General features: G+C 32.8%; 3 protein-coding genes across 4 annotated transcripts; all 3 read left to right on the top strand.

The window, feature by feature from the left end:
- Positions 1-16,945: 16,945 nt before the first annotated feature.
- LOC137922843 (fatty acyl-CoA reductase wat-like) lies at positions 16,946-25,479 on the top strand. Of its 2 annotated transcripts, none has more exons than XM_068765933.1 (8): positions 16,946-17,195; positions 18,757-18,847; positions 18,935-19,057; positions 19,761-20,044; positions 20,709-20,818; positions 21,573-21,640; positions 22,833-23,028; positions 25,336-25,479. In XM_068765933.1, exons 1-8 carry the CDS (start codon positions 17,026-17,028, stop codon positions 25,380-25,382), a joined length of 1,089 nt encoding a protein of 362 aa, XP_068622034.1. In that variant the 5' UTR covers positions 16,946-17,025; the 3' UTR covers positions 25,383-25,479. The 2 variants fall into 2 exon arrangements, with proteins under 2 accessions (XP_068622034.1, XP_068622035.1); XM_068765934.1 differs by lacking the exon at positions 25,336-25,479 and adding an exon at positions 24,285-24,397 and having other exon boundaries at positions 22,833-22,997.
- A 3,233-nt stretch (positions 25,480-28,712) lies between these two features.
- On the top strand, positions 28,713-36,373 carry LOC137922841 (tRNA pseudouridine(38/39) synthase). The gene is made up of 9 exons (XM_068765931.1): positions 28,713-28,826; positions 28,905-29,032; positions 29,849-30,050; positions 31,267-31,436; positions 31,515-31,723; positions 32,892-33,039; positions 34,372-34,521; positions 35,861-36,039; positions 36,291-36,373. The coding sequence occupies exons 1-9, from the start codon at positions 28,746-28,748 to the stop codon at positions 36,359-36,361; spliced, it is 1,338 nt and encodes a 445-aa protein (XP_068622032.1). The 5' UTR covers positions 28,713-28,745; the 3' UTR covers positions 36,362-36,373.
- A 1,364-nt stretch (positions 36,374-37,737) lies between these two features.
- On the top strand, positions 37,738-121,083 carry LOC137922899 (Krueppel-like factor 3). Its single transcript, XM_068766007.1, has 9 exons — positions 37,738-37,827; positions 38,671-38,954; positions 51,474-51,532; positions 78,230-78,286; positions 89,738-89,822; positions 118,085-118,154; positions 118,702-118,779; positions 119,359-119,774; positions 120,877-121,083. The coding sequence occupies exons 3-9, from the start codon at positions 51,521-51,523 to the stop codon at positions 121,047-121,049; spliced, it is 891 nt and encodes a 296-aa protein (XP_068622108.1). The 5' UTR covers positions 37,738-37,827; positions 38,671-38,954; positions 51,474-51,520; the 3' UTR covers positions 121,050-121,083.
- The last annotated feature ends 813 nt before the right edge of the window (positions 121,084-121,896 follow it).

Raw genomic sequence — 121,896 nt, forward strand, 5'->3', positions numbered from 1 at the left:
ATTTTGTTGTAGATTATGACAACGCATGCTTAAAAAGTCGTTAGGTGCAAAATATGAGAATTATTGTGAAAGTGAAATTTCTATTTTGATACATGAGGCATTGGTACGACGATCGAGAACAATGCTATAAACCTAGAATGCAAATGTAGTTTTACAATTTAGAAAAAGTGACGCTTAAACCTACGAACTTCACTTATCGCAATAATCTTTGAGTGTTTATTAATTACACTGTTTTTTTATAATTATTCCTGTAATTAATTTGTAGCTGCTGGTATGAGCAAGAGGTATTTCAAACAAATTCCTTCTGCAGCGTATACCATCATGATGCCACCGCCTTAGTAAATGTGGATTATAAAATTAAAATATTTGTAAATTTTTATACAGCGGCAATAAGAGCGAGAGTACGACAGCGAAATCGCTCTATATACTACTGAAGGATATAAGTCTAGAGTGAAAGTCGGATCATTTTTGGAACGGGTGTCTAAAACTGCATTAGTAGAGTCATTGATAATTTGATTAGGTAAGGAAAGGAGTCTGATCGATGAAGGTGAATGCCAACGCAATACAATGAAGCCTTTGAAGACATAACTAAGGTCGCAGGATATCGCCGGATGAGAGCTGCGTAAGACAGGTCGTCGTTTCGATCTTTGTAGCAGGCTAATACCTTGCAGTGGGCTTCTGTCGAGTTATATAATAATGAGATGTTTACGAAACTACTACACGAATCGCAGTTATTTAAAGAAAGCTTACACTCTTCGTAAATCTATGGAAAGCTAAATAACATCTCTTCAATTACGAAAATTTTGAAACAGATTTGTAACAGTACAATCCCTTTTCGTAATAACTTATTTAGTATGAATTGTTTATTTATACAACAATTGTCAGAATATATGTGATATGCCGGAAATTAGACAAGAAGTAACACCGATACATACATAAAAAAGTAAGAGATAAAAGACAACATTTATTTATTTAAAATTAGAATTTTAACAGAACTCTTATTGATCGTCAACTTTTAAATCTATTTTATTTTTAACTCTGCTCTATTTCGGCGTTATAGTTGTGGCGAAGAAGCAGGAAGAAACTCAAACACATCACACATCATAAATTGTATTTACCTAATATTATGTATTATCATTTATAATACGAGTATGTAGGTGACATCTATTTTTTTCAAGTTCTTATTTTAAAATTTTTATTGGGAACTAACATTGCCCGCTGCGCTAAAAATGCAAGTAATTAATTTACAAGTTTTGACATATTACATAGCATGACTCAAAGACATAAAAAATAGGGCCAGATTAATAAATTAAAAAATATACTTTTAATTCCAGAAATAGTAATATTTGTAATGCAAATTACATGAACACAAAATATATTTTAAAAATATATAGTGTTAACATCTTTATTCACTAGAGAAATTATAATATCAAAAAATCTTGTAAATATCACGGATTAAATAGTAAAATATTAAAAAATATATATATATATCTCATCATCATGTTTTCGAATTAAAAACGTCTCGATTGTTCGATGGCGTTGTATGAAAGTGCAATTCGATATCCTTGGACAATTACTGTCCATTTTGTTTGCTCGCCTCTAGCTATATGACGTCATGGAGACTTCTCAATCAGGTTTAACAGTGGCTTAGTTATAAGTGTTACGTGGAGACGGTGCACTGGAGTCGCGCAACTCATGTCGTAACCGCAATAATAACTGTTTTAATCTACTTGTGCTGCCTGATGTAGGAAATGCGTTTCTGTTTTCTCGCAAAAGAGTATTTGGAACGCATTCATACTACTATATATAAATATATATATATACATATATATGTGTGTGAATACATATATAGTATTCACATTCATCGACCAAACTCCTCTCCTCGCCAAATTATCAATGACCTCACTAATGCAGTTTTAGACACCCATTCCAAAAATGATCTGATCATCGCTCCTGACAGAACTATTATAAATTTCTCTATATACTGCTGAAGTATACTTCAGCAGTATATAGAGAAATTTCGTTGTTGTATCCTCTCGCTCCTACCGCCGCTGCATTAGAATTCATAAAGATTTTTGTTTTATAATCCACGTCTTTAGTAGACAATGGCATCATGATGGTATACGTTGAAGTAATTATATTTGTTTGAAATACCTCTCGCTTATACCAGCGCCTACAAGTTAATTAAAGGAATAATAATAATAAAAAAACTGTGTGCAATTAATAAATACGCAGCGATTAATACCATGAGTAAAGTTCGTAATTTTTAGCAACAATTTTTAAAAAAATTTTAAACTACGTTTGCATTCTAGGTTTAAAGTATTGTTCTCATACATCGTACCAATGCCTCATGTATCAAAATAGAAATTGTGCATATTTATTAATATATATTTACATTGTGAACAAGCGCGCCGTATTGATAGTCAGCATGGTAACTTAATCAATGAATGTTTCAAAGACATAAAAACTTTATCATCACTTTAATCGCAGGACGTCCACAGCTAAACAAAGGCCTCTCCGACAGATTTCTAAAAAAAACGATCATTTAGATTTAAATTCTGCCCCGTAGCCGGCCAATTTTATTTTGGTATTTCACATGATGTTCGTGTCTTTCCACACTTTGAGCAGCTGATGCCTTTTTAGCTATACCTATCCGCTATCCTATTATTATTCCACAGAATCTGCTTTTGCTGATGATAAATGGATGGTAAAGAATAGTATTATCATCATAATCATCTTTTCAGCTATAAAACGCCCACATGCATCGGCTTCTCCCATACATTTCCAAGAGACCGGTTGGAAGCGGCCAGAGACATAATACTGTATTACGAAGAGACAATATGCGAAAATTAGATATGAGAAAATAGTTCATTTACTTATCGAGATAGATATCTAGCATAGATTAAACAAAGTGACCTAATATTATTATAACTTGTTTCTGACTGTACATAAAGATATATGTGGTAAAAATCGAATGCAACTAGCATTAAAAATATGAATTTTTAAACGGAGCGGAGAAGCAAAATACAAATATATAATTAACAAACACCCATAACTTATTGCGATATGTTAACCTGTCAATTACTAAGAATAACTGTTTCCGCGTACGTTTCTACTAAGAAATTAAACTGTATATCAATGCTCTAAGTTGTACGTTAGACTAAAGTTAAATAATAAAACAAGAGTTGCAAAAAATAAAACACAAATAATATAAATAGTAACTGTTTAAATATGTAAAGCTTTAAAGGTGTCAATATATATTTTTTATCAAAAAGCTTAATATCTTATATATCTATTTTTAATCGGTATATATAATGACTCTAAAAGAAGTTACATTCATTTTTTTTTCTACTAGAATGCGACCAACGTCAAAATCTTCTGGCTGTATATATTCTGTTATATATATAATTCTCTAATTTAAGTATGTAATAATTCGAATTTCGAAAACGCCATTTTTATTGTATCATTATTACATTAATTATTTTTGAAATAAAAAACATGCATTAATTGGTAGCAAATCAGCACATTCACCCCTTCAAAGTTTTTACGAATCATTCTGTATAACATGTATGTCATACATAGGCTACTCAGCAGAGCGATGAGTATAAATGTTGATTGTAACTAATGGCGGGCTAGCGGTCACATTCGTAGGACACAGGTTCAATTCCTAAGCGTTATCCTTCTTGTGTAAATAATAAAGCACCTCCATCGGTCACAAAGGATAAGATAAGCATTGTAAGAAATTTAAAGATTTCAAAATTCGAATAATATTTGGATTATAACTCTTCGTATAGACCACTGGTGGACCGAAACAGTGAAAATTTGGTCCACGAACAATTTAAAATTTCGCTGGTCATACATTACCGTCATGTCTCGTGCAGTAATCATACATAGGATACTATTCCATTTCAATATTGCCAAAGTATTATAGTACTGAATTTTTTATTAAAGCATATTTTTTTGTACGTGGCCCCTGCTAACAAGATAGAAAACCACTAATTGAATACGACGTTTAGAGTGTAGAAAAAATGAAAACCTGAATTAATTCCTTATAACATTTTTAAAATTCCTGATGCTAGATATGTCCTTATTTTCTTCTAAATATAATAAACCTGTCACCTATTTCAAAAAAGGACCTGTCACTAAAAATTCAAAATTTTCAATTCAGATCATGTTAAAATATTAACTATTCCAATATTCGCTACAAATATCCCATAGAAATAAAATAAAAGCCAAATTAACGAAGCCACGTGCATTATAAAGTCGATCTCATTTTTCATAATGACGCAAATATAGAACAATACTTTTAATATTTGTTTTATTTCCTTATAACTTAAAATTGGTTCTCGGAAACATCCGAAATTTGATAATCTTATGCATATTTAAGTCAAGTTATTTATTATGAACACGGCTTCAATACGTTAGTAATAAATAAATCTACGAGATCGAGTCAGGAATGGGGAAACCCGTAGACAAACGAAAGTATCCGACAGCTAAGTGGCTTGGCGAGTTAAGATGGTAGCTTCGATGTTCTGAAGTAGAGAACATGAGCCAGCAAGTACAGCGCAGGACGTCAACTGATGACTGAGATGCACTTAAAATGGACAAACGATCTTGTGAAGATCGGGAAACGCTGGATGCAAAAAAACTACGGTGGACATCTTATGGATTAAAGTAAAAGTTGTCGTAGTCTCTACTTACGACCAAGCAGAGGTAGTGTAATAGCTCTTAGTTGAAAAAATTTCTTTTGGTTCATTTTTCAAATTCAAGTTAAAAAATACACATTAGAATATCCATGCATTTGTACATATCTTTTAAATTTGCCTTTTTAAAGGTTTGTACTAAACTTTGATTTTTTTAACGGTATTATTGATAAGTAGCTATATTTTATAAATTTCTTTACTAAATCTCTTCTATATATATATATATATATATATATATATATATATATATATATATATATATATATATATACATATATATATATATATATATATATGAAATATTCACCTTTCTACTGAAGCTTAACAACATCTCTGGAACCATAAAGCTTAGAGACTTGAAATTGTAATTTGATTTGATTGAAATTTGGTAGGCGTATTCCTGATGCCGAATAGAGATCAGCTATCAGCAAATTTTTAGGAAATGCGGACGCAAACCAAAATGAAGGGAGCGTTTATTAAAAAACGTATATATAAGAACTATTGCCCTTATAGACATAAAATTTAACCAAAATATTTATTTCGGCATGTTAAAATTTACCAAAAATGTATTTTACGAAATTATACCCACCAAAGGCAGCGTGGGCCATGCGAAACTGACGGGGCCTGTTAGTAATATTATATACCTGTACAGTATGATAGCTGTAAAAATTTTCTTTATTTTATTTTATCTTGTTTGATTTTTATTTTATTAATATTCGCATAAAGATTGTAACAAGGACAACATTCGAATTTTTATTGTTTTTCTAATGTTTTGTCGCCTAATATTTATTGCTTTTTAAGTACTTCTTTATTTAATTGGTACATTTAAATTGTTATGTGTAAAATGTTATTGTTTTATACGTTATGTCTTAAGATGAATCGTATAAATCGATACGATTTTAAATTGTCGAATAGAATATTTACAGATTTATGTAGGCATCAGCATAACGTGATTAATTTTAAAAGTCATTATAAACAAATTTAAAAGATATTAAGATTATTTAAATTATACATGATAGAACTTCAAACTGGCAAAACGAGTTGTTAAAAGAGGAAAATTGTTAAAGAAAATAACAACTCACCTCTAACGCAGAACAGCCAGATGAATGTTCGAGTAATATTACACTATTGGTCTCTATTATCTTTCAAACGATAAACCACACTTGTAAATTTTGCACGACATTTACGGCCGGTTTTGACAGTTGTCAAATGTTGGCGCCACTATTTATTATTTTTCGTTTTCGGCCAATTCGTTTCGTTGATGGGTCCAAAAGTATCGCGTGCGATCGTAGCGGTCTACGTTTCTTGGCTGACTGCAGAGTTACTACTTTCCAATTTCGCGCCGTTAGACTTCAAGCTACTTACAAATTGATATGCCACCGCTTATCCGTAATAAAAACTCCATAGTAGTAAAAGATGGATAAAATCTTGTTGTCTTATTATTCTTGGGAAAAATGTTACACACATTCAAGGACATATGCCTTGTAGACCATAATGATAAAAATAACATTTTATAATATATTAAAATTAAGCGTGCGGTGGTAGCCCAACTGTATATGACTGAGACTTGCGGGCACAGATCGCGGGATCGATTTTTGGGATGCAATCTTATCTAATTCACACTTTGGGCTTTAATCATATGAGATTGCCACTGCTCACAAACAAATTTACAGAGGACGGTTTGGCTTAGCACGCTTGGTTTCGGTTGAAGTTGATATTGTTATCCCGGCGGATAACAGCATCATATATATGTCACAGCTTCATCGGAACTGAGTTCACGGAGCGGAAGAATCGGTGAACTTAAAAAAAAACAGAAGCTGGACAGATGTATTCCAGTTGTACGAAGACGTACGCACGTAGTAAACCGCTCTACCCGAGTAGAGCTGTGTAGTGTTGATGTTGTGTATGTGGCTTGGGACGGTAGCGTGGACCACAGGCAAGCCAAGGATGGATCCGGATCCAGTCTTGGTTCGCCCTAAGCACCCGTTGTATTGTAGTGCAGAAGATGGGCAGCAGCGGCCTCTGCGTATCTTAATACCATACACCAACCCGCCTGTAAAATTATACTCTGAAGAATTCTGATAGGATATCCAATAAAACGCACTGGGTCTGACGGATATACAGTTCGTACCTCCTCAGAGGATATTCGTCTTAACAGCGTAAGCCGGGATATCAAAACTATTAAAATTTACTTGACGGTTCAATCAAACTTTTGCTTATTTATTTTGCAGTTTTATTCATTTTGTACTTTCCTTCATTACTGCTTAATAACAAATTACTTTTTATTAATAAATTAAATTTTATCATAATTTCGATCAAACAGCGGCGAATTTCCAGTGTCATGGCTATCACGAAATGGAGTAATTATCATTGTATTCATATTTTATGGAAAGAAATAAAAGTAAATTTTTTGTTCGTGATTTAAACTATAAATTAATCACGTCACTTTTATTGACGAAAACTACAAGAATATGTAGGAAATTAGTTTTGCAAGAATAGAATAGAATAGAATAATAAATATAATAGAATTGGAATCAGCGCCACCTGTGCACACCAGTTCTATACAACAGGAATATTTCCGTAACGTACAGTACGTTCATATTTTTAATAGATGTCACTATAATAAAATTACCTTCTCTCCCATCTCTCGATATCCTACAATGTGCTGCATTGTGTCTAAAGTTATTTTCGAGAATGTCAGCAATCTGAGTACGATGATTGTTCATTGATGTGGTGCAATATCAGTGCTGGTATTCTCCAAGGCGATGTTCTTCCTCCTACAGTTTTCGATATTTGTTAACCTCATAACTATGCACTTTCAATGTGCAAACCATTTCTTTGCTGATGACTTGCAGCTTCACATGCAGACATTGATTCTGTTCCCTCTGTAATAAATCCAATGAATTTGGAACTATAAGTGTGTTAGGGACCTCGGACTACTAATTTACTCTTACTTAGGCTTTAATCCGCAGGTCAATTATGTTCCTTAAAACTTAACCGGTGGTTCTATTATTTTGATATATTTTTCGATTTCAAATTAGAACACAGTTGGAATTCGGGAGTTGGCAAATTAATTATAAATATTCTCTTCTTAATATACACAACATATATACATATACACATGTATATTTGAAAAGTCGCCCATCTCTTGCGAAGTTGCTGAAAACTTGTTAAAAGAAAATATTTGTCGATAAATCTGCTCAATTTAACCAAGTTTACTGCAGTGTGTGACGCAGAACACAAGGCTCCGTTTTAAACAGTGTGTGACACTCGACAGCAGACATTTATAGTAGATGTATTTTTATATAGTTTTGCCTAGTTGGAAGCAATCAGTTCTTGTTCCGTCTTCTCTATAGTAGTCAGTTATCAAAAACATTTGATAACTTCTTCAGTAATATTATTCCTCATCGCCTTTTTGTATGTTATATACACACACACATATATTTACATATATATATATATATATATATATATATATATATATTTATATATATATACACATATTTTACACAATTCAAATGTTAGCACCATTAATTAAATTTAAATAATTTGCTTTTTGATAAGAGTCAAATCGTCGAGCAATTGTCATATTTATAAGGAACTGCGTTCATATCAATAAAATGATTTGGTCTACAATTTAACATGACTTCGTTTTACTGGTAAGTCTACTGGAATCAAAATCCCCATGGGAAGGAAACTCCCAGTAGTACTGGTAGAAAATTCGGTAGAACTACAGGGAGTAAGCGCAAATTTTATATTAGGCGTCAGGGATACTAAAAAGAAATTTATATTATTATATACTTATATTATTTTTTATTAATCAGCTATGATATTCATTATAGTGGATTAATTAAAAAATGAACATGGAAACAATAGTACATAAAAATTAAACAGCAATCTCATCATCGAAAAATAACAATGAGCCAACGTTAAAATTTTTTTCTCAGTACCGTATTTGTTCAATAGATAAGCACGTTTCGTTAGCTTAATAATTTTACTGCCTACTGGGCCATAAAAGACACGTTATTACGGATTCCGCCGCGAAGGTTGAATAACGTATGTTTGTCTCCAAAAAAAATTCATTTACATGTTACTTTGTCTTGTCATAAATATTGTTACAAAAAAAAAACAAAAATTTTTTACTCTACGTTACATTGACTATTTTTAAAGATTGTATATTAATGTATTAAACCAACGAATTGATTACAATTCGTTGGTTTAATACATTAATATACAATCTTTAAAAATATAAAAAGCTTAATTGACGTGGTCTCCGCTGGCTGCAATACAGCAGTTTAAATTTTGCGGCCAGTCATCAATACGAGTAGAAGTATGCACTTTTTCTATGGGAAAATTATTCACTACCAATTGTAAGGATTATATATTTCAAATTATCACGGCGTTTTTAGCAAGCCTTACCCTCTAAAACTATATTCAGAACAGGTCTAGATGGCCAATCATCAGCTCTTATGAAGTCTAGAAAATTCGTTAGTTTCATCTGTTTGAACAGGCGCCAAAAGTAACTCTTAAACATTCTAGATTATTGAACATGGTGTTATTTTGGGTATTATTCACGTTCTCAAGAATTGTATCTTGTATAACTCGTATATGTATTATGTCCGACACAAACATTTACGTTTAAAAAAATTAAACTTTTATAAAGAAGCATTTTGACCATAATTATAAAACCAGATATGACTGACTTATCCAAAGGCAATCAAACATAATGCAATTTTGGTCACTATTTACTCGATGATATCACAGTAAATTAATTTTGTATTTCGAAGCGTACTTACTTAAGGCAAATCGACATATACTCCAAGGAGTTAACCAACCAACTTCTTCGTTCCATATTTTCATTTGACTATGCAGATAAAGGTTCAGAATCAAGGCTTACGTATTGATAAGGAATTTCTTCGCGCAGATCAAGTTGGTTGTGCAATAGTTAAAACGTGAGAGGTACAAAAACCCGTTTCATGGAAAGTGACCGCATTTGCCAAAACTTCAAAAATGAAAACGGAAAGTACTTCGCGAAATAAACAATTGTTATTCTTTTTTTATGCAGTCCTTATAAAGTTTACGAATCAAAAATCTGTATATATAAATGAGTTCTCTTAATCACGCCATAACTTTTAAACGATCTTACCAATTTGATTATTTTTTTGACAGGTTTCCTTATACTTTCGACAGGTTTCTTATAGAAAAAAAATACTTACATTTGCAATTTCGATGAATTCAGTTAATCCGTTCCGAAAAATCGTTGTCGATAAAACCTCAAGAGCCGTGGTTAAATGTTTTTGTAGCATCAATTAATCAAAAAAGTCTTCTGTTCCCGTGTTGAAAAAGCAGCAACATTATTTATTTAAACACCAAAAAATACAACTATCTTGTGTATTAAAAAAAAACATTACTATAAGCACATGTACGGAAGTAGTGGCCGCTTATACGTACATCTCGGCATTATTTTTTTTTACGGCCCCGCTATTGTGGTCCTGTCGTACTACTCGTGTCCTGGGGACACAGGGATACTAGCAACTATGATATTTATTCACTAAATTTTCCTATTTCCATTCTCTTCTTACATACATTTTTGTTGGCATTCATTCATTCCTGTTTTGTTCGTCATTATTTGTATTTCTGTCATATCTATCTTGGCATTATTATATATATACGTGAATTTGGCTCTTTAATATTTTGACTATTAGTTCATTGGCTTATACAGCTTCACTGAGTTCGAAAGTGGCTAAGGGCTTCGAGTGCTTAAACTAAACTTCTTTAAAATAACTTGGGAGATTCCACGTGAACCTTGGCGCACGGTGTTACATTACTTATTTTATCGGAATGAGAGGTCGCTAAGCTCTAAGCACCAACGAAAGGAGATCCTGGGATGCATTTAAGATTTTGAATCGAAAATGTTAGAAAAGCCCGATACAGGTCAGAGCAGGTACCTGATTGTAAAATTACAGGCCCTTAGAGCGTATACTAGCCAGTATACGCTCTAAGGGCCTAATCGTGTCAAAATTCCTTCGGACCTTTGATTTAAAAATCTGTAATATTCACACTACACAGAGAAGAACGGCAAAAAGTATGAAATTGAAAGATCCCTCCCGAAAAAAGACAAAAATATGCTATGCCTTAACATTCTCAATGGAGGCTAAATTGAAGTGGTCGAGTCAGTTAGCTTATTACAAAGACAATAAAAGAAACCTAAGACCACGGGGTACCATAACGAGAGGAAATTGTAACGCGCGGCTAAAAGTTGACTGAACATAGCTAAGAACAGAGAAACGTGGCTTTTACCCGAACGAGATCTGTATATTAAATAAATAATTAAAATATAAATTGTATAATCATTAAAATTAAATAAAAAAAGATTTAAAATTAGAATGATACTCAATAAATTATATTGTAATTAATTAATATCGTTTATTAAACATAACGTTGTAATATGTATAGAATTAAATTAAATAATTGTCATTATTATTATTATTATTTACTATAGAGTATACCACCAACAGAATATACCTCATCACTTTAATATGGTAAAGCCATATCAGTCATATGGTTCTCTAGAAAATAATAGTAAATGCGTAAACAAGTTTCTAAGTTTGCGTTTACATCATATCTTGATAAATTAAAATGCATGTTTAGTTCTTACATCTCATTAGACTTCTATTTTTAATTGAAACGGTAAAAGTTTAACGAGTTCCAGTAAATACAATCTACTATCTGATATCAGTTGTACGGTGTCAACAATTTTTAGCCAAACGAAGACCACATAATATTTATTTTTTTATTTTGATACAACTTACCTTTACGCTTGTGTGTAATGACCGCGAATTATTAATACACGAGGATTTAAAGGGAAATTACGTACGTATATTAAATGATATGTATGCCACAACCTTTTATATGAGATTCAAAAATATCTACAACTCTGGCAAATTTAAATAACTAAAAGTTCTGTGCATCTGTTTAAATTTGCATTAAAATATTAGCATGAATTAAATAAGTTATGGAAGTCAAAGTTTGTATCTACATTTGTGCGGTCGTAGAATCTGTCAAACTTAACTATCCAAGAATAATATTTCTATATCATCATTTTTCTTCGATAATTTTTTCGCCGTTTCAGCCCATAGACGCCCGCCCACTGCACGGCTTAAGTCTCCTTCAAAGATATTTAAGGGGACATTTCACAATCGCCACCCTCAGCATGGGGGTTAGCGATTTGATTTGGGTTGCTGCTCATTCTCAGGATACTTGTTTGTGAGCAGTGGCAATCGTGTATAATTATTAAACAAAGTGTGAATTATATAAGATAATATTCCGGGAATCTAAACCACGTCCTACGATCGCTAGTCACAGTTCTCTTTCGTTTTACGTAAGATTATTTAATAATCATGTTAATTTATTTTGAAGAATACGGCTTGAATAGTCTGTGCTATCCAATCATAAACAACATAACGAGACCATCTTTGTAGACTGACTACTTAATGAGGATGCTTCTATCACAGCATGCTATGTGACAACAAAGAAACTTGTGGCTAGATATTTTATAATGACTAATAATTCGTTTTTATGTTAATACAATATTGTAGGATACCTGCACTCGTGTACAACATAATGAAATTATATATTAATACATCTAAGTCTAACACTGACTTATGTTCACGCTTTTAATATTAATAAGGGTAGACAGCAATCGGTCATCAAGATCTTAACGTCACAGTTAATTACAATAGTTATACTATTTATAACAATACATGGAAAATCAGTTAGAATGCATTACGACACTCAAATATTTAAAGCAAAGTTTATCGAAATTATCTGATTGTCTGCTGGCGATGTGACGAAAATGACTTATCAGTACCTTTTTTTATTTAGATTTTTTTACAAGTTTTTTTGATTCTCTGCATGGTTATACAAACCCAAGTCTATCAAATATCGTCCTTAATTCATAACGGCAATTTATTATAGAGGTATACTTCATTGTTTCTTTGACCCCAAGTGACCGCCGTTGCCTGTTCAAGTTCCATTCCTGTTACGTGTCCGACATCACTTACTTTGATCTTAAATGCTACTTTTATTTTTGAATACGTTATTATTTATTTTGAATGTTATCTAATTATTATCTCTATTTCGCTGCCATTTCTAAAAATACTATTGCGATTCTGTGTTCTATGATCAATTTATGACACTTTTATGTCTTGTCCGGAGTCCGAATTTTGAAACGGCTCATTCGTCATCATCAAAGCCTAAATTAGTTCAGCGAAAAGGTAACACGACATTCATTGACTGTTAGGCGGTACGAAGTTCACCGGGTCAGCTAGTATGTTATATATTCATTATATTATCAAAAAATTTTGTCAAACATTTTGAAAAATTTGTGTGTAATTAAACAAACGACTTTGAAACCGAAAAATGACCTGCTTAATCTCTAATAAGTACAAAATATAATACAAGTGACTGCTTCACTTGATAAAACCAGAGTAGTATTACTCGGAAGATTTTGAAGAATCTTATAGTAATGAATATTGAGATGATGAAGATGAATTATCTTCAAGATCAGAAGGATCTCTTTATGATAGTGATATAAGTATTTTTAATTTCAGGTCAAATCTGAAGAAGATTAGCCGCAGACCACGTGCTTGTGATACACCAGCTCAACCTTCAGTCATCAGCATTATAGCGTTTTAGAATTTAAGAGAGTTTAAAGTTTAAGTGAGTCAGTTAGTCACTCTATTATTCAACATAAACTATTGAAATCTACGTTTATTGATGATGATGATGATAAGTTTACAGCTTTAGATATTGGTTTATCAGCGTCTAAGCCAGCGTTTCGCCAACCAGAATTGAACGGAAATATTAGTTTTGAGTTCAATTACACAGTTCAAAAACGCAATAGCAGAACAAATATCGAGAAACGATTCTTGGGCTATCTACACAGGTTTAAACTTAAGGAGAGTAACTCGTGGTACTCTCCTTGAGTTTAAACCTACGTACGTACTGTACTCAATACACGAGTACTTGTACCTGAGCGGTGAACCGAACCGTGCGGGACTATAATATTTAGTAGACAGAGAGCAGTGTGTGAGATGTAACAAGGAGGATAGAGAGCAGCAGCATCGCCTCCCTAATGGGAGATGGTGGAGCAACCACATATTCTTACACCAGTGTACAACAGCAATCAATATTACAGTAAAATAAATTAAAACGTAATAGTGTAAAAATTGTGGTGACCGATGAAAAGTGATGAAAGAAAGCTTCGTAAATAAAAGTTTGGTATGAAATATGAAGGATGAAAGAGTAGATAGAATATTCTAGCAAAATAAGAAAATGTCGAAAATTGATATATTATTAAAGAAATCCCTATTTTATCTATCATAGGGGGAACTAAAGATACAAAAAAGAAAAATGTCCATGATATTAGTCAATAAACCATTACCATGCAGACGTGCTGTGTGCTATGATAATAACCATTTACATTACCACAAATTTATTTTGAAACATTCGTATGTACTTAATCAAAAATAATCCTAATTTTTTTTGACTCCCGGCTATTATTTCAATAAAACTGAAAGTTTTAATACAATTATATATATTCCATGGAAGTAATAAGAAATTATGTAAAAATAAGAATGATGATATTTCAAACCTTACATTTTTTCACCTGGTCTTGAAAGCGACGGTTTAGGTAAGATGTGCTTATGTATGGCGGCAAGTAATTAATATCTGCACGTGTTAGAAAGTCATAACAAAAAATTTCTAAAAAATTAAAAGCCACTAAAGAGAGTGATATTACCCCTCAATCAGTTCACTGCATTAATAATAGTATTTTTGTCTTAATTTACTTGTTTTGTTTTGTTCTACGTTTAACTATTACTTAAATTTTAATTAGTTGTGGTCAGTCAGTCACTATCTTTAATATTTTATAAAAATAGGTTAAAGAAGGATAAGGGTGCAAACTATATCTAACTATATCATGCATGGACGGCTCCTCTAGAGTTATTGATGCGCGTATACCCCACAATTGCCATACACCATAAGCCAGTTAGCGATCGCAGTGTGGTATTATGGTACTCAATGGACGCTGCTGCCCATTCTCTAGAAACTTCTTTGAGAGCAATGTATGGCAATGCTATGCAATTAATGCACAATGTGTGAATTATATAAGACTGTATTCCGAGAATCGAACCCGGGACCTACGATCACAAGTCTCAGTCTTCAACCGCGGGACTTCTTCTTTTGAGCCAAAGGACGCCCACCACAACGCATAGGCCTCCCTCCAAGATCACCACGTTGAATGCAGGGCTGCCACAGCCTAAACCATCGTTTACATTGAGAGTTTACGGTGCTCATGAATTACGTCTTAATGTTTCATTTCGAATCCTATTACTTGTCTTTCGTAATTTTTTAACACAGCAATATCCCGTTAAAATAAATTAACATTTACCTTTTTGGTAAATAAATTATTCATTATAGTAACTATTTAAACAGAGGTTAAAATAAATAAGAAAAGAACCACCAATATTTAGCCTCTTCCGCACATGCAGTTGTAGTCGTGCAACAAAGTGCACCGCCCGCCAGCCCGCTGATGAATGCGTATGCGGCAAACAATGCGAATTACACAACTGCCACCGCTAAACCACTCAACACGTGTTTCACCCCTCCACGGGGCATGTTCAGGAGCCATGCCATACCGCTAAGTGCCAAACACTCTGTGTTAATTCGCATTTATTAGCGGGCTAGCGAGCGGTACACTTTGTTGCACGACTACCACTGCATGTGCGGAAGTGGCTAAATATTAGTCCTTTTCTTACTTAGGATGGACTTCCGCAAGGTAACGCCTGATTCCATTAAGAGGTTAAAATATTAAGGTACGAATGTTTTATAGTGTTTGTTTTTATAATATTCTTTTTCGTATGTTAACTTTACAAAAGCTCTATACATTTTGGTTCACATAATTTTCACAAAGGTCTATATAAATTGCAGAGCATTGTCATACATTACGTGTATTTTTGATGAGAAACTATTATCCAATAAATAAATCAATCTAAAGAGTAAACATTTATATGACTATCTTAACCTTGCTTGTGACTATAATTATTTGTAAGTCATATTTTCATCTGCGCGCTAAGAAATCGCTTTGTACGTGCTGTTAAGCAATGTCTAATCTTTTACAAATGTTTTTATAAAAGTTGTATTATATTATGGGCTGTAAAATTTAATATTTTTTTTCCTTTAAATTCGAAGTAGAATTTCTTTAACTGAATAATATCCACAATTAATATCTCAATTATAAATGTTGATAGAGACTAATTCTATAATTATTAATCTATCCGTAACAAGGTTTACCTTGGCAGGGAATTTTTTGAGTACCAATTTTATAATACATAAATCATCCTGTATTATAAATATTCCTGACTTCAATAGGCAATTTGATCTGTTAAATTAAAATATTTTGAATTTGATTTGGATTCGCGTGTACAACGGTTTCTTATTGAAAAATGGATGGTGTGTGTTCTCTTTATATTGTTTATACATAATTATTGATTATAGGTGTAAAAGATTTAAAAGGGTGAATTATTAAAAAGAGAGTCCTAAAATTCTCACACTATTTTCAATCAACCTGTATAAAGTGATCATACTAAAATATGTCACTTTAATTTATTTTTCTATTGTTATGTGACAGGTCAAAACCTTCTGGCAGTACAAAGTGTGCAGGGACATGTAATAACTATTTATAATATGTAGTAATCCGAATTTTTATAACGCTTACTTTACTTATTTACTATATTTTCATAACGTTGAATATTATTTCTGAAACTATTTATTTTTGTGTGGGGTTGTACGATATATAATTTGACAGCAAAAGCAATACTAATAAACTAAAACAATTACTCTTTTAATGAAAAAAAATTCACTTAATATGTTATATAATGTTATATAATCGAAATATGTTATATATCTGAAACTTATACCTGTTTGATAATACAAACTCATTGACGTTAACAATACGGAGGACAGAAGGTAGGAATAATTATAAAATAAAAAACTTCACAGCAAAGTGTGAAAATTAAAAAACAATGTTCTCGTGATAGAGGTCGTGCTTACAATGGCCATATAAAAATTAATAATATTTTGTTTCCCCGTCATTTGACGAACGGCGATGAAATGAATTACATCTTACCTACACTTGAAGGTATTTTGTAATAAATAATTGCGAAGAACGATAGATGTCACAGTATAGTTTCAAACAAGTTAACTGCATTTTATACAAAAAATAAATAAAAAAAAGTAATTAATTTGTATCAAAGTAAAAATGGACAACTTGAAGAACTTGAAACAGTCAATGCAAGCACAACAGGAGAAGTTAAAGGAATTTGTGACACATGGGGATTCAGCGATACAAAAGTTCTACGAAAACAGTTCCGTCTTCATTACAGGTGGAACAGGATTTATCGGAAAGTTACTCATCGAAAAACTATCCAGGTAATTTTTATAAGAATTATTAATTATTTTTCAATTTCTAGTATATTGAATGCAAATTAATTAACCGGGTCAGCAATTACAAACCTCTGACACGCGTAACCCTGGTAGTACGCCGTGTCCATGGTAGAACATGAAAATTACATTGGTTATGGTGGAAATACTGGCAAGTAATGAATATAAATACAATAAGTCGAAACAAATTTAGTGCACTTATGGCTCGACTTTATCGGTTTAGCAAATCTTTCTATGGAATATGTATACGCTTTTACAATAGGATACCAGATAAAAAGCATAAAACTACCGTTGATAGATAAAAGAAAATTTTCAAAAAATGATTGTATGCTAAGATTGACAACGCTGGAAATTACTTTAAATAAAATAGAACATCTTGTGAATGTTGTGTGCGACTCCTGGCTATTTCAATGATTATTAAATATGTAATTACACATTATTTAGAAAACTAAATGGTCCAGCACATTTTATTTCATCCTTTCTTCCAAGGTCCGGACAGATAGCAGAGTAAATTTGAAGACAACGAGAGATTTAACCCATACCATATTGTTATTTTTTAATAGGTTGGTTTTTGATGTATCACATAAAAAACAAATGTTTTAAAAATTCATTTCAATGCCCTGAATATATTGTTATAATAATATCCTCAAAAACAATAATTTTATGTTAAAAACGTCACAAGTCTCATTAACCAGTGTTATAATGCTACCGAAACCGTTGTACCACGTCTTAAGAAAATGCGACGAGGTTGGGACTTAATAAAAAATATCGTCAGCACCGCAGCTGCAACCGTTGACGGCTGGCTGACGGAACGGAGCGGCAGACACTCTCCCCGTCACGTCACGTGGCGTGATACAGCAGTTTCACTATAGATATATTTCAAAGTTCAGATTCACTAATATGTAACAGACACATTTTGGGAATAGGTATTTGCTTATTGATTTTGGCACGAAGGGAACTCACAAATGTTAAGTTGTTGAAGTGAAACGGAAACGAAACATTGTTAGACAAAACCAGATTTGTTTAATTAGCAATGCTTTGGATTTTATTACGAATATTTAAAGACATTATTTTAAGTACTCAAAAAATAAACCTCTCTATACAGAGACCCTTACAACTTTTCGTTTTCAAAGAGGAATATCCTCTTATTTTAAAATATGTTCGACAAAACTTAAAACATGTATAATTTAGTCATAAATAGATTAAATAATGTTTAATTTATATTATACAGTTAAGTAACAGTTATTGGTGTTTTACATTTTAATAGAGAAATGGATTATTATAACATATTTTAAAATGATCACTTTATACAGGGTGATTGTGAATAGGTGTAAAAACTTTTAAGGTATTTGCATACAAATGGGATTATATGATATATTTATTTAGGTCTTTTTATTCCCTTTACAGTTCATCTGCATGCAATCATATCATAATAACTTTAATCATGTATAACTTAAACACAAATAGTTCAATAACGTTTATTTTAATAATATATCTATTATTGATATATGATAATATGTCATATTATTTAACATCGGTTTATTTTTAGGGCATGTTCTTTGAATAAAATTTACGTGTTAATACGATCAAAGAAAAATAAAAGTATAAAACAGAGAATTTTAGAACTTATGGATGATCCAGTAAGTGTTTTTTACGTTTTCCTTTGCAATGAGAAGAATGTCATTAATTTATTATAACAATAAGATTGAAGCTTTTTAATGAAACAGGTTTTTGACGTCATCAAATCGGAGCAACCTAATTTCGGAAGTAAAATAATTCCTATTGAAGGAGATATCACTGAATATCGGCTGGGGCTTAGTAAAGCAGACTGGAACACAATTTCCGACGAGGTATTTTAATTATCGACGTGATTCATCATCGTCTTCATAATTTCAACCGAAGGATGTCCACGACTAGACATGAGTCTCTTCCACAAAGACTGGTGAACAGCTGCCTGCATCCAGCGTTTTCCAACGAATTTAAAAAAATCATCTTTTCACCTTGTCTTTTGATGTCTTACGCTGCTTGCTAGTTCGTGGTGTCTATGATAAAAAAAGAAATCTTTTGCAGAAAATTGTAACTTCTTTACATAGAGTTGGGGATCGCATTGATATAATAAACACTTTTATTTAAATAAAAATCAATGCTATAAAAATGCTATAAAATCAATGATATAAAAAGCTATGACATATCCGTAGCTCTTTGCGACCAACTTTTACCTATTGACTAATTTGATGATATCGTTGCTTAGAAAATTTTACGTTTTTAATCAGCAGAATTGACCGTCCAGCAGATTTCATTTTTGAGTCGTAAAATATTAAAACATAAATTATTGAAAATACCAATAGAATGAGCTCTATCGTATAAATATTATTAAAATGTTAAGAATAGATAACAGAGGCATTTCTTGAGACCAAATTGAGGTATTTAAGTTAAGAGGGAGAACAAGAAATCAATAAAGCTGTGGTAGTTTATTAACTGTGGTTTACGAATGAACACAGTGGTTCGATTTCAATGTTATACAAACAAACATAACGTATTTTTTTTTGATAGGTGGACACAATTTTCCACATGGCGGCAAACATAAGATTTGACGTCGAACTTAAAGAAGCTTTACTATGCAACGTAAGAGGTACTCGGGAGGCTGTACAGTTGGGAAAAGATTGTAAGAAACTGCGTGCTTTTGTCTACGTTTCTACAGCTTACACATATGCAACTGAAGATAGAGTTGGATGCCTAGTTTCCGAAGATATTCAAACGCCCCCGATGGAATCAGAGTTACTTGTCAATATGGCGGAAACAATGTCAAGTGAAACACTTGATAAAATTGCGCCCGTGTAAGTTATTTTTTTTACCAGTCTTTAATAAGAATTAACAAATTTTATAACATTCATAATTAATATGTTAAAAAACGCATACATTTGTGACATCATCATACAGTCATAAGGCGTCCACCCCGGGAAGTGGTCACCCTCATAGATTTTAAAAAGAATCGGTCGGAAGCAATCTGTATCCGGCGTCTCCAGACATCTTTTGGTATTTTCATATAAATGATTAGACCATGATAAGTCAAATTCATATTCGTGATCATAAACAAATAATGCAAAGAATTATAGAGTCCAATTTAAATCTTTTGAACTCCGCAAGCTTAATGCAAAGATCAAAATTAATAAAACATTTTAACAAAGCAAATTATTTTTTAAAAAGCTATTAAAATGCGACTATAAATAATTTTAATAAGTACTTCGGAATTAATTGTTGTTTTTGTTATTCTGTATGCAAATAAGTACGGAGAAGAAAATTGTGACGCAAACAACAAATTGGATTGTTATTACCCCTCTAATTAGCTAATCATTATTAATATATCATAATGATATATAATATATGGCATTGTTCGTTTTAGATAGTTCAATGATTTTAAGACATAGTTTTTAAAAATAAACATTATTTATTTTTAAAAACTATGTCTTAAAACTCTGACAGAAAATTATAATAATTCAGATTGGTGAATGGATGGCCCAACACATACACTTATACGAAGGCAGTTGCCGAAGAAGTCGTGCGTTCATTGGGTAATGATTTGCCGATATGCGTGGTCAGGCCGGGAATAGGTATGTAAAACACACGTTAAAAGTAGATAAAAACATTCGGTAGCACATAACTTTGTATCATTCCGGTGCGATTATGCAAGGAGATCATACTTCATTTCGACCAGTCACTTTTATTAAAGACACATCGGGAAGCGTTGTCTATGACAAAGAGTCACTTTAGGTGCAAGACGTCCACCGCTGGTTATTAGCTTCTCCTATAAATTTATAACACAACCGTTAGGAAGCGAACTAGTCATCTGTCAACCTTTACGGTAGGACGTCATACAAGAGCTTACCGGTCTGTGGTCTTTAAGGCCAAATTCTGGCAATCCACTGGGGTGTTGTTGTAGATAAATCTCGAACATAGCTCGCTTCAAAACTTAAAAAGCAAATGGCTGTAGAAATTCCTACAACGCCTTTGTACAAGTGGAAACACCTTCCTGGTGCGTCGCGGTGTCGGGAGTATGTAATATGTAGTGCCTTCTGACTGCAAAGATGTTTAATTAAATTCTGAGTTATCGTTGTCGTATCATTCGAGATATAAGTCTCGCAAATTTCCCGAACTGAATTTGTAGATGGTAGAACATGCTAGTAGCAATTAGGTACTCAATATTTTAGTGGGAATATATTACTGTGGGCATCCTTACTATTGAAATTATTGGTCGAAAAGAATGTAACTCAAGGGAACGAATACAGACGAGGTATTATACAAATGATTATATTTAAATATCATATGCTTTATACGTAATTTTCTAGTGAAAATGAAACTTTACAGTTATAGCAACTTACATGGAGCCGATAGCGGGCTGGATAGATGAAAGCAATGTATACGGACCTACAGGTGTAAGTATAATTTTTAAAATAAATGACATAAAACTAATTACAATGCATAATCCGTTATTTGCTGTTTTTGTTTACATGTTCCTTTTCTTCTTACTTCGAGATGTTACGAAGCCTTAGGACTAGCGGCAATAACATCATCGGAACTATGAACAGTAGAAATGAGCTCATTTAGGGTGCATTTACCCGTGACGTGATAGAGAACAAAGTATTCGAAGCGCCGGGTAAATAAAAACTGTCTACAGAAAGGCATAGGTCTTCCGCAAAGATCGTCACGATCTTGCGATGCCCGTTACAAACATTTTTAATTAGTTTTAGCTCCTGAGAAGCAGCAGAATAAATCTAAAAAGTAATCATAAAATATTAAAATTAATATCCCTAGCTAACCTATAATTTTGTACACGTATTAACAGTACAAAGTCTTATGATTATTACGTAGTTTTTTAATAGCAGCTGTTTATACGACATTATGTAGATGAGTTATTTTTTGCAACAAAATAACGTCACAAATATAATTACTGGGAAAACGTAACGTGTTAATTCAGCACATAAGTCGTCGAATATGGATTGGAGATTTTGTTCGATTTCCAAAATTTCTTGTCTTCTTGTGTACTCCGTCATTATACCATAAGACGTCCACGGCTGGACTTACACAGCCCGCCCCAAAACATTTTAATATTTTGTTTGATTGAGAATGAAATAGTATCATAATCGTTTTAATATTAACAATAGTTTTGAAATAGTAATAGTACAAGAATAAATTGAAAGTTTCCACTAAAGAAACCAATGCACTCTTTAATTAAAACATTTTTAATTGTTTATAAAGATTTATAATAACAACTATTAACATTTATTTTATATAATTATAAACACAAATGACAAAATTTTGGATTATATAAACCAAAGTATAGGTCGTACATTTAATAAATTACATTATTATATACATTAATAAAATACGTGCAATATTCAACTCAAAGATTTTTCGTAATCTTTTAATGTTTCACTACATCTGTGCAAAAAAGTCTAAATCCATATCATGTATTGTATTGTTAAATAAATTTTGGGCTGTTATAAAAATGCATTGCTGCAATTATTTGAGTTTACACAAGGAAATTCAATAATTTTGGAAGTCGGCATATGACAATAAGACCAATAGGAAACTTAATAATATATTTTATTGTTAATTTAATTTCAGTTGCTATTAGGATCCGGTTTGGGCCTAGTAAAGGTTTTATGTGCGAACAGAAAAAATAAAGTAAATATCGTGCCGGGTGATTTGGTGACAAATGCCATCATAGCTGCCGGTTGGGAGACGGGGAGCCAACGAGAAACAAAGCCTTTGAAACCTGAAGTCTATACAGTTAGTAACATCAGGAATCAAATTACCTGGGGTAATTAATATTTGTAATTGTTTCAGATTTGATAAAGTTTAACGTTAATAAATAGAGCTTAGCTCTTGCAACGTCCTCGATCCTAGTGATACTAATGCCTCCTAAAGGCAAACGGTGCAGCACAGTACTACCCGCCAAAATAATATAGTAGCAATGTGTATATCCGTTTTTACATTAAATAATTTGCAATGCTTTCGATACTAAACATACTTTAAAGGTCAATGGAACGAAGCAGCAATTTTGAGAAAAAAAAAACATTTTAAAAATTCTAAATCTCTGTGCTATCTTCGTGTCGACTATAGATTTAAGGGTTTTTTTTTTTCAATTATCAGCATTTTTATATCGATTTGCTTCATTGTTATCATTCCAGTCGTAGGGCGTCCATTGTTGGGGATAGGCTCTCCCATATATTTCCAATAAGACCGGCTGGAAGGAGCCTGCATTCATCGTCAATTTGAATACAATTTCATTTATTGAATATGTTTTTTTAAGATGATGAAATTTCGTATATAAAACATTAAGAAAACCTAGTCTAACAAGAGGCATAAAACCATGAAGTACATTCATGTTTACGATCGAGCTCCCATTAATTTTACTAACGAAAACCATCAAAATAAAACATAAAGGAATGCTGTAGTACTTATATAATCGCTGATGCAGATATTAACTTTCATTGCAGTATTTGAAATTGTCTTTCAGATTAATTTCCATTTTCGAAAAAAACATCCCCAATAATCTTTTGATCATACGATTATCTTATATTTTTTTACCACTAGGCGAAAATGTAATTAGTAAAAATGTTTAGTGTTTCCCATGTTACTATAGTCAAAAATCTGATAATGAAAAATTTGACAACAAATTTGCCGCTCATTTTTCTTTGGGTTTGTACTGTTTGCATTTGAGCTTGTAATAGGTTGTATGTAAAACTAGGTCTAAAACAGTGTTTATGATTCTTATTTTTAATATAGTAATAACGTGGTAATTAAAATAAATATAACAACTTTTCAGTAGACCTTATTAAATAAATAAATACACAAACAAAGCGTGACAGTGAATTTACACGTTATGTTTATGCCAACCAAGACCTCTTGCTACTATATGTAAAAAGAGACGAGAGAGAGAGTGTTTTTAATTAGTTAAAAATACGGAGGAATATTTCTTAGAACGTGAATGTTTTATTATGTCGTATGTAGATAAAGAAAAAATAAGAAAACTCAACATATTTTCCATTTTCCTGATTAATTTAAATCTTCTAGCTGATATCACAAACAAATTGAGAAAACTTAAATTTACTCTGGCATCACCAAAAGCCCTTTGGTATTGTGGGGTACTGGAAACAAGTACACCACTTCTGTTTTGGCTATTTACATGGCTGTTCCACTTAGTTCCTGCCTACATTATCGACAGTATTTGCTATCTTTCGGGTAAAGAAAAAAGGTATGTACAAGGATATTATAACTTTATATTTTGTAAAAGCAATGCCTTTTTCAAAATGCCTGTGCAAATCATCAATATTTTTGATAAATTGGCTTCAACATTTATTACTTAGAAACGAATACTTTGAAGCATTACATATCGTAAATAATATAATTTTTATCTCCATCTATAAACTATACATTCGTCCATAAATGTAATTATGAGCTAACTACCTAATGTTGTTTTTAATATTCATATTCTAAGTTTTAATTCTACCTGCAAATTGCAAAATTTTAACGATTTATTATTTTATTTATTGATTCAAAACTTCGTTTAACCTATTGTTTATCTTTTTTCCTTTTGGGAGTAAATTACTTACTTACAAATTATATATAAATATGGCTTATAAAATTCATGATTTGACAATGATCATTTAGCCATACGACGTTCACTGTTGGACATAAGCCTCCCTCATAGATTTCTAATAAGACCGATTAGAAACTTGCATCAAGCGTCTTCCGGTGACCTCAACAAGGTTTTTCACCACCTCGTGGATGGTCGTTCTTAATTATTATTCTCTAATTCTTATAAAAAACTCACGTTTCACATTGTAACGCATGTAAAAATACACATACAGCCATTAAAATGACCATTAAATATTTGAATTTAACGACGTTAATATGATGAATATTAAGATTTCTGGGTTCGCCCAGGCCAGCAAAGATACAACAACAATTGACTTCCGTGGACTGCCGAGTGTTTGTGGTTTGAGAAGTAATCCTTTTTGGGGAAACGATCTAGTTCCACAACATTTTTTGCAATTCAATTGCAATATATATTTATAGCTACATATACTACACGCATAAACCTTAATCGTTACTAATATTTCAGATTCGTTAAAATGTACAAGAAAATATACAAATTGTCAACGCTGTTGAGTTATTTCATGCTCTACGACTGGCAGTTCGGTGACGACAACATGCACAAATTGTTCCAAAAAATGTCTCCAGCCGACCAAACTATTTTCAATTTCGATCTGTCGTCTGTAAATTGGCAAAAAATGATTAACATGTGGTGGATTGGTGTGAGAAAATACTTAATAAAAGACGACTTAAAAGGCACAACGAAAGCAAATCTAAAACAAATAATTTTTCTAGTGGTTAATTACTTGACATTAGCTCTGTATTTGTATCTTATATGGAAAATTTTCTTTTATGTGTTCTTTGGTTTTTCTTCTATTTTCGGATTACTAATTAAAATCGCAAGAGTAATTTAATACAATATTAAAATGTAGTTAGAATAATTATTGCAATAAAAATTGTTAAATGTCTAATTATTTTTATAGGCAAATATAAAACATGTTTATTATACGCAAAGTTGTAAATAGTAATTTTCTTAATGATTTTTATAAATATCGTTATAATTGGTAGTATTGCGTCGATGTAGTTTAAATGATATTATACATGTGTTTTTTGGGTTATATAATAAAAATATTTGTACGTTGTATTTTTATTTAATTTTTACACGTACTAAGTAAGTACACTTGTAAATGTACATGTGCTCCGCAACCGTTGTGTTCACTCGACTCTTGAATTTAGCTTTCGGTGTGCTGCGAAATTCTAGAAAAGATTTAAGTGTGCCGTACATGAGAAAAGGTTGCAGAACACTGCGCTAAACAACAAATCAAAATATGCTAAAGAAATCAAGATGCAAAAAGTATATGTTAGAAATTGCTTAGTCTATCTATTGTTTCTGGAGATGTTTTCGCTGTTAACCCGGAGGGCTTTTACAGCTTCCCCGAAATTAAGTTTACGATCGATCAGGGTGAAGCCTAAAGGGTTTGAAGTGAACCAGGTGTGTGGATGCCGAGACGTGGGCAAAGATAACACTCGCGTAAAAAGAACGTAAAAAGAAAAAAAAAAGAGCGTAAAAAGAGAACACTAGTCTTACGCAAGTTTTATAGAGGAAGACTTTGTGTCAGAGGGATAGTTTACCTGTGGAGCATATAAGAGCGTAAAGCCTCTTTAGAATATGGCTGACTTTATTCCTGGCTATGCGAATATAGTTGTGGAACCGAAGCCAGGAGTGACTCTGAATTACTTGACCGCGACCATCCATAGGATAGGACGATCGAAATGGATGTCTCGGTCAACGCGACAATTTTGTTTGGAAGCTGGTTGAGAGAGTCCTGAAAATAATTTTTCTTACCTAACTTAGCCATAGATATTGTAATAAAAAATAAACAATATATTTTTACTGTACATAATATGTATTACCATGACAGTGTGTTAGTTTAATACAATATTATAAAACCCTTAAAATATGTTATTATATACATATATATTGTATACATTGGCTGCAATAATCCTTTTAGGGTTTAGGTAAGTTATTAATAGCAGCACGCACTCTTTCTATGGGAAAATTCTAAACTTCTTTCAATCGTATGGATAATTTTAGTTACTCCAAATTATTATTTCGTTAAAAGCAAACCTCCAACTCTGAACCTGACGATAAATCATAATCCAGTGGATTAAGATCGGGACCAGATGACAGTCTGTCTTTAGCTTTGATGAAATCTGGAAGCTTTATGACCCTTAGGTATGAACATAGTGTGGTTAAAGGACTTAACTACCTTCTAAAGAATGGTATCTTGATATAATCGTGCCGATATTTTGATACCTCATTACAAAAATATGGCTCTCCTACATAACTTACACCCCACCAAACCATCAATGAAGTCGGATAATGCTCACGTTGTACTCTGTTGACTCGTTGGGAAAATTCTTTAAACTTGTAGCATAAATACGGGTTTTTTTTCTTAATATGTTGCGTAATTATAAAAATTTTCTCACCCATAAAAATATTTTTCTGTGACCCCCTTTGTGTATCGTTTAAGTAGCCTATAATTGTGTTGTAATGTAATTTTAAATTGCTAATGCTTAGCGTAAATGTTTACTTATGCCTGCAGGAAGTACAGTATTTTTTATTTTTATTCAATGCTTTATTGGTTTACCAAACTTTATCAAATTTCTACACCTAGTTTCCGAAAGGTCAATCACAGCAGCTATCACTTAAAATATCAAAATTAAAATAATAAACCGATAAAGTCTTTTATCATGCCTTGAGTTTCATAATGGTTCGTTCCAAAAAAGTTAGTTAAACAGTTTATACGCAATGATAATCAAAGAACTGAATGATTACTTGAACAAGTAAAAGTTATCTTAGATTTGAAAAGAAATTGTAAACATTACGAGAAACTCGTTCATCTTAATCATCCATCCATTAACCGGTTGTAAATAATCAAAATCAATGTTGTTTTAATGCATTCCAGAACTTTAACTGATATTAAATAAAGATTAACATTGATTGATTGACTTTTTGGAAACTTACTGCACATACCTTATTATAAATTGTTTATATTAAGACAGAAGTCGAATTTGTGAATTGGTTAATGATCGTTTACAGATTTTTATAAGAAATCATAAGCTAAAACTGAAACTCGCTTGTCTCATAAAAATTGACTTATTGATATATCTGCAATAGTCCATTTGTTAATACCTATGTAGCTGTAACATTTAAACCTATATGTGTTATCGCCAAAATTCTAATCCGTGAGTTCCGACCGATACAATACTGCAAGAGAAAAGTTTTCTTGAAAAAGATGGTCATCGAGGAACGGCTTAATTGCAACAGGACACGGATTGACAGACTATGAGAAACCTTCATGATGTTATTCTTCTTTTACAGGTTTATTAATAGCTATCTAACTTTGTTAATACAAGCGTTCAAATTCAAATCGGCATGCGGTTTTCTTCTCGTAACAGTATTTTATTTCTTATTAGAATAAAGAACATCTACTACTCCTAAGGTACTAGGTACTAAATACAATAATTTCTCTTAACATGTAGCAGTGAGAAACCTTAAAAAATTTAAGTCTATGTACTACTTGCATATATTTTCAATGTGAGATTGTGAGAACTAGTAGAGTAAAAATTTAATTATTACTTTTTGTAAAATTTCTAACAATACATTTTAATATACAGAACATACTAACTTCATGAAAGACTTTCTTAAGAGCATTAAAACAGTTTAAAAATTATTGTAATAAATGTAATAATGTGTATACTTTATATATTACAGTACAACAGTATTTCTATTATACATTACTAAAATTAAGCAATTTTTTTTTTATAACCACATAATGCAGTGGTCACACTCACCGTTATAAATGTCATTGTCGCCTATCGCAACAAAATATGAGTTGACGAATAATCTCGTTCATCATAACAAAGTAACAATAAATGATAATGGACAAATTAGTTATAAAACAAAGAAAAGTAACAGATCTTTCGAAAGAGGAACTTCTTAACTTAGATAAAAATGTAAGATCTAGACTAACTCATGATTGTACATATCTTTAATACAAAACCGTACTTAATAACCTTAATGCAAAATTTCAGGATTTAGTTGAAAAAATAATACAATTACAAGCTCACAATTTACAACTAAAAAACATTTTAAGCAAAAAAGAAAACAATGTTACCGAAAGTTGTACAGATATAAGTAAAAAGCAGTTTGACTTTAAAAAGTAAGTTTTATGTTCGAATATATTTTTTCATAATAATCCTGCTGAATCTGCAAATGCCATTTGGGCAGCAGTGATAGTCTAGTCCAAAAACAAATCGGATCATAAATAAAATAAAAAACAATTATTCTCACATTTTAAAAAGCAACATAAAATTTGTGATTGCTTCTCATTCCCTGGAGTCACAAAACTTTTTTGAATGACAGTTATCCCATTGCAGATAGCAATCATTTCAGCCATATAACTTCCACTTAAGTACATAAATTTCTAACAGGAGCAGTTGGAAGCAGCCTAAGTCTGCCTGTTGATAGCGTATTGTTTATTAACAGTTTTGAATGTGCCTATTTAATGGGGAGAAGGAAATACAACTTAAGCCATGTCTCCAATGGTGCATGAAGAACTGTTTATCTGCCTTTCCTTTTCCTTCCTTGCCTCTTTGTTTTTCAAAACATTAGTGTATGACAGACTAATACCACATGTAATTCGGGTTGACTGTTTCTATTCCTTCAGCAATCCTAACTTACCCAAATAGTATTGCTATTTATCAGTTTTGACAGAAAGCACTGAGTTACTGCAAAACAAAACATTTTTTTTTAAAATACTAATATATTTATTAACAATGACTTATTTTGCAATCATTACTATATTACAGTGAAACTAAAACTACTGTACCGTGTGTTAGGTGTGTGCTGTGATATATCAATCCATTTCATCTCTCCACCATTAATGCATATGGTTCTTTGTTTCAGCCTCTACCAAGCTGTTTACCTAACATGCAGTACACTGGTTTTAATAGCAATATGATAAATGTTTTTACAGAGCCCATTTCCGAAGAATATTATTGAGGATTCTGTACTTTGGATGGGACTACCAGGGATTAGCTGTCCAAGAAGATTCAACACAAACAATAGAACATTATTTGTTTCACGCTTTGACAAAATCTTGTTTAATTGAATCTCGTGAAACATCACAATACCATAGGTGTGGACGAACAGATAAAGGTGTTAGTGCATTTAGCCAGGTACATTTTAAGATATTAAAGATTTTATGTAATAAAAATTTTAGATCTCTTTAAACACTATTTAGTATCTATTATTTATATATTATTTAGAAATTATTTATTCATAAGTAAAGTATATCATTACTAGAGACTAGATATTTTTTGATTGAAACAGTTTGGCCCCAGCCATACTTTATAGATAAGATTTATTATCTCATTGATTTATTGTTTTATATCTCATTTTTACACTGTCAGACATTCCACTTAAGACATTATTTCAATTTTCTTTTTCACAATTCTAATAATCTATAAAAAGTATATAGAGTAAACAATAGAGTAAATTAATATGAATTAACTTCTTAACCAATAGAACTTGTGATATATCCTGTAATTTCTCAAGTCAATGTTTAAAACATGCTTTTCGATTTATTTTTAGCATCATTTTGTTTAACTATGATAAATGATGATGATGATATATATCATCATATATCCACAGAATGTCCGCTGACTGCTTGAGCTAAGCCTCCTCTACAGATTTCTTATGGGACTGGTTGAATGTAACCTGTATCCAGGGTCTATCTTACTGAGATCATCTGACCACCATGAGTTATACTTCCTATGCTGAGCTTGGCAATCCATACTCTCCACTCCACAACCTTCAGACTCTAGCCATCTCTAAAAGTCCCAAATATCTCAACCCAGTTTATTCTATAGGCAGTTTGAATAAATCATGCTAGACTTTTTGTGGATTGAACCAGAATTTTAATAGTGTTTTTCAATAAGGTTCCACTTCATGTTACAATAATTGGTGCTAAGAGTATCATACACTCATGGGCATTATTCATAATGTTCTAGTAACAACCATTGATGCTGGAAAATTCATTTTGGCTAGTTTTTCTGCAAAATCAAGTTATTTAGCTGAGTTGTTCTTATTGTAGGTTGTTATAAACATGCATTGTCATCATCATCATTATTTCAGCTGAAGAATGCCCTCTGCTGGACACAGACTTCTCTTCTGAATTCCAATAAGACCAGTAAGAAGCAATTCACATCTAGCCCCTTCCAACAACCTTAACAATGTTATCTGGCCAGCATGTGGATGAAGATACTATGCTACGCATTTTAGATAATACTAACATATTATTTTAATAATATATATATATAATACTAACACATTTTTCTAATACTAATAATATTATGTATTAAAGGAATTAATAAGAAGTTAATATCATTTCAGGTGATATCAATTTCATTGAGAAGCAAACATCATCCAGATGAACAGAATCTTGAAGCTTCAACTTCTTCAGAATTGCCATACTGCAAGATCTTGAATCGTCTTTTACCAAAAGATATCCATGCAGTTGCATGGATGCCTGTACCAAATGACAGACCTGATTTTAGTGCCAGGTAACTAATTACACTTGTTTATTTTTAAAACAAAGAATACATAACAGCATGAACCTCCTTAAAAATTATTTATTTTAGGTTTGATTGTAAGAGACGTCAATATAAATATTATTTCCCCCGATCTAATCTTGATCTAGAGAAAATGAAAAAAGCTTGCACTTTCCTTGTCGGCACGAAGGATTTTCGAAACCTTTGTAAAATGGATGTCGGTAATGGTGTCACAGAATTTTATCGAGAAATACTTAATGTTGACATAACTCCTGTGGAAATCAATGATACAAACAAAGGTAATCAAAATATTATTTTTGTATCTAAGTAAAACTTCTTGTGTGGCTAAATTTATAAAGAACTTAATTAAAGTAATAACTTGATATAAAAGTATTATTTCGCTTATAAATAGGCGAAATAAGATTCATATACTGACATTTTAATACTAAAAGTTCTTTTGGTCTAAGTCTTTTAAACCTTCGCCTGATAAAAGCTAAAGGGAAATATAGAATGACTGTAAATAATATGACAATAATCATGGGCATTTAAAGTCATCCTTTCCTATTTTATGTTTACAGGGTGATTGTTTATACTTGTAAAAGCTTTGTAGGGATGAATATGCTTAATATTTACATGAATATCATTATGAAGACAAACATTTTTTTTATTGCATATAACATTGAATAGTAATCAAGTGTGCTAATTTAAATGTTAATATAAAACAATTAAAAATGAGTAAAGCTTATGTGAAGTGGTCTCCATTGGCTGCAACACAATCCTTTAAATGTTGAGGCCAGTTATCAATAGCAGCATACACTCTTTATATGAGGAAATACTTCACTGCCAGTCATATGGATTGTTTTAGGAACTCTAAATTATAATGGTGTTTAAAGCAAACCTTACTCTATAAAATTAATCATAAATCATAGTCCAGTGGATTAAGATCAGTATTAGATAATGACCAGTCTTCAGCTCTGATAATGTCCAGAATATTTATTTCTAATTAAGATTGAGTGGATCAAGCTTTATGACTTGGCACTGATTCTTACTGGAAGTACCATTCTTGGTTATTGAAGATGGTATTATTAAAAGACTTCACTATCTTCTTAAAAATATCAATATAATATAAAATAGAATGCGACAAACCAATACCTTCTAGCAGTACAAAGTCTAGTTTTTGCCTATATTATCATTAAGCTATTTATTGTTACTGAAACCATTGATTTAAGGATGGGGTATACTTAATCTTACTAAATCTATCTTAAATACTCTTAAAGCTGGTACACCTATTTCTACTCACAATTTATATTATTAAGCATTGTAAAACCTGTTTTTAATTTTCTTTGTGTGCTTAAGAAATTATGTAACATATTCCTTTTCCACTAAAAAAATGATGTTAAAAATTAATATAAAATCAACAATCTTTATATTACCTTGAGAGTTAAGATATTTTTTATATAATTTTAGCTACTTCAATGTACTGTCTGTTGATAGAAGGCAATGCATTCCTCTGGCATCAGATTCGGTGCATCATGGGCTTACTCTTGTTGATCGGTCAAGGATATGAAGAGCCTAGTATTATAACACAGTTGTTGGATGTTGAAAACAATCCTAGGTATGTATACAGGTGTTGAATAAAAAAAGCTATATTCTTGGCAAAATAATTTGTTTTGCCTTTTATTCCCTAAGAAACATCTGGATTTACGGTGTGGGATTCACCCTAGGGCCGATAGATCGAGGAGGTAGTGACAACACGAAGTCCGAAATAGAAGTGCGTATATTCATTCGAGCTTCGCCCCTATTTATTCCGACGTGAACTAAAATGAACAATTTCATTTCTGTGGAATTCCCCATTTTGATGAGCCACTGATGATGACGTAATTTTTCTGCCATAATACCGATGTAAATAATGAATTTTATTTCCTTGGAATTCCTTTTTTTGATGCGCCGCTGACGATAACTTAATGTTGCCCCCTACAACCGTTTTTCGGTTTTTCGATCGCCAGAGCTATTGGTATATATATGGAGGAAAATATATTTTACTATAGATATATATTGTTATCTACATAGTTTATGTCTTCTACTTATACTAAAACATTATTGTTTTAATGTACATCTTCTATATAAGATATTAAATATATATATATATATATATATATATATATATGTGTGTGTGTGTGTATACAAATATATATTAAAACAATTTTTTTAACCAGGTTAAAATCAAAGTATTAATGGTTATAATTATAAACTTGCTGTGCATTTTTGCAAGTGTGATACTGTAGCTAAGTTTAGTGTTGTAAAAAGGTTTTTCTAATAAATTTTCTATCGCTATGATGTGATGTGTTGCTAGTCGCAACTTAATCATCAGAATTTAAGACTAACGTACAATTATAAATATATTAAAAAATTGTATAACAGTCTTAATTGATACCATTTCGTTAAAACAACACAATCTTACTATACATTACTTAGTTTTCTATATATACCATGCAGTCAGATACTGATAAACATAATGAAAACCATATCCAGGAGATTTTTGCTGCAAGTAATATTCTTCAGCACAATGTGCCATACCAAATGCTGAATTCTGTTTATGCTCATAGTGGTTTACTTTACTTTAGCGGTATTTTTTTTTTTGCTTACAAAGAAAAATACAACGACATGCGCTGCTGCATATTTGCCCACCTGAAAACAATAGCAAAGCATTTCTGTTTTTAAAGACACTGTAGCTAATGCAAATAAGGGTTATTTTAATGTTAAATTATTTTCTTAACTCATGAAAACATAAACTGCAGTTTATGACTTCATGAGTTAAGAAAATAACTGATATATATAGTATAATTTACAATAACATATGTTATGAAATGAATGTCTGTTAAAGATAATTCCACCTTTAAAATTCATAAAATTTTGATAGTAATATTATGTTATTTATTCATTGCAGGAAACCACAGTATAATATGGCGTTAGATGTTCCTTTAAATCTTTTCCACTGCAGCTATGACTTGGAAGAAAACAATCAATGGATTTATAGTGATGAATTAAGATCTGTCATAGCAACCTTGCAAGGCGATTGGACTATACACAGTATAAAGTAAGCTAAACATAATCAGTTTACTTTTGATTATTAATATTTATTGAATGAAGCTTATAACAATGTTAAATATGATAATGTTATACTTCGTATTGTTAAAAATATAGGACTGTTGAGGTCCAATAGAAAAAAGACATGGTCACTTTATTTATTGCTTTAATATCTTAATCACCATTATAATAATTTCAGCCGTAAGACGTCTATGTTGTGCAGTATCGGAAAATTGTGTGACGATTTCTTTTTCATATTTTGCTTCGACATTGTGATGTGTTTTATATATTCTTTTACAATGATATTAAATTTATCAAAAATGTTTAAATGCGAATCGTGTAGACAGTGTGGCTACATCAGCCTGCACCCCCCCCCCTCCCCGACCCCACGGAATCCGGTGAGGTAGTAAATATCGCGAGCGAATCGAACTCGTCTACCACAGCGTGTTATGTATTGAGGTTCGCAGGCATCGGAGCCGGTGATGTCGTTGGAGCGGTAGGTTTCGTTGTCGGGAAGGCTGGTTCGAAGAAGTGGTCGTGCGTCATGGTGTTGAATTGAGGGTTCTTGATGCTGGAGCAACAGGAACAGTATAAGATTTGTGGAATGTGTAGGTTTCAGACGATTGATCGACACGGTAACAGTTTTACCACCCATGTCGATCTTAAATGCTTCTTCCGACCGTTCGAGTACATTGTATGGTCTGGTGTATAACAGCTCTGGGAGTTTGCCTACAGCAACTTTCCTTAGTAACACCGCTTTAGCTGTGGACAGATAGGTATTTACCTAACTGTGATCAAGAACGGGTGTTGGTTTTAGCTCTCTGATGTATCTGCGAAGACAGGAAGGGAAATTAGAGTAGTTCGAGACTTCGAACGCTGATATCTGGAACAGATCACTGCGCAGTCATAAGTTCTCGCCGTACACCAGTTCTGCGGCTGTGGATGGCATTTTGTCCTCTTTTAACCTCAATACGTAACACTCTGGTACACGAATTCTATTCGCTCGCGATATTTATGAGCTAAACCGCAGACATCCAATAAGACCAGCTAAAAGCCTCTGCATATAGCCTCTTCCAACGACCTTAGGTCCTTAGTCTAACGTAATAATTTTTTTTAATGTTTTATGGTACAAAATATTTCAGTGTTTGATTGGCGTCAACTGTTTGACAGGTAGAGACGATAATTGTTTTATTTAATCTGTAATTTGTACATAAATAAAAATGTTATTTTGGCATGAAGGTTTTTTACGAAAGAAAAAACTACTTGCGTTTATTTTCTTTTTATACAGGTTACACAAAGTTATCGCTACATCAATTTGTAACAAACTCTTAACTGTACAATCTTTTCAGAACAACAATGATACGCGATGCACTTCAACATCTAGAATCTGAATATAATAAATATATTGAAAAGAGATTAGAAGATAAAAGCAAAGAAGAAACGAATTATGTGATGGCATACACAGACTGCTTATTACAGGGCGTGAAATCAAAAGTTTATACTCCGCTCATGAAGCGTGGAACCTGCTGTGAGTATATACATACATTATGTATTAGTATATATATATATATATAAATATATATATATATAAATATATATATAAATATATAAATATATATATATACATATATATATATATATATATATATATATATATATATATATATATATATATATATATATATATATATATATATATATATATATATATATATATATCTTCTCATTTCCATAAGTAAATGTAAAAGTTTGTTTTTAATTTTGTCTTATTTTTTTCAGCAAGCTTGGAAGAAAAAATTGAATACTACAAAAAGAAACGAAAATTAAATTCTTCAGAGATTGGCAAATGAACCTCTAAAAAGTATAATAAATTAAATTAATTTTTGACATATGAACTTTTTTATTTATTTTTTAAATAACAACCACGCCCAAGCAATTTTTTGCAATAAAATATAAAACTAAGTACCTTTTTATTATCAGCTATGATAATTCCTAGTAGTTATTTTAGATTCTTTTTTTACAAACTTGACAACAACAATGTAGTATTAGTTTAATATTAAACAGTTATGAGATGGCGCGATATTCATAAATTCAACAATATTTAATTGAGTAATGGACAGACTAATTACAAATAAATTGTAATTAATCATATCATTTCTGAAATGTTAACATGTATTTTTATTTAAAGCCTCTGTCCATTAGAAAATAATATGAAATGTGCCTCTTAACACCGAAAACCTTAATGTTTCATTAAACAAACAATTTTTCAGCGGTAATGGGTTACTAACTTTAATTACTACTAACTTTAACTTTAATTATCTTAATATTTTAGCCTTCATATACTTTGTAAAAATCTAGACCATTAATTATTAATAATCATTCTTTGCCTTTTTTCTACACCTAGCCTTGTTTATTTTTTCAGAGCAAAAACCGTTAAAGTAATACAAACTTTACGTTTTTGCTGAATAATTCCATTGTTAATAGATTTAATTTTTATAACCTTTATTATGATTTTTACACTATTCGGAACAAATTTTTGTAACAACCAATGACTTGAATAAATTTCAAATAATATTGCTTTTTTACCATCTCCTCAATAAAAGATGGCGCATTTCTAAACAAAAATAGCAGAATTTGTTACATTCAATGAAAAAAAAAAATGCTTAAATTTTTCTTTTAATCTATGTTCATAGTTTTATTAGCTATTATTTTCCTTTATATTTTATTAGAAGATAGATCAGCTATACAATTCTGTAAGTCATAGAAAAGGCTATTTCAGACAGTAGTGAAGCATATTTTAAATCCATAATTGTCGCCATAATTGCTATGGCATTGTATCTGTATTGTGCTTATAGCTCTTAGTTTAGTGCGCGCGTAAACCGGCCGGGCGAGTGGTTGCAAGTGCCGTAATATACTATCGTACTGTACATTACTTATGCAGTGTTAGAAGGCCGCCTCAGCGGCATAGCGGTATTTTTCTCTCGTATTGCACTTAAACAAAATTGCACGCTAAAACGAAATCTTTTCAAAGTATCTACTGCGATTATTATAAAAAATAATTTTTGAGCTACGAAATTTAGTAACGTTCCGTTTCCCCGAATACATTTTGATGCAGATTTCTTATTGCATATATCAGTGTGAGTTTGACAGTTGGATGAAAATATTTACGTGACGTATGGAACTGTTTTTTTTATGAATGACGCTGGTTTTTGGTGGTTAAATGTTACAAAAAGTAACTTTATAAGTGGCTTAGCTAAACCATGTGAATTACGTGGCAAGGTTTTATCGTAAACTTTTAATGTATTATTATAACCAGGTATGTAACCATCATATTTTTTTAAATAAACAGAATATTCCAACTTAATACAACTTAAAACAAAAGTTATAAAAGATTTTATTTTAGTACATTTGTTAATGAAAACAATGTATATTTTCATTGTTTTAATCAATTTTTTTTTAAATTAACCAATGTACCAGTTAATATTATTGTAGTAATAATATTTGAGTAACAAATATCAGCATGAATTCCGTTAATAATAATTTAACAATAATTGTAAAATTTTACGTCCTCATAATACGACTATTAAGAAATATACGTATAATAAATATAAAACTAATGGTTAGCAATGAAACATTTACACATTTTTTTTGTAATATTGCGTTATTACACAATAATTTATTTTAGTATTTATGAATTTTGTGTTTTATATTTTATTTTTGATTATTTACATTTTTTGGGATATGATTAGTTTGTTAAAAATTATCCCTGTGGCTTAATTTTTTTTAATGTAATATATCCTTATTCAAAACTCAAACCTTGTCAAATTTCATGAGATAAGGAACAGACAAAGTACTTATTTTATTAACAATAAAAGATAATTACTTATTTACTAACTTGCAAATATATATATTTATGTTTTGTAATGGTAATAAGTATATAGATATAAATTAATTTCATGTAACATATACAAAAATATAAAAAGCATGTAATATTACTTAATCTTAAATATGTAATTGTTTTAAACTTTAATAGGCAGATTGCCTTTACAGAGTATATTTATGACTAATATTGATAGCAATGAGATGGTTTATTCTTTATCTCCAGACTTGTTCTGCATACAAAGGTAGTGTACTTCATAATATTAAAATTTTGTTTCAGATATGCCACAAGCACTGACTATGGAACATCTTTGATGATAATGTTAAAAACAGATGCACCATTTATAATTTCTCAATTTCTCAATTATGTGACTTAACTTCATTTAGTTTGCTTTTGTAGTCACATTTAGTGTTTAGTTATTAAAAAGTCATAATGTGAGAGTAGTTTTGTTTTAATGTAAACAAGGCCAGTATTAGATGTAATTATTTTTATTTAGTCATAGAAGAAAACAATGCGTGAATGTCATTTCGGCACTGCACAAGATTCTACATTTGTCTCAAATTGTAAGTATTGTTTTAATTTTTTTTTTAAATGTATGTATTTTATGCTAATGCCAATGTAAAAAATAAATGATACCTAGGGTTCACCTATTTAGGAAATAACATGACTGCCACTTTTCAAACTAGATTATTAAGATATGAACTTACTACTCTAAGAGACAATATAAAGGCCAGTATATAATAGTTAACAGGCTTGACTTGTAGGTTCTTCTCAGATCAAGCCATGTTAGGAATCTTTGAAGCCTTACATTAATTATTGTTTTATAGGGCTTTCCTGATATTTGTTTTGTACACAAATGTTAAATATGAATGATTCTAAGGGAATAGTATTATTAAAAACAAGTATTTAATTCATCTCACATGGAAGAGACCAATGCTCCATTAAAAATAATATTGGAGAATAAATAGTAATTAATGTGTGTATGTAAAGGAGACCTAATTTTCTACATTAGTATTCTATAATTAAGAAGCCAGGTTATGCTCAGATTTTCTCTATGAAATCAAATCTGGGTTTTGAAGATTCATAGATAAAGTAACTGTTGTAGCCAGTGTTGCAAGCGGTAGAGGGTAGACCACATAGTGCCCAGAGTGGGTTTTTGCTGGGGTCTTATGGATCTGGAGACATGGATCGGCAAGCAAATAATATCGCTTTCGGAATACGTTGGACTCAACTTGCTTCCAATAGGTTTTATTAGTTTTCGGCTGTCGAAAAACGTGACTTCAGTCAGTTGTTTGGACTAGAATACTACGGGGACTAGTAGACCGCCTACTACGCGAGCGGTAACTACTGGTCTGGTCATTAGTGTCGGATTCATAGCGGCTTTGTAGTTGTGGGACAATGTTTGCTCTGGTCGCTTGCCATGTGCGGTCTCGGGCGCCGCGCGGAGTTAGTGATTGTCCTTACTGTTCTAGCGAACGGGCCGCTTGGTGGCTATTCGCGTAGATAGAGCCAACTTTAGTGGTCGCTTTCTGGCAGGCAACTGGCAAGTTACCTCAGCTCAGATGCTTGGCTGCTCAGCAAGAGGTAAATGCTAAATAATACCCACCGCAACCGGGTGAAGTTTAGGCTAGATCCCGTCATGGGAACCGGGAAGTGAGTGTAGCCAACGACTCCCGTACCACATCCTGATAATGTCGCAGCCAGCTTGTATAGCACCCAGAGCTAGGAATAAATCGTTTATGCGTTCTTGGTGACGAACGAGAATTGCATAAGCCTTACAACGGGCACAGGACAATATTTATAATTTACAACGGTTGGCTTCCTCATGCACCATAGAATCCGAATTTTGAATGCGTCTTGAGTGATTAAGATGAAATTTCCTATGGTAGATGGTGATGCCTCCACATAAACTACTATAGAGCTTGACGGCCTCCCAATTCGATGAAATTAATAATGTACCGGATTGAGCCAAGGCTCCCGACGGACTTTTTAAACTTAGTTACCGTTAAGACCCTACGCTTGGTTAAGGGCGTTGAGCCCTCAGCTGCCCCAATCTCGGCGAAGCTGTAAAGGAACACGGCCAAAAGCTATAAGTAAAAAAATCGTATTTACACTCAGCCACCATGTTTGGCAGCATAATTCACTTCATGATGAACAGAACCGATAATAAACCTGTTTAGATTGTTCTTGATCCTCCTTTTATCATAACGTTTTAACATCTTAAACCTAGTGAACCTATGCCGACTGGCAAGCAAAAAAATATCGCCATTACGTTTGATTGTAGCTAAAAAAGTATGGTTACCTGATAGGCTGTCGGGTTTTATTTGAGACCCAAAAAATGTATAAAAAAGGATAGTGTTTTGCGGTCCGTTAATCGTGTAACCGCCGACGCTTCCCATATATAACTCATTACATTTATGATAGGTAGTGAAGAAATTAGTCTCTATGCGGTTTCTTGGACATCCGCAAAATGTAAGACTTCCCTATAAGCCGTATATAAGTCATATTCACGCACGGTCAGAACCGTGTTATATGATAACGCTCAAAACGGTTGTATTCCTTTAATAAAGTGAAACAGTAAAATGTAAAAATTAGTAAGTAATAAATAAAAAAAATAAGTAAGTAATACTATACAAGTTGATTGAAAATAGGTAGTAATAGCTTTGAAGGGGTGAACGTGTAGACCATTTGAGCTATATATTCACTCTTAAAGTCTACGTCTATCTGCAATCACTTCCGTATGAAGCGATCTCTGAAAATTTTATTTTTTTTATTAAAATGCGACAGGCCAATAACTTGAGGTTCAAAATCCGAAGCTACAGATTGTAAACAGTAACTAATTTTAATATGTAGCTATCCGAATTTTTAAAACACTTTTTTTATTTATATTGTAATTATGTCATTTATTATTTCTAAAACCAACAGTTTTTGGATAAGGTGTAACATACGTTAATTGGCAAATACTTCTAAATCTATTTCAAATCACACGACTTAAATTTATGTATATAAATTTTCGCCTAAACTTTTCGCCCGTAACTATTGAATGCTGTTATAAAATTATTTGAATGTAATCGCAGATTTCCCAGCCCAATATTATCAAAAGGATCTCACGGCACGAATAGTCGTAGTTATAGTCTAGAAGATTCTATCTTTCATTCAGTTCCATAAAGAGACAGGGTTTTAGAATAATGCATTTAAAACCCGGACATGTTTTATTCATCTATAACACAATATGTTTCTGTCGTGGCTGTTGCATTTTTGAATAAGAATCATATCAACTTTTGACAAGGCTACCAGTTGTTGCGTTATATATAACCAGTGTAGACGTCTGGCTTCGTTTACAATAAATTTATAAATATGTTTTAACTAGTCGACAATATGTAATGTCGACGTAGTTAGAAGAGATGTTCGATGGAAGTAGCAGTAGGCGGCGCACATTGTTCGTGTAGCCGACGGTAGTTGAGGCTGGTAGACGTGGTGTAAGTAGGCCTCCCATTATGTGGACAGATGACATAGTCTAGGTAGTGCAAGATCAGTCATTGTGGTGATCTTTGGTGGAGGCCTTGCATGTCTTGTGATGGCGTCTATCGGCTGACATGATGATGAGTCTTGCAATTACTAAAACTGTAGCAAATTATTTAAGTTACAAGAAGCGATTTTGTTACCAAGGCTTACCAAGAAAAAAATATGGTTTCTAGCATGAGCCATAACTTGATGCAGACTGAACTTGGTCTTAAACACCCAATCTCTCGGGTGGCAGTAAAATTGGCTTGCAGAGTAAAATTTCTATAGTAGAACTTAGATCTTGCTTTACGTAATTGGCGGTTTTCTTAGTGTTTATAGGCGGGGTCTTGTCGAAACATTTTTTAACATGCCAAAAAACCTAAAACTAAGATTATCATAGAATATAGCGCAAGCATTGAGATGTCTTTAAAAACAAACTTAGAGCGCAGGTGAGAGCTATTCCTTAGTTTACCCTTTGCCATGATTGTGTAGAAGAAAGGATTAGGCACGCGGCGGTTGTTCATCCGAATGAGTTCGTCTTTCAATTAGTAATTCTACATTAAGCATACCATACTTATAGTCTGGCCATAAACACAACGATCAAAACAGTAAGGGAAAGAATTCGAGGAAATCCTGTTCAATAGCAAAAGATTTTATCTTGCGAGATGAATATAGCGCACGGAACCATGTAGTAGTGTATTTTAAAAGTTGGCTTAGGATTTGCAACCTTCAAGAGACTTACCGGTTATTTCTTAACTGATAATTTTTAAAAATAGGGTACAATAACAATTATGAAGTGACTGCCATATTTATCCAAAAAAAAGGCATCAAAACATCGGCGTAAATGTATCACGGCATTCTTAAGTAGTTAAGCTCCTTAACGACACCGTGTTCTATACCCAAGAATAGTCCTTTCTGCAAGACTCGATGCCGGCTCATAAAGCTCGATTCACCCAATCTTGGTTAGAAACAAACGTTTTGGACTCCACCAGAGCTGGAGACTGGCCGACATTTAGTCCTGATCTTATTCCACTGGATTATGAGTTATGGTCAGTTTTAGAGAGTAAAGCTAAAATCCCTAAAACAATACATACAAATAGCAGTAACGAGTTTTCCCATAAAAATAGAGCGTGCTGCTATTGATAACTGGCCTCAAAGTTTAGAGGACTATTGGAACCAAAGGAGACAATTTGGAATAATTGCCATATATTTTTAATGCTTTTATATTAATGTATTAAAACTAATTCAGCATAACAATAGTATTATATGTTACATCAAATATTATTGTTGTGTTTCTTTATAATAATAATTATGACAAGACTAAATTCGGAGTAGTTAACCCGAGGCTCGCATGACACGTGCGGCTCTTTGAAGAAAATTGATTTTATGACCTTTCGATAAATACGTTTTAGCTTCTCATTTTTGTGTAAAATAATGTATTTCCAAAATTATTACCGGTATATTCCAACACAAATAAGTATTACCTAACCAGCATCTGAAAGTCTTACATAAATATAAATTGACCACCTATTTTTTTTGTTAAATGCAAAACTAGAGCGTCTTCTCCAATTCGGCTTATTATTTATTTTCAAATTTACGTTAGAATACGAAAAATATTCTGAGGTAGAAACAGTGGCGTACCTAGGGGGGGGCGGTGGGTGCGGTCCGCACCGGGCGGCACTTACCTTGGGGCGGCATTTTTTATATTTACTTATAGTTGTAAAAAGCAACTTATTCATTTCAAATTTATTTTCTTTCTTGAATAATAAATGATTATTATAAGTTTAATATTTGATTTATATAAATTATTATTAACTTTATGATTTCGAAAATTATTTCTCGGTTTATATAAATGCTTTTTAGTGTAAATTTTGGATTCTAATTTAAGAACAAGATAATAATTTTATTTTATTGTATTCATTAAAATTCGTTGAATTCGTAAAAGGATCTTTACGACTTTGTTCGACAATTTTTCCTAACTAAAATTTTTTGATGTCAGTTTATAAATGTCATTTCTTTTGAAAAGTTTATATGATTACTTTGAAGTGATATATCAATATTTTTTTAAATCAAAAACCACTATTTGATTGACATATAATAGAAAGGGCGGCAAACTGGAGATCGCCCCGGGCGGCAAAAGTTCTAGGTACGCCACTGGGTAGAAAACAAAATAAGAACTGAGAGGAAAATTTTAAAAAAATCATTTCATTTCCCATACAAACCACATCGTCTTTTCAGACAAAATATATCTATGGGGAGATACGCTATAATCGCTACGCTTGGTACACAGGCTAGCGATTGCAGTGTGATATTATGGTAGCAGAGGACGTTGCTGCCCATCCTTCGGAAACATGTTTTAGAACAGCGGCAATTCTATACAATTAACGCATTTTTTTTTTTATTATTTAAGATTGTATCCCAGGAATCGAACCCGCGAGTTCGCGAATTCGTTTGCAAATCTCAGTCATCTACCGCTGGGCTACCAGTGCTATATACTCACTAGAAGGCTATCTAGGTAGATTCAAATGCTGCATCTACGTAACCATTGCTCTATTCGAAGTTGCGAGTGCCGTAACTAGCGAAGATGTACTATCTCATGACAAGATGATTAGCGCAGATGTATTCTTGCACAAGATATTGTAATTCAAAATCTCTTGTTCCAGTTAACCACATTGCTCGTCTTGTTACGTTTAAGTATAAAAAAAGTATTGTCTGTGTTCCTTATCTTGTTCTTTTCGAATGAATTAACATTTTAACTAAATATATTTGAATTTGATTACCATAACGAATGCGTATGACACATTCGCTTTCTATAAACCAATATAATATTGAATGATTTTTTTTTTTAATTTTCAAAACATCAATTTGCCAGGTACAGTATCCGGCGATAAATATTGCACATCGACCTTTCGAAAGAGAAAAACTTTTATTTAAAAATTTTGTAATGCAACTGTAAAAATTCATTTTTAATAACGTCATCAGAAAATTTATCCTTTTCCGTAGTGTGTTAATAAACTCTAGATTTATGCCCATAAAATTGTGTAATAGATGTTAACTTGATCATCATTATTTCAACAATAGCATGTCCACTGCTAGACATAGGGTTCCCACATAGAGTTACAATAAGATCAGCTGGAACGGCCTTTTATCTGTCTGTGAAGGTCGTGTGTCTGCTTTGTGGTTCTAGAACCTCAGTCCAAAGTCCAAGTTACTATTTTAGAAATAATTACAAAAGACATTAATAATTCAACTGTTAAACAAAAAATCATCGAGTAAACTTCGGGTGTGGCCGTGCTAAAACATTTGTTAAGAATTCTCTTTCTTGGGGTTGTGGTTCTCTTAAACCTTCTATTCCAGAGTTTGTGGTATTTATAAAGACCAAATAAGCTAACAATACCTAGTATTAAACGAAAATAAGACAATTTAATTTTGTGTCGGGGGAATTTTCTTAACATACACTCTCTCTTGGAGAAGAATACTGTTTTACTGGAGTCCTACCTATTAAAACCCATAGTTGATCGTCCCTTGTACTTTATTCAAACGCAGATATTTCCTACGGAAAGCGCCGGTGCCTCTTAACTACTGACACACATAATGGTTTTTTCACTGGTGTTTATAAAATGATGTCTTAACTTAAATATGCTAAATTTGTTAAAAGTATTGTTCAATTAATGCTTTTTTCATATCTATAAATGTTGAAATGATAAATAGTATACAGGATGATCGATAAAAGTTTCAAAGCTTTAAAGGGGTGAATATATAGGTCAAATGCTCCCACATTAAAATTAATTATTATTTACCATCTGTCACTGAAGATTTTATTCTGCCAAAACTTATTGTCGAATTTCAATAGTTTTAAAATGATGAAGCATTAAACCTTTTAGCCGACAAAAGAGCCATACATTCACTCCTTTGAAGCTTTTGCAACTATACCAAACACGCCCACAACAAACTTTCACACTAACTGGCCGTCAAAAATACAATGCTTGGTACAAAAAAAAATGATCACATGAGAGAGTGATTTTTGAATTGTGCTTAAACGTTTATTTAAATGCGTCCGGGTAGAAGATATGACTCCACTTTTTATACTCATACCCATTGCATACGATTTTTATTTAACCTCTTGACATACAATGATGGCTCTGATATGTTGCGCATTTCATGTGCCATTGTAGACTTTTATATTAAACTAACAATAGAATACATAAACGTTATTAAACTTTATACAGAAATGTACAGTACCCGGCGATCACACAGCACTGCCTGTGTCCCACACTACCTATGTGACGTTTTGTCAGTCGTGGTATTTCGTGCGACAGAGATAACGCTCTACGAAGCCGAAATTAGCCGATTGTCTCTTCCCAACAGTCGATGTGCAATATTTATCGCCGGGTATAAGTTTGAATATAAAACGCACTGGTTCTGAGCCTGTCTATGAGTGATCGCTAGAAAGCCATGCAAGCCAAAATAAATGGCATTCTTCGAATGCGTCGATGCACATTTTGTTTGTATGTCAAGGGATTAATATAAAAACCGTGTGTTTGTTTGTCGGTAAATTGCCTGTATTACTTCGCGTTTTTTAAGTAGCTTATACATGTTTAACATGTACAGCCGACGGCAGTGCCGAAAGTTTGTCGTGTGTCAACCACGAGTTGGCAGATGCGACGTGCTAAGGCCTCCAATAGGTGGACCGTCGGTGGATGCGGGTAGAGCAAGACCGGTCATCGTAGCGATCTTTGAAGACCTATGCCTGGTAGAAGCCTTATGTAGACTGACATGGTTATGATGATGATACATGTTTATAAAAATTAACCAATAATCATTTTGTTTATATGTGTATTAGGACAACTTTAAATACTTCAATGTTGTTTAAATAAGTCGCAGCATTACTGTTTTAAGTACATTGGTTTAAATCTGTGCATAAAAAAATCGTTAAGACGTTGGTATTATGTTGAAAAATTATCAATTTAATTATGTCTTATAATTAATGACTCATTAAGGAACATGTTACCATTGTTGCTGCGACCTGGCCTTGCAACCGTCGGAGTAACCTAACACCACTGCGTCAACGCCTCACGTAAATCTTTTTACAATATTTATCACTCGTTATTATTCATAACTATTTCTAGAATACTGTGAAATATAGGCCGCGAATGTAATATAAAAATTTTAAACTGATAATAGGGTAATACGAAGTTTAGATACTTAAAATGAACGTGGCGATTACGAAATTATCTCCATTTTCATACAATGAGTTCTTAATTATTTTTATTTAATAAATATTTATTTATACCATCAATGTCAATTTAAAAAAAACTAAATATGGGAAAGAAGACTTGCATATCATAACAGTATTAAACAAGACCACATAAAAAGGAAGATCACGACCCTCTAATGAGGAATATTACGCGAAAGAGATATACACAAACATTATTATATACCAGCTGCCTGAAAATTTAAAACATACGTTGATATATACGAATACAACGTGGCTTTCTGTGTATAGTATGTGCGGAAGACGGTGAGCTCAGAAGAGTACGTTTGACAGAACGCACAAGGGATGTTTCAGAACAGAACAGATTCACATTCGTCTACCTCCTCAGTCTTGCCTAGTATTTGCTCTAAATTAAAAGATCCTATGGCTTATAGAAAATTTTAATTCAAGCATGAGCAATGGCAAAGCTCTTTGTATAATACCATAATAAGCTGTTGATTAAATCGTCGCCTTCACCGAATAAGCCGGTATTATACTATTGTAGGCTTGTTCCGTTTCTGACAAATTCGGCATCTACGGGTAGCATTACACTTTGTGATTTTTTAAGATTTTTAAATGAAAAATGATGGAGATTTTTTATACCAGTTTATTCCACCATTAATGCTTTGCACGAAAATAGCTTAATGAAGCTCAAACGGTAAACCACTATTACGATATAATTTGCGAACGAAATTCTTACAAGTAGAATCGTAAGAGCGAATACGATGTTATTTGCGGAAAAAATGTTCAATAGGATTTCAGTAACGGCTATTACTTGCTACTTTTGCACTTTTTATTAATATACAGTGACGTCTTATTACTATAATCTATTTTAAAGAATCGATCACAAACTTAGCCAATGTGTCTCAAAAAAAATTGAAAGAAAATATTGCAGTGAAGGAGTTGGCAGCAATTCACAAATGAATAATATCGTATTGCAAGTTTACTGATGACGCCCTACAGAAAAAATTTTGCACGAATAACATAGTAAAGGACATTACTTTCAAAAAATTTTAAATTTAATTCTACTAAAATCTATTTTCCGTAACAACTCAGATAATATAACAGAATGTATAAACAGAAATTAAATACGTAGATGCGTAAAAGAATAGCTTTGATTTGATTTATAAATAACCATTGTAAGTTGAATATAATGGAAGTTCTTAAAGAAGTTCGGTTTTTTGTTTCTGCTGTAGCATTTGATTTTTGCGTTTATGGGTTATATTCGAACGTTGAGACGTGAGTTTAATGAGATTTTGCATTGACAACCATTCCCTACAAATGCAATTGTTTCGTTTGCAGACATGAATTGTCGGAAGAAATTTCACTTTCTGTAATTTTTTCTGAAAAGTTAAATAAAATCGAGTGGTCATACTCATATTGATCGTCAATACTCATCGACTGAATGACAAGAGCCATAAGTGCTTCCTACAAAACGACTGTTGCGCTGTACGCGTCACTGTATTTAATCGCTGGTTTGACATAGATGTGCTGAATAAAATGACGTTTACGCGAACCGTTGGATCATTTTCAGAAGATAGATTAAAGCGTTTTACCGTATGATAATAAAAGTTGATATCCACTTTAAGCAATTAATGTGTAACTAAAAGACTTTTTTTGTTTCGGGGGAGAAACCTTTCGGATGTTCAAGATGCTCTGCCTCTAGGGAGAGGATAGGATATGTGTGATTTCTATCTCTCAGCCCCTTGTACTCGCTTTACACCGCACCGTTCCCCCGTGACATGTGTCAATGCCATGTATGTCAAATATATTATTTATTGTTTGCATGAAAAAATTTTGTACCTCTTAAAAAACTATGATATTTTGTAAATTGTAATTTTTGACTTTTCCGAATCAAAAGATTGCCGAACTCTGATCTAGGCTCAAATATATTTTTGTAAACTACTCTAGAATAATCTGAACTTTCTGGACTTCGTAATGATCTCTAGGTAAATTTAATTCCAATAACTGAAAAATAATTATTGTTCAAAGAAATGCACTATGATATACTGATAGAAGATAAAAACCTTGCCTTTTTTAACATTCGGTTTTCTTTTTCGTTTACTTCCTCTACACAGTCTTCATTTTTGACATTTTTGTTTATACTTCACTACTTAAGGAATTTTCTTCTATAGCCCTTTTTTCACTATGCGACGGTATCTTCCTTGTCCTCCAACAAGTCAACGGCTCATATATAAAGATCCATCATTTTCCATAATTCTTTGTACATATCAAGCACATTCAAACAAATTAAATTAAAAATTATTTCTTATCGCCAGTTAACGTTTAACTTGTTATACTTTTTTCTATTTATATTGAAACTGACGAGTATCGGCTATAATAGACGAGTGATGATGTTTTTTGAATAAAAGAGGATTGCGTTTCCAATGGTCACTTTTATATTTTGCAAACTTTAGCCAATTATGGCGGGCAGGTTCAAGGATGCCTACCATTCATGAAGCTTAGGGGTTAAAGAGCCGTGCGAAAACATTTTTCGTGGAACATCAGTCACCCACGGGCTGTATAACAGTATCCATCATGCGCTGGTAGCAATGTCACATCACACGAATTCGTACGTGTATTAAACGGGCGAAACTAGATTTGATCACAAGATCCATCGATGTGGCGAAAACGGTAACACTGCACAGATAGTGGTGTACAACCTGAGGAAGACAATATGGCGTAAAGACGAGAAAGTGGTCGCAGCAACTGTAATTTTAAACTGGGCATCGTTAGGACGTCGTTAAAAACAAAAAAAGGCACCAATGATATGAAAAATATATATTATTACGTAACTTCATTATAGTTTTAAATAGTTTACGATTTTAGTTAGTAAACAGTTAAAGAGACTTAGTGAACACTGTTACATGCAAAAACATGAGCTGTTACATGAAAAATTTTGGACATATTAAATGTAATTGTAAAAATAAATCCACGAACGCTAATGTCTGTGGACGATAAATCGTAATCATAATAACAAAAGGCAACTGTAGCGGGAGCTAGTAATTATTTAAAATCCAAAAATGTCGACAAAGATTTTTATCTGAGTAATGACTAACAGGGAGGAATGGTTTGGTGTATCACAGATTTTTTTTAATACACCAGCAACTCGAAGACACCCAAGACAATTGTATAAGAAAGACGTAAATTACAGGGTCCTCATAGTGGAACACGATATTGCCCACAATAATAATTACGCGCTAGTTTTGCGGTCAACTTTGGGAGAATTATTAACGGTGATAACAAGCAAATTTAGGGACAGATACCTTTTTAACACAGGTACCAATTTGATTCCCAACGGGACCATACGTGCGTGTTAAACCTATCGCCACCGCACAAAAACGGTAAAGAGGAACATCGTGAGAAAGGCGCCATGTGTTTGAACCATAAATCCATAAGCTGGACTGTCATCGTAGTTATGTAACTAGCTGGAACATCTTTTTATTTATTTAGGTTGAAAACATAAATTTTTTATAAAATTAATATTTCCATAAAATCGAGGGAAGAATGTAAGTGAAGAAGACATTAGTAAAAAAAAGTTTTAATAACGATGTTTATACCTACATAATAATACCTAATTAATTTAATGTTATTTGCAAAGAAGGCCAAAGGAAATTTCTAGATATAAAATAAAATTTTTATGCCATTAACATGTAAACATAAGCAAGTAATAAAATTACCATCATCCTATTGTTCACATCTAATTATCCTTGGTTATGTTTACGGTAATTTCTTACATAGATCGGCATATAAAAACAACATTTGCTCTGTGATCATAGGAAATCCGTTATACATTTAATGTTAAAATCAAGATCATACCAGCCGTAAGACGTCCACTGCTAGATAGGTTTCCCGCATATATTTTTAATAGGAGTGGTTCGAAGCGACTTGCATCCAGCCTCTTCTGATGACCTTCACAAGGTCGTCCGTTCATCATATGATTGTATATCCTACTCTGCTCATCAACACTCCAAAACTTTAAGGTCCCAGCGGTGATCTGATCTTCGCGCTGTATGGGCGCTTCACGTTACCACTTAATCTTGCCAATTAGCTTAAATAAATAATAAAATAAAATAATTTTTTTCATAAAGACTCTTCTAAGCTCTGAATTCAACCAAATCAACCATAAGTTTGTATACATTAATTATTAAAAAGATAATTGAATTAAAAAAAAGAACTAAAAAATGTACGATTTTCAAAATGCAACAAATCTCTTTCTGATGAACCTTTTTTTCATTATAAAGTGTTTACACTAATCAAATTTTTCTTTAAAATATCCGGAAGAAAGTTTACATGAAAATTAAAAAAGGTGTTTATTTCGCAGTGCCCGTTACAAGCACATGATAGTGGGAACCAGATAAAAGGCGCTTAATGGTTTACATGGTAAGTTAAAGAATTATAATCTGTAATGTATTGATATACTTTATCAGTTATTTTTTGATGATTCAAGTTGTAACAGACTGTGTCGCCGTAAATACAAAACTTTTAATGTACAACACGAAATACATGTACTGTAATACCGTTTATTTTAATATAATCTTTTTACATTTAATGGTGTATAACCAAGGCAATGATATTTAACGAACGTAATAGAACTTTGTGGAGTAAGGTCAAAAAAGAGGTCACGGCGTGATTCCATTAATCAAAAGTCGTATTTCGCCACACCCGCGGGCGCATCTTAAGGCATCGCTGTGTATTAAACAGAATATATTTATTTAAACTCAAAGTCTCTGATATATTAAGATGCACTCCGTTATTATTATTTATGTGTTTAATTGTTTATTATTACATTGTTACTTAATAATTAAAAATAATATTACCTATACGATTTTCGCCAAATACAATTAATACCAGAATAAACATAAGTTACCTCATTGATTAATAATAACGATTGAACGAACTAAGGATGTATTTACACGAGGGCATAATGTAATTTTGAACTTTTCATTTGAGCGGTGTGGAAAACTGAAAGACCATATAGATATAGATAGATGACATTTTTATATTTTTTGCTCCTGTTTTCCACACGACTAGGCGAGTTTTTGTACTAATTTATATTTAGTCTGTGGTTATACCATATTGTGAAGGTCGTAGAACCAAAAATGAATGCCATATGCTATAATGTTATGTGCGACGTTTAAAAACTGGTATTGAATTAGATAAAGAATATAAATTTGCGAACCTTTTAGGAAGTCGACTTGTATAAATACACCTTTAAATTTCCTGACAAGTGTTGATGGTCGCCGCAATCATTTATCTTCTACACTTTATTATATTAACTTTGTCAAGCAAACGATTTTAATTCAGGTAGAGCAACGATAGCCCAGCAACGATTCTAGGGGTAATAACTCAAACTTTTTGCATTAAATATGTGGAATTGCGAGTGCTCACAAATACGTTACCACAATCCTCTGGAAGCTTATATGTGGGCAGCAGTGTCCTCTGCGTACCATAATGCAACACTGATTGCCAACTCGCGTGCCAAGCGCGGCGATTATGGTATATCTTCCCATAGATATCTTTAGGGGAGGTCGTCTATAATCTAAAACAATGAGGCGAACAGATATATTAGTTAAGAAATATTTTAAAACATATTTAAAGTATTCGTCCAAAAATGTTTGTATAGTAGGCGATAATTAGTGTTATTTGCTATTGTATTTTATTTAATCTGACAATGATTATATCTGACCTCAAATAGGAAACGTGCACGGCATTGGCACCTCTTTGAGATTCAGTATACAAGACATCGTGTTTTTAGCAACGCTAAACGTGACTCGTATAAAAATTAATGTATCTAGAACCGGATGTGCAGGGAAGGCGTGGTATGAACCTTAACAGTGGTCGGGTACGTATCGCCCGGTGATAGCAAGGTCGTGATGGCTCCCACTAACGAACGCCGCGCTCGTTACGATCGGCGAACGTCTGTTCTCTGTTTTGACAAAAGCGTCTTCAAGGCAGATTTACATACATTTAATACGTGATCAGCTAACGACATCAATGAACAGTTTTAATTACACTACAGACTTGTATTTATCTTTTAATCTATAACATAAATCCTTTTACAAAAAACATCATATGCACCTTTTTTTTAATTATATCAATTTTTTGTCAGTCTTTTTAAATGTGCTGCTGCATATACAGTCATTACCACAAGGTTATTAATTATAATAATAAAAATTATTAATTCAGACAAATACCACACAAATAAAATTTTACCAACAAAAACAAACTACAGCCACCTGTATAGAAGCTTCGATAAGACGATTTATTTATCATCAATTTAGAATCAATTCAACGAGGCAGGTGGAATTTTAGTCAGAGCTTATCATCAGCTGGAGACTTTAATCTACCGTATGAACCAACAACAAAGCCTTAAGATTCGGGTCGATCCACTGAATATTTGTCTAGGCACTTCGGTGGCCGGCGAGCTGATTCTGTTTGCATCTTTATGGTAACGGGGGGATGGCTCTAGTCTTAGACTTTGAGGCAATAAGCCACTGCCATTTTAACTTAGGTAGTATACAAAGGCTTTTAGCGATAGAATTCCAACATAACGATTTCGTTGTCCCATGTAGGATTTCCCTATGAGGCAATAAAAAAGGCTGGTGAAGTTTTAATAATTTGTGTAATTTTTCAATTGAGTTACCATCTCTCATTTGCCTTTGATTCTACTACCGCTTTCGTTGGAAATCAAACTAGACATTTATAAATGTATTTTAAAGGATTATTGTATATTGCAATCTATTCAAAAATTAATGTTTTTAGAAATTATAAGTTAATGATAATATACTAAAAAGAAGTGTTTTAAAAATTCTGATCATGGTATGAAAATCAATTAATTTTACTATCTGTCCCTGCAAACTTTGTACAGCCAGTAGTTATTGGTCTGTCACATTCCAATATAAAAATCAATTAACAACATATTTCAAAGTGATCACTTTATACAGGTTGATTGAAAAATAGGTGAAAAAGCCTTAAAATTTTTTGTTGAAAAATAAGCTATATTCACCCTTTTAAAGGTTTTACACCTATAACCAATCATCCTGTATAATTGTAAAATGATTATCTATTACACTTTAGTTGTTAGCAGCAATAGCGTATTTTCTACTTTCCTTATTTGACTCGAAGGATTACTTCATATTAAACGTTCTATTAGGATTTTATGGGGTCACAGGTTTGTAGGTCAGTATTCAATACAAAAGTATCTTAAGCACCGCGCACATAATACATCCTATCTCTTCTGTGGGTGTTTTTCATCCGTCGACAAATAAGCAATTACTTAGGCAAATGACATTAATGTAACTTATAGATCGGTGTTTATCTAACGGCACAATTTTCTTTACTACATATAGATTAATATACCCACTATAATTTACGATCATAGCCGGCGGGTAGGATTTACGGGATACGATCTTATATATTTCAAACTTTGTGTATTAAATTATAGGATTACCATAGCTCACATAGAAGTTTCCAGAGGAGGAAGAGCAGCGTTTTCTGCTTACCATAATACCGCACTACCATCGCCAACTTGCCCGCCAAGTGTGGCGATTATGGTACGGGATCCCACCATAAATATCTTTGAGCGTCTGTGGGCTGATACGATGACCAAATATAAGAGGGATAAAAATGAAAGCTATTGAATTTTAAAGATGACCCGAGTACAGTTAACTAGAAATAAGCCAATAATGATAAGTCAAGTGAGAGGATGAGGCGAAAGTGGAATGTCTAGATTGTAACGCCTGTATGTTAATTTACTTATAGAACATAATATATGGCGGGGCTCTTATGCTCATAGTACATACTACATTGGATAGTTAGATAGTAGCAATTTATTTTACATTACTTATGTACAGAGACATTGACTTAACATTGAAAATCGCAAATAAAAACTTCACGGTAATACTGCAAATGATTACCGTGAAGTTTGTTTTTTATTACAAAGGGTACTGCAAATCTATGTATATTTAATATATGAGATTTCCACCTATGTATTGATTCATCAAGATATCTCTGGAACCATGAGGCATAGATACTTGAAATGTGGTTGAATTATTTCTTTCGCCAAATAGAGGTCAGCTAATGACTGTTTTCACGAAATTACTCCTGCAAATGGTTTGAATTTGTAATGTTTGTTTGTAAAACATGTACAATTGTTTTTATGGCTTGGTAAACAATACCAAGAGTTTATTTTAAAAATTGCACTCACAAAAAGTATTGCGGGCCTTGCGATGCAGATGGGGGATAGATAGTAACTACGTATTGCTATAGTGTATGTATAATAACAAGAGGGCGGTATTACAGCTAAAACGATTTTTTTCAGGTAATCATAAAAAACGTAATGAGCTGTAGATAAGTGTTAGTGTATTTAAGCCTATTAATATTTTTTTGGGTAAAAGATATACAAGAATAAACACTAATTCCATAAAAATAATATATACGATGCTTTAAAAAAATATTGCATTAAATAATAAGTTATAAAATGCGAATAAATGTTATATATGCTACGTACAATTAAACTCGAACACTAACTTGAAGATGCTTAGTAATGGAGGTTGTAGCAATGAAACAAAGAGTACATTATAGGAACTCATAACTTGAACATTAAAAGAACTGCCAAAGGAACTGCTGCAGCTCCTTGTGGTCGTTTCAGTCCATAGACGCCTACTTCAAGGCATAAGCCTCCTTTAAAGATATCTATGGGGGGTTATACCATAATTTTTATGCATGGCACCCGGGTTTATAAATGCAGTGTAGTATTGGTATGCAAAGGACGCTGATGTCCATCCGATAATACTTGTTTGTGAGCAGTAGCAATCCTATACGAGATTGCATCCCGGGAATCCAACCCGCGATCTATGATTGCAAGTCTCAGTGCTCTACCGTTGAGCCATTATTAAAGAATTATATACAGCAGTTTGACGCTTCTGCTTTATTTAAGAAATAACATAAAAGACCTTATATCAATTCAGTACAAGATAGTACCGTTTTAATTGGTTTCAACAAAAAAAATTCAATGGTTATATTCTAAGTAAAGCGATAGCGTGTTATGTGTTCGTACTGAATGAAGATATGTTCACAATAAAATGTTAATTCTCAAATCACGAATGTTGTGTCACAGCTTTAAATGTCTAGTGCCCAGCTTAGGTGTGTTGTCAGCCTTATGTTGCAGCGCAAGGCAGGTCGGTTGCGCGCATCTCCGCCATGCTGTCGTGACCTTCACCCAGTAACGCGCGCCGAGCGTGATTTGCCAATTGCATTAGATGAAGATGAACAGCTTTTAAGAACAATGTATACTTTCGAATAAGTTCACTTTATTTTTTAAATATTTAAATGTATTTCTATTATTTATTCACAACGCCTTAGCGTCAGGCAAGTCGGCTGAAATGTCAGCCTTAAAATATTATAGTCGTAGTTATTTAACAACGTTTACAAATGAAAACCTTACCTGAAACATCGCTATTGTACACAGAATATTGAAAAAAAATCGCAGTACGATCTCATAGTATCGTAGCAATATGTTAGCACTCGTAAGTTTCATAATTTCATTTATTTATTTCCAAGGCATTTCTCACTTATGTTCTATTAACAATGATTATACAGAATTATAAGTTATTAGTAAAAAAGATTGGGTGAGAATAGTATTAGCCCTCACTTAATGTACGGTTTACCCTATCCAAAAATCAATGGTTTTAAAATTAACTAATAACGTAAGGATAACAAAAAAAGAAAAAGTGTTTTCAAAATTGTAATTATTACGTATATAATTTTATTACTGTTTGTTACGCCTCTGCAGACTGCACTGCCAGAAGCTAGTAGTCTGGCGCATTAAAATAGGGAATAAAAGCTTTAAAACTTTTCGCGTACCTCTTTAAAACTTTTTCACATGTAATCGATAATCCTGTATATTTGTTTTTATAAACAACAATTAAGTTTATAATATACATGAGCAAAATTCGTGTAAGTCTGTTATTTATTGCAAATTATAGTTACGTTTACAATTTCACCTAGAATTAAAAGTAATAATGTTAAATCTAAATTATACCTAAAATCAAAATAGAAGATTTCCATTAAATTGTAATCACAATTATTTCAAAAGGTTATAAAAGTATTCGATGTGGTTAGTTCATTAATGTTCTTACTAGTGATATATTTACTACTACTACTATCTACGTGATATTATAACTCACATAGAGTTTAAGTTTAATAAAATGAGCGTCCTTTAAACATAAAGGTGATCTTAAATCTTGTTGTCTGGATATCATACAGGGCCGGTGAATAATTATAATTAAATCAAATTGTTTTATCCTTGTAATATATTTCATTTATTATATTTAATGTCGAGGTGTGTGTCCAGCCGTGGGCATCATTACATAATTATTATAAATTATTATTACTCTAATAAAGTATCGTCCTTAAATATAGGATGCAGTGTTAATACAGGCATGTACTCTACTGCACAGTAGAAACGCTGGTATTCCTAATCAATTTATTATATAATACATACAAATTAACTTTTAGGGTACAACAGATAAAGTACCCGGCTATAAATATTGCACACCTACCTTTAAAAAAATCGTTATCTCTGTCATACAAAATACAACAACGAACAAAACGTCACATAGGTAGTGTGGGACAGAGATAGTGCTCTACGAAGCCGATATTAGCCGATTATTTCTTTCCAAATGTCGATGTGCAATATATATCGCCGGGTACTATACCTATTTGGATTTTTTTATTACAAGTCAATTTTTGATATAGACATACAAAATTCAGAATATTGCCTTTTACAGTTTAGCAAAAAATTAATGATAATGACTGACACAATTATATCATTATTTAAATAATATCTTTAATTTGCATTTATTAAATCGAGTGCCGACGTCGAGCAATAGGTAGCTATATCTAACAGCTTTTTAACACGCCATTATGACATCAACGTTTTCCAATGTTATTTTCAGCAGTGTACTAAAAGGAAGATGAGTATTGGCGGTCTATGGTAATAAAAGTAAGGCAAGCTAACATAAGCATATTATAGTGCTACCGAGTCGCTGTACCTTAGGTAAGCGCGGCGTAGTGGAGGCCTAGGAAAAGAAAAAGTCACCGTATTCGCGGTACAACGGTTTCGGCCGTACTATATATAGCCTTCTCATGTACCTCGTGTCGTCATATCAAAACTTTAGTATAGATATACATAGCAAAAATATAAAATTTTACTAAAATAATTATTATCTAAATTTTAATGCTCATAGACTTGCTTCGTGTGATAAGACAGCCCATTGTATTATTTTTCTTTACTGTTATGCAACTTTGTACATATTACCTGGCGTATTAAATGAAATAATAAATATAAATAACATTCAAATATCATCTATAAATTAAATTAAAATGTAATAATAAAAATAAAGTAAAAATTATTTATTATTTCAATATTAATATTATAAAGTTCACAATGACAATTACAATTTTAAAAGTTTTTATATATTGGCAATGAACTATAGTCAAATATATCTAAGTCTTGTCTCTATGTTTTAGACACTATTAAGCCCAATTTCATAAATACTGAAAAAGAGTTGTATTTTGAACAACAGGGTTACACTGGTTCAAATAGTTTCTCTGATTCTCGTGTAAAATAATAGTCCATGCTAATATTGACTGTATATTCGTTAAGGCAAATACAATTTTATTCAGTTTTCTTCAATTATTAAACAACCTCAATGTGCCTATTTACAGTATATTTGCAAAAACCAACGATTGATATTATTTTATTTATTAAAATCGCTTGAGAAAGAAGCCTTAAGAATTTTTTTTTCGACGTCATTTTACTGTTTAAAAAAATCCGTGTAATTTCTTTATCGTGTAAAACATACCGTTAACTTGTACTTTTTGTATACTTTACTTTGGATCGTGCTCAACGTCAATTGTATTCAGTATAATGTTCTTCGTTTAATATAAACTGTTGTTTAATACCAGTGATTGTAAGTAAATGCCAGTTAATCATGACTTTTTTATGATGATAAATTAATTATGTTAAAAACACAATCCTTACCATCTTAATATCATTAACTTGGCGCGCGAGCTTCATTTGCTGCACGTAGGTCAACAAAGGGTCGATGTCCTCACGTTCAAAGAATGATCATTGATTTCTTCCAGGTATGGCGTAGAATATTTTAAGATGATAAATATACAATAACTAGGCTAAAGTGCCCAATAAGCGAATGCTACATAATCGCATAAAATTGGGTGGGTCTGTGATCTTAAACGCAAATTTGTCATATAAAAAAATTATACGGTGTAACATAACTCCTGAAGATGCCCCGTGGAGAGGTGAAACACGTGTTGAGTGATTTGACGGTGGCAGTTGTGTAATTCGCATTGTTTGCGGCATATGCATTTATCAGCGGGCTGGCGGGCGTTGCACTTTGTTGCACGACTATCACTGCATATAAAAAAAATATTATTAAACATCATACAGAGACTTAGAGAAAAGTATGAGGGATATGAATCGATGGTTATTTAAAATCAATGTTGGTTTTATAATCGTATAAAACTAGTGTCTTCAACAAGCACTGACTAGAAACTATAGTTTGATTCGTAGTTGAAACTGTTTAATTATATAGTTTTTAATTTAAATTTTGTACAAAATTTCATAATATCTAGTATATGTTTCAATTACATTATAACGTATTACCAATACCTAGAAATCAAAGCCCGAGTAATCGTTTCGCGTAAGCATTTAGGTGCTTAGTTTAATTAAAGTCTATCTAAGAACTCTATCTCGATTTGACATCATTTCAATGCGACTTAATTGCGCGCGCGGGCATTAAAGCTGTGACGTTTTTGCGAGTGGCGATGCGTCGATTATCGTCACAGCATCGCGGTTCATTATGGAAGATCGGGTCGTACAGTGGGTTCTGTCCGGTTAAGTCTATTTATCGTCAATTATTTACTCACACTGTAAAATTACTATGTTTACGATACTTAGTTTTATTAGTACTGATTGTAGCTTAGAATTGACATTAGGTATCTTTAACACTCACATTAGGTCTATTGCCAAGCATTACTGTGGTCGGTAAATGGTGCCGTTCCTACTGAAATTAGTGATTGAACGTGCGATCGATTGATTCACGAGATTAGCATAAACATGTAACTAAATAGGATATTACATTGTAAAGGAAGAAGCCGTGAATTTTTATCACTAGACTGTATTTATAGAAACCAGTAGTAAAAATATTTTTTGTTACTTCCACAGAATTCCAAACAACATTTACTGGCTCGAGGGGTTCGGTAATACAATAAAAGTAACCGCTTGAACCGTGGTTCAGACCTCTCGTGCATTCTCAAACCTTAACGCTAAACGCGTCGCGATTATCCGCCAAATGAATAATACAAATAATTAAAATAAATAACAATTTACATCGACTAATTTGAATATGTTTATTAAAAAAGCTTATGCGCGAGTACGAAGGCGACTTACGATGGTTTTAATTCATATAACTTTTCTTTTGTTAGTGTTAAACCTGGTATCTCACTTCCTGGTCTCACTTGAGAGAGCTTTGCTTGGGATTTCTTAATGAGAAGGAATCAAGAATATGCGAACGAAATAACCAATATGGTCAAGCAGATAAGCAGCGGGCAAAGCCATCGAGCGAACAAAACGAGTCGTTGGGATTCTAAGGGTCTGGAATAGAGACCACAGAGTAGCAAGCGTTTTGTAGTAGGTCCTCCGACAAAGTATACAGACTTCGTTAAGGTGGATAGAAGAAGCGGTAGGCAGGTCGCTTGCAACCGGTCCTATTGAAAATCTATTCGGGAACCTAAGCCAAACAATGGACGTCCTATTACTGAAATGATGAGGATGAAGTCGGAAATCTATCAAGTTAGTCTCAACTATGATCATAGATGCCGCAAAGCGATCCCTAACTGTTATATGTAGCCCACGAATCCTTTCCAGTACACTCAGCATCCGATTAATGCAACCATTCGACCCCGTCAGTATCCTTTCTATTTTGTAATACATCTTCATTCAAAAACCTTTTCCTGGCGCTTAAAATTTTAATTAATACGTCTACGCCTGAAATGGTGATGTTTGCTTTATAAATTCTACTCTATTTATAGCTATTATTATATTTATTTATTATTGTAATTATAATTGCGACTCTCTCTCTAATTTAAGTTCCAAAGACACATATTGACCTAAATGTACTATACTGTATTGTATAGTAGATACAGCAGCATCAGGTGGTTTTACCCGCATAGGGATAGATATGAATCACTTCCTCTTTATAAGGTTAGGCGTTAACACAATGTAGAGATATATAAAGATTAATCTATTGGTCAACATGAATCACACATTCCATGTCCGTGATTGAGAAAGTTCGTCTTCAAGATATAATTATAATAAAGTTTTAATGCATTTGTAATACTTTAATATGACGTACGATTCGGTAAACTGATTTAGAATACTAAATCATACATTGTAGCAAGTATATTATGAACTTGAAGTTAAACAAACTTTGTTGCTAAACTGATAAATAATGTTTATGAGTTTTAAAATTGTTGGACTTACACAACTTAGTTCCACGGGTCCGACAAATTTTTTTTCGTCTTTAAAAGCAAATCCAAGTCAATTTTATCGTAGTTAAGAAAATATTTAATTACAAAATCTCTGCGTCGTTTTGAAGATATCACATTGTTCGTTACTAATAAAATAATGAAAAACTTTTTCTTCTACCGTTTCTTCTACTTTTTTTCATCCGTTAGACGCAACTGCTAGGCGTCGACCTATTTTTCCTTTTTTTCACTAAATAGAACAAATTCATTATAAGGAAAAAATTGTTGATGAATGTACTTATTGAATTGCCTAATGTATTTGTTTTCTTTTCTGTCTAGTCAAGATATACAATAAATAGATTCATGAATACAATTAAAAGAAGTAATAATAACAAATAAAAACATTGCAAAAATACGGCCGTTATCATGACATGATAGACCATATACGCTGATTGAAAGGCCACCTCCAAAGATATCTATGGAGGATATACTATAATCATCATGCTTTGCAGGTGAGTTGGCGATCACAGTGTGGTGTTATGGTACGCAGAGGACGCTGCTGTCCATCCTCTGGAAAGTTGTTTGTGAGCAAATAAGATTGAATCCCGGGAATCGAACCCGCGACGTACGATCGCGTCTCAGTTCTCTACCGCTGAACTACTACTACTCAATACATACACGGTTCAAATATTACTACTAAATCTGTAGCAAACTGTTTACCAAAAAACATGTCTTAATTTTCCGACCCGTCTTCTCGAAGCAGTAGCAATTCTATATGATTAATACATAAAAAGTTTATTTAAAAAATTTGTCCCGTGAATCAAACCCCCGACGTACGATCACAAGTCTCAGTCCTTTATCGCTGAGCTACACTGTTCAATATTATATATTTTATATAATTTTATAACAGACTCGCTGCCTTATCAGGGTTATATTTTTACGAGTTATCTGGACTGCGACGAATTACGTAATAAAATACACAAAGAATGTCATTCAGAGAATTCTCTTTATTTATTGTTTTAATATACTAGGATTACTTACAAAAACAAGTTTTCTCATACGTACACGTGAAAATATATAGCAATAATGTGATTACATGTTCATCGTAATGCTAAGGTAATGATGACTTTTTTTGTTTGATTTTATGTTAAAATGCCTTTTTATTTTGTTTGACGACAAACGTTTGGATTGTTTAGAAAAACAAAATATTTTTAAACGGTTTTATTTAGTTCGTCCCGTACGGAATTTGTTTGTGTCAAATTTAGAAATTGAAATTCAAGCACCTTCCCGTTGTCAGATTGATCTGAAATTTGGTACACACATTTAATTTAGATGACAATGCAATATAATAAAATCAATAACATTATAAATCTAAGATGGCCGCCGATACAAAATGGCGGATTACATATTTTTCCTTAACCCCCTCAATATGGATATCAAATGAAAGGGCTGCACTAGTAAAACACGATGATTATGTCAAAATTTAAAATTCAAAATGGACGCCGTTCCAATATAGCGGTCTAGGTACATATTTTTCCACAACCACCAAAATATGGGTATCAAAAAACCGTTTAACTTAAAAGTTTTTTAAATGTATTTATTGTTATTATTTTTTATGCTATCTTATTTTTTTTCTTTGCATCAATCCTTCTTAACGAAGATATGAAAAAAAAAATAGTCGATTTTTTGATCCGTTACGTAGTTATGAGTTAAAGAATATATAAAGAGATTAATGCGTATTTAGTTAATAAAAATTCTCTTTTTTTTTAATGCTGTATTCTTGCTCATTGAATGCCTTATATGTATTACACTTATACAGTGGTTTTAAAACAGTAGGGTTAGCTTTAAAGTGATAAAGTAAAATGATTCGTGCTATCCTAGACATAAAGAACAAACGTCTGTTAAATTAATTGCAAATGCCTTGCGTACCGAGGCGTGATACCTCTTTACACACATCGCAACACAGCAAAACGTTACGACGGAAAAACTACGATGTTCGCTGTAGACGTGTAAATTCTAGGAATTTAGAAAATATACGTGAAAAACAATTCCGTGTACCGTTTTTAAAAGTGATATACGGATTGAAATACTGTTACATGCTAAGAGAACGTCTTATTGTATATTTCCACTGTAAGTACAGCGAAAAAATACACGAAGTATTTCACTATGTGAATCCAGCTAGGATTCATCAGCATTTCAACTGTACGACATCAATTGTACACGCACCTTCCTTTAAGACCGATTGGAAACGGCGTGCATCTAGCATCTTCCGACTAAATATCTATGAGATTGTAGGTCTATCAATATTTCGGTACTGTGAATAGAAAAGAATAAAGAGCAGCGTCCTCTGCATACCATAACACCGCACTGCGATCGCCTACCCGCTTTAAATCTATATGGAACAGTTATATAGTACTAAGAATGCTAAGTATACGAAAAAGTAGGAATAAATAAAATCGAATAATTTAAAATAGATGTATATGAAAGTAAAATGACAAAAATGAAGTAATACAGAAACTAAATTCGGTGAGAGAAAGCAACGAAAGTGAGGTGAGGTATGAACGGAACAAAGAATAAAAAGGAATTGCGTACATTGAATGGGAAGAAAGATGAGGATGTCAATTATTATTTGCATCCATTAATTCTGTGAAGAAATTATTATTGTTATAATTGCCCTGTGTGCCCAAGACACTGGAAGTACAAGAGGCCCCCAAAAATAAGAGTACTTATAGATATCAATGGGGGCGGCCTGAATCTTGCAGTGGGCGTCTATGAACTGAAACGAAAGCCGAGTACGAACCAACGATTTACTATTAGAAGTTTCTGACCATTAGACTACCACAATGGACTTACAATCATATTAGAAATCTTTGTCTATTTCGTACAAAAAGTATTAAATCTTTGCCAAGTTAAATTTATGACCTATCTTCCCATTCGGTTATCGTTCCGCTCCATTTATCAATTCGTACAAAATAAACCTTCCATATTTGAAAGGAATATGTGTGCATAATTGAATGTTAATCATTTATGAGCTATTCACCTGTAAAATTAATGGACTCGTACCAAAAAAGGAGCTTGTTTGTGCACGCAATTTATAAAGAATAATACATACACAACAATGTTACTTTTTACCTCCACTGCCGAGAATTACTCATTTATCTATACGTTCATTTGATTCTAAGATGAGCAATTTGAAATTATAAACTGAATAAATGCTCGTTAAGAAACACTAATTAAATTCCGAGATAAAACTGACGCTTTAGAACGGTTAAATGAACAACGGTATAGACGTACATTCCAACAGGCAAAGGCATGCCGTATATGTTTCCACATTTAAAAATTATGAATAAACGGACAATGTATTAAAAATTACTTTCTGGAATATGACAGGTTAAAAGAAAGGTTGTTTGTAAAAGTATACACGTGTCAATTTTTGGTAGAGTAAATTATTAACAAGTTAAGCGAAAGCCAAGTCTAGGGTAAGTTCTTTCCCAACCTATGTGAGCTTAATGAACGCCCCCTCAACCTTTGGAAGTATTAGGCAGCTACGCCATTAGGTCGTAATAGAGAGTCCCTGATCACCAAAAAGAGGGTCTCGGCTAAGACTGGCATTTCACACGCGTTTAGTGATGTGATGAGTGATGTGCTAAATTAATATTCTGGCCAATTTTATAAGAGGTATCGTTTGAAAATAAACATTTTTATTGAAGTCCTCCTGATTGAACTTTGCAGGTGGATCAGAAAGAATGCGAACTTAGGTGATCTCTACTCGGCGATAGGAATATCCCAAATTTCTAGACCGCAAGCCTTAAATTCATATATATATATATATATATATATATATTATTAAAGTCTGCGTTTAAAAGATAGAAGTTGCAGAGGCGTAAAAGCACATAAATCAACTGATCATTATCTTGTAGTTAGTGATCGAGATTGATTCGCGATTACCGCTAACAATGCAATGTATAGTTTGTGTGCTGTAAACAACTCTTAAAAAAAACTTTGTGTCTAGTCATTGAATCCGCTGAATAATATCTTTGTTATTTAAAATTTTCACTAACCGTACAATGGCATATAGTATCATAGAGCCAATACAAATACATTGTCGTCGTCGTTTCAGCCCATAGACGCCCACTGCAAAACAGGCCTATCAGGCCAATCTTTGGGCGGATATACCATAATCGCTCTTGGTTGGTGATCTCAGTGTGGTGTCATAGTATGAATAGGACGCTGCTGCCTATCATCTAAAAATTTGTAAGCGAGCAACGGCAACCCCATATAATTGACGCACAAAGTGTGATATAAAACAAAATCCCGATTCAAACCCACAGCCTACGATCGCACGAGCCCTCTATCGCTGAGCTACCATTGTTCAATATATATACGGTTTAACATTAAAAATCGGTAGCATATTGTTCCTCGAAAAACATGCTACAAAAATTTTATACAATACGAATGCAGAACGCATTAACATGAAGGATTTTAGAAAAATGTCCCCTATTCTATTTACAAATAAGTTCTGCTTTTATTACACTTTAATATAATAAAGTGATACCCAGAACCCATTGCTTAAATTATTTTTTTGTTGTTGAAGTAGAAAAATCGTTATGACGTTTGAGTTTGAATTAAAATAAACATTTGTTCAAATTATAATGGATGTTTAAGAAACAATAAATTTTAATAACAATTATTGATGATAAAATTCATTTTTCAAGTAAGATTATTTAAATTGTATTATTGAAAAATATGAAGTTTTTCTCATTTATTAAATCACGGGAAATATGCCTATCTTTATTTTTTTCCTTTGCTTTTAATTATTGCGTGTTATACCGTTGAATTTGATCGAATGTATGACACTGCGTTTAAAAATTGGGGCGTCCAAATCTTCACCAGATTTTCGTACAATTTTGTACTTTTCATGTTAATATTCATACATCTATTAATTGCATTACTCATTCAGCTATTTAGCCAAACCAAGCCAAACACTGAGTTGGTGTTGAGATTTATCAGCAGGCTGGCGGGCGCTGCACTTCATTGCACAACTACTGCTACATAGCGGAAGAAGCTATATAATAGTCCTTATCTTACTTAGAGAGACAAACATTTTAAAAAATGTCAATTTTGTATATGCACTATGTATGTAGCTAATAGAGTTATTTTAATATTGCAAACAGACACTCAACTCAAAAAGAGAATAAAAATATACTTGATGTTCCTGCTATTAAGCTCCATAAACTATCTCACTCATTCGTAGGTCAATCAATGTATACGATTTTATGTCCAACTACAAAATGACGCGGAAATTTATCTCTTTGTAAATTTATGTAATTTAATAAACACAGGTGTATATTACTAAATTTTAATGTATGTTTACGTCTATTTTTTCATTTTAAATAAAATATTAGAGAACAATGTTACGACAGATCCGCGTTTTGATTAAACAAAAATAAGGATATTTTGTAATATAAATCTTGTATATATAATTTGAAAAATCCTCATTGTTATAAGATGGACATGAAACCACGTAATATGAAGAAGCCTTATAAAATAATTGTGTTATATATGGATTATGGTAATTAAAATCTTATACTCGTATATAATATAGTTTTTAAAATTATTAATCGTAAGTTTAGTAAGTTACTGAAAACCAGATGAGCACGTGTTAAAAACTGCCTTAAGCCTCCCAGAATTCCCAAGAGGGAGAGGGCGTCCAAAAGCTACGTGGTGGTCTAATATCAGAAAGGAACTGGAAACCCTTCAACTTGATGCAGGGACAACCCAGGATAGAGTGGCCTGGCGCAAATTGATAAGGAGACCCGACCCCAAATAAAGGGAAAAGGGAAGATAGAAGAAGAGAAGTTTAGTAAGTTACTACAAGTTATTTGTGTGTTGTACACGTTTTAGGAAGTTACTATATACTCACATACAATGTTTACATACATGTACAAATGTTTGTGAACATCGATAGTAATATAGCATGTCTAAGCGTAGAAGGGGTATTGGTATTTGATTCTATAATTTATTGTACCGGTAGTAAACTATTAGTTAGTATACGATGTTACTCCTGTTACTAAAACAATAAACATGTTCCTTTTAGCACTGCCGGAAGGAACATTTTCACGAACAGCGGTGGAGCTCTAGCCGATAGAGCCGCTATTATGGATGAGTACCTCCAAATAATTGTTAGCAAGGAATTAACATTAAAAACAATAAACTACTTCTTTAAAGAAATTTAAAAACCCATGAATAGAATGCTAAGGTGACATATTTGTGAAGGATTAGTCCAGAGAATAATATTTAAATAATAAATACAACGTATTTCAAAGCATTTAATTTTGATTTAATTAATGACAATTACTTGAAAAATAAGTTTTCTGTTTACAAACACCGTTAAATTTTGGGTAAACAAGATTATGTTTTCGTGGTAATGCTTTATGGTAAGCTATAATTTTTGTGTGATTTTCCTATACCTTGGTATGGTATAAGAAAAGTGTGAAATTTACTATTTCTCCCGCAACTTTTCCTTTTTATAGGAACCTTCCTTCCTCCAGATAGAAAATAAAAAAATACGAGTAACTGTATCGGTTGAACCGTTCACGAGTTTTGAGCTTAGCAACATATTTGGTGATTAAATTTTTATACATGTACATTATAAAATGTGATTTGTATCCGCGCGATGCCTAAATAAACACATATAACAGAAGTTTTCTGAAAAATGTCGAAGTTGCTTCTATTAGTGAGTTAATCCAATCATGCAAAATGGCTCCTTAGGTAGCTCTCGAATGTCAATACTAAAATCGAGTCCTACACTAGGTGCCCTGCCACCTTCAATTGCAGGAGAGGTTCATAGTGATGGTTGTTAAAAAGTGAATTGAAAACAGAAATTATTTTTAGTCAGTATCAGTAACTATCTAGAGATACCGCAGACGGACGAGCGTAGCGTAAAATGCTCACCTATAAAGTGGACAGACGAACTTTTTCAGGTCGGTCTAAATTCGGGACACTTCCTAACTGTCCTGATGTAAATCTATGGGGTAATCCCATGAACAATGTTCTACGGCTAAAGTGATGATAATAAAGCCTCCTTATTCTATCGCTATAATATTAGATGGAATTATTTTGTATATAGATAAAAATCTTGTTAACAAAAGTATTGTTTCGTACGCACATGAAACGCAGGATAATCTATGTCGATTTGGTACGAGAGAAAGGAAGCTACGGAACACAAAATAGAACAAATCTCGTGATATGTTAAGTAAACAACTGTCCTTGTCTGACCGACTGTCACAAAGTGAGTGCGACGGGGACGCGTGCGATCTCACGCGTTCAAATTAGGGTTGCGTTACATTTTCTTCAATATTTCACATATTATTTTTAACAAAACATAACTTCGTGGGGAAAATTTATGCGTAAATTTGTTTCCGGTATTTTAAAAAATTGGATCTGGAAAAAGTATTAGAGACAATTATTAAACTTTAACTTTAGTGTAACTAACTACAATATACAATATTTGTTATATATTCTAATTAAAATTATAAAACCAGTTAAATTTCTTGAAATATAAATTTGATACCTGTACTAATTTATCTATATAACTACTGGGCGAATACTTTGCATATATTAAATACTATTTCCCCACACATAGGTCTACATATATCAATATGGGAGGCGAACATAAAAAAAGTTTAAATTATTACTTTGTACCTATACTCGAAGTGATGTGGTACTCTTTTTATCCTTAGAAATATGGTGTTTTATTTCTTTCCAAAAAAATAATCATAATTAAATGTGTATTTAACACATCTCACCGAGCAAAGTCAGTGGCACCCTTGCATTTCGAATATAACAATAGATTATTATGTATTTAATGTAAACGATAATCTCCCATTCCATTTTTATTGAGAACATGTTCCTTACATATACAACGAATTGTTTGAAGTTATTAGTGAGAATGTTAGTAATTATAACAATTACCATCATCTTAAGAAATAATATGATTGTATATTATCTTTGTTCTTATCGTTACATATTTCGCTGTGAATCATCTTGTCACAGAGAATATACTTTACTTTTATCTTTACTTAATTGCGATGACGGAATGTACTGTCAAAAGATATTTGGTTTTCGAAGTCCAATAAAAAGTATATGAATGAAAGGTAATTCAGAGTGATCGCTTTATTACACACAAAAATAAGTTTTTTATTTCGTGCACTTAACTTTAGTAATAGTGTGATTCTTCTTTATTTTTAAATGATAGACGACCACTGCAAGGCATTGTCCTACCCCAATGGTCGATTCTATGACCAGTATTGCGCTGCCCGCATGCAGCGAATTACGACCTAAACTATGCCGTCAGTCCATCTAGTTGGAAGCCTACCCATGGCGCAATTACCTGCTCTTGGTCGCCTCTCGAGAGGCTGTACGAGCATTGTCTCACGCTCAATACAACTACCTACGAGAAATTCTTTTGGCTACTTTCTTAACTTTGGTTTTACTGCGAATTTACTAATTTTTTTATATACTCTTTGCTGGATATGGAGAAGTATTAACTTTTTTCCTCGTATTATATTTTTTATCTCTCCAAAAGCACCTTTTTCGTGTTTTAACGGAAATATGTAAAAAATAATCGAATTGTGTAGTGGCGCCGTTCTCGAGTATTGATATAATTTATAAATTGTTATTCATTTACATGAGCTTATAGTTGGTCGATATCTTATATTTGTGATATTTTTAACTGTTAATGATTTTACATGTTTAGGCAATGCGTGTAAATTAATTACGATTTTGTACAATTGCCAACCCTGGCCATAACGGTATCGTGGGAACTTAGCATTTTGCTTTCACTGTCCGTCGGACATTCGGCGAATGTTGCGTTACGCATTTGTCCCCTCGCTCTTCTGTTCTGCGGTGTGTCGTGAGCACCGCTCGACTCAGTGTAGGGGTCTTTGTACCTGGCTGTATGCTTTTGTGCCAGGATAACTGTAAAGGAAATTTTGCTGTATAATTTGTGAATAATTTATAAGGACTTTGATTTCGAATACAATCATCTGAAGCTACTAACATGTCCGAAAGTTAGATCGTGCCCTGTGTTTGTCCTAAGATTTGCGGGGAAATGACTAATTATGATCAATATATGCATTGATTATAAATGAGCTTTAACAAGGTCACTGACATTGTTGGAAAACTTGCTCATCTGAAGCGGTAGTGGGCAGAGTCGCGACGGGGAGCCGGCAGTAGAGGCATGGGAAGCCCCCCCTACTGGGTGGATAGACAAAATAATTAAGATCACGGGTAGTGGCTGAATACGAGTGTAGCGCAGAACCAGTGAACTGGACGATCTTTGGGGAAGACCTATGCCTTGCATTAGACGTCTATCGACTGGAAAGAAGAAGCTTTAGCTATAGAAACATTTATTAATATTGAAGACATCAACAACTAGTTTTTACTATATATCGTAGTTGTTATTACATTTAATTTTTCTGTAGAAACCAGTAATCAAATCATACGTTATTTTTGTTATGAAATCTTACAAAGCATATCCTAGGTTGTTAGTTTTGGTGATTAACTAGAACCAAAGAGAAAAAAGCCGAAAGATATATATATATATATATATATATAAACCGTACAAGTATCGGTACCGTACAATATATCGGAACTAAAAACATAGATGGTCATAGTGGCCAGTGTGCCTATTACGAGGAGTGTTTTCACCCAAACGCTGCCAGTATATAAAATTTTATCTTTACACAATATATTAAAAATATCCAGATCTGCTATATTTAGATTTATATAAGATTTAGCTTATAAGCGGGCCTGGTAAATAAAGTGTTTCTTATAGAAAAACTAGATCCTTTATTGGTAACAAGCATAAATCATTCTTTTTATATTACCAAATCTCTAGGATAAGTATTTATGATTTTATTCAGCATCAAAACATTTGTTTCTTAAGCTAACATTAAGTATTTATAAATCTTATTAAAATCACTACATAAATTATATTACACACCATCAATTTTTAAAAGCGATTGTTCTCTGTTCGCTACTGTAAGGTTCTGCAAGACGCTGCAATTTCGTTTGCCACATTGAGAAGTCGTTTGTATGCCTCATTAAATCAGTAATTTCACCAGAACTTTGACGCTTGAAATGAACACAGGTGGGTTACCATGCCTAGACATCTTAAAAAAAAGAAAAATTCAAAATTCTTTTCCAAACATTGCATTGCCGTTAATTGATTGTAAATATATCGTAACCCCTTTTTTTAATTCGAAAATCTTGTGTACATTCTTTTTATCTTGAACATGGGTGTTTATCTGTTAACATTACAGTTTACCGGGCTTAAGGAGGAAGTACGCTGCAGGCGCTTAACTTAGACCTTAATGCAAAAATTTTATTCGTTACAAATTTATTGGTCAATTTGTTTTAAATAATAATATTCTAAATTGCGACGTCTACGGAAGTAGTTCTCGTTTGTAATTTAATATCATTAGTCATTGCGATAATAGCAACAATGGTACCTCCATATTATAATTTTTTCTATTTCATGAAAGTTTACCAGATGTTATATAGATGTACAATATATTGTATTACTAATAATAAAAATAGAGTAACACCATTTAAACGTGTTGCATTAGTCTTATTTGTTGAGAAAATCTCATCATTATCATTCCATCCACTGATGGACATAGACCTCGTTTATTTTCAATGGGTCGAAACGGCTTGCGTCCAACGTTTTCCTATAGATATTTTACGCTGAGCTTGTAGATCAAGTAGAGTAAGAGTAGCTTCGGTTGTTTTTTGTTCATCTACACGTCTTCTCATTCCTGATTCGACCTAAATAGAAAATTCATCATGATAAAGACGGTTAAGACTGACAAAGCCTAAGCAGACCGTTGCCGAGCGAATGAAAGATTTTTTGACAATTGGTATTAGCTATAAGGCAGCCAAGCTCCTACACAAAATACAAAAAGCTAAAGAGTACATAGAAAAAAGGGAAAGACGAAATATAAAAGTTCTACACATTTAAACACCTTTGTATGTTCGTTCATAGTAATTACATTAAACACAATTACACAGTTATTAGGAGTGTCCTATTAACTGTCATTGAAAAATAGCCTTCATCACATCATTGTAGAGGATAAATAAACGTAGTCCACTTTTACACAAGTGGGAGGTAACCCACGCGGGCGGTACAATATCTACTGAACAAATCTGAAACACTAAAGTGTTGCTAAGAGGCATAACAATTGCTACAAAATGCTTTAGTAGTACAAGGCACTTCCTAATATGTATCGCGAAGATCTGTAGTCAAAATTTATTGTAGTAAGTAGAATTTATTCAACATTATTATATTTAAAGAAATTTAAATTAAAAGTAGAAAAATACTCGTAATAGAATATTGATTTTTTTTCCTTTCAAAACCTTACCCATAGTTGTAATCATAACCATAGGTTTGGTACTGTAGGTTTGTAATGTACATTTTGGGGGTACAATAATGGGGTATCTATCGATATTTATACTTAAGTATGTTACAGTCTAAAATATACACGACGACATTACCTATAGTTGTATAGACAGAAGAGCGAATTGATTTTATAATAACATTTAATAAATAATTATATACTTTCTTTAATATAAATGCATCTTCTGAATACCAGTATCTAACCTTACACATATACTAAAGATTATTAGACTAAATATTTGTCGGGTAGTCTTTATTATGCTCAAATACGGTGTTCACGTGTAATATAAAACTATTTATTTTCGAATTAATATTCGAAATTCAAACCTTAGTAAAAATCGTTGGTTGAAATAAAAATAGACGGTTTGTTCATTACGCATTGATAATACGTACTTTTGTCGTTTCATGCCCATAGACGCCCACTGCAAGGCATAGGCCAAGATATTAATTATGGAGGGATTAACTACAATCGCCATGCTTAGCAAGAGGGTTGATGATCCATCTTCTTGAAACTTGTTTGTTAGCAATGTCAATCCTATATAGTTAATGCGCGAAGTGTGATTTATATAAGATCGTATCCCGGAAATCGGATTCCCGGCCCACAATCGCACATCTCATCCCTCTACCGCCGTTCGATGTACTTTTGTATCGGTATTTAATAAGTATATATTCTTTTCTGTTAATTGCATGTAAGTAAATTTTATATTGATTAGATATAGTAGCTTCACTGAGAAAATATATGTTACGAATTTAATATTATGAGGCCGCTTGTTCGTTGTAATATTGTCTGCATTTTGAAAGTTAATCTAACTGCGATCTGAAGCCCGGTGTATGCTCCTCTTTTTATCGAGATTAACACGTAACACTAAAGTTAATTATGGGCCTATAATTTACGTCGGCTCTTGTTAGCGGTAATTGACAAGTTGTAGGGCGATTACGGCAAATCTTTGAACAAGGCTTAAAGTTATTTTCTGCTTCGTAGTTTTATCTAAACAGGAGGTGCACATTTATAATCTGTAATACTATTTATGAATACCATTAAGTTTTAATGGTATTTTAATTCACTGATTAGGAAACAACGGAAAAGGACGATACAAAAATGTTCTCCTTGGTAATGATAACTTAAAAGATAACCGTATTATAACTTTAATTATTGTACGATGTTTTTGAAATAAAACTCTTTCGAAGAAAATTGTAACTACCCTGTAAAGAATTCATTTATTTAATTAATATTATTATCTACTTAGAATCATGCATAGACACCGCTTGTGTACGTCAAGAGGATGCCAGATGATTTGCGTTTGATAGGAAAAAAAAAGATTAGGCTTCTTTATGATGGCATATTTCAACTTAACCCTTTACTTGGCAAGAACTAAAAATATGAAAAAAAAGGAAATTATTGATAAATTTTGTTTAATTTATGAATGGACAACTTGAGAAAAATAAAAATAAAAATCTAGGTATCCTAGGTTTCGAGAAAACTTAAGTACATCACAATGTACACTGCCAATTTTACAGAAATATTATAAATAAATTGTTTGTACATTTTGGTGTACACTACCAAGGACATAATGAATTACATTATTCAGGTTATTATAAATTTATTTCAAAAAAAGGAGGAAATATTTAAATTATTCTTTATTATTTTAGGTGAAAATTACGAAAGCAATTACGTTTTATTTTTCCCACAACAAAACACAAATGTACGTTACATTTTATACAGTAGACAGATGTTCTTCCACTCTTACAATATTTGCAACGCATTGTTTCATTACCTGCTTCTGGAAGATGACCTGTGTTATCAAATCTGACGCTATCAGTTGGTCGGACTGAGACTGGTTTATGGATTTTCAGATTCTCGCCTATATCGTCTGTAACGTTTTGGTTTGTTCCTATTCTATTAGACAACCCATCAAACAATTCAAATCTGAAATCTTTCAATGAAGTCTTCTTCCCATCTCTTCTATGTAGGAGCCAAGCGTTATTTATACACATATCAACAAGTTGTGAAAATATTCCCAAGTACCAACGGTGACTTTTGAAGGGAGTTCTATATAACGATATCAACATATCTGCTAAATCGACCCCTCCCATATGTTTGTTGTAATGTTTGACCACTTGAGGACATTCTACATCTACTTTCTTTTTCTCATCCTTATCGTATCGTTTGATTGTTTCTAAGGGGTACGAGTCTATGTAGGTGCTAATAAGTGTAACCACTTTATTGTCGTTCCACTTTACGACTGCCAACTTATTCTTATTGCAAACCACCTGGGCGCTAGAACCGCGTTTCTTCTTTTTTAATTGTTTGTCAGTTGGCAATAACTCTTGACAGCCTCTGAGACGATTAGTCCTTATTGTTCCTAGACTAAGGATCCCGTATTCTTCCCGCAGAATATATGTTAGTTCAGGCGACATAAAAAAGTTATCAGCATACACAATGGCCGGCTTTTTCTTTATAGTTTGACACAATGCAAGCACTACCATACCTCCTAAACCAATTGTAGCTTCTTTCTCTGAAAAAGTCAGTCCACGAAAGGTATCGTCGCCACCATACAGAATAAAATCGTAGATGATACCCGAAACACCCGCACGGACAAAATTCTTAAACCCCCATTTCTTAGGTTTCATTTTTACGTACTGCTTTCGTTTACCTGCTTTACGACCTTTATAAGGTATCATCATCTCGTCAATGGAATATTTTCCTTCTTCTTCAATTTTCAGAAAATTTTTGCGTATTTTCTCCATTAGGGGGCGAATCTTGAAATAACGGTCTGAATCTTCCAAAGTATTATCAACAAAATGAATATATCGACGTATTTGTTGATACTTTTTGAGAGGCATAAGATCAGCAATGAGAGGGTATCTTGTTTTTCTTGCCCAATAGTCAGTATAAGCTGGCATCTGTACTATACCCATCATGATTTGAATGGCCAGGAAGCTTTTAATCTCATCTTCTGTCAGCTGAATAGATCGACCTAGTTGTTCAACTGCATATAAATTTGTATTATAAACAATGTCAGTAATTAAGTCAGGAGAAAAAAAGAAATAAAAATAATCCAGTACTGTCTCTATTTGTGTTTGATGGAGATTGTATAAGTTTTCTTCAAGAGATACATTGTGACGAAGTACTGCTTTTGACCATTGATAATTTAGGGCGAATTTCTGAACCTTTACTTTTTTGGTCACTACAGTCTTTGTTGTCTTTTTACGCTTGGACCTGGTAAGTAGTAACTGCTGTCCGCTGGTGCTAGGCTGGGGAGATGATAGTTCAACAGAAGGAGATGGCAAAGATTGGATGGAGTTCAATGTGGGTATAACATTGTAGTTACTTGTATTCGGCGATGGAAAAACTTCATCAAATGTTGGTGTGAGTGGTAAAGTAATGGGTATATCATGCTGTTCGTTGTTGGAGTCAGTTGAAGTATCAAGCAAATTAAGGGTTTCTAGTGATGATGCTATTGAAGGTGGATCAGAGGTATCTGGTGAAGGCGGTATATAAGCATTTGCTTCCTCATCAGATGTGGAACTATCGTCAGAGCATGCGTTTTGAGCGGGTACCAAAGCCAAGATCTTATGGGCGCGAGTTAGTTGTAAGTTCTGCAGGCGGAAAAAGAAAAAAAAAAGTTCAAAGCAGACAGTTTTTATGAGAAGGTAAAAAAATAAATAAACAAAAACTGCCGATTCGTTGAAAAACAAAAACTGTGTAAACTTAGCAATGTACAGCGTGGTTACCATAGTTCATTTTTAGTATTTTAGTGCGTTATTGGCAACGTGCAGTGCAGTGTACATACATTTGTTTCAACCAAAATCGGCCATAAAAATTGAGACAGTAACGCATAAAACCACTTTTTGAGTAATACATAGTTTTTAGATCAAATAACACACCATTTTTTATTAGTTTTTGAGCTAAAAAGTAATTTATAACGCAAAAACTTACCCGGGTCCCGCCAACACTTTGTTGTTTCGAAGCCATTTTGAATTTGACATGTGTTGTTCAGTGTTGCAACAACGAAAATATTTTTCTACTAATTCTAAATTATTTAGTAATATTTTTAATAAAAACAAAACAAAAAAATATTATTATTTAACCAGTAAATTTTTTTTGAAATGTATGTACAGTCTAATGTACCTTACCAAGTTAAGGGTTAAAGCAACGAGGGTCCAAGACGTGTACTGATCCCAGTACAGCCCACAGAACACTAGCAGGTTATTTGTGATCACTTCTGCTATATTCTGCAGTAGTAGAGCAATTCATTCCCAAAGTTTATTATCACTTAAAAATACTTTCTTTACTGTCCATCCTTCAATACTGTAATAGGTTTTTATTATAATATTGTATTTAATAAACTTGTATTATGTAACAATTAAGATAGTGTATCATTAACATGAAAGTGTATTGTAATACCGAAAATCCTACCACACACATCCATGGAGCAAACATTAGTGCTTATGAAAAGAACATTTCTCTTCGGGACTCAACCAAGCTCCTCTATGGTATTCAACAATCTATATGTATGCATTATACACGCTATCACCAATAACGGCAGATGATCTGTTTTAAGTTTTTCTCGATAACCTCTCCAGTAATTAATATTCAAAATGATCATTTCAGTTGTCGGTCATTCACTGCTTTACATAGGCTTCTCCCTAAACTTACCAATATGACCTGTCGGAAGCAACCTTCATCCAGCGTTTTTCGACAACGTTATCAAGGTCGTCTGTCCAATTTTTGAGTAGACGTCACACGACCCGCTTTTTCTCGTACACCCCTATCTAGTTTTGGACACGGCTTTATTTTTTTTGTAAATGCTGTTTATTTCCTTAATTTAAATTCACATTTTTTCACAGCAAGATTATAAATTTATTACATATTTTTAACATATTTTATTACTGTCTTCATATTTTGTATTTTTCGGTACTGTTTCTTTTGGTCACGTCCTGAACTATGCTCCGTGGTCTCCCCTCCAGAACCCTAAAGGCCTAGCAGCTGTATTTTGAGCTCTATTTCTATTTAGATTATTAGGAATTATTAATATAAGGTCATTTATACGTATTTCTTTTTCCAGGACGAAAGAGAGGGCGCTAGGCGCCCCGAAGTCGTCATGCTGCCCAATTCGATGGAGGTGAGGGATTATTCTGGTAATAATAATCAGTTCACTTGTCTTCCCCTGTACAAGTCAGTTTTTAACTATGAATATTTCAATAATAGCTGGCATAACATGGTAACAAAGTATTTATAAAACATTAAAATCAATTTATATCAATGTGATCGAAGTGACGAAGGTTGAAAACGTTTGTTTGTACATACGATGTACATAAAAAATATTAAGTGGAAACAACTTATAACCAAGAATAGAAATTCTATTACCACGCTAGTATACAAGGATGATTTGTTACAGGTGTAAAAACTGTAAAGAGGTGAATGTATGGCTCATTTATTTGCAAAAACCTTTATAGCTTTTACTCCTATTTGCAATCGCCGTGTATAATGTGATCACTCTGAAATATATTACATTATTTATTTTTTCTGTTAAAATGTGATAAACCACTAACTTCTAGCAGTACAATGTTTGCAAGAACAGATTTTAATGTGTAGTAATTCGAATTTTAAAAAGCCTAGTTTAACTATTTTATGATTACGTTATTTATTATTTTTTAAATTATTGATTTTGGATAGGTTGTATTATATATACAGCAATTGACAGCAAATGAAAAAAAAATCATCTATTTAAGTATTTTACAATCACTCTGTATATTGTAAGCAGTAAGTGGTGGATATATTTTGGTAATATAAACCGCAAATCCTTCGATGTATACCCTTCATGATCGCTTAAAGAGAAACCTATAGATCAATTGAATGATAGGGATCTATACGCGGGAGTGAGTTCCATATTCAAATCGCACGTCAAATTAGAACCTTCGTATTTGAACGCACTTGATATTCGGATTCAGAACACCACAATGGTTTCGCAACGTTGGCCGCCATTGCTTCGTTAGTCTGATTTGATGATATGCCTTTAAACGTGCCTCTTACATCAACTGTAAGACCATATTAAGTTTTTACAAGTATTGCTCGGTTTGCGTGTTATATCATTTACTCTGGTAACGTGAAATCGTGTTCTCGTGTTCAGTCTGAATAAGTGAATACTTTTCGAATAGATCCGTTATATTAGTTGAAAAGAAGCATTTAAAATTTATGAGATATTTATGGACTACCCCGTTCGAATTATAATTCAAAGATTGTTTATTCGACGTCAGATTGATTATATCTGTTATTTCGCAAAGTATTTATAAGCAGCACTGAATTGTCTTAATGGTAATCGTCAAATTTTCTTAGACTCCCCGTCCACCCTTGTAAGGGAATTTACAGTAGGCCTACAGACCAACAGACAACTTGAATGAACAGCTTGCGTTTTATGTACTTAATGGAGAAGAAACTTTTTACTCGATTCTAACTCATGTTAAATCTACATATTAAACAAAAGTATCACTGTGTATTTGGTAATTTTAACCCATATCTCCCATCGCAAGGCATAAGGCCTCCTACGAAGATATATCTGGGGGGATATACCATAATCGCCATGCTTGACTGGCAAGTTGGCGATCGCAGTGTAGTATGATATACATAAATATAATACCTAGAAGACGCTGCTACCGGCTAGCGATCTTATATATTGTAATTATGGCACAGACTTTTAATTATATAAGATTGTATCCCGGGAATCGAACCCGTAACTTACAATTGCAAGTTTCAATCACTGCTCTTTATTTGGTACAATATTGAAATTTTTAATAATCAATTTGATAGAAGCTAATTAAATTGAATTTTATTATATGAGAGTTCTAAACGCAGGGTGTGTTTTTAAGAAGTATTCTCAACAAACTTAGTCGCATTCTATATCCTGAATACCTTCGCAAACCTTTTTATTACAGTAGTTATAGCAATTAATTCCCAAACTTTATTATCTTTTAAAATCCTTTACATTTTAATAGTAGTAATTAAACATTTAATAAGTAGGTGTATGTTACGGTTAGCTATTGAGTTTTTACTCAGAGGGAGCGGTTCGGTATTTGCATACATTTGCATTACCCTTAAATATCGGTATAATTCGGAATAACTAGCAAAAACTGTCCTCGTTGAACGGGAAGTACCAACCGAAGGAATGTTTAAAAAAGAAACGATCTGAATACAACTCCAGTCAGTATTTTTCCTAAAAAAGGTATTCATGAATTAATATTTGGGGCAAATCAGGTTGTTTAGATAGTAACATTTTAAATGTGATGTAATTATTTACTTTTATATATTTTATTTATCGCGTACATCACACGTGGGAATTAAATTAAAACAGAAGTACATAAGGCAGCCTTATCATTAACGGCGACCAAATAAGGCCAAAAATTGTTTAATAAGGAAAAAAAATTGAAGCGGTCAACAAGTGATGAAAATTGCATATGCATTTTACGAATTACTCATAATACACACATCATAAAATAAAATAAAATTTCATAAATATATTGCTATAATATATATATTATATAAACACACACACATATTTATAGCCGCTTAAAAATGTATTGAAGAGGCCTATGTTCAGCTGTGGACTTCCTGCAGCTGAAATAATATGATGCGATTTACTTACGCTGTTATGCTTACCAATATTAGTGGGCAAAGGCGCATTCATTAATTATAATTATAGGACGGTATTTCATTTCACACTGATTTCGAAATGCCACTTCATTAAAATGCTGCCAATATGCGATGTAGAGTTAACAAAGCGATGTGTCGATGTGTTGTTGGCTTTCACAAATAGTAATTGAATACCGAGGTAATATAGTTTTCTGACGATCGATGTGCGTTCGTGGCATATAATGCAAAAAAAATAATTTTAGGTCCAGTCGTTACTATGTAAGCTATGGGCGATGTGTATATCCTGCAATGATCAGTAGTCTTACAGCGGAAATTATGATAATGATGTCATTTTCGTGCTTTGTTCGGAATTCTAAATTTAATTTAAATTCTAACTAGCTGTCTCAAAAGACTTGGTACTACAAAAAGTTACTGGCCAATAGAAAAAAAAACAAGGATTATATACAAACATAATATCGTTTTTGATTGCCGTCAACTATTTTACAGGTAGGCATAGGTGTTTTTAATATAATGCGGCTTGTAAGGATAAGAAATAAGATGTTTTTACTAATTTTCCTCGCAATTTATAAATTTTTCTCTCATTGAAAATTTTCCTTGTGCCGTAATTCTAACAGCGTACGCGCGCTTACACAACAAATTTGATGGTTCTTTTCTTTTAATATAAGATCAAAGCTAAAAGAACTTCGTTATTGTGTGTGTATATATATGTATGCGCGTGTGTGTGTGCGCGCGCGCGTGTGCGTGTGTATGTGAAATGAAAAGTTAATTAAAATTTTAAAACATATGTATATACATAAATAATAATCATATACAAATAATAATTTATAATTATAACTAAACAACGTCTGAAAATTTCATTATAGGGTATCTTTGCGAAACTTTTAAACTATATTTCAAGTATATCAAGTATAATAACTTTTTCGATTCACTGAAGCATGATTAGGGTTTCCAAATATATTTTCTATTGGGAAGTATTAGTATTATAGTACAGCGACACGCTATATCATATAGCGTGCCGCTGTAACAATCCACATAAATCATAATTAATTACCGCAACAAAGATGTTCATATCGGCGGTGCTTCATTAATATAATCGGAACAATGCATCGATTTTTTTATTTATTTATTAATGGATAATTTAATTATTTTAAAATTATTTTGACTTATATACATAATAATAATAATGCTGTTCAGTTTCTGGCCGGCTCTATCAACAGATCAGTGTCCGAGTTGGTAGCAGCTTATTACTTTAAATGTTAAAATTATTGACGATTCAAAAGCCCATGTAAATGCCAACTTGAATAAAGATATTTTAAATTGTGAGTTACGATAATTATTATTTTTGAAAGACTATTATATAAATACAAAGAAAACTCAAACTTTTAACAAAATATCACATGTCGATATTTCGTAAACATTTTCTTAAATATTTTCCTACTTCACATCTCTACCGGATCGTAACGCACCTGTATGTGGCAACGTCGGCATTTGAATTGTATACTTTACGTTTTTAAAGTGTAAATAATACAACACCCTGTATTACCTGTACACTTCAGTTGAATTGATTCGTTTCCTGATTTTTATGAATAACTGGTTTCAATACACAACTCATAAATTTTGTTTACAATGTATGTAAAATAATGTAGAAACTAATATATAATGGAGTATTCCAAATTGTATTGTTAATATTTATAAATTTTAGCTGTATTTACCCGTAAGAGAAAATTGTGTAAGAAAATATGTAAAAAATTATAAAACGCTGTCGTGTCTCGCAGCTGGGAGAAGAAAGATTCGTATGAAATAGCGGCAACCTTTCCCCCCTGTTAGCGCTTAGTTAAAGCGAAAAATAAATATTGTAAAAAAAACACTAACGATACAAAGTAGAATTAATAAAAAAAAATTATATAAAATATCTTTATATTTATTGTTTATGCACGTCACAAAAATAACAAAATTATTTATTAATATCATATAATATAAGGAGTCTAATTATTGCGTTATCAAACTACTATCAGACTTACTTGACGAGGGTAGTTTTTTTTTCATCCATGAATGCGGGGTATCTGTCGATATATGTAATTTTATCGGATTAAAGTTGCTGAACGCTCGTGACGCTTCGACTAAAACTTCTTTCATCATCATCATCATGTCAGCGCGAGCGTTTGACGTGTAATACAAGGCAAGATCGCCCTGATGAATGGTCTTGCTCTACCTGCATCCAGCGGATTCCCGCGACCATAACTATGTCTTCGTGCACTTCGTGGGGGGCGGCACCCTCACAAGAGATCAGATTGAGATGAGATTCTCTATTCAACAATACAATCCCTCCTGATCCCTTGACATTATTTATTTCACAACGAATGGACAGACAGCATAGGACTCAAGTCGTTAAGATATATACTTTGAAAATATTATTATACAATCCAAAGTTTTATTACGTTCTTGACAACACATCAAACCAAAACATGTAGTAAACGAAAATATACCTCTATTGAAGCAAATCACATTCAGAGATAAAACTGTGGATTAGGAAAAAAAATTAAAGTTTTTTGTTAAATCGTAATTTGTTTGATCATCGCTGCCAATCGCTTTTTGGGTCGTCTTCCACGAAGTAATTAGCCCTGCGTGCCGCCGCGATGAGTAGGTACGTAGTAAACGAGATTTTAGCGAAATATTGTTTCTTAGCCCTCTACATTGATTTGCGCTGTTAAGGTCACCGTTGTATTGTCTAAATTACTACAGCTTACGACTCTACGTTCAAACGCTTCCCGATCGACTTTACTTCTTTATTGTTATTAATCAAAAAAACTTACTTAAAATGGTGTTCGCAAAGATATGTAAAATGATGTCGGTAAAACTTTCTATTTGTAGTTGTTCTTAAAGCTGCTACAAAAAACCTTTGAAATGAAAATCTAATAAGCCTGTACAATATCTGGAATAGTTTAGAGGTTGTCTGATTGTCTGATTCATCTGAGCTTTGATGCGGTTTATCCCATGACAGACACGGCGCTACCTTCGTCGTTAGGTGTTTATGCAACTAACGTGTAGAATAAGGATCATATACCAAAAGCTTTATATGAATCTGGCCTCTCGGTAGAAAGCTGCAGCTTTACCCTAAGACGTTTAAACACTGCGCCACCGCCATTAAAACTACAGCAGTATGAGATATCGTTACCTTAGATTTAACAAACGTAGGGTTTCTCCACGAGTCAAAAAGAAAGATATATACTTTCAAAGCAAGTTTACTTGTAAAGCTGTTAAAGCTATGGGAGGCAGCAGTGATAAAACAAACGAGCAATGACATAATAAAACACTATCGCACCATCGATTTGGTTTTAATGATTCCACCGCAGTCGTATTTGGGTGTACGTAAGTATAGTCATATTGTGAGAGTTTACAATAAATCCGTGTCCTATAGTTAGCGTTGATGATGGCTTCCGGTAATTCCCTCTCGCTGTCAATACGATTCGAGTAGCAGTGTGTACATTATAATTTTTTCTACCTTTTTAATATGTAGCGATACGTGGGCATGTTGATACGATGATGTATTGCGGAGATGATTTATTACGTGCCGGGTAATAAGGGCGTCGTTTGAATGACTTCAACATATCTTGTATATTACGCCTTATATTGTGCCTTATTACTTATAAGTCTCTTATTAATCCTCTATTATGCCTTATATTTAAGATAAAATGTTTTTGATTCTTTCTTGCAATAATCATGATTCATCTCAACATCTCAAATGTGTAGAAAAAAAATTGTGTAATATTATAAGAATAACGTGTAGTTAAAAATATCTTACTTTTGAAAAGTAGGTTAAACTTTCTACCACGAATTGGGCTAATAAGATAAATGCATACAAGTTAGTTGTTACGTGGTATTTTAATTAAAATAACTGTGTTATTACCGATTGCCATAGATTAACACGATCTATTTAGGTGAAGAGGTAAATGTATTGTACTTGTATTGATTTTCAAAACGCAAAATTTTTGCATTTCTCATAATATCTGTATTCTAAAGATTGTTTATAAAGATTTGTAGCTATGTCTCGATTCTTACCTAAGTTATGAGTGCGGCGTCAGTAAAGGCAATTATAAGATGTACAGTTGTTAACGGCATTTCAAGTGGCGTTAATGGTATTGATGGAATATTCGAAATATTCAATCAAGATTCACTGGAAGTGGGTTCCTTCTGATGACCTTTCGAAAGAGGATTTTCCAAAGAGATAATAAATCCTTTTTAGTTCTCGCTGTCTCAAGGAAATAAAATACTTAACGCAGTCGACGTTAGGATTCTTTTACAAAAACTTAGCCTGTGTGTTTTTAATTTTAATAACTTGTCAATAATTGCAATGTACTTTCTGACAACGTATCTAGAATATTCCACTATGCTCTTAGAAGTTATCATTAAATTAAAGTACTGTCAGTTCTTTAATTTAATGATAAAGTATTAAATGACATTAAAAACATAAACCATTTACGAAATTAGATATGATACGAAATTAGACATTCAGAGACTCGCCTTGATCTCTTTCTAATCGCTTATATTATAAACGTGTAAGCTTCTGCTGTTTAATGTTCAACTATAGTGAAACGTACAAATTTTCCGACAATCATGTGATAAACAGGCCATCGACGTAATATTTTAGCCATAAACATCTAGTCTTTTTAACAAAATTCTACCTTTACACCGTTCTACCTTAGTTTTAGACTGTTTTACCATATTTATGTACTCAAGTTTAATTAAATATTGAAGTTCATTAGCTGAATTAATATTAGCGAACATAAATCTTCGATATAAAATATCAAAAATATGTAAACAAGATTCTGTGTCTATCAGTCAAATGTGTTTCGTTTTAATGATGGGCGGTATAAGCTCAAAGTATCATCTTCGTGCATTGCTATAACTTTAGTGTTGCAGGTTGCATACATAACTTTTGACGCCGGGTTCTGTTTAAGCACGGCTAAGTAATGAACATAGTTACTTATAGTAGCAACCCATTTGTTACTAGAATTTAGATTTATTACATTTCTGAACCCTTCATAGAAAAATTTTATAAATTCATAAAATTTTAAAAAATATTATAAATATACATAGAAATGTATATTTATAATATTTTATAAAATTTTAAATTTGTGCATATTATAATCCGCATAGTGTCTTTTACAGTGAACAATCCTGTGCATCGTGAGAAAATGTCAAAAGAAACAACTTTGATTAAAAATAAATAAATAAATCCGTTATAATGGCATCCTTCAACTTCAAGCTACAAATATTCCAAATGCGACCTAATTCGAGAAAAACCTATTTCCTTTATGTAGTAAAACATTCCTATGCTATATTAACGCATAAAAATCTTTCACACTATAATAGGTTATTGTTAAACGAACTTCTCAAACTATATGATAATTTGATCAAGTTACTTTAGAATGTATTGCAATATCATATACAGTTGCCCACAAAAGAGTTACTAATTTAATGAATCGTGATATATTTATGAAAACATTGATTATTGGTTAAAAGCTACAAAAAGTGATTGTATAGCTCATTTGTTTGCTTAAATCTTTATAGCTTTTACACCTATTTTCAAAGACTATTTAAAGTGATCACTCTGTAATGAACAATAATTAAATTCATTATGTAGTAATCATAATTTTGAAAACGCTCTTTCTTACCATATTATCATCACGTTATTTATTATTTCTGAAACCATGGACAGTTAATAAGCTAAGCATTCATCCCTTTAAAGCTTTTACGCCTATAACTAATCGAACCGTGATTATAAAATTAATATTCAAGAAGCGCTACTTCTTTTTGATTTTCATCGGAATCGATTTGCAAATTATGAAAGGCAAATGATAAATCACGGTGGACGCTAATGCGAGTGCGATAGAAACGGGCGTGGCGACGGTGCACGACCGCGGGCTTTACGCAACCACTACCGCACGACTCATCTGCAATTAAAGTGCGGGCGTGGTGCGTTTGCGAGCGGAGCGGACAGCGATTTTATCCTGTAATAGTCACCATATATACACGTATAATTTTTTTTTTTATTATAACATGCACAAGATTTTTGACGAAATTTAAAAATTATCATCATTTTAACCCTGGGACAACCACCACTGGACATAGGCATCTTCCGTTGATTTTTAGTATGTGGTTTCATTTGATATCGTTACTGTAATTCTTTGTAGAACTGTGAAAGCTTTGTTGATCTCAAGGCGAATTTGGGAGCCACAAGGAACACATATTTCCACTAGAACCGGTCGAGTGCGGCCTGTTTTTTTTGGCTGGGCAGCGTTACAGAAACTACTAAATATCCCCGCGTTCAATGTCCGTCAGTGCCTTAAAATGAAGTTCTATGATCTCTCGCTGACAATTTTACAATCACTCAACTTGACAGCAAGGAGATTCTTAGACAAAAGAAAGTAACCGATTTGACAAGTTCAAGTGATAGTTAGCAGTCCATAACGAGCACAGAACAAATCGCAGCTGGGTCTTTAAGGTTCTGGAGTGGGACCATGGACCGGCGAAGCAAAGGACGTCCACCCACAAGGTGGACCGACGGCCACCCATCCCATCTTAAGCTCGTAGCACGATTCTGGCTACAGGTCGCTTTCTATTCGTCCTATTGGAAATCTTTTTAGGGAGGGTTGATTAGGTCGTTGGAAGAAATTGGATTTAAATTTAGTTACTTTGTGTTTAAGGAACGAGAAATTACATTTACGTGAAATTCCATATTGATGATGAACCGTAAAATTGTAATAAATTCAGAAGATTATGATACAATATGGTGTCCATATTAATTTTATTCTAATCTAAGTTTTTGAAATATATGCCTAATAACATTTTAGGCACTGCTATTAAATAAATCTGTTAATACTCTATGTAATTTTACTAAGTTAAAAACTTAATTGCCATAATAAAACAAAATTGTTACAGCCAAAAATTACTAATATGTTTGACCCGATGCGCGCTATTGCACCACACCCTTATCTGTATTACGTATACACCTACGATTGGAGTGTTAGTTCGAACACGAAGTCTTTATTACCCTTTTCAAAATAAATAATAAATTTAAATCTAAGTAACACTTTCCAATGTTAAAAGCTACGTATAATCTAAATAGAGAAGTGATAACCGGTATCGTTTTGATGAAGGGCTGCGCTGTTTCTATAAACCGGAGTTTAGACAATAGCAAGGAAATACACAAAACGTTTCGATTAAAATCTATCATGAAGGCGTGATTAATTGTTACCAAATGGTAATATTAGAAGCATTTAATAATCATTTTACTGAAATATAAAATTGTTGGACTGAAATTGTTGGAAGAGTGGTGAATTGTTCCGATTTTATCCATTACGTCATAAGAAAAACTGTGCTCGGGATTTTCTCTACGAGTACGAATCAGCAATGAGGATGCGTAGTCGATCGAAAGTAACCGTAATAGCTTAGCGGAATGGCAACTCGAAGTGACAGTGTCGCGCAGAACAAAGGGCGCATATTTGTTGAACAGACGATCTTGTTAGTCTCGTGGGAAGACACTGAATTCACGCCGCCTCGTTGCTTGCTCTATTGCAAATTAAAAAGACGGAGATTTGTGTCCATCAGTGGACGTTTTCCGGCTGAAATGTTGATTATGAATCTCTTCAGAAAATTCTTTTTACTGTCCCAAACTGATGTAACGCCGTAACAAATTTAGCCAATTAATATAACTTCTATGTTATTACATTTACGTACGACGTGGATTTGTATTTACAACACATAAACTTTAGTTTGATATGAAATATGCGGGATACAGAAAGCCTCGAACTGGTTCTCTTGGATTTATAGAGGTGTCCATTTTTCAGCGGTGGACCTCCTATAGCTGAAATGATGATCATAAAATACAACAGCTGTCATTGATAATATAATTACTTGAATATGTTAGAAAAATGTACTATACATTGTGCTTCCATGCGAGTAATTATATATCGTAAAAATGAACAAAATAAAATATTTCTAATGACCAACCCTAGACACAGACACTTGACTAACATCTAATCTTAATGATAGACTAAAATAGGAAATCGCATTTATCGTAATCTAACTATTGAGTGCAATGTTTACTTCAAGCAATTGTCTGTCACTCCGTGCAACTGTATCTAGATTTTATCTACATCTAATTAACGCTAAAATTGAAGCTACCACTGACTTGAGAGATTAGGTTTGGAAGCTTTCCTTTTCTCAATATATATTACCTTTCCATTTATTGGAAGTTTTAACTTACTTTAGTTTGTTATAACAATACATTAAACCAGGATGTTCTGATAGCATACTTAAGTCCTATTTCTTTCCACCTGAAAAAAAACATTTCGAAACTGCCACTTGCAACCATAAAACTCTAGTGCTTCCGTTGATTTCAGTGTCCTTAAAACACTACTGTTTGCCTGCGAAATTGGATAATAAATATTCATCTCCGCCTATTTACTTTCTTTGTTCTAATTCTTTCACGGCGCAGAGTTTTATATTGCGTCAGAGATACGCTAAACTTATTTCATTATTTTTGAGAGTCGCCAATCGAGCGGTTGGACTTTGAAGACAATCTTCACCGTATGAATGTCTGAATATCATCGCATATGACTTTATCAGCATAAACACCTATGCTATTCTTTATTTTTGTCTGCCATCAATAGTGTGAACTCAAAATTATCATAAACAGTGGCAATGACTGACTAATATAACGTTTTACTTTGTGCCATATATTTGACTTTGTATGCACTGTGATTATTTATAGGAGCAAAAGCTTTAATAGGGTGAATGTACAGCTCATTTGGCATCAAAAAGCCTTAATTAAAAGCATTTACACCTAAACTAATTATCCTGTAAGTTTAGCACTTTCTAACTTTGAAATGGAAATAAGTCTAAAAATATGTTATTATCGCAGGCATGCGAACCTCCTGTACAACTCGAGCCCGTGGACTTGAGTCTGAAGCGACCTCCGACACCTCGCCGCCGGCCTCGAACTATCGGTAAGTATCGGCAAGATTTTTTTAATTCCGCTGTTAAATTTAACCATACAATTGCATAAGAAGATAACACGACTGTTCTTAGAAAATTTATTTTTGACTACCTAAATCAGAGTTCCCCAAACTTTTGTGTCGTAGACCCCTTGCCATGTTTTTCCGTGTTGGGCAGACCCCCTACTTACCTGATATTGATTTACTGTAAATTTCTAACGGTAGTGAAGTTTAGTGCTAAAAAACTTAAAGTTAAAATACATGTTAATTTATACATTTATTAATTGAATTTAAATTAAAACTACTCAAAATTAAATTTTGTATCTGTTATGTAAAATATATGTAACATTAAATAAACATAAAATAAACTATAAATAAAATAACATAAGTAATAAGTCAATATTTTTAGTGAGAAGGATGAACCTGATGCTTTAACAATAAATTATCAACATTTGACGTCAATTCAATCTGTTTTCATGTTATAAGACAGTATGATGTAAGTAAATAGATTCTATCAGTGAATGTGTTGAGATCCACTATCGTGGACCCTCATTTTCATTTCATAGACCCCCAAATTTTTTTTCGCTGACGTAGACCCCTTGCAGATTGTCATAGACCCCTAGGGGTCGATATAGACCACTTTGGGAATCACTGATCTAAATTAACTGAATTCTCTACAACTCAATACGTTATTTTATTTTTAAATTTGTATGTTATTATAGTTAAAATTATATATAACATAATTATAAATCTAATATAATTATAAATCTGTCTCTGCAATTTTCCCTTGATACTAAGGAAGACATAGTATTAATTCGTAACTCCAAGCTTAGTCTAACCACCGTAAACTATTTTTTTTTTAAATAATTCATTAAACAACAAAACTTGTTAAAAAAGTCGTTTTATATTGTGTAGGATTTTTAAGTAATAGTAAAGCAGCGAAATGTATTATTTTTCTACTAAATAGGACGACAAAAAAATCTTATCCGAGTTTGTCTGTTGTTCCGAACTCTAATAGCTTTAAGATGAAAGGATGCAATTGTAGTGGAGTTCGTGATTCTAGTTTTAATGAGATTGGGTTCTTTTAGTATTCTTCCCATGATAAATAATTTTGGATAACAATAATAATAAACGAATAAAAGACATCTGTTTTTACTATACGTTGCCTACAGAATTATATTAAAGAAAAAATTGCCAATGATTCAAGTCATAACGCGTATAGTGTCAATTTCTGAAAGTAAAAAACAGTAACCGGTACATCGTCCCCCGGACACAAACGCAGTGGAAACGAAATTTGATTGCGAGCGATAGCCCGTCCTACGCCGTTGGCTAGATCCTGCAACGCGTCCGCATCGTTTCGCCGGCCTCGACTTTTCATGACCGCCTTTATGATTGCAAATTATTGTAAAATTGATTATTTTATGCGGATCTATTGCTGGGCGCGTTTTCTCGCCGCGCTCGCCCGTGGTTCCGTAGGCTCGATGATTTTATACTACAATATCCAGTGAAATCTTTTACTTTTTAATCTGTCAGTTCAATATATTTGTAATTTATCTAAATCGTGTGAATAATTTTAAGAATTACTTGAGTATTATTACTATGATCAAATCCTAAAAAAGTCATTTGACCAAGGGCTCGTTTTTTTGGGAATCTACTCGTTTAAAAGACCAAGACATGGCACTTTTATAAATAGTCTCCACGGTGAATCTGGCCATTAATTTTGTCACTAAACAGGATGATGACATAAACGGTTTTCCGCCTCAATACAACCGACGTTACATCTGTTATATGATAATGCCTAAGGTAAGGCGGAAAGGGTATGTCGAAACCCTTTCCGCCGAATCTCTCACTGTTGTGAAACGGTTTTGGTGTCATCAAAAGTCCTATCAATTTCGTCATGTAATGCGCTTTGACTTACCAGGTTGACGTAAAGCTCCATGAGTTGCTAACTCTAAGAGACAAACTCTGATTTTCAATATCAGGGATTCTTCACTTGCACAGTACAGACTTATATGATAAGAATCTATGACAAAGGCCTTAGCACAACAATGGACTTCTTGTGACTGAAATAAAAATGTTGATTTTTTAAAACATAATCTTGCCTAACCTAAAACGGTAAATTTTGTTTCTGTCATAATTTACTCAACCGCTCAATGTAGACCTAAAATTCACTTGCAACATGAACCAAATGGTGTTTAAATATTACGTTATTAATATTTAATAACGAAAATCCAAATCTGAATATCCAATATATTTAATTGATTGCATTTTCAAAGAACCAGCTGATGCTACTCTAGACGTTCTCTGGACTGGCCCGTGCAGATTATGCCAAAATTATTTATTACCATTACTTATTATAGCGTTTATTATTCATGTATTCTTCGGTCCACCGGTTATATAGACTAACTGAGATAAATTTCAATTTAAATCAATAATATTCATAAAGTGTATTCGCATTTATCTTATAGATTCTGTACTGATACGATTTCTGGGTTATTTGTTTTCGGTTCTTACCGAGTTGGCAGTGTTATGAAACTTGTTTCTACTATTACTGGTAAATTATCAAATTTTATACGTTACTGATGTAACCTTACATTAAAACATTTGTAATTTTATGTTTTTAAATAAGAAATCAAGCCCATAAATTAAAACAACAACAATTTAAACTTTTGTATGTGACAAAATATAGTGCTGTAGTACAATGCAAATGAAGCATTGTATCACATATAACTTATCTAATTTAGGAGTAAAGATATCCTAAAATTGATAAAATCACTTCCGCGTTTGTTTGGTTTTGTTCAGATAAGGGCGCGTTTGAACCTCTCGTAGCTTTAAATTGAATGAAGGATGCCATTAAAGTGGAGCTCAATCTGATTCTACTTTCAATCAAGTTGGGCTTTTTTGACAATCTTCTCATGACGTACATAAGTGGTAACTATTAATGATCTCACGTGGATAATATTAATAAACTTATATGTGGGCTTTTCTAAAGAATGGGACGCTATAGGAACTCTCGTAACTTTTAATTGAAAAATGCGATTTTAGGCGAGCTTAATCTGATACTAGTTTCAATCAAATTGAGCTCTTCTGTCCTTCTTTTATGACGTACACAAGTGGTCAATGTAAATGATCCTATGTAGATATTAATATTAAAAAATAATAAATGTTGAAGGCTTTTCACAGGTAACGGCGTGTTAAGAACTCCTAGTTGAAGGATGCTTTTATAGGGGATCTCGATTTGATTTTAGTTTCTATCAAATTAAACTCCTTTGGTATTTTCCTCAGTTACGTACATGTATGACCTAAGTAGATAACAACATACTTAAACAATTACTTGTGCTAACTTTAAGCTCTGTATCATTTCAGCTTTAGGACGTCTACTGCTAGACATAGGCCTTCCACGTAGATTTTTAACAGATCCGGTTGAACACTCTATTTTTAATTCCAGATTTTAGATGCAATTAATTCGCTAATTTAAGACTTCTTAGTTATATTTTTTTGATTATCTGTCGTTATATCAAGTAATGAATTTCATTGTTTTTGAAATTGGTATGTAGACCATGGCAGTACATGATTTCTCAATCCGCTACACAATTACCGCACGCAGGAGTATCGCGTGGGTTATCGAGCGCGTTGTATAACCGTTCCTTGCCGCACTCGCTCCTATCCCTCGTTAATTAACGCAAAGACGCGCCGGTGAAAGGGATCCCCGCTCTCGGAGGGCCCGTCGCTGCTAAACTTTAATGTGAGACAATTTCAAATGTTTCTAACGGCTCAATGCACTTTGTATTACCGTCGCTGCTAAACAAGAGTACAATAATTATAATTCTTTTTGGGGGTTACATATGAAGCAATGACATAAAAATGTATTCATTAAAATTAGCATTGCTAAGCACCTTTGAAACGTCAAAACATTGACATAATATACATTTTAATAAATGTGTAATAATTACATAGTGTTATTGATTTCAATTTTCTCTATATATACTTCTCTTTCGGAATGTTGATTCCACGGAAAGGCTCAGTATTGAAGTATTTAACTGTTGAGATGGTGGAGGGTTCGCTTAACATACGAGATACTTACAATCGGTTCAATTTTAAATGTTAGTTTACCTCTACGGTCCTACTGTTTACATATCACAAAAGTACTAACACGTAATGGTCAGATATTTAAATATAGTACTAATATTTGGTTTGGAAATGAATTGCTAATGAATGTTTCTTGGGCTATTGAAGTGTATCAACTCATCTGCTGTACAAAGTTATACTTGTACATCAAGAATAAAATTTAAACATAACACTAGGTGAACAAACACCTTATACATCTAATTTCTTTATAAAGTTGAAACTTTATACATAGTTTCAATTCGATGTTTGTTTATGATCTGATGGAGAAACTGTAAAGTGGTATTTCATAGTCAGTAAATAATTTAAGCGTGTAATTATTACTCTGACTTTATCCTATATACCGTTGTGCGTCGTAATCTTTATTAACTGAACATACTGTAACCGAGTTTAATTGGGCCAAAGAAAACATTAACGTCTTCCTAATAAACAATTAATGTCGTACTTAAAGTATGACTGCATTATACTGAGTAGAATGGGATAGTGAAAACCAATCAATGGTTTGAGCACACGAATCAGACTTTACGTTAATTTCCCTATTGCAACAATCGTTGGCAACGGAGCGTATAGTGCGGGCCCTTGTTAAGGCCCCAGTACACACGACAACATGAACAAGCTAGATTTAGTGTCGCATTCGCCTTTCGAATTACAACCGGCAAGCCTTGTATAAGTCGCTCTGATTTTACCTTAACGTTTTATACAACTTTATTTTATGTACACGTGATAGCAAACATAAGCAATTAAATATATTTATAATAATATGGTAACATCGATGGTTATAAATCAACCGTTTCACATTAATAACTTCGAATTTCTGTAAAAAAAAAAAAACAAAGTTACATCATAAGGAATTAATACAACATAAATTTAAACAATTTTTTCTGCTTCCCGCCCACTTTGCGAACATTATGATTGCCAGTGCCAACCCCTCAGTGACCAGTATTTCGAAAAATCGATTCTTACTTGACATCAACTTTTTGAAAAAAATATTCTTATCGACTTTCAAGTATCATAAAAATACAAATGTCATAGTTTCAGATATATCGTGACCATACATACATACTATTTATATACAAACATATTTTTATATATTTAGAAAGAAACAGAGTTTATACATAACATTCGCAACGTACAGGTTTCATGAAGAGACAAATAAACAAAAGTATCTGCTTGTGGCCGGTAATAGAAGGCGACCATCAGCACAATGATATTTTGATTTGTAAATACTTACTACGAATTTAGCTATACAAAGTAAGAATTTACATGAGAAAAACTATACTAAGTAAATCCACTGTTGTACGGGGGCCCTCTCCGAGGGTAAAAAACCTTTGTGATAAATGTTACTCATCCGCCCATTCTAAGGCCTTCGGTCCATCTGAATGGAAGGCACCCCTTTCTTCGTTCCATAAACAGCTTCCACTTCAAGACTATCCATTTTGCATTTGCCGTCACCAACAGAACAGAAATGAGGAGTCTAGTGTCACGTCTATTGCCAGATTTTCGAAGCTATGTCGAATTTTGTTTGTTGAATTTGAAATTTATATATATTCAGTCGATTTACAATAATTCCTAAAATATTTACCACATTTAAAACTGTACACGCGATATCATATGTGTAAGGAAGCACAATTAATCCTACTTAAATAATAATTAATGTACATGTATTAATTGTGAAGTCAAATTAAAAAAAAAACATTGGATTTAATTTTCATTTATGTAACGAACGGGTTATGAAATTTATTTATTTTAACACATTTATGCCGGGAGCGGGTATTGCATTTTTTTCTTGTAAATCGGAACTAAGATTCATGTAACGATTCGTAGGGCGACGGTCTATTCTAGATTATTCACACATTATTAAATTTAAATTATATATTTTGATATAACACACAGTTAAGCGTAAAGTAAACAATAGTCATGAACCTGGACATACGTTTGTACTTTTGGCGGCCTTATTTGACGTTATGGACAGTCTTTACAGAGTAAATAAATCCGACACTGTTTAAATTGAAGATATGAAATATATTAAAGAGCTGCTGTAAAATTCAAGAATTTTATACAACCCGAAAATCGTCCTTAATGATAATGATTTTACGCCGCAAAGAAGTCACAACGACTTACGGACGACTTCATTTTTCATTTATATTCATGTACATTTCAGATTTCTGTTAACGCATGCCATTGTAATCGCATTCGATAATAAATTTATTCGATAATAAATTATTATTTATTCGATTTTTTTTAATATATTTATATATTTCTTATATATTCGATAATAAATTTATCATACAATTGTATAAATCGATAGTGCCCGCTTGCGGATTGTTTTCTAATCATGATCAAAATTCTAGGATCAACAATTCTAGGGTCTACTGGTCTACAAAAAAAACTATGCAGGCCCCTCCAGACCAAACCTGTTGGTAATCTTTGGGGTAGGCCTATGTCCAACAGTTGACGTCCTGCGGCTGAAATGATGATTATGATAAACAATGCAATGCAATCAGATGAGTTTCTTTAGTTGTTAAGCTATTTGCAGTGATATAAGAATTGAGTTAACGACTAATGAAAATAGTAAATAGTGACTTTTAAATAGCTGGTTAGTTTAAAATTGCAAAGGAATTAATGCTGGGAACAAAAATGAGTCATCATAATTTTGATCATAAAACCTCCTATTATATGTTTTTTTAGTCGGCAAGTGTGTAGTCGCCTTAATTTAACGTCCGTAAAGCTTGTTACGCGCGCTTGTCCTGGCTATCGCTATTAGTAGGCCGATGGTACGGGTACAAGCATTAATTGCTATTTACTGACCACGTCGACGTAAAAATTAATCTAGTTTATTTTCGTATGGTATTATTTTTATTTTTATTATACGTTTATATTAAAATCGTTATAAATTAATTCAAGATAGTATTTTTACAGAAATAAATATTATCAGTAATTATCAATATTAATATTTTTTTTTATTTTGAAGTCCTTCAATTCAAAGATGACTATTCACATATTACATAATATAAACAATTATTGATCAATTCAAACTAAATTACGATATCTACTATATACATTAAAAGAAAAAAAGAAAAACAAGGAATAGGGTTATAAATATATATATATGGTATAAGTTTAAGAAATAAGGAGCATGTAGAGAATGTGTTTTATTTAAAATTTTAAGTAGTTAATTATGCATGTATTACCATAAATAACTAAGTTAAATAATTAGTTAGTTTATTAGATTCTGGATGATAAAGCATTTGAATGGACAATACATATTATCACCTTACCACCACGTGAACGCCTCATTCGTCTTTAACTTAATAATAAAAATAAATACTTCCACGATACAACTATATTCTATATATCTCTTCATACACATTTGTGTGTAACTCTTCTATACAAATTTATGTTAATTGTTTATAAATCGTGTGATTCCTGGTATATACTCCATCCGGGGTAAATATTGTAGCCACACTATATACACACACTCAGAAAATTTCATATGATCATTTGAAAAGATAGTCTATTCAAAGAGAGACTTTTGTACGACTATAAACGTATTGTAATTCGTATGACATTCATAAAAACAACTCAAGCGAAACTACCAGTTCAAAGATGACGCTGAATTATTTGTAAAAAAAAACGGTCTAGTTATAAAAGTCAATTTATTCAAAGCATTTACAAAAAATTGGCGACTAGAAGGTAAGTATTTTTACGTTATTGTTGCAGTGTGATCAAGCGGAGTTAGATTCCACGATCAGCAGCAAGATGAAAATATTTTATCGCATTTTTGGTTCAGCAAAAAATAGAATTAAACGCACGCGAACTGGTCATCATTTATAAGAAACTAAACAAAGTTTTAACCGTCTTTGTAATATTAAAATTGCAAAGGGATGAATGACGCCCACTGCAGGGCCTACGTCTCCCCAACGATCGCCTCGATGAAATCTCTTAAGCTGCACGCATTCAGCGATTTCCCGCGAAAAGTATGTCGCTGGTCTACCTAGTACTGGGCCTATTCACGCCTCCTTTATCTCCTCTTATATAGTAACCAGATACTTTTTAATCACGGACAATGTAATTTATTAACAAACATATAATATTACGAAAGTAAAAAACATAAAGTACTTATTAATCTAAGACGCTATCATGTAATGCTATGTTTTAATAAAAGTAAATCTAACTATTGAAATAAAAATAAGTCACCAAGTGTGTGTGAACATAAAACTCGAGAACGGCTTCTGCAACTTGGCTATTTTATGCTTTAATGCACGAGTAAGTTTCTTTTGGAGAAAAAAAAAATAGAAAAATTTCGATGAAAATTGTAGAATCAACACTTTTCTTGACTCTTGTAAAACAAGATGGTTTTTGATTATAATAACAAAATGACTTCAATAAAATATTATTGAAGTCTTGCATTATACGAAATAGAAAATTTCTTTTTTCTGCTTATAATTAATACTCTAAATTAATAAATAAAGCGATAACACTTAAGTATGTTTTATTTATTATTTCTGCAACAGGTGTTTTGAGAGTACGCAGTCCATCATGGTATCTAATAAATAATTTAGTTACAGCAATACTACCGATACACTATCACTTCGATTAAGTTACCTTGAGACATCTTAAGCTTCTTCCCCTTCTAACCGGAACACAGTAAAGCACGCCTTACTTACATAAATTGTTGATAAACTTTAAATTTAATCCAAATATAGGCCGATTGTCACCAACCATTACAATATTACAAAACATCTTTTAAGGTTTTTGCTACTTCTTTCTGTCATAATTATCTGTGACAAGAACTTTTTATGTATACCAATCCACAAAGAAACAAACATTTTTGAACTTTATGCTGAGCTGCTACGATTAGAGAAGTAGGACACCCAACAAGAGCCATAAGAATGCAGAGATATATAGAATGTTGTAATCAGCGAAACACCACATTAGTTCTTATGATCTTCAGATTACTTGAGTCTAATTTGGCTAAGCTAATAAAACTTACTACGGTAATCACAAACCGAAAAATATTAATGGTTATGCACTACTGTGCAGCAGTGGATATAGGCACTCCAGTAGTACCAACCTAGAAGAAGGTATCTACGACCAAAAATTTCTATCACTAATAAATAAAGATTTATCACTTATTGGTTGCTATACGTATTACCATATGTGTAAACATTTCGATCGCTATATAAGTTATATTTTAACGCTGTCTTTGGAAAAAAATATTGTATTTAATTTAACTATTACAATAATTCACATGAAATTCAGAAAAAATTACATTCACTTTAATTTGTAATTCATATCAATATATAAATATTCCCCTTCCTATTTGACTTCAATCTATTTTTCTATTTTGTAAACTGCTATAGGATATACACGTAAATTAATTAAAATATCTTGAATTATTTTATGTGTATTTCAATAAATTATATCAACAAATTGTGTATCAATTTCATGATGTGTCAACAAATCATAACGATCAAAATTACTTAGTTGAAATCGTAATGGCCTTAAAAAGTTTTTAAAATCAATATTAAATTCTCTAAGGAACTTCATTTTCGCACGTATTTTAAACAGATTATGTTCGCCTGCAGAGCAAAAGCTTCAGAAAATAAAACTGATCATTTCAGCCCATAAACACCCACTGCAAGACATAGGCCTCCATCCAAGATAGCTATAAGGTGGATATACTGTGGCAGACGCTGACTTCGTAGATGGCTTAGCAAACGCAGAGTGGTATTATGGTACGGAGAGGACGCAGTTGCTCATCCTGTAGGTACTAGTTTGTAAGCATTGGTGATACCATGTAATTAACGCACAAAGTGTGAATTATTTAAGATTGTGTCCTGGGAATCAAACCCGCGATTTACGTTCTAATGTCATAGTCCGCGAGAACTTTATTTTAAATAGATTAGGAACAAAGGTATTTGGAAAAAATTAATAGCTCCTAGCACCTTAACTTTCAGTGAGGAATAAAATATATTAGTACTTTTGAAAAACACAAACGTTTCTTATTTATAATATTTTATTTAGAATCGTTAAAATTCAGTATCAATAGTCAAATTACTGTGCATTAAAAGGTGTAGTTATCTTTAAAGTACATAACATTAGCTTGGAATATCTGATTATTATATCAAATAATGCGTAGTACTGGCCGGAGCAAGCACTTGCCTTAAATACAATTGCTTTTATTATCAGAAGATCTGCTTATGACCATAATTGCTGTTTCAAGTGCAACTCGTTTTCCATTTGATATTTTATTTTTTTAAATCATTTTTTAAAATATTCATTTATTTTTAAATGTGAAGATGCTAAATGGAAATAATATCGTAATGGTGATGATTATATTATTACACACTTTAAATATTCATTAAACATACTTCTTGTTTGGTCCAAGTTAAAAATTATCATCATTGAAAACAATTTCAATTTGCTTTTCAGAACCAAAATGAGAAAGTTGCCTTATTTTTTATATTTTTCATAGGTTAACAAAATTAATTTAAATTATTAAAGTTTTGATGTTATCAAAAATCCTTTAAGCAAACTTTTCGAAATATTACTCTAAGCAAATGAGGCTTTTGAATGTTGAAATATAAACCTTTCGCAATTACACAGTTCATCTAATATTGAAACTTTAATCCATTGAATTATGAATAATAGAAGATGTCTTCAATCTTCTTCCACACAATTAATATTTAGAGCGAAAGTACTATTCATTTCCGTTTATGGAACTCGTAGTTGATAAAATTACTAAACTATAAGAATGAAACGTGTTACAAGGTGTAATTGTTTCAAAGTAATCAGTTTACACTCCTCGCCAGTTTTTATAGTAAAAAAAATTTGGGACTGTTAAAATAAACTAACATTAAAAAAATGTTTCGGTTTATTTTTATACTTACAAAAACTTTGTAACGTGGTTTGCCACTGATTAGAGGTTTATTTAGGGATATATCGAGAAGTTTTTTTAGTTAAAAAAATATCCAAATGACCAGTTTCACTTTGCATTACAAAACATATAACCCGCTTCCGCTTATGACTTACACTAAGTGTGTAACGCTAGTAGCTTTGTACTAAACAATCTCAAGTATAATGCAACGACGCCTGAGGTCAATCCGCAGCATCATTACGCTATAAAAGTTGAAGTAGAAGCGTGAACACGGCATTCACTTTGTATAGATCAATAAACATTTTTGTCTTTGTCTAACCGGTTTATAATGTCATCGTGTAGTCGGAAGCTATTGAAAAATATCGGTTATATTAGTGTCAATTTTTTGTTGTTGTCATGTTTTTAATTAACAAGGATTATGGCCAGGGGCAAGCATTCTAATTATTTAAGAAATAAAATTAAGCTGCTCTTTGCCGATTATGTGGTCTAAAAAATAAGAAACGTAATATTTTTATTTATCGCACAATGAAGTTTTTGAATGTATAAACTTAATCAAAATTATATGTTCCTAGTGTAAACACGATATACTGGCAAAAATAGTTTCGTTATGCGGATGTGCAGAATGTTCGACGAGCTCTCGCAGTAATTCGACTAAGCAACTTCTATTTTTGTTCTTATGAATACCGTAGTCGCGTGTAATGTTGGCAACACTTACTCTAATGTTATGAATTATGATCTGGTAGTGATGCTAGCTGCTTCCAATTAGTCAAATTGGTAAACTTCGAAGGACATATGTTCAGCAGTGGACCTCTTACGATAGAAAAGATGATGATGAAAATATATATGACTAAATTTAATGTACGTCAATTTACATGCAGATGCAGAAAAAGAGAGTGTTATAAATTCTGTTAAATATAAATTCATTTATAAGAGTTATTAATAGTCTATTGTTCTACTAATCTAGTCTATTCTTCGACTAAGACTTGTTTGATATTTCTCTATCTCATCAACGTTTAACCCTCTCAAGCGCTTTTGTGTCGGAACGATAAGCGGGTGATAATGACGAGTGATAGCCCTCACGGAGGCTACTTAAGGATCTCAACAGCCTCTCAAGAAAGCCCGCAGAAATAGTATGTAGTGGATCATGCCGAAGCACCTCCAGGTGCCTTTGAGCTTCATTACCTTAAAAAGGCTCTTAGGCTAGGCCCTATACACCCTGCCGCCTCGAAATTTCAGCAGCGAAAAAACTGTTTCTTCGTTTTAAAACAGATTATTTTTCATTATTAAGGCTCTGACTTGAGAATTATGAGATGAAACTTAAATATATCTAATTGATTAAATACTCTTTTGAAAATCAAACTTCTTTTATATTTACTTTAACCACTTATAAATTCTTCATTCTGAATTTTTTAATTTGATGATTGGCAAGTGAGCACTAATGTAATTTATTAGAGATGTATATATAACAGAATTGTATATTTATAGTACTTAGAGCATAATTTTGTAATGTTTTATATTTGTGAGAAATTTAAAAAGACCTTATATTTAATTTATCTTTTTATTGTATAAAGGCGCTGAAAGTTTTTTGAAAATAATTATGAATAAAAAAAAAAATAATATATCATATAAGAACATATTCTATAAACACCTGTATCGTGAACCTTAGTTATCTAACTAGTATTGTTTACTGTATTTTGATTCGTAAAGGATAACCTCTTATACATGTAAATTAAAATAATTGCCAGAAAACTTTAATAAGCATCATAATCACCGGAATAAGATTAGCAATTAAATTAATACACAGTAGTATGTGTATAACAACGCGTTAAACACACGATTATGTAATCATTGGCCGCTCCTTTGTATGCAATTGAATCTTTTCCATCAACGTATCAATTCAGGCATATGTATGAAGCTATTAAGTATTTACAACTCATTTACTTGAGGATGCTATGTATCTATTGCGAATTAAAGTTAAGTGTACACAGCCTGTATTCGACACGCTATTTTATAGTGTTACCGAAACCGTTGTACCGCGCCTTAGAGAAACGGGGCATGGTGACAGTACAGGCAATAAGAGCATGAGTGCTGCCCTTACGAGCGTTGACAGCTGACTGATGGAACGGAGCGTTCCATACTCCTCCTTCCTCATCACGTCTTGAGCATACCTAAGACATGGTGCAGCGATTTCGTTAGGGCTATTGTACAGGATATAAATAATTATTTTCATTAAAATTCGTTCTCCATAAAAATGCTGTTACAGTATACTTTGCACAACTGCTAGTTTCACAATCTTTTAATAAATATATATAAGACACTTCAGAAGATAATATTTATAGATATCACTAGATCACGGTTTCATCATGAATTTTTTTCCCTTACACTAAACTTGTATAACTTGCAGTTATTAATCTAAACAGTTTAATTTTAAATACTTTTACATCCTTAAAAACAAACGTTTGGAACTAACGAAACACAGTATTTGATACTATTCCTCCATCTCGGTGTGATCATATCTAAGGAACGGTATAGCGGTTTTTGGAGCACCATAGTATACAGATAGCTTTACGAAATTAGACTTTTTTTATTAATTCTAATTTGTATCGCTAGTATTTTTTTTTTTGCTTTCACTAAGCGCAGACAGTTGGGAGAGGGTTGCCGCTATTTGATACGGATCTTTCGTCTCCCAGCTGCGAGGCACGACAGCGTTTTATAATTTTTACAATTTTTCTTACCCAATTTTCTCTTACGGGTAAATACAGCTAAAATTTATACATATTAACAATAAAATTTGTAAATTTTACCCAATTATATGTTAGTTAGTACATTATTTTATTTCAAGTCGCTGCCCAAGCGCTACAGACCGCTAATGCCTTGAGATTTAGGACAATGTGCCGGACCAACTCATCTAAATATTCTGCTGTAGATTTTTCTTGAGAAGGTCCGGTATGTTGAACGGAGGTATATTAAGGTTTTCACATAAGGTCACTTGGTTACATCTTTTGGATTCGAATCGGGAGCAGTGTCTGAGTAAGTGATGAAAAGTCTGTACCGTGGAGTCGTCACATGGACAAGTCTCATTATCGATACGAAATTAGACTATTAAACCTATAATCAAGTATTTTGATGATATATGAGGACATTAATTGTCCAAATTATATTCTTGTAAAATTTTGACGGTTTATAAAAATCGTCATAAAATTTAACTTCGCGCTAAAAGAGCATCGAACTTTAAATTGCAACCAATAACTTAAGCGAAGATTCAATTATTGTTTCACAAGCGGAAGGAATAGTCGGCGCGGCTCGTTTTGTTTTCAGTTAATCGATATCCGTATAAATAACGAATTAGGTTTTTTCATTTTCCTTTCCAACAGTTGGAAAATTTTCGTGTAACGAATTATCATAAAAATTCGTTTTGTAATGATAATTGATTGTTCTAAATTAAAAATATAGTATCTTTTACTTTAAATTCTATATATATAAGTCATATTTTTAATTATCTGTTCCAATAGACGTACTGTTAAAATTTCTTGCTTCTAGATTTATTTTCGTTATTTAAGACATTATATTTATTAATATAATGTCTTCAATAACGACCAAATACCTCTTACAAAAATCAGTTTTCCATTACGTAGAACACTTATATTTAATGATATATTAATGATTATATTTTCTTTGTAATGTTTTATGGTACACGACATTTTTGTCTGATTATGTTCTCCGCGACGTTTTCGTTTTTTAAACACCATAAATATTTGAAAGCTATAGACATTGTTTTAATTTACTCTACGTTTTTTTAAAGGAATAAATATTTTGTTTTTATAATTTTCCTAGCTACTTTTTACTCTATAAGAACCTACCTGCCTTAACGAAATTAAAAATGCCAAGTTAAGGGGGCTGTTCTCGAGTAAAACGCTTGACGTCCGAGAGTCTTTTAACATTTTGCGCACGATGTTTCTATTTTTTTTTCGTCCATGACAGCCTACGTGCCTTAAAGAAATTATGAAAAACAATTACCAAGCAATTGCTTAAATAAATTTCGTGTTTTTCGGCTATGGCATTTATAATCATTAAGGAACACTTTTTTTAATAAAATAAAGGAACTATTAATTAAAAACCGAGATGAAGTTGGCACTCGTGATAGATGAATCTAATATCTGTTCGTTTTTATACTTAACTTTAAAAATATACAAAGTCGAACTACTAATTACCATTGACTTACTACTACATTTACTTCCGCGCAGTAATGGGTTGTCATTTACTATTTAATATTTCAAAAATTGTGAAAAATTATTGAATGTCGAAAGAAATATTTTGATATTTGCATTTATTCCCACGTATCTAAAATCTTCATAAATTTTGTACGCAAATCGCTAACACAATTCTGTGATAGAAACCGAAATGTTAACGCGGCTGCTAATTATTTTCAATCCAATGCCCATAACTTAGGCGTTCGCAAGCAGCTTGCTACATCAGTCCCGGCAGTCAAATCGCAAGTTGGTAGCGTATAGCGGTAGCTTAATAAATTTATATGTAACCAAAATTTGTTAATTTAAAAGATGTTTTTTTTACTTGTTACAGAGTAATGCAATTACCTTTTCATCATTTCTCTTTCAATAACTTTTGTTAAGCACTATCGAATAGTGTTTATTGTGTTTGTAGTGCACTCTTACTGTTGAAATGGTAATGATGATGATGAATTTGCAAGGTAAATAATAAATCACCGACGTAGCTTGAATAATGGCTCGTCTGAAGTAGCAGTATTGAGGCACATCGCTCGTGCAACCGATAGCCGTGAGGGCCGGAAGGTTCTCTTGTAGAAATGATAAACGCGGCGTGGGTAGGCCCTCTACTATGTTTTTTTTTAAATGGCACCCGTTATTGGGAGGCCTTTCGTTCTCCTATCTTATTTATGGGTCAAAGACCTTTTTATCTTCTAATGATTCACTTTTTTTCTTTTTTTATTTCCATGCTCTTCTGTCATACTTCACATGGTCTATCTTTTTTCTACTCACGTTCTACAATTTCTATCTTTCTTTTATTTACTTTCTACCGTTCTTTCATCGCCTCACTTCCTTCGCCTCGTTCCTTACTATCACAGCTTTTGGTTATCACATTGTTTTTACTTTATCTTATCATTTATTTTACATTTAATGACTTGGTTATTTCACATTTTATCATAGATTACATAGTTTTTGTTTTTTTTTACTTTATAATTATTTCTTTTTGTTTTTAGATACTACCCGTACTGGTTTTGTTTACATTTATTACATGTTTTGCAATTTTTTGCAATAATCAAAGAACACTGGCCCATCGGGTTTTTCTTCTATTAATGAGGAGATGGTGTCCTCACTTATTTTTTTTACCCAACTTGCTTATGAAATCGTACCGAAGTCCTACGAACGCGGGACAATGTCCTCCTTGTAGGTGGACCACGGTCTGGTCCACGCCCGATTCACAGAAGCACGAGGGGTCCTCCATGAGCTTGAATCAATGAAGATACTCAGAAAACCCCCCGTGCCCCGTGAAGAGCTAGACCAATACCGCGTCCACCTCGACCCTGCGGAGCACGCGGTAGGCTGTGACGGCGTCCGGGAAGAATTTCCGCGTTCCTATACTAGGTTAAGCAACGACATAGTTCAAGTCCGCGGGATGATCGAGGCGATCTTTAGGGGAAACATATGTCGTGCAGTTGGCGTCCATAGGGTGAAAAAAGAAAAAATAATAATTCTACTGCCATCTTCGATTTATTGAAAACTTTTATGGCAAGATGCGGAATAATATATTGACAGTAAAGTAATAAAAGCGTTAATGTGCTTTAAAACCATTTCAATTCGTAAGAAAAATTTCTCTTAAGGCAAATCATTAAAGTTATAGCCAAGTAATAAGTGTAAGTATTTATAAATTAAGTCGTAAACATATGCATCGAGCCCGCTAGCGGTGAAATTATGAACCATGATGCAGTAGCCGATTTTGGTCAAGATTAAGCCATAAATACGCCTTATTCCGACGCTAACAAGGACGTTTATCATACTACGGTTAGAACAAAATTTAATATGCTTTGTCACATAGCGATGTTCTTAAATGGTACACAATGAGAGTAATTTCACAAGTCGGTCCATGCGGCAGGAGCCGCTAGGGTTAGCACCGCGCAACAGACAAGCTCACGCGGCCTTACAAATCAATTTGCATTTCATTTCTAAACTAATGTTAGGGATTTACACTTATGTAATGTCTCTCTTCACGATATCTCTGGAACCATGAGGCTTAGAGACATGAAATTTTAAAAATTAAATGAAGATAAAAGATGTACTTGAAATATACCTTTCACTGAGTAGAGATCTGCTAAGAACAGACTTTACGAAATTCCACCCCCAGTGGGGCTAGTCTGTTATAAAAATGTGTATTTAATTATATTAGTTTTAAATTTTTTTATGAAATGCCTTGAAATACTTCATTTTGTTTGTTTGTATTCGGATACATAGGTACCAAAAATTATCTTTTGTTAAGTTTTGTATTTCTTGATGAAAGTATGGAGGGGGCTTCAATAAGTTACTAGCAGATAAATTAACAAAAAGAACTACTGAATCAAGCTGCGCATAAGCAGACACACTTTGACGTCTCACTCGCACTAGCAAGAATAGTTGAGACCGCCGATTCGATGACTTCTTTGTGCAAGTTTTAAATACGGTATTCATGAAAAAAGAATTTTAAAATTTGTTCCATAATTAGAATCTCAATTACACCTAACTTTATCTTAAAATCACTTGATTGTAATTTGTGATTTGCACTTTCATATAAAACTATAACACAGGGATGTTCGCAACCCTAAAAAATACTATCATAACTGTACAAGTAACGCCACCTACCGGCAAGTGGCGGGGCTATCGATATAGTAATTTGTATTTTATTGAATTGAGTGTGTCGAAAGTCACGAATTCGTGTGTAACGGCAGTTCCTTATTTCAAATGTATGCCCGATTCAGAAATCCATTACAAGCTGTTAGTATTTGCTTATCTGCAGAACAATCTTAAGAGACTTCTGTATAATCCAGTAGTACACGAAATACGTGTCGTATTTAAAACAGAATTTAACGTTTACCGTTTGCCTTTCATTTTAGGTGCTCATGTTAAAACTATAAATATTGGGTAATGAAAATTTATTTTAATTTGGAAGTCATTTTCTGTACTCATATTTTAATACCATCTATTTTTCATTAGAATTATTTTTGTTTTTATTAATTTCCTTGATGTGGTTTATTTATACACTATAATATCGGTTTCAAGAAGCTTTTTTCATGGATTAAAAGAATTATAGGGTGGTTACATGTGCAAAAGCTTTAATTGGTTTATCATAAAGCTCATTTGTTGTCTATAAAAATATGATGCGACTTATCAAAAAATCCAAAATTTCCAATTTTAGGAAATCGATTTCAAAATTTGGGTTACATGCTTCATTATCGTTAACTATATGTCCCGGCAGATTTTATACTGCCTGAAGTTTATAGCCTTTCGCATTCCAATAAAAATATTATGTGACAATTTTCAGAGTTGTCACTTTATACAATGTGATCGGAAATACGTTTAAAAATATTATAGTTTTTTGCCTACAATAAATAACCCCGTATATTTGCAATGGTACAAACTGTTTCATCAGAGGTAGTGTTCAAGGGCTATAAATTAGAACAATAGTAATATTAGAAAGACTTCAAAATATTAACAAATAATCTTGGAAATATATGTAGGAATGTAGCAGTGATAACATTTGATTTAAACCAAGAACTTTAATTAAACAAAAACACTCGTACATTCGTCGCACATCGCAAATCTCACAGTCCCTCGATGATCTCCTGTCAATGTCAACCCTTACTTCCTTCTATCCTAATGTTGCCCGATAATTATTTTTTCCCCATACATTTTCGCAGATCCGTGGCTAAAATATTATATAAATTTCATGATTCTATTATTACTCCTTATTACTTATCTATCGTTCGCTACGTACTTCAACGGTTTCATTCATTCAAAACAATGATATAAGGTGTCATGAAGTAAATGAATTGTAGATGAATATTTGACAAGCTATTATACAGTTTCGTACCATAAATCGGATGGACCGTTTAGAAAGCGATGTGAGGCAATCGATGCCGTCGATACTGTTACACGAAGTGAGAACGATAAAGTGCCCTCGCAACGCTCACGATACCCATCTGGCACGGTGTTAGGGTCGGGCGCACCGACAGATGCGATCTAGTTACATTTTATATTACCAAAGACATATATAAAGAAGACATATTCGCAGTCAAACTAAAATATTTACAACATGTACAGTGAGCACTCATGTACGTCAAAAATGCCAGAAAAGACCAATTTAAAAGAAACAAGGAGCAAAATTGACTCTCCTACATCAATTTAAAGCAACAGGGCCAAAAACGCCCAGATATGTACATTTCAATTTTTTTTATTCAAGGTACAATGGATTGCATATCCTATTAACGTCTAATTGAGTCTAAAACCTATTCGAATAATAATCATCCGTAAAAGCAGGCGAAAGATACTAAGCAGAACTATGTATATGTTTTTTAAAGAGAATACATCATTACAAAAGTACTCGTATGCTTGTTATTTTCTACGAAATCATTAACCGTGTAGTAACCATTAGCACACAATAGTTCATTGATAATTTGTTGAAATTGCTAATATTTTTGCGCGTCATTTGATGTATAATGCATCGGGATCGGAGAACTTTTTTTTGCGACTACGATTTTTCGTACGCGGAGCCGCTCGAAAGCGTGACGTTCGGCCCGGATGTTGTCGCGCGACTCGCAATTGAAGTGTTGTGAACGTTATCTGGGATCCTGTTATAAACATAAAACATATATATTTCCCATAGAAAAATGTCAACTCTTAAGAAGTACTCACAATAAACTCAGACTGGTTTTAGTGACGACTTTCACAATATCCTTAATACAATAGTAGATGTCACATTAACCCTTAATTGTCACTTAAAAAACCTTCACATTGGATTTTTTACTTTGGGATGTTGATTAAAACATTTATAACGTCAGCTTTTAAATGTAAAATATTTGCTCATTACATACGAAATTTTGATGAGAAAACTTTGTTGCATGTACGCAATAAATAAACTTATTAACAAGGTGAAACCCGTTGATCGAGCGTGTAAAATATAAACCAATTGTAACATTTAAGTTCTGGACGAGACGCTATCAAATTATTTTTTATCTGTTATTGGATTTTTTAATACTAATAATAATTGTAATGTTATATGTATATGGTTCGTAGTTTCATTCTGAATCATTTCAACACATTACAAAACGGACTAATTTATTTTGTTCGGTTTATCCGTTGCGAATCATTAACTACTCTTTTGGTATTGTATTCGGCGTTAGGTCATTTAGAGCCTAGTGAATAATAAATGAATACCGATGGCACATATGAGTTTATAAGACATATCATAGTTTTTTAACATAATGAACGAAAATTACTTATGAAGTACAAAGAAAAAAAAATCGTATTTTTAGCTTTCGACAAATAGTGTCAATTAATACACGATTTTGAGTAGTTTGAAACCCGCTTCGGTTTACTAATAACTTGTAAAAAATCGATAAGTTTCATTCTTGTTTCTTTGCACGATTCGGTGAAATAAAAATATACAGCAGCCCTAGCCAAAGCTCCTCCGGCTTAGCTATTTTAAAAGAGGTTTTAGACTAGGCGCTTTCTGCGCCCTGTCACCTCGTAGGGCTATTTGGGCAACAATGAATGTCCAATCAAAAAAAAATATTATTTCCTCTTGCAGCCACTTAATACGGCACAGGTTTTATAAAATAAAAATCCTGGGCAGATAATTATGCTAAATAATAAAAGTTGTTGTCAAACTTTACCTGGTTTAGGTTTATATATTATACCTCGAGCATCGTTATTGACGACATTAAACAGTGATGTGTGTTGTTAAAAAGGAACCGTGAAATCTGTGAATTGAGTCGAAAATAACCCTAAATCGTGTACCTCTGTTTGATTTTTCAATTTATTTTTACTTAATATTAACCCAGAGAAAGCTTGGTTACAAAGCTGCGAGTTGTGTTGGTCGAAAGTACAATAAAATTTCTACACCTTCTAATAGTTCTAAGTACTGCAACTTTGTACGATTACCACTTTGTACAAAGTAGTTGAAAAAATAATAAAAAAACATTTTATATTCCCGTGTCGAGCACTTCCGCAACCTTGTGAGCTCTCGTTTCATAACGTTATCTAGCGTTATAAATAAATTAACGTCTATGTTATAGCATTATAAGTAACCCTTTCATTAAAAGCTTACTATTTGAATTTATTAGACACAGCGGCAGCCTGATATGGTAGCAGCTAACTCGCTTCCCGTGCGCTGGGACAAGCGCCTAACTGTTGCAACGCCGTGGCGCAACAATGACTACCGAATGTATAAATTCATGCGTAATTGTTGAGAGTAAAGTGTGAGAATCAATTTGTTGCTGCGGTCCAAAGCGCTGCCGTTTATCTATAATTTTTTTTAATGCTTGCCTACAAGGTAGTTTGACTAGGAATAAAAGCTTCAGTAGAGTAAATTTTAAACTCTTTTTACAGCAAAATTACTAAATGGTTTCACACTATTCTACCCTGATCACTCTTAAACTATATTTCAATACGACAGGCCATTTTTCGCAGTGCAAATTCTGCAAAGGCATATAATAAACAGTAATTAATATAAATCAATTTTATTTTCATATCTTAATTTGGATTTTGTTAGCTCTTTTTTCTACTATACTACTACTACAACTAATAGATTCGAAAGAAGAGATTCGAAATTAAGTGGTCACGCGGACATTGGGCAAATCGCATTACTTTTATAATGTGGTATTAACGCTCAAAGAGCACATAACGTACTTGAAAACAGAACATGACTATTCGTTTCCTTTGATGTACGCATTAAAAATAACATGGTGAAAAATTAAATTTGCGTTTGATTATTGCGTACAAATTTCCAAATATATGTATATAGGTTGTGTTATATGTTCCTTTATAGATTACAATATTTAAAATTAGCTATAGGCAAAATTATAAAACAAAACATCAAAAACGAATAGAAAAGTGATCACACTCATGTTCATTCATTTTGCCTACAACTTCAGATACCTGAAAAGTTCATATTGTCAAAACGTTTTTTTCGGCGCACAATCATTTTTAAGGAAAGTGCTTTAAAATACTCCATTACAAATCTGTTATGGGATATAATTAATTATTAAAATGGTTTCTAAAAACACTAAGAGGTATTTAAATTAGAAAAATTAAAAACATTTTTAAGAGTGGTCGATTTATTTATTGATTTTAAAAAAATAACAATTAGGATAAGAATAAGTTTTCTATTATGTAATGTTTTATATCGTCGTCGTTTCAGCCCATAGGCACCTACTGCAGGGCAGGGTGCATATATCTTAATCGCTAACCCTTCTGAGTTGACGATCGCAGTGTAGTGTTATGATACACAGAGGACGCCGCTGCCCGTTCTCTGAAAACTTGTTTATGAGCTATGGCAATTCTTTATAATTAATGCACATTTTGAATGATATACAAGACTGCATCCCGGGAATCGAACCCACGACCTACGTCTCCAGTCCTTTTCCGCTAGGCTACCTTTGCTTTATGTACGATAATTTATTTATTTTTGGTTCATCTTAAAAGGGTAGACTGATAAAACCAGATGTTTTAATTAAATACTCTGTAGTTTTTTGGAAAAAAGAAAATGTTTTTTTTTATTATTTTATTGTTATGATTACATAAAAACATTCCTCGTGTCTTAAATTTTATTGAAATAATATTCTCTGAATAAATGAACCGTTTTTTACTTTTGCGATTTGATGATTTTTCTGAAGATAACGAAAATCTTTAGAAAAGATCTGAAGAATTATGATTTGAAAATTTTACCATATGCGTATTATGTTTCTTAAGGAGATTTTGATCAAGACTAATTATTATTCTATAAAATTTCTTATTTTTCTTCTCCTTGGACGAACACTCTTAAAGAGCACTAGTGATTGAAGCGGTTATTGTGCGTCCTTTCTCAAAGTTTCACTCTCAACGAGGCTTTATGCCACTCTGTCACTTCAATACAGATCCAGAGAGTTAGAATTACATAGAAAAGTTATAATTTAATGATGTTTTAACCAACGATAATCCATTATCATCAATTTAGTTTTGGAACAGGTGTTGGCTTAGATTATTTGTCAATGGGACTGGTTGCAAGCGGACCTTAACAAGTTCTTCTGTTGACTTTGTGGTTAGACTTTGCTTTGCTGCTCTTTAAGACCCTCGATTTCCACCCAAGAACGATAAGGTTCCAACAACCATTTGCGCAATATGCGGTCCACCTCAGCTTACGTATATCCAGATATGTGATTTGATCTCTTTAACTTCAGTATAGCCCTCTCTAAAGCTTCTTGAACAAATCTAAGACGATTCATAGAGAGATGATATTAAATTACTTGTAAATAAGTAAGTTTTTTTTATGGTTTATATAATTGTGTTCGCAAGACGTTCATGAAGATTCTGTACTCATTCAAATAATATTCTTCTTTAGTACATTTAACTTATAATTGTAGAGAATTTTAAAGTAAATAAATAATGTATTCAATTCCGCTGATCTTATGTTTTAGACCGCACGCATCTCGTAATCAGTCGGAACAATCGCAACAGCTTAACGACCGTCTTCGATAAAGTAGATTAAACGCTTTTACACGACGATAAGTGAGACCAGAGTGTAATAACACCGTCCGTCCGTGTACGAACTTATCGACCAAGTTATCGCCTCAGGCACCGACTTACGCTGTCGGCTGTCCGTTTAAGATTACACTCGGATTTTTGGTTTTTAAATTAAGTTAACATACTAATATTTCACTTTTGAGTACATAATCCACGGCATTTATAAAATTTATAGTGACTTGCATTTCAACAAATTTAATTTAAAATATAACACAAGCAGTAGTGATCTTGGAAGTAAAAATAAGTACATGATGTTCTGAAAACAAACCATTGTATTAGGTTTGCAATTAAGTCATTGCCGATTTCAAATAAGAAGAAAAAATCAGAATTTTCGTTTAAAAATATAATTTTATTGAATTAGATATTGGTCGCTCTTGTCGATCATCTTTTTCCATCGTTCGAGCAATTTAAAATAAAAAATAAAAGTTAAATTGAAATGTGAAATAAAAATTCTCCGTGAAAATCCTTCGTGAAATGTCTGGTCTTCACTATTAAAAAACTGAATTAGGCGTGATATGACATCTCTTTATTAAAAATATTACGATTTAAAGAGTTTTGCATGGAATAAAACAAATGGTAATCTGAAGGGACAATATCAGGGCCATATTGTGGGTGTGATAAAACATCCCAACCTAGTTGCAATATAGGTTAAATGCACTGACCACGTTAACAAAACAAAGTGTAGATCTTCAAAAACGGCAATGACTTATTTGCAAACCAATAGTAGCCATTGCTATCTTTTCATTATTAATGTTCGGTAACACAAATATTGTACCAACTTAACTATAAATGAAGTGCTAGTTATTTTTTTTTGAGTAAATTTATTTAAGATAATCGTCTATTATAATCTTGGCAGTCTCTAGTTATATCAATGGATTAATCATCAAATAAAACCTCAATCCGCGAACTCTGTGTTCGACGAAGCTACTAAACGAGTATACGAAAATAACATAGCCCAGGGTATTAGCAAGTGGGCAGGTCCCATAGCCCGCAGATGGTTGCTGAAACCTTAAGGTTCTGAAATGCAGACCACGGACCGGAGCGCAGCGTACGACATACGCCCAAAAGCTAGACGTTCTTGCGGAGCACCTTGATAGACGCAAATGAAAGCCGGAGGCGAGCCAGCCATGTCCTGAACTGGACGTCCTATGGCCAAAATGATAATGATTAAACCAGCATCATCAATAAAACTTAGTTAACCGTCGCATAATGCTATGTCGTAATAAATATGTAAATTTCATGGTACAATATAAATACAAGACCCATCAAGAGACTTCATAAATAAAATCAAGGTTATTTGTAAGCGTAGGAAATAATTATTTTTTAATTAGACCTCCTTATAGTTGTTACATTTAACAATAATAATATAAGAGTAATACACTAATATAAGAACAAGTTGCAAGACAGGCAAACATAAAATCCATGCAGCTGGATTTACAAAATCTCGATAATTTGCTCGAGTAGAATTCTAGGGATTGCGTTGTGTGATTTGACCGCCCTCTTTATTATTTTGTATATTATTATGAAACTATTTAAATGTATCCTAGCGAGTACAAAAAAGAATATTTAAAAAATGGTGATTATGATGTAATTAAATATTGTAGATAATTTCTAATATTGCAATGAGAGACATGCATGGAAAGGAAAATGTCAGTATTGTTACTGCATTCGTTAGTTAATTGGCACATTCGTTGTATTGGAGTGTGGGAGCCAAATACGGAACTACGAGGAGGGTTCAGATTGGGGCATGTGGATATCTAGCTAGCACTGCAATAACATTTTGCAATATTTGAGAACATGGGATTTTTCCTTTAGCTTGTACAGGATGATTGGCTATTATATTCAAAGTTTTATCTGTAGGTATAAAAGTTTTATCAACTATAGATGTAAAATGTGTTTATTAAGCTTTAATGCTAATTTCCAATTACCCTGAATAACATGATCACTCTGAAATATCATTTGTCTTTTCTATATAAATGCGGCAGGCCAATAATTTCTGATAGTATAGGCTGTTGGAACGGATAGTACTAAATTATCAATTTTAAATTGTAATGATCCTTTTTCTTACTGTATTATCATTGCGCTATTAATAATTTCTGAGGCCATATATTCTTGAATAGTTTGTACCCTTCGTTTATTGACAACAAATGAGCTATACATTCACCCCTTTAAACCTTTTATAACTGTAACCGATTAACCTATATAGAAACATTGAATCTGTAAGCTGGACGCTTGCTATATGAATTAATGTTATATTGCAAAAAACTAGAAGAAAGGAATCAAGTTGTGGCATGTGTTAAACGCGCAGTTAATCATAAAATTGTAAATTCAATTCAAAAGCAATTATTAATATTACAGTGGAATCATATATTTCTTCAATGTCTTTATAGCTGAAAAAAATATTTTTAGAATCGTGTATAACTTTTGTAAGACGGATGCATACGATGTCATTAGCAACGGACAGTGAAGTGTAACCAGTAAGCGGAACAGTAGCGTACAATCATTAGAAAGGACGTTGCCTCCAATGTGCCACTCGCCTGCCCTTCGATACCCCGGTCGCACTAATTCGCCTTCTCCGCACGCCGCGCGCGGTATTTTAATTGCTCTATATGTAAATTTTCGATTGTTGTACAAGATCGACAATGTCCAACGAACGCTTGCCTAACGCAATGCAAATGTGAAATGTATTCCGGAATAATGATGTTTGTTTATCGTTATATCAGTTAGGTACACGAGAGCTTAAACGTCGACACTTTAGCATATGTATCAGGGTGACAGTCTAGGTGTATAAGAAAGAAATACATAGCATTAAAAGCATAATAAGCTTATATTATTAAACAAACAAATTCGGTTAATAATTATAATATATGATGCATAAAACTAAGTATGGCTTACAATTTTGGTCAAAATATTATTCATCAAAGTCGTCAAAGTGTTCGGCTCACCGTTCAAAGAGCAGAACCAATTTAACAATTTTTTTTGTTCATTTTTCGTTCAGGCATGTAAAAGGTTTTGGCGAAAAAAAATTGAGACCAAAGTAATTTCGTTTTTACAAATTATAAGGTAATTTAAAACACCTGTCTGTGGCTATCAAACACTTGACGTCAATCAAAACTAGAAAAATTTTGCAATGAAATCAAACAATCAATGTCGTGTATCATAGAATATTATAATGAAAAGATACTGACATAATTATATGTATACAAAACAAAAATAATATTTTTGGATGTAATCGTTGATAGTTTCGAATATCTTGAGTCAATAAATTATATGATCACGGCATGCCAGTAACTTCTGTCAGTACGAACTCTGTCGGAGCAGCAAGTTTCTCTATGTTATGGGAAAAGAACATTACCGCACGTAACCATTAGCAATGTCGCTCGCCGTGGTTCATTTCACCGTATAAGCAATAATCATAAGTAATTGCCAATTTACGGTCCATCCACGACGGGATTGGTGCAGCTCTGCGGCATCTAATGCTCGTGGCTCGTAACGGTGTGTCGTTAATGATCAATTTTTAACTCTGTAACAAGTTTCTTGATTTGCAGCATTCATCAGATGCCTAAATGTTACTATTCATTTTAACTTCAATTTATATATTTTTACAAGATCATACTAGATAGCGTTGCCACAGTTTCTTTCGCGACTTTTTCAACCAACCGCACTTTCGAATTTTAATGACGCTCCAGATATATATTTAAGTTATTATATAAAAACGTGAAAATATATTCAAACGGATCTGTTTATATAAACAAATAATACCAGTATAATTTTTTACAAAGCCGTTCTAGCCAAGGTGAGCAAAGATGCAACAATGCTTACAGGAAACCTCAGTTAGATTGTTGAAGTATTATGAATATGTATTAACCAAAAACCTTCGATTTTAATTCGTTGCAGCCAACGCTGTATCAATAAACATATGTGTAACACTATTAATAATTCTTGAAATTAACGAATTATTTTGTTTTCGCATTTTGCAGGCTTTTATAACGTGCATATAAATATTCAGACCCACCTGGGCATTTGTTATATAATATAATTGTATGTACGTTATCCGAGTAATTTCTCTACTTTTGACTTTTTTTAATTATTTCGTGGCAAAGATAGGGGACGCAGTTGTATATACCTAAATGGCTGTTGCTACCAGTAAAAAGAGTTAGTATTTGTAGGTTTTTTGTTTTTTTTTTTTTTTTATTCGAGACTATACTATACTGATCGGCACCGGCTTTTCCAATTGATTTCATTTAACACTGGTTAGAAGCGACCTGCATCCACGCTAGCAAATTCGTCTGCCCACGTTAGGGAAGAACGTTTTACACTCCGCTTCTCGATCCGTCGTCTCTTCGGCGACCATCTGTTCTGCGCACTATATTTAAGAAAAATGAATTAATGAACGTAATGTTATAGTAATGTAATAAAACTACTTTATTAGCTATTCGAGTCTCACGTAGTTTAATGTCTAGAATTTGATTTTTTTTTTTCAGAAAGCGCGTGTCCTACATCGTCAAAAGCAATAAGACAAGACGAGCCAACGTGCACACAGTTGCCTATTCAGTAAGTGCTGTTAATATAAATATATTGAATTAGTATTGATGATTATATATAAATATATATATATATGTATATATATATATATATATATAAATTATGTACGCTTTTAAAAGCCTATGAAGTTAACACTCTGAAATATGTTAAATCAATTTATTTCTTCTATACCTATGGGGCAGGTCAATAACTGCAGGCAGTACAAACTTCTGCAGCGACGGATAGTAAACAATAGACAATCATTAATTTTATGTAGTGATAGAAATTTTGACTACCCTTTTCCTTACCATATAATCATCGCTTTATTTATTATTTCCGAAATAATCGATTTTTTGAATAGGACTTACAATACAAATGAGCTATACATTCGCCCCGTTATAGCTATAATCAATCAAAGCCTGTATAACTAAACCATAAAGACGTAAAACTTCACAGCTGTTGCCAGACCGTAACCGCTATAACACCCATTAGATATGCCCAGTATTCATGCATTCGCAACTAAAGTACAACCAGATTTATTATCTGCAAATATTTAGAAAATGGTTTTTTTTTGCAGGACCAGTCATCAAGTACCGAAAATTAAAGTGGGGCCGGACCTCCGTAGCGCAAGAAAATACAGACATTTTATTAACAAGTGAGTATTTAATTTAATATGAAAGCACTTTATTAATTATTTTTGTTTAATACTTACTCTACCCCGCCGGCTTTGATTTTTATAGGCGACATGTTATATTATTACATTATGAGTATTTTTCTAAAATAAATATAGCCTGCGTTACTCTTTATTACATTAACTACCTTCCAGTATAAATCCCGTCAAAATCGAACCAGCTATTTCAGAATTCAGCCGGAACAAACAGACAATTAAAAAATTTGTTTTGGTATATGTACCGTCTTCATCTACATGTAGTAAAAAGCGGTTATTTTAATACTACAAATAGATACTTCAATTTTATTTAATTGTACAGATTTGCGTATCATTTAATGGCCAAATACTCAAGTTTTTTTATTTTATTAATTAAGTCTTTCCAACAGTTGTCTAGAAGAAAATATAGATTCCGGTAAGTCGAGTGGTCTTTGCACTTAATTTTTTTTTCTGTCATTTGTGATTTTATTCTATTTTTTGCCCTTTGGTATTATAGTAGGATAAATAAATAAATAGAAAAGTGAATAAACTTTCTAGAACTTAAAAATGTATTCTTCTTAATTTCAGATTGAGAGCTCCAATTCCACAACTGTCACCGCCGCAAATGACCGCGCGGACGAATCTGCAAGCATCCCTCGAAAGATCAATGAACAAGCCGCCATTTTTGCCACCGATGTTACCTTTCCCGATACCGCACACAAATCAACCCAACGTAACAGCTGACGTAGAAATTAAGAACTTTTTGCTCAACACGGCATTGCAGAACGCGCTAACCGGTTCATTAAACCAACTGACACAAAGAAAACCGTATACGAAACCTCCGACCGATGTTGTTAAGAAACCATGTATCGATAACGAATTTCTTAATAATAATAACGACGAAGCTCACGGTAGAAAGAGACTTCACAAATGCGACGTGGCGGGCTGTCACAAAGTGTACACGAAAAGCTCGCATTTGAAAGCACACAAACGAACTCACACAGGTAATTACAATTAATTAACTAAATACGAAGTAGCAGTAATTAGACTGTAGTAAGTAAAAAGACTGTATGCTAAGGTTTTTCACCAGTGGTCGTTTAAGATAGTGCTTATAAAAAGGCTCCTTGAAAGAAAACTAATGTATGACTATTCTCTGAGCTTCTCTGCGTAATCGAATCAGGTAAAGAGATCTGCGGAATAAACTAGGTCATTTACGTAGCTTAAACAACCCAAGGCCATTAAGGTAGAAAAATTCTGTAGTGGTGATAAGCCTGTAGACGCGGCGTAGGTATGTCGCTGTATGCGAACAGGATAAGACCGGTCATCGAGGCAATTCTTGGGGTAGGTTCCTATACATTCCAGTGATGATGATGATTACAGAAAATTAAAACCAGTTTTTTGAATGATTTATTATCAAATCATAATCTAATAATGTTAGAGTAATATATTATATTCAACTAGTAAAGTATTCTAAAGAATGTGAATGTAAATACTCTTCATTACAATGCGATGACACAATATGCTTCATCTCCTTATGTTATATACCTTTATTAACTACGGAGGCTTTATAAACGGAGCCAACGGAATATTTGTATTACTAATAACCAGAATAGAACTAATATCTCCGAACAAAGCAAAACTTTATACAATATCTTGCCTTATTAAGGTCATCGGAAGACGCTGGATGCAGTACACTGCCAATCAGCCTGTTGTAAATCTATGGAGGAGGCTTATGTCCAACAGTGGACGTCTTATGGCTGAAATGATGATGATGATGAAAATCTCTAATAACATCATACTAGTAGCTTCATTCATATGTCCTCTAGTTTAGATTGGGGTCATGGTTCCTAGTCAGTTATAATTCTTCTCATAATACACATTGTGACAGTAAATATAACAACCATGACTTTAAGAAGGTTCTAATTCTTGTATATGGTTGCACACTAGTGCTACCGAAATCGCTATACCACGCCAGCAGCATTGATGACGTATTGACGAAACATAGCGATCGAAACTGCTCGCCGTGCATACAACTATGGCGCGGTACAGCAGTTTCGGTAGCATGTAGACTTATCTATAAAATACTCGTCATTTTCTGCTATGCAGGTGAGAAACCATACTCGTGCGGCTGGGCGGGCTGCGAGTGGCGTTTCGCGCGCTCCGATGAGCTGACGCGGCACACGCGCAAGCACACCGGCCATCGGCCCTTCACCTGCCCACTCTGCCGCCGCTCCTTCGCCAGGTCCGACCACCTCGGCCTTCATATGAGACGTCATTGAAACGCAACCCAATTCCCTTAACATGTCATATTCGTTACATAAACTTGTACCAATTCGGTATACGTTTCTTTAACATCAAATCGGAGTTATAGGAGCTCTTTTAGGTACCACGAAATCATAATATTGATGTTTTTATAAATATTTAAATAAGCCGTGGAAAAAGTTTCTTCGCATTTTATATGAAAATTCGATACATATTTCTTCAAAGTTTATTTACATTTAACTATAGTATATATACGAGTATGTGTCATCTTGTAGGTTGGGGTGTAGTGATAAAAAAAATCGTTAATCTGGCAGTCTCTCTGTTGATGTAAATCTGATACTGCTTAAAGAATTCTGAAGAGACCGAAACCAGTGAAAAGTCAGGGTTATATGTTGAATGCATTATCACCTTCCAGCCAAACTCTCTTGATTTCTGTCGAGTGGCTAAAATGTGTGTGGTCTAGCGTTATGATGATGAAAGCCAGATGTTGGCAGTAGATATCCGAATCGAAGGTTCTACTAAATAAAAATATTAATTCACAGAAATTGAATATTTTATACTTCATGATAACGTGTTCTCTTTGTAATGCGATTGTAGTATATGAAGGGTCTGGAAATTTTAATTTACTCTGTGATTTGTATACATATAAACTGCTTTAGTCTTTCCAAAAACAGGGGTGTTTTGTACATAGAAAAATCCGAATTAATTCAGAATTTCTCAAGTTTTGGACTATAAAATATATTTGATGTTTCATTTATATAGATGTCTTAGAATTTCAATAGACAACTAAAAATGATTGGAGATGATCCATCATATAATTATGGTGTGAATGATATAAATATGAGTTTATTTAATAAATAGTTA

Source organism: Battus philenor, unplaced genomic scaffold (assembly GCF_028537555.1).
Source record: "Battus philenor isolate CCGP_79_NKW_IND1 unplaced genomic scaffold, ilBatPhil1.0.hap1 SCAF_20, whole genome shotgun sequence".
Classification (NCBI taxonomy): Eukaryota; Metazoa; Arthropoda; class Insecta; order Lepidoptera; family Papilionidae; genus Battus; species Battus philenor.

What these genes read in the sequence shown, in the direction of transcription:
- LOC137922843 (XM_068765933.1), top strand. Translation starts at nt 17,026, where the DNA reads ATGGACAACTTGAAGAACTTGAAACAGTCAATGCAAGCACAACAGGAG. An exon ending in ATGTATACGGACCTACAGGT is followed by an intron (nt 21,641 to 22,832) that starts GTAAGTATAATT and finishes ATTTAATTTCAG; the next exon opens with TTGCTATTAGGATCCGGTTT. An exon ending in CAGGAATCAAATTACCTGGG is followed by an intron (nt 23,029 to 25,335) that starts GTAATTAATATT and finishes CTAATATTTCAG; the next exon opens with ATTCGTTAAAATGTACAAGA.
- LOC137922841 (XM_068765931.1), top strand. Translation starts at nt 28,746, where the DNA reads ATGATAATGGACAAATTAGTTATAAAACAAAGAAAAGTAACAGATCTT. An exon ending in AAGCAGTTTGACTTTAAAAA is followed by an intron (nt 29,033 to 29,848) that starts GTAAGTTTTATG and finishes ATGTTTTTACAG; the next exon opens with AGCCCATTTCCGAAGAATAT. An exon ending in CATGAAGCGTGGAACCTGCT is followed by an intron (nt 36,040 to 36,290) that starts GTGAGTATATAC and finishes TATTTTTTTCAG; the next exon opens with CAAGCTTGGAAGAAAAAATT.
- LOC137922899 (XM_068766007.1), top strand. An exon ending in TGCACACAGTTGCCTATTCA is followed by an intron (nt 118,155 to 118,701) that starts GTAAGTGCTGTT and finishes TTTTTTTTGCAG; the next exon opens with GACCAGTCATCAAGTACCGA. An exon ending in ACACAAACGAACTCACACAG is followed by an intron (nt 119,775 to 120,876) that starts GTAATTACAATT and finishes TCTGCTATGCAG; the next exon opens with GTGAGAAACCATACTCGTGC.